Below are 144,179 nucleotides of genomic sequence, written 5' to 3' on the forward strand. Positions count from 1 at the left end.
CAAAAAGATGTCTGAGCTCCTACTACCTTCAGAAGTTCAACCTCTTCATTTCGGGAATGAATAATCTTCAGACTCCCGGCAGACGCACCAAAATGTTATCTCAAAATCAAGCCTTGGAAGGCTACAGACCAGGAAGACTTCAAGTAACTGTTTCAAACCAATTTTTTGGCGCTTAGCCTCCTTAGCCTGAGAGGGCTCTCTCAAAGGATTAAAGGTTTTTGATTATGATCAAGATGGCTAACTCTTTGTGAAACAAATAAAAATGAAAATGGTGGAAACAAAATTAACAAGTATCCATTGGGTTTATGGAGTCATATGTGATCTAGCATTAATAGTAGGATTGGCTTTGCATAAAAGTCAAGGCATTCAGATTTCAATATAGGTAGAGCATACCAAACACAAAGAAGACAGTCAACGAGTATATGAAGGAAATTAGAACACTGCAAGTGATTTCTAAGTAATCAAATACTCATAACACTGTAGATAACATGAAAAGACAACAAAAGAAACTCTATATGATTCTTGAGAAGCATAAGCCAGTACTGTATTTCCAGGAAAACAGAGTCTTTACATAAGCCAAATATCAGAGCTTTTTTCTATGAATTTCCAACCCTTATTACATTTATCTTTCCCCTATATATAGAGCTCTTCTACCTGACTGAGATTCCTCCTCAAGCATGAGGGGAACTCGAAATCTACTTCTAATGGCACCTATTCAACTTTTAACTGCCTATTAAATATAACAAACTGCTACTAGACTTTCTAGAGATCTAAATCAAATAGGAGTATAACTCCATATTATGCTAATAAGAGCCTTAATTACAATCATTCTCGTTCTTTGTGTTAGACACACATGGACAGCAAGACAATGTGAAAGATAAGACATGCAATACATTTTTTATTAACATCAGATATACATTTATAGTACAATATGTGACTCTTGGGTTTCAGATCCCAAGGTCTCTTGGACTGCTTTTGTCCATTCAACTTCCACACTAACCATTTAGGATTAGGTGTCCAACATTCCCCCCCTTAATCTGAAGGGTTATGTATGAGTCCAAGAAGAGAGCTGTAATACAACATGTGCAAAAAATGCATGGCAGCACTAGGCTGAATGTGCTCTATGAAATGTTGGTATAAAGGGCGGTGGTTTAAGGATGACCACCAACACTGGAACGCTTAGTGCAGTTCCTGGAACTCTTCCAAAACTGGCAAGAAGTTGGAGTCTTCTGCTAGAGGAAGTGTTCTTAATCTGTGATGGTTTAAGGATGACCAACAACTCTGGAATGCTTAATGCAATTCCTAGAACTCTTCCAAAACTGGCAAGAAGCTGGAGTCTTCTGCTAGAGGAAGTGTTCTTAATTTGTGATGGTTTAAGGACGACCAACAACTCTGGAATTCCTGGAACTCTTCCAAAACTGGCAAGGAGCTGGAGTCTTCTGCTAGAGGAAGTGTCCCAGATTACCAATTGAAGGCATGTTCAGGGGCATCTTTGTCTCTGGCTACAACTCTGAAACTGGTGTGGCAGGTTGTGGCTCAGGCTCGCTTGATGTGACTTTGAAGCTTGTAGATGACCATCATTTCCCCCCCTGTCAGATACAAGGTGAGAAGATGGAGAAAACTCAACTGCAAGACTGTTCAATATTCTGGAACAAGTTCTGACATGTGTTTGGAATATCTTCTTGGATGTTGATGCCCATTGCCAAGAAGCGATCCATCCAAGATGAATCTTTGTTCTTGCAGGACGTTTGTTTCTGAAGCATCTGTGTGAAGAATGACTGGTTTTATGATAGTGCTTACATGGATGAAGATCAAAACAGTGATCTTTCAAATGGTCAACTCGGTCACAGTGTTGGCATTTCACAATCTGTTGTTGTTGTTGTTGCAGTGGAAGAGGAGTAGAATCTGGAACAGCTGAAGCTGAACTGTCATGAGGAGCAGGTGGACTGTCATGAATGAATCCAGCACTCTGAAACTGAATGGGCTTTTAGTAGTCTGGAATATGAAAGGACAAGTCCTTGTCATATCCAATACCAGTTCTGTGCTTGTTGTGGACAAGCTGTTCCCAAGGTCTGATGGTGGGCTTGGGAAGTGCAGACTGAGTTTCTGCATCTGCATATACAACTACTGCTTTATTTGAATGAACTGTACCATTATTAACATGCTGTTGATGGGTGGTTGTCCCAATGTTCTGAACAAAAACAGGTTCAGAATGGTGTCTATTTTGATGTAGCTCTTCTTGCTGTAGCTGTGATTCAAGCTGCAAAAAATCGATCTTTTCCTGTGTATTTTGTGAACATGTCAGAATTTCTGAGAGAGATCCTTTGCTGATTTGTAATGTGTCATCAACAGTAGATAATATCAGAGTTTTAAGGAACTGTAATACTTCACTGATTCTGGCCATTTTTCCTTCAATGTCTGATTTACACCTTAAAAAACTGATCACAACTACTACTCAATGCAGAAAAGTAATATCTACTCACAGTACACAGCAATATCCTTTATAAATGTCAGCAAATGATCAGTGTGCAATATAAAGGATTACAATCAGCTCACCAAAATCTTTATGCAGCAGTGGAATCAAGGAATTAATGCACTATAATGAATTTTAAATACAATTCCACAACTGGGGCAGCAGCAACTGCAAACTTGCTTGGATCCTTCAAATACTCCTTCACTCTTCAACGTATATCAACACTTCAGTATCAGCTAATGAGAAGAATATACAGCCACACAAATAGTCTCTAAATGGCATCCAAATTGTGACAAACTCATTCTGGTATGGTAGAAATTGACCCAGAATACCAACAGACCAACCAGCAGCAATATATTAAGTAACTAGATAACTGTGTTTGAGCTCCTCCAAGTACAAACACTTTATAATTCGGCTCAGATCAGGAAGATGAACTCAGCGAGGCGAGCTGTAGTTTTGAATCGGAAACGGGAGTTCAGAGAAGCCTTTAGAGATGGAGATTCAGTTACCATTGCATTGTCATTTGGTTTCTTGTGTGTAAATTATGTAGAGGAAGAAGCCAGATAATCAATTCGGTGCAGAGGTTATATAAGGATACTGATATATATAGCAGTGGCACCCATAAATAAACTTTTTCTTTTTAATCTGAATACACAGTCAACAAATAGAAGTACAGAGGTCGTTTGCTTCCTAATAGTGGCCAAATAAACAAGGTGAATAAAATATTGGAACCTGGTTGCTTAGCTTAATTTGCAGCCCCTATATCTCTTCAAACTCGGCTTCTTTACACTAGCAATCTGCCCAGAATTTATCTTTGATGTAACACACAGCACCAAGAAAGCAAACTCGGTCCAGAAGTAGTTGTCAAGTGGTGTACGACTCCCTTGCTGTCACTTTTAGAACTCGTGGCTAGCTCAGAACTGGAGATTCAGTCATAGGAATTAAATCTGGCCACGTTCAACTGATGCACTCGGTCTTATGCATTCTCAGCAAACTCAGTACTTCGAATTCAAGGACTCAGGTGTGAACTTGTCTTCAGGTGGCAGAAAATCAACTCGAGTAAGAGATAACTCAGGCAGCAGCAAAAAGCTCGTGATTCTGGAATGAGGTTAGCTCCGGGTCATCATGCACTTTACTTCCCATGTATACAATGTAAACCTGAGATTTAGAGGAACTGGCGATTTGAGACAAGAAAAAACAGGCAGAAAGCTGGAGCAAGTATGGCTGCTCTCATTTTCTCCATTCTGGCCTGCTTCAGAAAGCATCAATGCATGCTATTTCAATCGGCGATCTGTCGGCATATTTTTCACATACTTTCTGTGCTTTAGTTTTCCTCTCCTCGAATGTGAATTGGTCTTTGAAGGAAGGGCATCTATGTGCCATGCTAACGATGATGCTTCTGTTACTCCTGCACCGTGAATTTACAAGTAGTTCACGGTCATGTTCACATGAGATAACACTCGCTCAAGATTACCAAACGCTCCATATTATAATGTAAACCAATGCGCTAGGAGAAAGCTCGGAAATCCAAATAAGACGGAGGCGAAAGTGTACCGAGGAGATCAAAAACTACAGGTGTGGATCTCTTCAATCGATCGGGGTTGACACACGAAAATGGGAACACCAATTACAGCTGTGGGTCTCTTTATCCTATTGGGGTTGAGACACGAAAAATGGGAACACCTTGTTTTCTTAACACGAAAAAGGGTTGCGTGCAAAGAATAATCGATGGAGAACTAGAATCCAGAAGAGACGCAGCAACATAGGGAGGTGATTCCACAACTCAGGCTTGTGGATGACGGATGGGATGATTCAATCGGAAACCCATCTTGAACTTTGCATGAGGTGGATGACATGATCCCATACAGAATTCTGAAGTTCATGTGCAGGCTGAACTCTGAATTTGGGGCAGCCACAGCGTGGTGATCCAAAATTGTTGGAATGATAAGAGTTCTGTTGAGGATCGTTGCTATAATCAGTGCATTCTTCAGCTCTCCTACTTGGTTGCTAAACCCATTGTGTGGGGCAAACCACATGTATTTCTCCGCCTTGGGAAGCCCTTTCAAGGAATCAAGTGTAGGCCTGTTCTCGTTTTGGGTGCTGCATCTCTTTATAGTTCCAGATCACAGATCCATGGTATATAGTTAGACCAACGTGGAGAAGTGAGGCTTGAGAGCCAGCTCTATATGATGTTGCGTAATTCTTCAATTTGTTGCCAAATGTGTCATTCAACAAACTGCAACTAATCTACCATCTGGCATCAGTTTGGTGGCACTGCGCAGCGGTTCATGAATTCACCTCTAAGAAGTCCCTCCGAATCTCGCCGCAGTGCAAGGTGCGTGAAGCCAAGAGATTCCCGAGATTTATCATGGAATCGACGAAGCTAGAAAAGAACGCCTTTACACGCCCGTTCTATGCTTTAACATGAACAACGCTCTGGTACTTATCAACTCCTGTATGGAGCGAGCACAGATGCCGAACCACCGCAAGGAACACATTTACATGAAGGAATCAGAAACCTTGGTCTTCACTTGGCATGGTTGAACAGAGGAATCGTTTTGATACCAACAGCGCTCGGAACACTACACCATCAACCTCAAAATCTGAGGTGCTTTCTACGGTGATTTATGTAGCATGCGAATTATATACCATTCAGGTGCAACGCATATACCAAAGCATTCAATAAAAACTGTTGATATTCCACAGCGTATAACATTTCAATAAGCGCACAGCAGTTCATATTCCATTCAATGTTCAATAAACCATTCAATGAACCAAACGATGATTCCACTGGACAGCGTTTCGCATATCATTCCATATCGAACCATAACGCACTCAACAGGAGCAGTTCAGGCATTCAAACCAGGCAGTCAGAGAGCGCAGAGATACCATGTCAGAGGAATATCAGACAGAGAGCATAGGGATGGCAGATAGAGGTCAGGTAACATTTATCTAACAAACCAGGACGTGTCAGAGTGCTCAAGTAACGTTCAACTAATACAAAATTTCATAATGGAGACGTTGGACGTGCAGGAGTGCTCAGGTAACGTTCAATCATATATAGGCTGAGGAGGCGGTATAGGTCGGGCGTTAACCAAACAGCTCAAGTCATAAAAATTTCTACATTTCACACTCAATCATGCCATTCTCGCAGCAATGCACTCAGTCTGATGCGCTCAGCTTCAATGTTTTAGGTTGTCAGGGACTTTAGGTAGTCAGGAAAGTTAAACCCTGAGGAAGAAAACAGGCCACACATCATGGCTCTGATACCATGTTAAAGACAATGTGAAAGATAAAACATGGAATACATTTTTTATTAACATCAGATATACATTTATAGTACAATATGTGACTCTTGGGTTTCAGATCCCAAGGTCTCTTGGACTGCTTTTGTCCATTCAACTTCCACACTAACCATTTAGGATTAGGTGTCCAACACTTTGACATGTGGTCCCTTTTTAGTTTGGCTGTGGTGTATGTTCAAATCTCCATACTGGTCTTCAATGTTACACTTTCTCCATTGCCCCTGAAAAATAGAAAATTGTCCTTGTTTATCGGCCTTTGGTTTTCCTCAAAGATGTTTGAATCCAATGAACTATGCCCTTCATCTTTGATTATACAAAACATATCAGAATGCCACGTCCTTGATGTGTTGTCAACCTTTTCCTTGTGTGAAGACAAAAGCTCCTCCAAGCTGTCTGACATATTTTGGACTATAGTAAATAAGATCACTTTATGACAAAAAGTTTAGAGTTGGATTCGAATACATCTTTCCTCCACCTGTCTTGACCTTGTTGAAAGTTGATACCTATAGATGATCCCTTGAAGATATTCCCTTTTCAAAAAAATTTCACTTGTATTTCAAAATCGATTGACTGAGATTAGATTGTGCAGCGTCAGCAGTTTCGTAGCGCGCTACGAAAATGTTGTGCGTTAGTCATCGTCTTCAGCAGTTTCGTAGCGCGCTACAAAACTGCTGTGTTATTCCAAAAAACACAGTTTTAACCAAAATTTTTCTATTTTAAGCCTCTTGATATTTAAACATCCCTTTCAACTGCTTCAAGGCCTTTCAAAACTGAATGGAAAGTATGATTCTTCAAGAAAGATTATACTAAGCAAAACCATCAAAATTTGAAACATAGCCTTACTTGAAATGGGATTTCTTTAAGGAAATTCTTTCTGTTGGCTTAACTGTATCTTTAAGTCTTCCATTTGTTTCTTCATGACTTTGATCCCAGATCTGAGGTTTGTATTGACCTTTCTGATAAATTGAGCTTCCTTTATTGCAGGAACAGTCCAGCTACGGAATTGAACTTTAAAATCAACCACCTCGGGTATTTGAAATGTTTGGTCCTCCCACCAAGCTTGCATTTGGTTAAAATAAGCCTCCTTAACTGCAAATTTCCTGGCAGCTTTCTTCAGTCTAGCAATTTCAAAGTTGGCCAATTCCAATCTCCTTTTCAAGTCTTCCACACTATCTTCTTCTTGAATGGTAATTGCTTTGCCTTTATCCTTTCTTTCATGAGGTTGTGTCACCTCCCCTGTTTCATCTATTCTTGGCAGTACCTCCTGTATTTGTTTAAACTTCCTCGTTATGGGTCTTCTGGGCTTAAAGACAAATTGATCAACCTGATCATCAAACTTGAGCTTTTTCGAGGCTTTGACTCTCTTAGCCTTGTCTTTTCCTGACTCTATCAAATTTGTTTGAACTAGTGGAGATTCTTCAATGTCGATGGCTTGCCATAAGTCATTTAAATCTCCCTTCGAAATAGGGTTTTCTTCAATAATCCTTGATTGGCCTTTTTCTTCAGCTACCTGGCTCCTAGTCCTTCTTCTTTGAACTCCTTCACCTGTGCTTGATTCATGTGCAGCTTCTTTGACCTAAGCTTTCTCTTTAAGGGACTGTTGGGGTGTATCCTGGATAGTCAGTGGATTGGTAGATTCTCTTACTTGTTTCCTTGCCTTCAACTTTGTAAACCTCTTGGATCTTGTTTCTGCCTGATGACCAGTTGTTGTTGGAAGAACTTTTGCAGCTTGAGGGCTGAGACCGGTCTCGTTCTTGAAACCATACATGAATATGAATGTGTGTCAGTCCCTTCCTACCCTCTGGAGTTCATACAGAACAATCAACTTAACCAAGCCATGGTGGAATAATGAAGTCTCACAGGCTTCTTTCCTTAGCTGCACCTTGTCACACATTTTGCTTAAGCTGCGGAATAAGTAAAATGGTAGATCAATAGATGTCTTTCCTGTGAAATGCAACAGAAGTTTAAAATGGTATGAATACAACTTATTATATCTCCCTTCACAGGTAAGGTAATTATGTATACAAGTAAGCAAATTGGCATACGACTCTTTGACATAACTTCTAGGAACAGACTTGTTTAAATCTGAGTTAATTAACTCCTACTTCAGAAATTCTTTGCATGGGGTCATATCAAATTTGAAATTCTTAAACCAACTTTCTTTCCCCCTTGGAATCTTTGTAACTATGGATATTATGTCTGGTGAGACTTGCAATTCCAGCATACCAACCTTTGAGTTTAGTCCCGTGAAATTCAGGGCAAATTCCTTGGTGACTTGTGCATGACCTCCCTAGAGTTTCTTGCAAAAATTCCAACATCCAGCTTGTTTAAATGCACGCTCGACTTCTCTGTTCTTCAAGGTTATGTCTAAACCTTCAGGTTCGTTTCTCAAACATCTGCCTGATATGTGGTCTTTTCTTTCTGCCGATCCCTCCATGAAGGTTTCAAACACTGTTGCTGCTCAAACTTCAACCTCAGCCTTGCTTGAATGGCTGCCTCTCTTGATAACTGCCTCGCTTGATAACAATGTATTCAAATTGAAAACTTGCAGACTTGTTCCTCATGCAACGAATACAATCATCATTAAGACTGTGAATACCTCGCTTTTCTTGGAACTTGCAATCCGTGTGTACCAATGTACCTAGCGGTTGTAATGATGGAGATAAGCGGTTGGACATGATATGTGGAGTGCATAAACTGACAATGAATGACGCAACTATAACTTAACTTGACAGATTTGACAATTAGGAAAGATTCGCTGTGGAATGCACGAATCTCCGATTTCGTAGCGCAGTCAGTGTAAATTTTGAATTATGTGCTACGAAATCACCTAAAACATGTCACGCTGCGAAATCACCTAAAACATGTTGCGCTGCGAAACTGCTAAAAAGAATCTATGCGCTGCGAAAACACTTCAAAATGATTACATGCGCTACGAAATCACCTAAAGGGCTTTGTGGCACATAGTAACTTTTAAACAAAACTGACACATGGCTATGAGACCGGTGATGAATGAGAATGACCAATGATGAATGAGAATGCATATGTGACTCAAGACTCCTAAGACTCAGACTCTAAGGAAAACAAAAATCAAACTTAGACTAGCACCGACCTTTATCATCAAACTAGTGTGAGAAATTTTGGCATTAGAATTCTTAAGTGATAACAGGTTCTCTTTGGGTTCTGCTCGATATCCTAGATGAGCAGGAAGCAGAAGACAGTTGCTTTGAGCACCTTTGAGACTGAATACATAGCTACAAGTATGACCTTATGTGAAGCGACTTGGTTGTGGAAGCTCTTCAATGAGTTGTTTGTACACATGATGAATACCACCGTGATCTTTTGTGTCAACCAGAGGGGATTCGATTGTTGAGGAATCTTGTATTCTATGATTGCTCCAGCATATAGACATCAAATACTACCTTATCTGGGATATGGTACATTGATGAGCAAGAAGGCTCCATCGCATTGGGACTAATGTGCAAGTTGCAGACATTTTGTCGAAGCCCCGAGGAAAGGTCAAATTTGTGACTTTCTAGAACGACTTGGAGTCGTTGAGAGACCCTCTTATGAGGGTCCTGTATGATGCATGCATTGAGCTCTGGGAGCTCTAGGGGGCTTGGGGTACTTCTTTGAGCAACAAGCAACCATAGGGTGACTCACCCTCCCCTAATGGTGTGTTGTGTATAGGGTGAATGGTTCAACCTTCCCTTGTGATACCCCGTGGCGACTTATGGACAGGATGAGTGGTTCTCCTGTCGAGGCATCCTACCCATGCAGTTTGGGACTCATGGGAAGTACCTCTCATCTGGCCAATGAGTATGGAAATTGGGTTAGGGACCATAGTAGTACTATCGACGGACGCATCATTGTATCTGTTGTACTCTCTATGCTAGGATGACCTACATTGATCTGGGATCAACTGGAATTGACTTCCGATCAGTAAGAGTGATATAGCTCACTCTCTCTTAAAACTGATCTGGGATCAGTATGAGTGGTTTGAGACACTCTCTTGTGATATTGATCTGGGATCAATGAAATTGACTTCGGGTTAGTAAGAGTGACATAACTCACTTTCATTTGGAACTAATCCGGGATCAGTAAGAGTGGTATGACACACTCTCTTCATATGGGACTGACTTTGGGTTAGTAGAGAATGGTATAAGACATTCTTGACCAATTCTTCTTCTTCATGGTTCAGCAGAGCAGTGCAGGGCACTGTTGGCAGAGATAGTACAGTCTGGCAGATGGATTAGCGGATGGAGTACTCCCTAGTTGTGAGAGAGTGTTAAAATTGGAAACTAGGGCCAAACTCCATGTGGGTCATCTTACTTATGGACGCTGATATTTTTCTTGGATCCCTCTCATCGAGAGGTATAGGATTGATCTAAATATCATCCGATTACGATAAGTATTCATGGAGATATTAATTATATTTGTGTTATGGGACAATTCGTCAAGGTCGGCCAGCAACCAAATAACCCCCACATGTGCTCAACGTTTTAGTATAAAAGGAGATGACTTGAGAGTCATTTCACACACACTTCACTCTTAATTTCTCACCACTCACTTTAGGTTTTAGTGGAAGAGAAATCTAGGAGGATGAAGCCCTAGACGCAATCAAAAGGAGAAGGCTCTACACTGCCCTAATGGAGATCAAATCACAGCTATGGTAGGGACCTAGACGCTGACCTAAAGGAGCCCTTACCTTTAACGCAGTCATGGAAGTAGTTTTAACGCAGCTATGGAGGAGGCCTTAACAAAGCTACAACAAGCTAGGTTGCAGGGCATAACAAGCTGTTGGATTTATTCTAGGGCTGCGTTGAGGTGGACAGACCGTCAAGAGGACAACGTGACATGGAGGAGCCTCTCCTAGGTTAGCCACATCACTAGAGGGCTAGTATTGCTGACTAACAGTGGGACAACAGTGCTAGTAGTGTGACAGCATGGTGCAACAAGGTCACAAGGCACAACAATGCCACTTGGGACAGCAGAGTGGCAAACATGGTGCAACAATGCCACATAGGAGCAACAAAAGCACATTGGGACAACAGTGGCAGCATGGTGCTGCAAGCACATTGGGACAACAACATGGTAAGTGGTATATCAAGGACATGGTGCTTGTCGAAGAATGGTACATGGGACAACAAGCAATCATGGTGCAACAATGAGATGTGACAACATTGTGATAAGGTGCAGCATGATGTGGAATGTTGTTGAATAATGATGGGCATTGTAATGAAGCGAAGTGTAGCATGTTATGTGCATCACTTGCAAAGAAAAGTACAATGATATTAAATGCTACAATGAGATGCAGCATCATGGGCACAGTGAAGTACAGAATGAGGCAACACTGGTGAGTGCAGCAAGATGATAAGGTACAACAAGATGTTGCAGTACAGGAAGGTGCAGCAGTATGATGTGTGCAACATGGTAATGAGGTCTAGCATAGTGATGATGGGTGCAACATGGTGCAACATGATGACGAGGTGCAACACTATGATGGGTGATGGAGTCACCTTGGAGAATCAGTTGAAGTAACATGTCTTCAACTGAGTTCAACTACCTCATGTATCATCTTCTTAGAGATGATCTATGCTCTTATTTAGATAAGTCAAAGTGTTGACTTATGTTGTAAATGTATTATCTCTCTCTCTCTGTTGAACTATTGAAAAACATAAAAGAAGAATTGATAAAGGGTTTCACCACATTGGGGTTTGTCCCTGGCTAGCGCCACATCTTGTGTCCTCTTGTCTTGGCTTGTCTTTTGCGATTTATGTTTATGTTCTATCTGTAATTTACTATAATGTTGATGTGATTGCTAATCTGGAAAAGATATTGAGCTAACTGTGAAAATTGAAATAAATTGCTCTAAGCATAGAACATACCTAAAATTAACAACTAATTAATTTACCTCTAAGCATAAGCTTGGTTGAAAGACTCTAGGACCACCTTTCTCATCTAGCTTGCAAAGTCTAGACCCCCTTTTGTGGTTAACACGGTGACCTCGTAGTTGTCAGAGCCATGGTCTCTACAATGTCAGAGTCATCAGGTGGTTAGATTTCCAGGGAAGGTATCATTAATAAATCATTTGTTATCTTTCCCTGGACTTCTCTCCACAACCTACACTAGAGATTAGTTTCAAAACCGCTGAGAGGAGGGGTTCACCTAGTTCGACATATAATTTAAAATACACCAAGATCTTCCATTTCACTTAGTTTTAGGTGTTGCATTTCATATAGGATAGTGGACCATCCTAAAGCAATGATTGTTCATCCGGTGCCTTGGTAGAAAATTCACATAAAACAAGTATTTTGACTCCATTTAAGGCATTGGTATTTCAAAGTGATCTAATCTAATCACTAAACTTGCTAAATTAACCGAGTTGTTAGGCCATTCAATTGTGTCTCCCAGACATTTCGGTTGTCGATAAGTCTTTCATCTTCACATTTCATAGGGACTACCCCCCATACCCTGTTGTTGGGAGACAACTAGAACGGAGAGGGTGGGGATCAACGTGACAACCCCCCCCCCAGTCATTGTCGCATCTTGCCTGTACAATTTGAGTGACAACAGGACACATAACCATGCGATAAAACATAGGTGCACCTTGACGTGAGTTGGATTGGCCCATATACCAATGATCACCTCTACAAAAAGTAGGTTCCTCTAAAACCATGAGTGCTCATGTAAGCCCATCCAAGGCCCTCCAACCCTATCCAACTTCCAAGACAAACAGAACCAAAGACAAACCCAAAGGGACCAGCCATGGTCTAACCAAACAAGTCTAGAACTCCTAATACAAGGCCTCACATGGTTGTTACAAGGCTTTTTACTTGTGACCTTGGGCTTATAATGGTGATGATATATACTGCAAAAATGTGTATGTACCCGTGTTAACATGAGGGTAACACCTTCAAACACAAGTAATGCATCATGTTGATGTACTCCATCTCAAACTCAGCTACAATATCTACTTTGCACTCTACAATAAGATTCTCTATACTTACCAAAAACAAGCCATCTACACACAACATCAAAATGAGCAGATTAGTCCCAACAAATATATAAAATAAGTTAGGATCTGCTTCAAGTCATCTACATAGCACATTTGTCCCAACAAATATATAAACTAAGTTAGGATCTACTTCACTTTTGGTGAAGCCCCTACTCTGAAAATATCCATATATCTCGAAATACCATGCTATCAGTGCTTGCTTGATTTCATATAAATCTTTCTTAAGCTTGCAAACATGGGACTCCTTCCCATTTACATCAAAAGCCTAAGGCTGCTCTACGTACACTACTTCCTTAATGATCCCATTAAAGAAAGTTGTCTTCATATCCGTTTGATTTATTCTCCATTCCATAAATGAAACTAATGTCATCAATACTCTAATGGAATTGTACCTAGTGACTGGGGCAAATTTCTTCTCATAGTCCACTCCCTCTTTTCTGAGAGAACTCTCTCGCTATGAACCTTTCTTTGAACTTTTCAAGATTTCCGTCTGTTGCATGCCTGATCTTGTAGAGCCACTTCAAACTCACTACAAACTTCCCTTCAAGTCTTGGCACTATGTTCCAAACATCATTCTTCATGATGTAGGTGTACTCCATCATGGCATCATGCCATTCCTACTAGTTTGTTTCCTCCTAAAAGCTAGAAGGCCCATAATCAATGATGTTTCTCATCAACACCATGTAGTCTAGAAACTTATTTAGAGTTATACTCTCTTGAAATGTGCTTTTAGGAACCTTAACACACTCCCAAGCATCCCTCAATGTCTAAGTGAACCATCAAGGTCTCTTGATAGAAGTGGAAGGAGTCATTGTCTCCTCCTCCTCATCCGAAGGTGGTTGTATTTTTCTAGAAGTCACTAGTGACCCTAGCTTAGCCTTCAAAGCATCCTACTTCTCATCCTCTATCACTAGAATAAATTTGTGAGACTTCATGGATGCAATATCTTCCGCAAACTTTATATCCCTACTCACTACCATCTTCCTTTTCTCTGGAATATAGATCCTATAGGCCTTTGAAGTCTCACTAAAACCTACAAATCAACACTTCCTATTGAAGGATGTGAAAATGACTCACCTCTAGCTTGACACTAGTGAATGCCTCCTCTAACATCCTGTGAAGACACTAGTTTTGGACGTAGAATGTTATGTTGCATGCTTCTACCCAGAAAAACAGTAGTAAGTCTTGGTCTTGAATCATGGCCTTAGCAACCCATACGATGGATTGATTATTTCACTCTACAACCCCATTTTGTTATTAGTTGTATGAAATAGTGCTTCCTCTTGATTCATGCCTCATTGTATAAACCCTAAAACTCCTTGGAGGCATACTCAACCCCATTTCATGATCTCAATACTTTGACCTTCTTCCTTCTATAGTTTTAAACTAGAGCTTTGAAGTTTGAACTCTTGAAGTCTACTAAAGACCTCATCCTTAGTTTTTAGGAAGTAGATCCATGTTTTGCAAGGGAAGTCATCAATGAATGAAACATATTACATGATTTTAGTAATTGATGCTACTGATATCAGTCCACAAACATCTAAATGTACTAGACCTAGAATCTCCTTGGATGTAAGTTAATTGCTTGGAAAAGCAGCCTTGGCATGCTTGCCAAGCATGCACCCTCTACATACTCCTTGTTGCTAATGTTGAATCCCATAAGAATTGGGACTATATTACTCAAAATAAGCAAAGTTCTATGATGCAAGTACCCCATTCTCTTGTGCCACAACTCACACAAGTTGGCATTGTTATCAATTATGTCTCAAATTGGTTAACCCTACAACTTGTAAATAAACTCTATTAAATGAGATATATCTAGGTTAGATTCCTTAGATCTGATGAGGACCTGGAGAGATGTGAGTGAGAGAAGGTCCGGATGGAAGAATTTCACAATTCGATCTCTCAAAATAGCATAATGACATATATAATATATGCATGATCTGCTAAAGCGTAATTACCTATCTCATTCAGGCAGGGAGATCGTCATGAATTCGATCATGACCCTGATAAGTGTGTTCTTAATATGCAGAGAGCTAAATAGATGGGTGTTTATCGAGCGATAAATCCCTCACCCTATCCTTTCTTCTATCCAAGAAAGAAACTATATCGAGGTCGTATAGTAGATCTATTTTAGATTGTAGGATCGGGTGAAGCCTTGTCTTGCAGGAAATTGGAACTGGTGTAGGATCCTCTCACCTACCCTAGGAACGAACCTTGCCATACTCATACCTCCTTGGGACCCTACTAACACTCTTACTTGGGAACCTATGCCCTACTGCCTTTGGTGGGGTTCTTAAACTCAACTACAAAGTCCTTATCCTACATTATCAAAACAAGAGCAATTTCTTCCTAGGACTTGTAACAAACAAGACATCGTCAAAATATAAAGAGTTATCTGACTCAAGCTGGAAGGAAATAGTCCTTGTTACCCACCAAAATGGATAGCCCCATAGGATAAAACTTTTCTTCAACATTTGATAGGCAACCAACTAGCAGTCCTTGTCATTCACTTCTCAATGATGATATGCCATCGTGCCTCCGCCATCTACATCAACCATATACCTCTTACCATCTGACATTTCCTCTTGGATGAAGGTGGGTTGCTATTCAAAAGGTACTTTGATCATTTCGCAATCCGGTGCTTATACTTGTTTGTCTTGGGCATTTAGTATGGATAAAGGGGTGATCTGGAATGTTTACCAATCTTGACTGTCAATTTGTTCTCTTACCTTACCAAGGGAGTTAATCTTTTGCCCTAGTCCATGTCCCAACCCTGATGAGCGATAAACTGCCTCATCTTGAGGTGTGTAATTAAATGCTACATCATAAAGAGCAAGTTCTAACCCTTGAGCTATGCATCATAATACAAATCATTATCAATAAGAAGTAAAAGGCACACTAGATGGGTGGAAAAAGCAAGCCAAGTAAGGGAACTCATGCCTCCATGATTGCTCCTTCCATTTACATCTATACACTTAGGATGTGGGCTCCCCATCAGTTGGTCACTTTGACCATGGCAATTGGCCATGAAGTCGTTTCTCCTTAGTTTCCACTCATTTACACCAACACCTATTGATTGAAGAGCTAACCTTGGAAATTCCACCTCCCCTTGGGGGCTGGAAGCACCTAATAGAGTTGACCATTAGCCACCTCTATCAAGGTAGGGAACACCTTTATGGGACTTGGTCTAGTTAGATATTGGAAGGTAATCCATGTTTGAAGTATTAATATGCCTTTAACATGCACGTTTGGTCCACTTAGATGCTTATATGATCTTAGTCTCTAATGAATGGTTGGTTTCACTGGAGATTGAGTTGGTTTTTTCAGGTGGTCCACAACAGCCCAAGCCTTGAGGGTACCCAAGCCTTTCAGAGAGTTGATGACTTAGCAGATGCAGTGTTTCCCACTTACATCAAAGCATTGGACATTGTGATGACTTAAGCTCATGTCCCAGAGCACCCCCAAGACCCAGGATGTTGATCTTATTTGACCCAGCTCAGAGGATTCTTAATGATTGCACCACTGGACCCAACATGCCACTAGGTTGGCCTTGACACTCCCTGATGGGCAAGCCATGATTCAAAGCCCAGATGAGGATGGTCTTCCATGACATGACTAGGGAGGGCTTATTGCACCTGATGGAGCCCTAATGCAAGAGAGAGGAGGCCTTGCGTTAACCATCGAAGACCCATGGAGATGACGTGGTAACACTCCAACTGGATTTGGGACCCATGGAGCTGCTTTGAGGTTGATTTGAGGGATATTCCTCAAATGATGGATGATCATGACACTTGGACACATTTTTAGCATTATAATCACCATCACATGGCATCTAGAGCCCAAAAAAGGCATGACATCATCACTTAAAGGCTAACATCTCACACCTATGGGTCTTTTGTGGCACAGTTTTGCATTGAGATAGTGGGTTGGCTTGTAACCCAAGGTTTCCTTGTCAAACTTGTTTTAGGGACTTCTTAGGCTAAAATTGAGGTAGGCCTCATATAAAAAACGTCACCTCACTTTTCATTTCATCACCACTTGTGGACTAATTCAGCCTCATTAAATATTTCAGCCTAGTAATAGGCTTTGTAATCTTGCGGATATGTGATCTTTGTGGGTAATTTTGCAATTGGAGACTAGCTCTTGTTGTGGAGGCATCACTTTGGGATAATGAAGGATTTGTTTATCCATATCTTGTGAGTATCTTTATTATTGAATATCTTTTAATGGTTATTGCATGCAATAATTTTTGCTAGGGTTTCTATGTTCTTGTTTAATTGCATATCTTTATATGGAATTTTGGTGAAGTATTGTATGCTTTAATTAGAGAATGTTAAGCATCCCTTGAGGACCTCCTAGTGAGCTTTTCTCTTGATTTTATCCCCTCATAAAGTGATAAATAAGGTTTTTCTTCCCCTTGCTCCCTTCTAGGGTTTGATATCTCCATAGTAGGTTTCCCTTAGACTCCATCACCCAAGAGACAATCACTGGCTTCCACATAGATGATCAAACCACATCAAAAAAATATTTCTCAACTTTATTTCTCCCTCTCTTCCTTATTTTCATCCCTTCAAGGAAAGTCGCTAGGGCTAGGGCTTAGGGTTGAGTTCAACTAGGGGGAAGATATTGGCTTGTTGTGAGGTGTGTCGCGTGGATTGAGCCTCACTACATCAAAATATAGTCTTTTCCATGGTTAAATTAGCCTCCTTAGGGCTAACGTCACAAGCCCTAAGTAATTTTTCCCTAGGGAAACCCTAACCTAGCATCAAGGCTTCAACATAGGGCTTGTTATGGCTTTTCACTCCTTTTTTTGATCATATTCGTTTCACATAAGCCCTTAAGTCATTCTTAATACCTATGTCTCAAACCCTAGGCTATAAGTACCTTTGATAGGTTTGTTAAAGAGCATGTTATTCCTTGTCCCATTATATTGTGCCTTGTCCTTAGTCTGAGTGCCCTTTCTGAGCTTATCACATCCATCAACTTTGAACCATTGCCTTAGAATACCTATAAGGTGACTAATACCAAGAAGCCTCCCTTGTGGTGAAAACCCACTAAAAAGCATGAGGTGGTGTGTTATGGTAACATTGGGCCTTCACCTCAGTGTTGTCCCTTGGTCTAGTTCTTGTCTTGTGAGGCCTCTCACAAGGTATGCTAGACTTTGAGGCAAAAATACCAACTCCTACTATTCAATACTTTGCATCATCATTAAGCTCAACCTGTACTCCTGAGTCTTGTTTCCTTAGACTAGAAAATAACTACTGGGTCAATGTCATATGATGAAATGGCCCACTATCACATACTATGCATTCCTAGGAATTGTGTTGGTAGAAAGGAAAAATACCATTAAGAAATCCTTATTAAACTTGGCAACAAACTTGTTCATCTTAATTTTGCAAAGGTTGTTACTTGTTTTTGCTACAACTTCCCTTTACCCTTCTTATCTAGACACTATGATCCATAATGACTGTGCTTATGATAAATGAACATTTAATTTTACTCAAGTCTTCCTTCTCTAGTTGTGAGGTTAGCTACTCACTCTTTTGCTTACTCCTTGTTGGGTCCTTTACCTCTACCCTTATTTGTTTAACCAAATAGGGTTAGCATTAGGGGAATTTTGAGGTCTAAAATGGGCCTTCTAAGGAAATTATAAAATAATAGTGGAATTAATAAAATAAGATTAGATTACATCACCAAATTTTAGAGGTAAAAAAGAAAAAAACTACTTTTTCAACTCGTATTTTCAACTTATCTCCCCAAGGTTTTACTAAAATTTCGAGCAGGAGTACTCGTTGGATGAAAAATTTAATTTCTCATTCAAGGACTACCCATGTTGCATACTTTCGATGGACCCTGCTACGCGAAAAATGAGAAATACATGAAAAACGTGATTGCAATCATGTTTTTCATGTATTTCTCATTTTTCCTGTAGCAGGGTCCATCGAAAGTATGCAAAATGGGTGCTCCTTGGATGCGGAATTAAATTTTGCATCCAACAAGTACTCCCGCTTGAAATTTGAGTAGAACATTAGGGAGATAAGTTGAAAAAGTAGTTTTATTATTTTATTATTTTTTAATCTTTTTACCCTTTTTACTCCAAAAATGGTGAATCATCCCCCATGGTTGACATCACCATCTTGAATCCTATTAGTTCTTATAAAGTTTATTTTGGTTGTGCATTTTTCTTAGGAGGCCCATTTTAGACCTCAAAATTCCCCTAATGGTTCTCATCACCACCCTTTTTGTTAGCCTTTTACTCCATTTGAGTCTCCTAAATACAGTCATCCCACCACTTTTCAAAGTTCAAAAGGTTCTAATGATCACAAATACCTTCAACAAATTGTTCCCATGGAGCTAGAGGTCTATCCAATGCCATGTTCACCAACAATGCATCTGCAACCTTCTCCCTAATTACTGCAAGTTGGTTAAGAATCAAAGTGACCTTCATAAGATAACAGATGATTAATTCATGTAGTCATCCCTATGGATCTGAGTTTGTTTCACAATATCATCGTTTTGTTTATGGTCTTGCTCTGGTAGAGGTTGACCAAGACATTGAAAAATTCCTTTCTGTCTTCTTCTCGGGTATATGAGAGATCAAATGATCATTTTATGGCATCCATGATTATCCACTTAGCCTTCACTTCTTACGAGCTACAAATCACTGCAAATCTATAGGCAAAGGCACAACATCCTTGACAATATCCTATAGATAATTATCTTCCAATAAGAGCATAACTTTCCATTATAAGAAATTTGAAGTGCCATCTAGTGTGTCTTCAAATCTAAAGCTAGTTGAGACCATCTCCTAAATCTAATGCACAAACTCCCAGATCTAAAAATTAGTGGTGATTAAAAAAATATGAAACACTCTAACCATTGGTGCTCCTTTCCAATTGTTGAATTATTGTGGTAAATCCTTGAGAATTGTGAAAAATTTATTGCAGTCACTTGCTAGTAATCTTCTAACTTTGCAGATTATTTGTTTTCTGTAAATTACTTACAATAAATACTAATCAATAACACAACTGCAATTTCACAAATAAATAATCACAGGAACCGAGAAAATATCATACACAAAAAATTTGATGCTAGTATTTTTGGACAAATTGTCCCTGGAAAAACCTCGAAGGGAAAAATAGTTCTACAAATGAGGGTTTTATTATTCTTCAACAAATCAAGGATTACATCAACTGCTTGCCTGGAAAAGCTCTGGCAAATTATTTTCTCCACTTCTACTGACCAAATCAAACTGGGAAATCAAGCTTTTCCCTTTGCAAACAAACTCGACCTCTCCTAGGCAATTCACATTTCCTCCTGCAACTCGCACTAGCTATCTCGAAAATACAATTTGGCCTCCAGAAACTCGCACTGTCTTCGGAAATCAATCTTGTGAATAAGTACTACCTCGAGCAACTCACTAAACCAACTCGCACAACCTCTAGGGATCTGTATCGACCAGTAGCAACTGAAACGAGCCTCTGACTACTCGCACTACCTGTATCAACCTTCCTGCTGCAAAATAATTCAACCTCTTTCCTTCTCTCGAAAAATTGGAATCACTATGAAGAATTTCTTCAGAAATTCTCTCCTCAATCTCTCTTGTTGAAACCCTATTACTTTTGTCTCCCACGTTATCACAACATCCTTTTTGTTGCTACTTTGAATGATCTCCAAAGGCTCCACTGACTTGCTCTATAATCTCTCGTTGATGAATAAATGACCAAGATCTAACTCCAATCGATAGCTAAGATCATATCGACTTCTAAAAATCACTTTTCTAGAAGTCTCTAGAGTAAAATCAATTTGTCTCAATTAATCCCCAATTAATTAACCCATTTCCCTAAGTTAGACTTAGGAAAATAATTAAAAATGGCTAATTAATTTAATTAATACAATTTCACTTGGAAACTTTTTCTAGATATTGGAGATAATTAATCCTCTTATGCTCCTAGCCTCATAGACATTGTGAAATTTCCACAATTGCAATAACTGGAATTTAATCTTTTATCCACTAGAAATTCTTTGTCTTCTGTAAATTAACTTACGGCAATTAACAATTAAATCACTATTGCAATATTCACAAATAAAAAAATGTTGCGAAAGATAGAAACTGGAACTGAGAAATATGCACACACACATAAAAATTATGACACCTTTATTTTTGGACAAATGTCCTTAGAAAAACTCCAAAAGGAAAACCAGTGCAACAGATGAGGGTTTTATTATTATTCAGCAATTTGAGAAATTACAATTGGTTGCCTTTTACTGGCAAACCTTCGGCTAATATTGATCTCACAAAATAATCTGGAGACTAATTGTCTCCCTCTGCAACTCGATCTGGCCCTCTCCAGCCACTCACACTTCCTCAGGCTATTCGCACCTCTGCCCAGAAATGCGTACTAGTGGCTCTGGTAAATTCGTGTAACCCCTGGGAATGCCTCCCTACAAGTCGTTTTTCCTCCTGTAGTTGTTAGACCCCCTCGCTCTACCTTCGGGATACAGATCCGGCAACTGGCAACTGAAACGTGGTCTCTCTGACAACTCGCACTAGATAAACTAGCTAACTCGCATTGCTATTTCAGCCTCCTCTTCCTGTCTCTCGGACGCTGGAAAATACTGAGGAAAACTCCTCTAGAATCCTACTCCCCAAATCTATGTTGAACCCATGCTTCTGATGCTTCCCTAGCTTCAACTACCCCTTGTTGAATCACTACAACTGGGTAAGTCGAATTTCTTGAATGTTCACAGTGTCTTCTCCAACCCCATCGACCTTGCTCTTATAATCTTCTGTTGGGCAACCAACAACCATGATCACATCTCAATCGATGGCTATGATCATCTTGACTCCGTCAATTAACTTTTCCGGAAGTCTCTAGAGCAAAATCAACCTCCCTCAATTAATCTGATTTAATTAACCACTTTTCCTAAGTTAGACTTAGGAAATATTTTAATTATGGCTAATTAATCTAATTAAGGTGTCTCTAAGGCTTTTTTCGCGAAACCTTTTCTGGGTTTTGGAGATCCTTAGTTCCTTAGCCTCTTAGACACCATAAAAACTAGAGCACATGTTCGCTGCTACTCCAAAAAGTAACAGACACCATCTGAGACTGAACACCTGTCCAAGCTACAAAAACTAACAAGAATCTCAATCTAAGAAATTGCTCTTATAGCACAAAATTTTTGTTAATTTTCTTTGGAACTCTGCAATTACTTAGATGAATTAATGAAAATTGAAACCAAATTTACTTTCACCAAGATATACAATTTTTTAACACTTTATAAGCAGCGGAAAATAATCGAGAGATAAAAAACACATGCACACAAATTGACACACTTGCTTTACCCAGAAACCCAAAAGGGAAAACCTGCTCTTTGTTGTGGTATTTTATTGATTGTTCTTGAGCAATTGGATTTGGATCTATTACAATTCACGTTGCTTTCAGTAGCTAGCAATCTGTCTCTAAGAACACAATTGTTCTCCTACTGAATAGCCTAGACTTGCCCTGAGAATCCTTGAACACTACTCCTATTTCATTGCGCACTAGAGCCCTATTTCCTTGCGCACTTCTCCTATTTCCTAGCACACAATTCCGCTACTATTTTCTAGCTCAAATATCCTATTTCCTTGTGCACTTGTGGCCTCCTATTTTCTAATGCACAAGCTCCTCAAATATGCGCACCTCACACACAAAGAATGATCTCACGAGACAGTGAATTATGTGCCTTCGTCCTCTTTATAGATAAAATTTGAGCATGCAAGAGGCCTAGTCGAATTAGCAGTTCACACTAGAGTCTAGAGTTGATTTTGCTAGTTAACTAGAGCATGTCCTAGTTAACTAGCTCGAGTTCCTCCTTGATTCTCTCTAGTTGTTATTGCGAGTTAACTGAGAACTAAGCTCGTTCTCTTTCCAATCAATACTAAAGTCTTAACTCATTCTAACTCAACTTGTAACTGCCACCATGTCCTGTAGTCAAACTGAAGAAGACTCGACGTAATTGATGCTCCAACACTACGCATGTAATCTTGATGACCACTCCAGTAAACTGGAAATAAACCCACCATAACTGAAGTCTATCTCATGAACTCGTACTCATGCTAGAGAAATACAAACTCGTGGTCTTCATTAGCTAAGGCACAAACCAGAAGACCTTCCATCGCTACATTTTCAACAAATTTTTCAAGGCTGGGTAACTATTGTCATAATATTCTCATGCTAAAAAAGTCAAACAGAATTTATTTAACAGCAGAAAATTAAATTTTAAATAATGCAATATGCATCCATCACACAAATAGCTGAAAAATAAATAATAGAAGAAATAAAACACATACACGAGGATTTCTCCTTCAAATCAGATTTTCAATCCTCTAATCAAAGCTTAGAAGGTGACCTTTGCAGCCTGCTTTGAAACAGCAGCTGTATGGTCAATAAAATCACCTCAAACAACATTGTATGACATGTGGAAAGATAGTACAGCTACAGCTGTATAGCCCACTCTTTCTTCCTTTCCTGGACAACAAATTGCTCTTTCTCCCTCTTGATCACTGAAACGCACTCCAACAATACTATCATATGCCCAGATTTGAAGGTGTATGGCCAGATCTGAAGATGTATGGATTGTGCATGAGAAAAAGTCTTTAGCAGTAATACAAAGTGTATGGCCCACAGTACTTGCTAGTCTCTTTAGAAAATCTGCTCTTCATCTCTTCGGGAGGTGATCTTCCTTCATCCAGCTCTCTTGTTCTCTTCTCATGTGTGTGAGATATCACATATCTTGTCCTATTTATGCTTTAAGAGAGGATAACTACTCTCTTCAATCCTAACAACTAATCTCCTCAATCCTAGCTGCCACCTATTCAAATCATGAGATGTATGGTTAAAAAGTAAATAATGACCAAAGTCACTGATGTTGTAGAACTTCTAGAAGATTCATTTAGATTTTAAGTCTAGTTTACTTAAAAACATAAGACTTTCACTTTTTCTTTTATTTTTCAAGTGAAATTACGAGATAAAATTAGTGATCTTAGTGATCACCTCTCTAAGGTAGTAGCCAAAGAAATGTCTTGAACTACTTCTTGCATGTTCACAGTGAACCTGCGCAAGAAGTTTCTGCTCGAGCTATATTTCTGAACAATCCCTTCCCTTGGGGCATGTTTCTTGAAGAAACTTCTCCAGAAACAACCATTTCATGAATAAGTAGATATGTGATAAAAGTCACAAGAATAAGCCTACAACTCAAAAGAGTCAAGTAGCTACATATGATGAATCACTTCAATATGATTAGCCAGTTGCTGATGACCCTAAACTTGTAAAATCAAAAAGATACAAAGGCAATCAAGTTATAAACGAAGTAAACATGTCACTACTAAATGTAAAAGGACTACACTCTAAAAATGCACTTGAAGACAGCAAGTAATTTCTATTAATCATTTGCTGGATAGACCAACTTTTACAAGAGCTGTAGACATTTGGTTTAGGATATGTGGTAGAATCAGCTTTTTCATCTTTTTTCAACACCTAAAGAAAGAAAATGGTGTTAGATGGCTTCTGTCCAATAGTTTTTCTTTTTGAAATCATGTTTGCTAAATATAGACGATGCTATTGGAACATGCACTTGTCACAGCGCTAATATACTGGCCATTGCAAATGACCAAGAATGCAGTAACCTAGGAATCATGTAATGTTATTAGAATACAGACTATCTATCACTAACTAGTTTGATTGGGCAATGGTGAATTCCATCCTTCTGGAAGCTTCCATTGCTTATGCCAATAAATAGACACCCTTGACCACAGTGGGAACTCAAAATCATCCTCTAAGGGCTCGTCTGCAGGCCCATCCATTGTGAGAGGCAACCAAACATAACGTGAGTCTCTTAATTCAGCTGGGTTCCATCGATCTGCCATAAATATAAATGTATAAGGCATGCCAGGAAGAGGTAAAACAAATGTTCCCTGGGCAAAAAATGTAGTTCTTCTAAAATCTTCGTTACCCCCCATGCATGGGTTCCCCAATGTTTCCCAAGGTCCTAGCATAGACTCTGCTGAATGAGCCAATGCTGTATTTGGGGCCCAGCCAGTACAACCAGACGTGATCATATAATATAGGCCCCTGTGCTTGAAAACAGCAGGTGCCTCTCTATGCTCTCCAACCAAAGCCCTTCGCATGACTTTAGTAAGATCCTTGTAGTCTTCTGTCAACTGGCCAATATGCAATTCACTATTGTCTTCTGATGAATAGACAATATAAGCTTGACCATTGTCATCTTTAAATACTGTCATATCTCGGCTATCAAAACCATGTGGCTGTTTGCTGCCAAGATACTGGAATGGCCCAGTGGGGGAGGAACTGACTGCCACACCAACAGAAGCTTTGGAATAGTTAGCATTGTCAATGTGCATCCACATTACATATTGTTTGGTGTGATCATTATAAATCACTTTGGGCCTCTCAAGCACATTGCTGACATACAGGTCATGCGTCTTATTGACTTTCTCGCCTGGTAGAACAATCCCTTCATTCTTCCATGTCCACAAGTCCTTTGATGAGTAGCAATTAACGCCTATGATATCCACCTGCAGTTGTGTAATTCAGAATCACGATTAGATAACTTCCATACAAGACAATTAGAAGAATTATTTCACTGCCTCTAATTGAATTTGTATTTTGGCAAACTCGTGAGAAAATCACATAGTTAGGTAAATAAAGTCATGATGAAGGGAAGCCAACCCTCCTGCAAACAAGGTTTTAATTTCCCAGTATATCGCTGACACAGACATCACAGTTCTGAAGTAATCAATGGAACAATGATAGCCTACATAAGGATACTTGGCAAGGCTGTGCTATTACCATAACTTCAGACAGGCTCCATACATTTTCCAGAATCTAACTAATGTAAACATGAATAAGGAAATGATGTTGCAAGAAGTACAGTTATGTTTTCAATGATGCACAAACAGCAAACTGTCATCAGTGAAAGATAGTTTAGATATTTGTCTCCATATGCATGCAGTATCCAAAACAGTGCTTTAAAAAACAAGAATTGAAATTTGTAAATGACATTTGCTGGCCTTCGTCTGAAATTTGCTTGTAAATGTGACTCACTATTGGATACTGCTTGAATTTGCATGTTTATTATTCAGATTAAAGTTCAAGTTAAGACCAATGTTATCAGAACTGGACTAATCATCAAACCAGTCGGCCCCAAAACTGGGAACCAGACAGAACCAGAAAAAATGGGAAAAAAGAACCAGTCAACCAAAATGTACATAAATATACAAATTTAAAAAATATATATGTGTGTGCATGCACACATGTGAGCATCCATATGAATCCAAACCATTATAAACAATTATGCAAAGTTTCTAATATTTATAGCAAAGGTGCATATAACCACAACAGCAACTACAATCCATCTCTGAACCAAAAATACATCAGGCTCTAGATCAATGCTGCTGAAATTGGCATCGAGATAAAATCGACAAGGGTTAAAAAAATGAAAAAATAATAAAAATTGGGAAAATATTGGTAAAGATTGGTAAACATCATTAAAATTAAAAAAAAAATACAAAATATCAAAAAAGGTGACTTAGGACAATTTTTGCATTGACTCATGATTTTTTATTTCTTTTTGCAATTTTTACAATTTTATCCTGATTTTTCAAACTTAAAAATCTGCGAATTTTTTGGTCAATAAAATCAACGTTTGTAAAAAAATTGTGATGTGGCAATGTTATCACGATGTTTGCAACACTGCTCTCGATGGCCTCTAGAGTCCAAAAAAAATTATGCTACAACAATTACCTACATATCATCAAGATCATTGCCTATATTCAGATTTTCATCATCAATATCACCGTCTAAGTGTTAAAATAAGATAGAAAAAGCTTAAAATGTCAAATCAAGATCTTGTTCTAGCGATGGGTACATTTTTACTAGGGTCATGACAAAGGAGCTCAACAATCAATGCCACCAACATTGAGGTACATAGAGGGTTTGGTGCACTTGATGAAATGTCAGTTCCAAACCCTCATACATCACGGAATCCAATGGAAACATTGTGATCGCCCCAATTATGATATCCTGAAAATCGTTAAGTCTGCTGCAATTTGAGTGGGATCTAAAATTTTACATTCTCCATATGAAATCCAATGAGGTTGCTACCACTCTCAAACATCCTAAAACACTTCTGTTAAAAATTTAATTAACTTTAAGAATTTAACATTACCATTAAATACATGGCATTCGTAGGGCCCCAGGGTTGAATATTAGTCTGCACCACTCATAAATTATATCTATATATATATATATATATATATATTGTGTTTTGAGGGTCCTTAGTCGCATTGTATGAAACCAGCCAGTTTAGTACTGAACCAGCCTTTTCCCATTCTGTGCCACTGGTCAAACTGGTTAGGGCCTCAACATGGTCGGACCGATTGGTTCAACTGGTTCTGGTCCAATTCTGATAACACTGGTTAAGACCATGTTCACCTCTTAAATATCAGAGGTACATAACACCTATAACCTCCTATTAATTGTACAACAGAAACATACACATCAAAATACAGACAAGTCTCACATTTTTTCTTTGGTTGCTAAGCTGAAATCTACTTTAAAATTCACCTCTAACATGTGTAAATTCCATAAACCTTGCTGAATTCTGACTGTCATTGTGGTTAACTAAATATATAAGAGAGCCTTGATTGGTATCTTTCCTAATCAATATGTATTATCCTCGCAACATTTTTCCATCTTATACTTCATTCCATGATAACCACATTCAAAATCAAAGGAACGATAAACCAGAGAAGGGTGAAATTCATGGATTAAGCTCAAAGAAAATGGTGAAGATTCTTGCACATAAGCATTTATATAGAAAACCTAAAAATTCCATTGAACTTCTTTTCTACAAGTGACCATGTAGTCGTCAGTCCTTCCGGAAGTTTAGTCTCCCATTCACTCAGACCTTCCCGTTTAATATGCCTTCCTTTGACCTACATAGCTAGTTCATAGTGTTAAGAGGCATCTACTTGTTGTCGTCTAGATTGTACAAGGACCATGACAACCGCTCAGGGTGGGGGTTGTCACTCTGATCCCTGCCCACTTCATTTTAGTTGTCTCCCAACAGCAGCCTATGGGGGGTAGTCCCTATGGAAATGAAGTGGAGGAAAACAAGTTAGGAACCAACTTGCTTGGGAGACACGAATGAATGGCCTAGCTACTCGGTAGAATTTTAGCAAGATTAAGGATTAGATTAGATTTCAAGTATGAGACCAATGCCTTATGGAGTCACAATTCTTGCTTATTATAAATTGAAACCAAGTAACTGGATGGACACCCGTTGCTTAATATGATAGACTATCCTATATGATATGCAATTCCTAAGAGCTAGGTGTGATGCAAGGATGTTGGTTATTTTAGCTTAAATGCCTAGTCTAAGTTGAACCTCTCCCTTAATTGTTTTGAGAAACAGTCTTCAGAGTAGGTTGTGAAATGGAAGCCAACGGGAAGCAAGCAGTGGTCTAATTAATGATACCTCCCCCTATGTTCCACCCACCCAGTGCCTCCGGCACTGTAGAGACTGTGGCTTTGACAACTGCAAAGTCACTGTGTTAACCGCTAAGAAGAGTTCAATCCCTCAAGCTAATTGGAAAAGTGTTGCCCTAGGAGTCTATCAACCACGCTTATGCTTGGAGGTAAAATTATTAATGTAAACTAAGTCCTAGGATGCTTGTGTAACGATTATGAGTGAAATTTATCTTGAGTTAAAATTAGTTTATGTTATTTAAGTACTTAGTGTAAATTACCTTATAGCAAGAGTACTTAACAATGATTAGATAACAATCTTAAGACAAGATAGGTGCTTAAAGACACAAGTGCCAATGTTCAACAATATTCCACAAGGTGTTTAACCAATGAAACTTAAGATGCCAAGTGCTTAAGATAGACAACCAAGATATTAAAGCCTCTTAAGATTATGATCTCTAACTTAGAGCAGTTATCCAATGATTTCTTAACAATGCCTCAATTAGATGTCAAACACAATGATGTCGATTAGATCTCAAGTGTTAAAGCAACTTATAACAATCAGAGATTTAGAATTTAAGTGTAGGAATGCTTCTAGTGCAAAATTCAGAAATTTTTTGTAAACTTAAAATGAGACAAGCAAGCATTAGATCTCAAAAATCAAATCAGCAATAATACTTCAGAAAATTTCAGCACTTTATTAGATTTATGAGAGCAGCAATGAAGTCACTTTAGATCATAGCATTTACCTAACATATAAACCATAAATTTATGTACTTAGCCCACTTTATGATGATGTATTCAGTAATATATCAAATCTGAAACAACTTATTACAGCAGTAAATAAATCAACAGATCGGCAAGCTAATGATGTTATAACAAGTGCCCAATATGCCCAAAAATAGGAAAAATTTACTGAAACTCAATTAAAATAAAAAAATAAATACAAATTAAATAAAAATAAAAATAAATAAATAAATAAATCAAATTTTGAGCCCTCTTTAGATGTGTGATTCAAAAAATTGCATACTTGATTCAGTAATTTACGCAGTAAATTCCAGCAAGAAAATTTTTAGATCTAGGCTAAAGATACCCAAGTGGCCAAAATTTAGGAAAATTTAAAATTTGCAATTTTGAGTGATTTTTACCAAATTAAATGTGGTTTTTGGGCTATTATATGACTGTTATCACTGTTGTAATAAAACAGAAGCAAAATGAGGGTTTAGAGAGAAAACCCTAGGCCCAAGGCCTTGAAGATCAACTTGCCCAAGCAACCCAAAATTTCTCCAATGAGCTTGCACCTGAAAACACAAGTTTTGAGCAACTTTCTCTTGCAAAACCACCAAGGAATCAGTCTCAAAAAATTCAGGGATGGAACTAGGGAAAAATAGGCCAAAGACGGCCTACGCTATGCCTAAAAGGACTAGCGTTGAGGGAAGAGGAGGCTAGGATGGCATATCAGGGATCAAAATGGCAAGAGAAGGTCAAAAAGGGGCAACGCTAGAGGGATAAGGGCTCAAAGGCTGGACGTTGAGGCTTAGAGGGCAAGATGGCTAGGGTTTAGGAGCTAAACAGCCCACGACTAGCCCTAAAGCAGCCGTCTAGGGTCTCAGAGGGGGTCGAGGCTCCTTAAGCCCACAGCCAGGGCACTTAAGGCCTCAAAACCCCAACACAAGGGCTAGTAAGAAGGGTCGAGGCCCTTGGAGGCTACAGCCTGCCTCCAAGAGGCCGGAAAGGCTGACACAAGGGCCTTACAGGTTGACGCAGGGCTAGAGGAGGTTGGATTTGGGCCCAAGAGGCCTGAAAAGTGAAACCCTCGCTTCTGAAAAAAAAAATCTTCTCTAGATCTGAATTTTGCTGCAAAATCTTCAGTGGGTAGCCCTGCAAAATTTTCTAGAGACTAGATCTTACCCTCAAGGGCCTAGATCTAGCTCTACTTCAGCTTGATCTCTTGATTCAACCTGCAAAAATGAAAATAAAACACCCAAACCCCAAATATATACAAAAATTCTTAAAACCCCAAAACCCAAGTTAGCAAAAATAATTTACAAATTATTTACAAAATTTCCAAATATACAAGGGTTATGAAAATTAAAATTTTTGAGAAAAATATTTTTATGGCTATTTTCTTTGATAAATGGCTAAAAACGCTTTAGAAACCCCATGCACACTATAGCCTTAGCGAAGATTTAATCCACCACATAAATATTCAGGATCCAAGCGAAAATGATCCTTGCCCATGGTTTGTGAACTTGGATACTAAGGAATGAAGTACCTGCAAACATTGTCTTTATCTCAAAATAATCATATATTAGCACAGATAGAAAGGTCGTCGTCAGTACATACCACAAATCAATGAACAATTACACCTCGAGTTGCACCCCAAAGTCTTTATTTATTTTTTTAACAACGTGGTGAATTGGTAACTGCCAAGCCTAATCTAAGGGAGACCCAGGATCAACCATCGTAGCTGCCACTATAACACCAAGAGTACATCCAACAACCTACAAGCCAGATATACTAAATTCTTATGATTTTGGCAAGAGCCGAGACTCACGGATAAGGGGAGTCTACTCCTTGAGCCGCACACCATAGCAGGACACTATACTCAATGAGATTTGAAGAGTGACCTCGCGGGTTTCACCCAACAGACCCAGCCGTCAAACCACAAATCACTGTATCACCCCAGAGTCTTTATTATGATAGAAGAAATAGTTCCCAACGGGACAATAGTTTACACAAATGCTTCAGCAGCAATTTCTTAGCCAAAAATCAGATGGTTAGAGACTCAAATGGCTGTCTAATTTATAGATAAATCCTCCAAATGGAAAACTAATGGCTAGTTTCTTTGATCCTTGTCAAAATAATCTCGGTCATCGAAAAATACTTGATCATCTTTTAATCTTAGTCGTTGAGTTTTTATTTTTGGAGAATTTTTGAATTTATCATTTAATTCCATTTTTATTAACTCAAAATTAATTATTTTGAGCTAATTTCCTAAAAAATTTGACTTTCACTTAACCACCAAGGTCCAAGGGTCCAATTTTTTTTAAAATATACAATATTCTCTTGGTGGAGGACCTTCAAAAATTTATTCTTTTAAGACCCACGAATTTTTCCACTTGGAGAATTAATTTTCCTAAGACAATTTAATTTGACTCTAATTAATTAATTTTCTAGCTTAGGATTTAATTTCATTTTGCCAGAAAAATTAATTAACTGACACATGAGGGGATTTAATATTTTTCCACCCTCATTTACATAAGATGTTTACATTTATAGCCCTCAAAGGGGGAATACACATTTGGCTTAGACCCTCAAGACACATACCCAATTTTGCAGCACAACATGATCTAGTAGAACAAGTGATTTGTAATAAAATAATTTAGCCAACTAACTTAAATTATTCTCAAATCACTTTTGCATAAGATTCGACTAGAACACTAGGACTCACCTAAGACTTTGACAAAGAATTCCACCCTAGTTTTGGGGTAAGGCTGGAGGGAAAAACTTTGTTGACCATCTATGTTTAGAAACACGCATGAGTCAGGGAGACAAAAAATCTCTTAGGATGAAATTTTTTGCCAAAATAATAGGCTTACTTAGGTTGTTAAATACATTCAAGATCTTACTAGGATCATTTACATTACATAACCTGCAGAATGGGTTTACAATGACACTACCTTCTGTTGAAAAAAGTAACTAGGTTTGGTCTTCATAATGACACATGTAATCAGGATTTTAAGTATTTGATGCAATGAGAAAAATAAATTTATTATTGTTGATCTTGAGGCATGGGTTTCATGTTCAAGAAGAATTTATTTTATAGGTCAAGCTCCCATTGAGAGCTTCTAGGGCTTATGTGTCATTGTCATGTATGAAAGACCCATTTGGGGCATGTTACATATTAAGAAATTTATTTGAGTCAAATAGAGTCAAAAGACCCTCCAAGACCTTGTCAAAGAAGCAAACATCAAGTCAGCCTCATGAAGCAACAAGTCAACCTGGGGGTAGCTACAAGTCGGCCTAATGAATCTGACAGAGTGCCTATATAAAGAAGTCTAGTCAACAAACTTTAGGGGCAAGGATCACACACAAGAAACTCAACTAAGAGCTTAGAAATTAGCGAAGGAAAGAGTGGGACAAGAAGAAGAAAAGGCACATTTTCAAGACTGTTTTTGTGCTAAAAACTTCACACGTGCAGACTGTGGCTAGGGCATCATCTACAACAAAGAGATCAAGTCACTGCCATCTCAAAGAAGCCTAGATCAGTATCAAAATAGTCCATATCAAAGACCGAAGTCTGGAAGAAAAGAAGTTGAGTCAAGCGAAGGAAAAGAAGGACTAAAACTGCCCAAATTACCTCACACGTGTGAATAGTGCAGGGAGCTACACGAGGTTGAGAATTCCAGACTTAGAAGGTCGAAGTTGCAGTCATCATTGTAGGTCTGAAGGTTTAAAGGACATATTTGGCTTGAGTTGACATTGTGAGAAGAAACTTCTACAAGAAAGAAATTGGATTTGGTCTTCGAGGTGTCTTTGACTAGAAGTCTTTGTCAAGGTTCTAGGTCTTGGAATTCATCAATTTGAAGATTCTATAAGAAGAAGATTTCTCATGGGTTTTCCTCTCAGATTGGAGAGGTTTTGGCCTTGGTTGATCGCCTATATCTTATGTCCTTTGTCATTATTTGGTAGTTGTTTGAGGAAGAGAATAATAATAAATTAATAATAACCAAATGAAAGAAGAAGCTACACAAGAAAAGTAAAAATATATCACAAATAGTTATCATGAAGAGAAATCATCTACATTGCGTCCCCTAGATTTCTCAACATGGTATCAAAGCTAATGTGACAAGTGAAGGAATGGCAGCTCAATAAAGGACACTCAAAAACCAAAGTTCTAGAAGATTATCAAGGGCATCAAATCATCAAGAAGATCCTCTCATCTCCAAGGCATTTCAAGGACAAAGATTACATCATCATCTTGAAGGAAGTCAATAAAAGAAGATCTCAAAAACCCTAGTTCCTACACTTGAAGCATTCTTGGGAACCTCGCTCCATCATCTCAAGAAGAAGAGATCAGAATTAATTTTCTGGGTTGTAATTCCTCTCATTTGTGGAGAATCTAGGGTATCCACCACAGAAGTAGCACCGAATTTCAGTCAAGATCTAGAGCCAAAATATGGAATCAAAATAAGTTAAGTTGCAAGCCAGGATTTTGAAGAAAATAAGTATGGATTATTTGCACCGTTGCATGAAGTCTAATCTACAAACAACCACAGATCCCAGATTCTGAGGTATATATAATTACCTTGAAGCAGTGTTTTAAAATCCGACCGGTTTGAACCAGTAACCGGTCAAACTGACAAAAAAACCGGGTTTGACCCCTCCCTTTGCCCAAAAAACAGAAAAATCGGTGCTAACAGGCCGATTTATGGTAAAATCGGTCGGTTCTATCCTAAACCGGTCGGTCAGTTGCCAAGGCCGCATAGGAGTTTGTTGTTTTACCATTTAAATTATAATTAATTGCAAATAACTGAATGGTGGAGTTTGTCGTTTAACCGTTTAAACTATAAATTGCAATGCTATGAAAATCTAAATCACATTTACAATCTACTGAAACTGATTTTTCCAAAGGGAATTGAGGAGAGTTCATCGTTTTATTGTTTCAATTATAATTAAAACGGTGTGATCTTTTAAATCATAATGATGGTCGAGTGAGACTGAGTTTTTAACGGTGAAATTCCACTTTCAAAATGGAGAAAAATAAACGGGAAATTTAACCAGGAAATTATCAGCAGGATACGGTCATTTCAATGGGACCCACACTGCACAAATATATGTGAGTTATTAGGCAAATTCTCCTTAACACAGATCCATAAATTTATAGAGCATTTGACTTACCAGAACTATCTACTTCGTTTCCACCATTTTAGTGATTGAAAAATGAAACCCACAGACAGTCTTCATCAAATCGTACTCATAAAAAATCAAAACTAAATGACAATTTGTTCCAGCACACTTTTCATGAAATTGTAGGAATCAAACCTACACAACAATTTGGTCTTCAGTCAAAGAGGCATGTAATTTGGATGAAGAAATTTCTGCTTTAAGTCATTGGAATTTGTGTTAAAAAATGAGTATTGGCAACAACAAATCATATTAGTTTAAGATTTATGACATGGTGATGTTTTATTTTATGTTGAATCGTTCTTTTGTAGCAGCAATAGGACTTCCTATTATTGGTTTTTGTCTAATAATATAGAGATTCCTTAAATCATTGTTGTCTATGTAGCTCCTACTGATGATGATGATTATGTCTACTAGTGGTGATGAATTTGATGAATGATCATATGTAGACTTTAGAATCTAGAGTCTAGACTTGTAGTCTTGTAGTAGGCCAATGGCCTTATAACTTGCAGCATTGTTTTTGGACTTTATAGGCCATTTAGAGCCTCATTGCTTATGTATTTTGTCGATGATATGTATTGCACTCGGTGCCATTTTGATATATTCACCTTTACATGGTATCTAAATGAGCAAACTTTGCATATTTTGTCTCTATTGGCTTGGAACCATGATTTTAAATCTTAGAAATAGTTTTTTTTCATTAAAAAAAATCATTTGATGTATTTTTTTTTAAACGTTCATTTAGACCTGACCAATCCCGGTTTGACCGGTTCTGGTTTGAAACCCAGTGTTCCACGAGGACGCGTCCCCCAGGGTCGGGTGCACGCACTCTCGCACCCGGGACAGGGAGTCTCTTGGGGGTGCATTTCCCCATGCACCCCTTTTGGGGAGTCTCAGGGAGACTCAAGGGGGTTCGTTTCCCCAGTGTGGGAGTCTAGACTCCCCAAAAAGGGTGCGTTTGGGCGTCCCCCTTCAGTGTGGGAGTCTAGACTCCCCAAAAAGGGTGCGTCTGGGCTTCAAAAAAGGGTGCTTCTAGGCATCCCCCTTTAAATTTGTCTAATAAGACCCAAATTAAAAAATCAAAAATCAAAAATCAAATCAATGTATTTGAATATTTCATTATCGATTTTTAATTTTTTTATCGAATCTCATGGTATGTATGAATAATTCAATAATGAGACTTGAGTATGTCATATGATTCATGAATGATGTATGTATCAAAATGAATGATGAGGATGGATCAATGATTCAATTGTCTATTTAATATTTTTATGCTTTCATTATTGAACAGTGAACAATGAATATGAACTTGAATTTTTTATATCTATATATATATATCTATATATATATATATATATATATCTATATATATATATATATATATATCTATATATATATATATATATATATATCTATATATATATATATATATATATATACCTCGACGTCTCCCCGCACCCCCGAAATTTCCCTAAAATTTGAGGGTACTCCCACACGTTTCCCCGCACCTGAGTCTTGGTGGAACATTGTTGATACCCAGTTTAATAGGTAGACCAGTCTAGTCATCGTTTCTGGTTTTTAAAACTATGCCTTGAAGTCTCCATTCAAGAGTTGAGATTTTGCAAAAGATTGATAAAGGAAACTCCAAAAAGAAGCATCAATCCAAATTCATTAAGGTCCTCTTTTGGGCATACGGTTGATCTCTGTCAAGAATTCTAAACTTGCTAAAAGTTTGAAGCATAGATCTTTCTATCTCTGTGATAGCATAGATCTCTTCTTCAAAGATGTGTCCTTGTGACACTGCTACTCTACTCTTCTTACAAAGTTCAAATCCTGTGGTGACCAAGTACATGTGGCAGTCACCAATCTCATATATATCTGATCACTGTAATGAAGTTTGAAAGATCCAAGGAAACAGACCTGAAGTAATCTAGTCATCAAACAAATGTCAAAGCTAGAAAGAAACAGTGACATGCTTATAGCTATCAGTTTTGCATAAGGACCTATGAAGCTATAAGGACATCAATCCAAGGTCGGTGGCAATCATATACTTGGAAGAATCAGCAGATGAGTACAGTGAAGAATATCTCACACCCGAAAACAGATCGATGAAGATGGCATCTGGAAATGCAAGTCATCTCGACAAAGGTAAGTAACCATAAAGTATGTATGGTGTTGTCGCGCGGATTGGCACGACAACGCTCAGACCGGGGGCTGTCACTCTGATCCCCGATCCCTCCGTTTAAGCCTGTCTCCCGCGGCTAAGGGGGGTAGTCCCTGTGAGATGATGAGACCAACTGTCGACCAGTCGGTTGGGAGACACGAGATACGATATAAAAAAGCACTAAAATGATTTGACTAAAATAGCAGACCAGTGCCTTAAGAGATTGTGGTTAAAACAATTACTTGTTAAATGATATAAAAATATGGACCATGAACAGTAATCATCTATCATCAGCCAAAACACAATGCTCTTAGAATGACCAAAACCATTAACCAGATATCAATTTCGCATCTCGACTTGAAAATTTAGATCTCAGCATGAAAGATGATATTTCCTGAAAATTACTGGATCTGACGAAGAAATTTTATTTTTATTTTTTTTTTTGACCCCAAAAGTTAAAAAAGAAATCTAAAACTAAACTATAAAACTAAATCTAAAATCCCTTTGAAAATAATTTTTTTTTTATATATTAAAACTAAAAAATCTAAACTATGAAAATTTAAAACTATATTAAAATTTAAATAAAACCTAACTAAAACAAATCAGAATCCTACCAAAACAAAATTGAATTTTAACCAAGCCTAAAAATAGAAATTTTATTTCTTTTTTATTTTAAAACCAAGTCAAAAATCTAATTTAAAATCTAATTTAAATTTAAAAGACTAAATTAAAATCTAAATAAAATAAATCCTAAAACTTAAATTAAAATCTAAGTCAAAAAAAAAAAAAAAAAAAAAAATCTCTAATTCAAATCTAATTAAAACCTGAACTAAAGCGTAACTAAAATCTATTCTAAATAAAACTCATGAAAACGAAATTATTTTTACAACTGAAACCCTAACTAAAATATAAAACGCAGAGACGCAATATGTATCACGCAACCAAAAGAGAAGTTCGTTCTTACCTGATACGCAGGGATAAAAATCGATTTACCTGTTCCGTGACCCTGGCGGCTTCAAATCGATCTCTTGCAGACACCAATCACGCAGAGAGATCCGGACAGTTTGATAACACACAGCGGAAAGAGCTGACGCTTCTGCCACGATTTTCTTATTTGCCACGATGCCCAGCAACTGAGCCGCGTGATAGCCTATGGATCGATCTTATCATGGAAATCTCAAGCATGTTTACACTCCAGGAAATGATTTTGATGAAGGATGGCAGAACGACGTTTTCATTGATGTCACCAGATGCGTAAATCAGATGAGACGCGCTGATAAGGGTGAATGTGGAAGGTGGAGCTCGGTTCTTTTGGACTGAGCGCTTCAACAATGATCAGGACGTCTTCTTTCTTACAGCAAGGAGCCACAGTCTTCTTCCCCAGTCCTTCAAGAATCTGATATGCAGATCACTGGCAGCAATGATCTAGGCCGATGGAGATATCTCAATGCGTTATTAAGTTTGGACTTCTGGCGTCGGCCAAATGAAACGAGCATGTAATCCAACTCAACAGAAGATGATGATTCGTTTATGAGCGTGCAGCTTCAAGCAAATTAGGCAGCGGTAATTCAAAGAATTTCATGAGCGTTTTCAGATTTATGGCCAGCTGCGGGTTGCTATGTCAAGTGGTACCGACCCTGAGTTGAATATAGCTGCGCATTTTTGCAAAAAATATCTCTTTTATAGCTTTGATTTAAACCCACCTAAAAAAATGCAAATTTTGGTGTAGAAAACAGACATAAAAATATATGTGCAGAACCAAACAAAAAAAAAAATTAAAACCCTAGAGCAGTTAAACAAAATTTGTAATTTTGGCCCCTTTGATAGCCAGATTTCACAGTCAAAACCAAAGTACTTTCAGAATACCAGATGAGTTTCATAAATCTCTCATGTAAACCAGAAAAGAAATTTTAAATGATTAACCCAGGGCAAAATCAGCTGGGCTCTGCAAAGAAGAGCCTGTGGGAGTCGGCTGGTTCAGCCTAGAACTTCCCCAAACGCCCACCAATATCCTTCACCTAAAGATCTCCTGCACATCTCAAGCAACCATCAATAAAGAGAGCAAGAATGCTGCTAGATCTCAGGAAATAATGGAGATACCTGCCATTATTTCAGAAACCCTAACAACACTCAAACCCTAGCAGGTGAACAAGATACCTGTGCTCACAATACTCTGAAAACAGGATATTATTGATGGCTGAAAACTGAAATATGCAGAAAAATAAACATCTCACAGCAATTCCAGAGAGTAACACCAGCAAGATTTTGGACCCCAAAGTCTTCCTTTATTAACCAGAAATCAGATTACAAGAGAGCTTTTTCAGTACTGACTCACAGATCGAATGAATCTGAAATGACCACCTAAGACTCTATATAAAGGAAATGATCCCAACAGCTAGTTCGAATGATCCATGTAGAAATGATCTCGACCGTTGATGAGGATCAAGACATCTCTTGATCTCATCCGTCGATTTATTCAATTAATTTTTTATTATTATTTTTTAAATTTTTTTTTTTATTTTTTATTATTTATTATTTTATTATTATTTTTTTAATTTTTTAATTTTTTATTATTTTTTATTTATTTCATTTTTTAAATTTTTTAAATTTTTATATTTTATTATTTTATTTCATTTTTTAAATGGATCATCGAACTAAACCTTTGGAAACATCACCTAGGACCTAGGACTTAGGACTCACGAGGGGATTTAAAACATTTTTCGACCCTCAAGACACATTACATCATGACTTTTACAACTTACATCTCAAGGGGACAAGCCCACTTAACACAGACCCTCATAAATCACCCAGTTCTGCAACACAACTATAATCTAGCAGATTAACACACTAGGATTCTCCTAAAGTTCTAATGACAAAATCCATCCCGTCTTTGGGGTCAGGTTTGAAGGAAAACTCTGCCGATCCATGGATCGGTGAGACGAAAAACCTTCCGGGACATAGATTATCATAGAAAGTTAGGTCCACCTAGGAAATTTTACATACATGACTCTGATCTGCTTAGATTATTTACAATTCATACATGCAGACTGGGTTTACAATTGAAATGATCAAGCTGCTGATGACTGTAGGCTAGCACGGACACGTCGTTCAGGTGCTACCCCTTTCTGCCAAGAAAAGAGGGTGTACTGCATGGGAAGTTGACCAGTAGTGGTCAACATCTGGCTCTACTTGGGGACACGTCGCTGCGCTGTAGGAATGTGAGAATCCAGAATCTGCATCCATGCAACACACAACAAAATATAAGTAGCGTCCGTCCAAAATCATCATATACATTAAGCACAGGAAAGATAAAAGCTCTTCATTTATTAACTATGAAAAGTAAATCTAATCCTAAAAACAGAAATGAAATGCTGAAAAGACAAAGAGTAGGGATAGAAATACAATACAGAAGATGCCCCATGGCATCAGATATCATCTCTGAAGAACAGCTTGAGCATTTGGCCGTTCACTGGTAGATCAAGTGGTTCGCCATCCAATCTGCTCAAGTAGAATGAGTTTGGCCCGGCTATATCTCTAATGATGTATGGTCCCAGCCACAAACTATCAAACTTCTTATGTTTTCCCGGCTTTTCATTTTTGCGATCCCAGAGTAAAACCATATCTCCAACCTGCAAAGATCTAGATCGAGAGCATTTATCAAAGCTTTTCTTAATATTAGATTGATTTTTACATATAGCCTCAAAAGCTGTCCGACGAGCCTCATCTAATTCCACAATCTGATCTATCCTATTCTGAACAACATCTTTATTAGTGGAAAAATTTTGGAGAAGCTGATAGGCTGGCAATTTTAGGTGCACAGGTAAGGTAACATCCAAGCCATAAACTAATTCAAAGGGAGATTTACCAGTAGACTTCTTCTTAGTAATTTTGTCTGCCCACAAAGCATACTTGATTTTACTGTCCCAAGACTTCTTGTTATCTCCTACTATCTTCTTGATAATGGTTATGAGATTTTTATTACTTGATTCAGCCAAACCATTACCCTGAGGATAGTAATTCAACGAATGAGATAAGACAATGCCATATTTGAAGCAAAAAGATGTAAACTCTGAAGAACTAAAAGCCTTGGCATTGTCCGTAGTGATCTTAGCGAGGACACCAAATCTAGTAATGATGTTATTCTCAATGAAATCCATAATCACCTTTTCAGTGGCATTCTTAGCAGGAATGGCTTCGACCCATTTAGTGAAATAATCTGTAGCAGTTAAAATCCATGAGTAGCCATTGCTAGAATTTTCATGGAACTTCCCTATGAAGTCCAGACCCCAATGCTGAAAAGGTGCCTCCACAATAACAGGTTGTAGAGGAAGGGCAGCAAGCTTCTGCTTCCCAGTGAACAGCTGACAGGCTTGACACGTTCTAACATACTTGTGCACATCAGAAAAAATCGAAGGCCAATAATAGCCAGCTCTCAGGATTTTGTGGGCGATAGTTCTAGCGGCATAATGACCACCACAAAATCCTGAATGAAATTCGGAGATTAATCTTTTGGACTCAACATCGTCAACACACCTAAGCACTATGCCCTCAGGATTTCTCCATCCAAGGCCATCCTTCATAAGGCAGTACTTAGTGGCTTTTAGTCTAAGAGCCCTCCTCTTATGAGCGACTAAATGGTTAGGACATGCAAGATTTGTCAAATAGTAAACTATGTCCTTATACCATTCATGCTCTGCTAATCTTCTCAACTCTGGCGAAGATAAATCGTCAAGGCAGAACAAACCAAGAGTCTTTTCATTACTTTCAGTTAACATTTGAGCTAAACCTTGGCCTTTGATCAGCTTGGTGGGTCTAATTTCTAAATCATACTCCTGTATCTTAGTAACCCACCTAGCACGAGCCCCTAAGCAATCAGTTTGAGTTAATATGTCTTTAACAGCAGAACGTGGGACGAAAGCAATGATCTTAGAATAACCCACATAAGTTTTAAAATGCTTAAGAGACTTGACCAAGGCATAAACCTGCTTTTCCATGGTATTGTACTTCAATTCGGAGTTTTGAAGTGCTCTACTCATGAAAGCAATAGGCTGCTCGTGACCCTCTTTATTCTTTTGAAGCAAAACACCGGCGATGGTATCTTCAGAAGCGAAAGAAAAAATCATGAAATCCTTGGAATAGTCAGGACTAACCAAGACAGGAGCTTTTGCAATAGCGGACTTGATTTCTTGGAAAGCCTTTTTGCCCTCTTCTTGCCAGACAAATTTTGCATCTTTCTTCAGAAGATTTTGAATGGGCTTAGCTATTTCTGCATAATTTGGGATGAATCTTCTAATAAAATTTATCTTTCCAAGGAAAGACTGAAGGGATTTAAGATTATGCGGGAGAGGAATCTTTTGAATTGCTTCAACTCGTTCGGGATCGATTTTGATTCCTTCCTTAGAAATGATATGACCGAGTAATTTCCCTTCTGTTACCCCAAAAACAGACTTAGCCGGATTCAAAGAAATTCCATATTCTCTACATCTGTCGAAAACTTGCCTAAGATGATCTATATGACTGATACCATCTTTAGAGAAAACAGTAAGATCGTCTTGATAGATTTCGATAATTTTCCCGATTAACCCTTTGAAGGCATAATCCATGGCCCTCTGGAAAGTAGCCCCAGCATTTGTTAACCCAAATGGCATTCTGATGTATTCAAAAGTACCCCACGGTGTTGTAAATGTGGTCTTGTGTCGATCTTCCTTTTTCACCCAAACTTGATTATACCCAGAAAAGCCATCTAGCAATGACATCATTCCAGACCCCGTTACTCTTTGCAACAAAGTTTCCATGTTTGGCAAAGGGTAATTATCCTTTTTGCATGCTAGATTAAGGTTTCTAAAATTGACACAAAGTCTTATTGAACCGTTCTTTTTCCTAACAATCACCAAATTCGAACACCATGTCGAATGCCTAGTTTGAGCGATGATCCCTGCTGAAAGCATCTTTGCAAGCTCTTTCTGGACCAAGGGGGCTAATTTCGGATTAATTTGCCTAAGTTTCTGCCGAAAGGGTTTAGCATTTTCATCCTTTAAGGGAATAGTATGCTCCATAACATCTTCCCTATAGCCTTTTAATTCATCATAGGAAAAAGCTAAAACGTCTCTATATTCATGAAGTAAATCAGTTAACTTTTTCCTTTCCTCCAAACTAGTACCTTTACCAATTTTAACTATTTTCGGATTTTCAGAAGTTCCAATGTTGATTTCGAGGTACTCGCCTGGGTTCATCTTGTTTTCTTCTCTAAGCTTCGTGGCATCATGCCGATCAAAATGTTGCTCTAAGGCAACCACATTTCTAGGAGTAGGATTTATGATATGTTCATGATTTAAAGATCCATCCTCCTGAGAAATTATCCGAAAATCTTCAAACTCATCCAAACTATTGAGAAAACGAACGACTTGTTTTTCATCATTAAAAACTTGCCAATGCTCTGAGTTGTCTGGAACAGATGGTCTGAATATTACTTCCATTTTAATTTTATCGTTAATTAACTCGTCAGACAACTGGAAAGTGGTAGCAGCTACGGCAAGTTCATCCGCCAAACTATTTTGTTCTCGAGGGATTGCTTCAAGGTTAAGGGCATCATGTCGATCCATAGTATCCCACACAGCATTTCGATAGTTTCTTAATCTCTGATTTCTACATGTGAATTTGTTTTTAAGTTGCATGATAACCAGATCGGAATCCCCCTTGATGCTAAGCAATTTAATCCTCAAAGCTTTGGCCAATTCAAGACCCAACAATATAGCTTCGTACTCAGCGACATTGTTGGTTGCTTCAAATTCTAAACGGTAGGCAAACTTGAATATATGACCAAGGGGCGATTTAAGCACTATTCCTGCACCTTTACCATGACTAGAGGACGCACCATCGAAGTACATATACCAGACGTTATCCTTAAGATCCTTAATCTCATCATCGGGAGGAATTATGAAATTGGACATGATAGAGTAGTTCCCGATGTCAGATTGTTCTCTAATTATTTCGTTATGAGGCTTCTTAGGATTTTCAACATGAAATTTCCTCTCGGGCTCTCTATTTAGCCTAACAAAACCATCACCGCTAGGAGAAGGAATCATAGCATATGACCAATTCATCTGAATGCTTCCTCCTAGATCAGAGGCCCACTTTCTAGATAACAGCATACCCCAAGCATCAGGTACATCAACGAAAACGATATCCATAACAACCATGATGTCCGGGTAAACTGAAAGGTTAACTTGTAAATCCTTGATTAAACCATGTACTTCGATTTTCTTAGAATCCATAGCACATATATTATAGTAGGGTCTAGAAACTCTTAAGTTAAGTTGTTCCATGACCCTTTTAGTCATAACGCAAGCAGATGCGCCTGAATCCAACATGCAGTTATTCAATTTATACCCGTTGACTAATAAGGTGATAAAGAAGGGTTGATGATCTTTGTTATCAGCATCTACGCTTTGCAGATAAATAGGAGCATCATGATAGTCAACCTCGCGAATCTTCTGCTGAGAAGTGTTGACTTGAGGACCCTGAATTGCCTTTAGTAACTTGTCTTTTTGGGAAGGGATCTTAGCGATCTCAGATACAGGAACCCAGATTTTTGCATTGTTAAACCAACTTCCCAAATCAACATCTATTCCAGAGTTTATGCCAGGGTTTAAAGTTCGAGGGGGAATTTGATTCCCGCTCTGATCTTTATCCCTTCTTTGGTATGTCAAACCCCTATCTCTAGCAATTTCTAAAATTTTCTCAGGAGAGGGTTTCTCACCATATAACCTAGCCAAAATGTCATCTTCATTTTCAAGGTTATTAATACTAAAAGCAGATGAAGGATCCATAACATCATAGCTCCTTTCCTTAATCTCTATCCAATCATTCATGGGCACAGGAAACTTGCTCCCTACTACGTTTATTTGCTCACCTGTCCCAAGCATTCCATTATCCAAGAGTCTTCTGATAATGAGACAAGAGGACTCTTCGTGAAAAGCATCGCAAGCACGACAGTAAGGAGGAGCATCATCTACCAGATTAGTAAGCGGGTTAGGGGGTCTCTGCTCACTAGATTGACCCCTTCTTTGCCAATTATTATTTTTGTTATTATTATTTCGAGGCTGAAAATTTTGCGATTGCGTTCTTTCCATCTGAATCAATCTATTCTGCAAAGTGTTTATCTCCTTATTATGATTAATTTCCATAGTTTCAATTTTTTGAAGCAATTTAAGAACAAGCTCACTTTCTGGCTCTTGGACTGCTTTTCCCTTAGGTTCCTTTAGTTTCGTAGCAGCCCTATCAAAACCTGGGATTTCAGACTTCCCAGAAGCTGCCTTGTCCTTTTCAAGTTCTATAGCTAAAGCTTGGCAATCTCGATAATCAGTAAGTTTAGCACACCTTAACTCATAAGATGGTTCAGGACCAAAGGCATCAATGTAAAAATCTTGGAGAGTTTTATCTGTAGGTTTATAGTCTTGAGGTAATTCTCTAATAATACCATTAAACCTTCTATTAAATTCTTCAACAGTTTCATCATCTCTCTTTTTTATCAGAGTAAGAGCTCTTACAAGATGTCTTCCCTCTCTCTTATCTCCATATTTTTCTCTAAATGAATTAATGATTGATTGTAAAGAGTTAAATGAATTTGGAGGTTTTTCTGTAAACCAGTCATAAGCATCACCTGCTAGAGTCAAGATAAAAAGAGTCATCCTGACATCTTCATGATCAAAATCAGGAGATCTAGCATACTTAGCCATCCATATATTGAAATCTCGCAAATGGGAATTAACAATAATGGCATTATCTCCATGAAAATTAGGCAATTTGTCTATCCCAACAGATGGAATAGCATTGGGGGATCCAGGAATGTTCGAAAAATCACATGGGGCATACAGACTCATGGTGCTGCGCCTAACTTGACCTTTAAAGAGCAAATGAATATCGGAAAGGGCTTCTTGTCCAAGATTTGCAAGGAGTGTACGAGAAGCAAGTTTGTGTGATCGCACCCTGTAAACCTTTTCAGGATCAGGAGTGGGGTTGCACAGACTGCTTGGATGTCTTCTAGTGTACACTCTTGCAGATAATATAGGAAGTGGAGTCGCCACTTGAACAAGAAGTTAGACACAGAAAAGCTTGAAATGTAAGAACCAAGGACAGAAAAACTCTATCCCCGGCAACGGCGCCAAAAAATGTTGTCGCGCGGATTGGCACGACAACGCTCAGACCGGGGGCTGTCACTCTGATCCCCGATCCCTCCGTTTAAGCCTGTCTCCCGCGGCTAAGGGGGGTAGTCCCTGTGAGATGATGAGACCAACTGTCGACCAGTTGGTTGGGAAACACGAGATACGTTATAAAAAAGCACTAAAATGATTTGACTAAAATAGCAGACCAGTGCCTTAAGAGATTGTGGTTAAAACGATTACTTGTTAAATGATATAAAAATATGGACCATGAACAGTAATCATCTATCATCAGCCAAAACACAATGCTCTTAGAATGACCAAAACCATTAACCAGATATCAATTTCGCATCTCGACTTGAAAATTTAGATCTCAGCACGAAAGATGATATTTCCTGAAAATAACTGGATCTGACGAAGAAATTTTTTTTTTTTTTTTTTTTTTTGACCCCAAAAGTTAAAAAAGAAATCTAAAAAATTAATCTAAAACTAAACTATAAAGCTAAATCTAAAATCCCTTTGAAAATATTTTTTTATTTTTTATTTTTTATATTAAAACTAAAAAATCTAAACTATGAAAATTTAAAACTATATTAAAATTTAAATAAAACCTAACTAAAACAAATCAGAATCCTACCAAAACAAAATTGAATTTTAACCAAGCCTAAAAATAGAAATTTTATTTCTTTTTTATTTTAAAACCAAGTCAAAAATCTAATTTAAATTTAAAAGACTAAATTAAAATCTAAATAAAATAAATCCTAAAACTTAAATTAAAATCTAAGTCAAAACAAAAATAATAAAAAAAATCTAATTCAAATCTAATTAAAACCTGAACTAAAGCGTAACTAAAATCTATTCCAAATAAAACTCATGAAAATGAAATTATTTTTACAACTAAAACCCTAACTAAAATATAAAACGCAGAGACGCAATATGTATCACGCAACCAAAAGAGAAGTTCGTTCTTACTTGATACGCAGGGATAAAAATCGATTTACCTGTTCCGTGACCCTGGCGGCTTCAAATCGATCTCTTGCAGACACCAATCACGCAGAGAGATCCGGACAGTTTGATAACACACAGCGGAAAGAGCTCACGCTTCTGCCACGACTTTCTTATTTGCCACGATGTCCAGCAACTGAGCCGCGTGATAGCCTATGGATCGATCTTATCATGGAAATCTCAAGCATGTTTACACTCCAGGAAATGATTTTGATGAAGGATGGCAGAATGAAGTTTTCATTGATGTCACCAGATGCGTAAATCAGATGAGACGCGTTGATAAGGGTCAATGCGGAAGGTGGAGCTCGGTTCTTTTGGACTGAGCGCTTCAACAATGATCAGGACGTCTTCTTTCTTACAGCAAGGAGCCACAGTCTTCTTCCCCAGTCCTTCAAGAATCTGATATGCAGATCACTGGCAGCAATGATCTAGGCCGATGGAGATGTCTCAATGCGTTATTAAGTTTGGACTTTTGGCGTCGGCCAAATGAAACGAGCATGTAATCCAACTCAACAGAAGATGATGATTCGTTTATGAGCGTGCGGCTTCAAGCAAATCAGGCAGCGGTAATTCAAAGAATTTCATGAGCGTTTTCAGATTTATGGCCAGCTGCGGGTTGCTATGTCAAGTGGTACCGACCCTGAGCTGAATATAGCTACGCATTTCTGCAAAAAATATCTCTTTTATAGCTTTGATTTAAACCCACCTAAAAAAAATGCAATTTTTGGTGTAGAAAACAAACATAAAAATATATGTGCAGAACCAAAAAAAAAAAATTTTAAACCCTAGAGCAGTTAAACAAAATTTGTAATTTTGGCCCCTTTGATAGCCAGATTTCGCAGTCAAAACCAAAGTACTTTCAGAATACCAGATGAGTTTCAGAAATCTCTCATGTAAACTAGAAAAGAAATTTTAAATGATTAACCCAGGGCAAAATCAGTTGGGCTCTGCAAAGAAGAGCCTATGGGAGTCGGCTGGTTCAGCCTAGAACTTCCCCAAACGCCCACCAATATCCTTCACCTAAAGATCTCTTGCACATCTCAAGCAACCATCAATAAAGAGAGCAAGAATGCTGCTAGATCTCAGGAAATAATGGAGATACCTGCCATTATTTCAGAAACCCTAACAACATTCAAACCCTAGCAGGTGAACAAGATACCTGTGCTCACAATACTCTGAAAACAAGATATTATTAATCGCTGAAAACTGAAATATGCAGAAAAATAAACATCTCACAGCAATTCCAGAGAGTAACACCAGCAAGATTTTGGACCCCAAAGTCTTCCTTTATTAACCAGAAATCAGATTACAAGAGAGCTTTTTCAGTACTGACTTACAGATCGAATGAATCTGAAATGACCACCTAAGACTCTATATAAAGGAAATGATCCCAACGGCTAGTTCAAATGATCCATGTAGAAATGATCTTGACCGTGGATGAGAATCAAGACATCTCTTGATCTCATCCGTCGATTTATTCAATTAATTTTTTATTATTATTTTTTAAATTTTTAAATTTTTTTTTTAATTTTTTATTATTTATTATTTTATTATTATTTTTTAAATTTTTAAATTTTTTATTATTTTTTATTTATTTCATTTTTTAAATTTTTTAAATTTTTATATTTTATTATTTTATTTCATTTTTTAAATGGATCATCGAACTAAACCTTTGGAAACATCACCTAGGACCTAGGACTTAGGACTCACGAGGGGATTTAAAACATTTTTCGACCCTCAAGACACATTACATCATGACTTTTACAACTTACATCTCAAGGGGACAAGCCCACTTAACACAGACCCTCATAAATCACCCAGTTCTGCGACACAACTATAATCTAGCAGATTAACACACTAGGATTCTCCTAAAGTTCTAATGACAAAATCCATCCCGGCTTTGGGGTCAGGTTTGAAGGAAAACTCTGCCGATCCATGGATCGGTGAGACGAAAAACCTTCCGGGACATAGATTATCATAGAAAGTTAGGTCCACCTAGGCAATTTTACATACATGACTCTGATCTGCTTAGATTATTTACAATTCATACATGCAGACTGGGTTTACAATTGAAATGATCAAGCTGCTGATGACTGTAGGCTGGCACGGACACGTCGTTCAGGTGTTACCCCTTTCTGCCAAGAAAAGAGGGTGTACTGCATGGGAAGTTGACCAGTAGTGGTCAACATATGGTATATTTTAAGATATTTTTGGGTTGAAGATAAGATTCTAGGGTTTGTTAGTATTCTAGGGAAAAAGATGAACCCTAGCATGACATAAAGAGGGGATAGAATCTGATCTAGGGTTTGAACTTTAGAAGCCCTAGGATGACCTCTTGATTGCATGTAAACCCTAAAAATCTTGGCATCATGTTTTGGTATTGTATACTTTGCTTGGGGTGCTTGTCAATAAATATTGCAGGTACAAGAAGTAAAGATGGATGGGTTGAACCTTTGTTCTAAGAAACATGATGGAAGAAGGAATTTGTATAACTATGGATGTCTGGATCTCAGCAAGATGGAGAAAAGGGTGAAGAAGGCCTCCACCAGGGCAGTCAAGAAAAAAAGCATTATGACAGGATGCATTGTTTAAGGGATGGCATCATAAATGCATACGATAGAAGCAAGAGCTCATGACATCATCATAAGAAGCTTGAAAGATAGTTGAAGTAAAAGTCTATGGCAGTCATCAATAGAAGGAAGTAATTCTTGGTAAACTCATTTGAAGCATAAGTAGTACTTATGGTTAAACGAGAGTCATCTGGTAGGAAGCTCATCATACATCATTGAAAAGGAGCACTTGCAAGATGAGGATAATTAGGATCCTCTGATGGAACATTCATTAGAAGGTTCATCCCTTGGAAGAAGCAAATGTCTTGCTGAAAATCCCACTTTGGATAGGATTCATTGTTTGAAAGCATGGTGGTATGATGACAAAGGAATGTAGCATGTCGACCTGGTTGAAATACTTTCAATCAAGGAAACGAAGTTGCTGAGGGATGTCTAGATGACCAAAAGAAAGAAGTATGTATGCATATGTTTGATAAGTTAGGTCATGTCATCGTATAGTTGCAAGCAACTAGGATAGATACTCTACTTCACGAGTATGACAAAAAAGAAAGGGTTCTCTTCTGTTGAAAAGATGCATTGAAGGCATGGTTCACATATTAACCAGATGAAGTCAACATAATATGTCCTCATATAAAATATGAGGTGGTTGACAAAGACAAAGGAACTATGATTGGGAGTTCCTAGGAAGCAATATGTAAAGGAAAAAAGATGAGATCATGGAAGATGCAACTATGGTCACTTCGAAAAGAAAATCAACATCTAATAACTAGAAGAATTGGACATGATATCTCCATGGGAAAGGTATGAAGACCTTGGTAAAGAAAGAAGACCCTTGACATTAAATTTCTTGGAGATGTGTCAATATGTATGCAGGATGTTGATGTTGCAACAAGCAGATGTAATGATGAAGGGCCATCACAAAAGGTAATTTGTGATTTGATGTTCACTTCTGATTTTTGAACAATATCTGAATGGGTTGATACAAGGCTACCAAAAGAGAGTTGTGGAAGTCACCCACAACTAGTACTCATGTGGTGGGATGGAAGATCCTGGAGGAAACACGATGAGGAAAAAGTGGTTGTATGAAGAAAAGCCAGATATGGTCTAATGGATCACTTTCAAATGAAAGTTAGGATAACATGACTGCCTTGATTCGAGAAGGAAAGTGATGGATGGTTGATACCCTACGAATAAGTCCCAAAGATGAAGACTTCATAATGTTAAAGATGAAATTCATGACATCGATTGGAGGAGCACTACATGCAGTTGAAGGTCCCTTGATCTCCACCAATGAATAAAGAGTTGCTACTGGAAACAAGTCCCTAAGCTAAGAGGGAGCTTGGACAAGTTCCTTGTTAAGAGGGAGCTTGGGTACATTCCTTTTATAGGAATGGGTACATTCTTTCAGTGGAATCGGTATATCCTCCCTAATTGAGAGGGAGAGATAGACACATCATTCTTGTCTTCACTTGGGAAGAAAGAATGGAGGATTGGGTAAGCATCTGGCATCCGATACTCTTTGAGGATGTGGTAGGGCATCCAAGATAAGAGTAGTCATAGAGGACCGATATTCTTTGAGGACTGGGAATCCAAGATAAGAATAGTCCTGGAAGGACATACCCTGTGAACACCCGGGTGGGGTATGTTCCTTGAGAGACAATGATGAAGGTGTCTATAAATCATTGGTCTCGCCAGCATTGTGCTCTGATCTTGTGGAGAGATAGAGTTGTTAGTCAAGGCCTTGCTATGTGACAATGCTAGATGATATTATGCTATAAAGAATCATAGATGGGTTACCAATCCGACTCTTCTTATGAGAATTCTTCAGATTGAGAATGTCCAAGTACCATGTATGTATTATGAATACCTCCCTAGTTAAGAGGGAGCGTTGAAAAATGTAACTAGGTTCGGTCTTCATAATGACATATGTAATCACGATTTTATGTATTTGATGTAATGAGAAAATAAATGTATTATTGTTGATCTTGAGGCATGGGTTTCATGCTCAAGAAGAATTTATTTTATAGGTCAAAAACCCGTTGAGAGCTTCTAGGGCTTATGTGTCATTGTCATGTATGAAAGACCCATTTGTGGCATGTTACATATTAAGAAATTTATTCGAGTCAAATAGAGTAAAAAGACCCTCCAAGACCTTGTCAAAGAAGCAAACATCAAGTCGGTCTCATGAAGCAACAAGTCGGCCTAGGGACAGCTACAAATCGGCCTAATGAATGAGATCGAATGCCTATATAAAGAAGTCTAATCAACCTCCTTTAGGGGCAAGGATCACACACAAGAAACTCAACTAAGAGCTCAGAAATTAGCGAAGGAAAGAGTGGGACAAGCAAAGAAGAAAAGGCACATTTTCAGGACTCTTTTTTGGCTAAAAACTTCACACGTGCAGACTGTGGCTAGGGCATCATCTACAGCAAGGAGATCAAGTTACTGCCATCTCAAAGAAGCCTAGATCAGTATCAAAATAGTCCATATCAAAGACCAAAGTTTGGAAGAAAAGAAGCTGAGTCAAGCGAAGGAAAAGGACTGAAACTGCCCAAATTACCTCACACGTGCGAAAAGTGCAGGGAGCTACAGGAGGTCAAGAATTGCAGACTTAGAAGGCCGAAGTTGCAGTCATCATTGCAGGTCCGAAGGCTTAAAGGACAAATTTGACTTGAGCTGACATTGTGAGAAGAAACTTCTACAAGAAAGAAATTGGGGTTGGTCTTGGAGGTGTCTTTGACTAGAAGTATTTGTCAAGGGTCTAGGTCTTGGAATTCATCAATTTGAAGATTCTATAAGAAGAAGATTTATCGTGGGTTTCCCTCTCAGATTGGAGAGGTTTTGGCCCCAGCTGATCGCCCTATATCTTGTGTCCTTTGCCTTATTATTTGGTAGCTGTTTGATGAAGAGAATAATAATAATAACCAAATGAAAGAAGAAGCTAAACAAGAAAAGTAAAAATATATCACAAACAGTTATCATGAAGAGAAATCATCTACATTGCATCACCTAGATTTCTCAACACCTTCGAGGCGTAAACCTTCATGTATTTAAATTTTAAAGTCTTTATACCTCGAGGGTTTTGATCCCCTCTTTGTGCTTAATAGAGCTGGGGTTAAAATGAATCTCTTCTAGTTTTATCTTATTTTGTTTTACATGCATATGATCTCAGCCTTATTAATAACAAATAATAATAATCTAATTTTAATATGATATGATAATAGATATATATAATTTTAATATGATATGATAATAGATACATATACAAACACATACGTTGACCTTACACAAAGTGTTAAATACACAAGACACACACCCAGAGATCTCCTCTACCTTGATTGTTTACCATATGCTATGATATATATCAAAATATATATGTCAGCCCTACATGAAATATTAAGCACACAAGACATGCACGTAAAAACATGGACTCCAACCTGGGTTGTAAAATGCACCTCATGGTACAATGATATGATATTTAACAAAATATTACACAAAGTGTTCCACGCACACACACAAAGTAGAATGCACCTCATGAATCACAACATCATGGTATGATATATATCAAATTATACATGTCAACCTTACACAAGCATTACACATATGAAGACATGTGTGGAGATCTCCTCCAGTCCGGGCTGTAGAATGGGCCTCTTGGCACAAACAAAAAATTTAGGTATAACTGCATAACTATGTAAAGTAAATGAAAAGGAAGCTACAACAAAGCATGACATATTCGTTCGTTCTTTTCCAAATAATCAATGCAAGCTTAGATGTGCATTGCTCTTCATTTTATTTCATGATAGTATGTAACAAAAGAAAGTTGAGCTATGATGAGCTCCTGTTCAATCATCCTATGTTTTTCAACAACAAAATTTGCTCTGGTTTCAGCTGTAACTCCATTAGGAATCTCCTGACTTGTGGCACATCCTTAAATTTAGTTTCATCATGATATACTTTCTTGATGCAGAGGCATTTTGTAGATAATTAATCATAAAGGTTGTATTATCATCCCCTTGAATAGTTTATTAAAGCTCAATTTGTCCACAGAATACAACATTATCTTTAAATGTTGTCAGGTTCAATGATATAATAGGATGTCAACTTGGAATATGAAATAGCCATGGACTACACAGAAATTGTAGTGATCATTAAATATTCACGCATTATCTTCTTATATTGACCACTGAACATCAAATGTCATAGGCAGTATGATGCCCAATCTGTTCGATGTAGTGTGAACCTATACTGCAGTGAATTCCTCAAGAATTGAAACACAACCAATCTTATTATATGAGAGCTGAGTAAAAGCCGGTTCAGCATTTTAATGATGAATGAAATGAAGTAATAGAATAATATACTTATTATGATGGGGATTTTCTCTAATGAGACCTTTGTCTAACTTGACATGTATTTTCCATGCTAAGTACAAAATTGATGTGTTTTAATCTCAAACTGCCGACTAATTGTGGGTAATCTTCGGAAGGAAATTCATTGTAGAACCTTCATCAATATTAGTGCAGTCAATAGTTAGTAGTTTAGGCTCCCTTCAAAAAATTCTGAATTGGTTACATGCGATGATAGAAATTCATATTATTCTTGGTAGGTGAGTTAGCTATAGGCGAAGAAGCCAGATTCCCACCATGGAAGATATTCACAATGGATAAAGTATGAACCCGAAATGAAGTCAACCACAAGTTGCTTAAAGGTTTCAAATCTACACTTTCCAATAACACTAACTTAAACTACCTTGGTGGGGCAATGATGATGCCTCCATCTGAGGTTTTGAAGTTCAGTTTTGAGAATCATTTCTATAATTTGTTATTCTTGTGCACCTAACCACAATATCCTAAGTAAAAATTGTTGGAAAATGTAACTAGGTTCGATCTTCATTAATGTATTTGAGTCATCATGAAATGTACTTGTCAAAAGAATAAAGAAAAGAATTTGTATTATTGTATCAATGACCTATTAAAGCACGGGTTTCATGCTTGGGTCATCATTATATTAGTCAAAGTCCCCATTGTGGACTCCTAGGATTAATATTGAGTTTATCGTCATTGTACATTCAAAGAGACCCTTCTTGGACTTTTGAATCATGTAAAAAGGTTTACTATTGAGTCACATATAATTTATGTATCCTCCACATCAAGTCAGCCTAGAAGAGATCAAGTCGGCCTAAGGACACTAATTCAACCTCACTTGAAGCCTATAAATAGAAGCAAGTCGAATTCATTTGGAGTATCTCATCTCAAGCTAGTTCGATATCTCTAAGGAAGCTGGAGAAGTGCAAAGTGGGTCTAAGGAAGCAAAAGGAAGTGCAAGTTGGGTGGAGTCTAAGGAGAAGAAGAAAATCGTAGCTTTGGCGCCTCTCTCTCTCTCTGTTTCCTACCCTAGTTTGGGAGATTGAAGTCTTCCAAGTTTTGTTGTTGCCTGATGCCGGAAGTTGCTGCATAGTCGAAGTTGCTGGGAAGGAAGTGTTGTTGGAAAGAGGTTGAAGATCTAGGAGGCTGACTTGGTGTGGAGGGAAGGTTTGGTATTTGTCTAGGGTGAAGAGTCTCAAAGAATACTATTGAAAGGAAGAGAATTTTTTACTAGGTTTTCCCCTCGAGGGGGGTTTTTCCCTGGCATAGTGCCTACATCTTGTGTCTCTTGTTTTGTGATCTTCATACACACATAATATGGTAATTTCTTGATGAAATATAAGATAATAAAGAAGTAAAAGAAGCCAACATAAGTTATAACTCACAAGTAAGGAGAATCAAACCCTAATCTATTTGCATTGATTTTCCAACATGGTATCAGAGCTAAGGTCAGGAAAAGTTGAAGATCACTTTGTTGGCATGGATTCTCCCTCTTTGATGAACTACATAAGAATGGGTATCAACACTGCTGGAAGCTAGATCAAGAAGGTCATCCATTACTTATTCAACAAGGTCAAAATTCAAGGATTCTTGGCTGCTCTTACAGGTTCTCTTAATGATGACAATGCATGGATCATTGATAGTGGAGAATGGATCGAAGCTGCACCTCAACAACATTCTATATGTTCCAAGTTTGAAAAAGAATTTTCTTTCTATTTCTTGTTTAGAAGATAAAGGGGAAAGAGTTGCTTTTGTTGATGGAAAAGTATTGGTTTGGGGAAAAGACTCTAGCATTGATAAAGCTAGGGTTATTGGAGTTCATGAAGGAAGCCTTTATAGAGTCATTACACCACCTCCTCAATCTTTGGTTCATATGGAAATAAGTCCCATTGAGCTATGGCATAGGAGGTATGGTCATCTACATTATAAGGTTATCCCTTCTCTTAGTTATGGTTCGTGGTATTCCCAATATGAAGTTAGATCATGAAGGTGTGTGCAAGGGATGCTCTTTGGGAAAACATACAAGAAAGCCATTTCCGAATAGTGAAACTAGGTCTAAAGAGATATTAGACCTCATCCATTCTAATGTGTGTGGGCCCATGTCTAACAAATCACTTGGAGGCCATCTCTACTATCTGACATTCATTGATGACCATTCTAGAAAGGCATGGCTCTACCTCCTCAAAACTAAAGATGAATTATTTGATAAGTTCAAGGAGTTTAGGTCTGAAATGGAAACCCTAACCGAAAGAAAGATAAAAACTCTACAGTCTGACAATGGTGGGGAATACACTTCTAAGGAAGTAGGTATTAAGAGGGAGCTCATTGTTCCCTATTATCCCGAACAAAATGGATTGGCCAAAAGGAAGAATAGGTCAATTGAAGAAGGAACAATCGTTTACATTCAAAGTAGAAGTCCTCATAAAAGTCTTGATAATACAACACCCGAAGAAGTATTCACAGGAAAGAACCCGAGTGTGGATCATCTACAAATCTTTGGAAGTCCAACATACATCCATGTTCCAAAGGACAAGCAAAAGAAGTTGGACTCTATCAGTATCAAGGGAATATTCATTGGATATAGTCTCTCCTCAAAAGCATATAGAATCTACATTAAGAAAGGTAGACATATTGAAGTAAGCAGGGATGTCATATTTGATGAAAATCAAGCATACAAGAAATCAAAAGATATTCCTATTTGTTGTAGCACAAAGTGTCTAGCAGTGTTTTAAAAACCGGCCAGTCTGAACCGGTAACCGGTCAAACCGACAGAAAAACCTGGTTTGACCCACCATTTTGCCTAAAATTGCCCTAACCAGCTGATTTAGGATGGAACCGGCCAATTTGTGGTCAAACCGACCGGTTAGCTACCATGGCTACGAAGGACCCATGCAGCACTGTTTTCCAAATTTTTAGGGTGTTTTGGAGGGAAAGTAAGGGTTATTTCCCTCCAAAAACACCCTCTCCAAGCCTTTAAAAGGCCCTTCTCCCTCTCATTTGTTTCACACATCTCATTTGGAGTATTTGTGAGTTTGATTGAGAGCTTAGAGAGTGTTGAGTTTTTGCTGAAGTAGTAGAACAACAGAGAGTTTAAGCTAAGTAGTAGTCATCATGCCTCCAAAAGCCAAGGATATTGCATGGGCTCATTGTGATATGATTGATGGCAAAATGATCTGCAAATATTGCTAAAAATATATTGAAGGAGGGGGTATTAACAGGTTCAAGCAACACTTGGCTGGGATAGGAGGCCATGTAAAGCCATGTGGAGCACCAAATGAAGCAATAGGGCAGAATACCTTCAGAAGTTTGAGACTCAAGTCATTGAACCAATAGAGAAGTTTGTGACTCAAGCAGTTGCAAAGTTTGGGAGTCGAGACTCAACCAAGTGAGATTGATCATGATGACTCATGAGAAGTTTCAAGTGATAATGTTGATCACTATTATCATATATGTAGACTTGTAGTAGGCCACTGGTCCCATAGTTTGTAAGCTTTGCCTTTGCACTCTAGAGGCCATTTAGAGCCTCATTGCTTATGTCTTTTGTCGATGATATGTATTGCACTCAGTGCCATTTTGATATATTCACCTTTACATGGTATATAAATGAGCAATCTTTGCATATTTTGTCTCTATTCGCTTGGAATCATGGTTTTAAATCTTAAAAATAGTTTTTTTCATTAAAACTTAATTATTTAATGTATTTTTTTTAAATCGGTTCGTTTAGACCTGACCAGTCCCGGTTCGACCGGTTCCGGTTCGAAACCCAATTCATTAGATGGACTGGTTTCGGTTTTTAAAACATTGGTGTCTAGGCACCACGACAATGCTCAGAGTCAGGGTTGTCACTCTAACCCTTACTCACTCTGTTTAGACTCTCTCCTAGATAAGTCAAGGGGGGTAGTCCCTAAGGTGAATGGATGAGGATAGTCTGTGGAACATAGCCTCCAAGAGGTTTTAAGGATGAACAACTTGATAAGCTTAGAACAAGTCTTGGTCAATTGAGACAAATAGATTAAAATAAGACACAACCACAAGATAAAATTGATTATAGACCAATGCCTTTATATTGAATTAACCATAGACTAAATAAGAACAAGTTATCTAGAGCAATTTATAATGTGGCAAAGCGATGATCATGAACAATTAAATGTAAAATACTCAAAACTTTAGAATTTAGAATTAAATAAATTAAAGGACTTGCGCTCTCACATTAAATATTTTAATGTGGCCTATGGCCCATTAAAATTTTAATTTATTAACCCTTTGATTTGTTTTACTTCTTCATTTATCACATTAAAGTTATTGCCTAAGGAATAATTAAAATTCTAATTTAAAGTTCCTTGGTGTTTTTGGTGATTAAATGCAATTTTTGTGATTTCTCTATTGTCAAGAGCGATAAATGTTTTAAAAAATCATATTGATTGTTGGAGAAAGATAAATTTTTCTAGATTATCCTGCATGCTAAAGTTTTGAGCATTTTACATTTAATTGTTCATGATCGTCGCTTTGCCACATTATAAATTGCTCTGGATAACTTGTTCTTATTTAGTCTATGGCTAATATAATATAAAGGCACTAATCTATAATCAATTTTATCTTGTGGTTGCGTCTTATTTTAATCTATCTGTCTCAATTGACCAAGACTTGTTCTAAGTTCATCAAGTTGTTCATCCTTAAAATATCCTAGAGCCCGTGTTCCACAGACTATCCTCATCCATTCACCTTAGGGACTACCCCCCTTGACTTGTCTAGGAGAGAGTCAAAACGGAGTAAGGATTAGAGTGATAGCCCTTACTTTGAGCGTTGTTGCGGTGCTTAGACACTTTGTGCGACAACACTATTGATTCTGATGACGAAGAAGTTCCCATATTTGAAAAAGAAGAAATTCATCATGAAAACCTTACTACAAATCAAGAAGAAGAAGGACCAAGTGAGCCTATTCAATCGGCCGTCATCCCAACCACAAGGAAAAGGCCAAATTGGTTAAAAGCTACATTAGAAGATGTTGAACTTTTGACGGACATGAAGCTGCGAAAGGAACCTTCAGGGAAAGTAAGAGACCGAATAGATATTTTGGTTATGCTGCATATATGACAAAGTTAATTGAAGTTGAACCATCTACATTCAAGTAAGCTTCTCATCAAGAGGTATGGAAAAAAGTGATGCGGGAAGAATATCAATCCATCATGAAGAATGGGGTTTGGGAAATCGTTCCTAGACCTAGTGACAAATCGGTTGTCACCTCCAAATGGATCTATAAGATCAAACATGTTGTTGATGGAAGTATAGACAAGTACAAAGCAAGATTCGTTGCAAGTGGTTTCTCTCAAAAGGAAGGCATTGATTATGAAGAAACCTTTGCTCCCACAACAAGGTACACTATCATTAGATCTTTGGTTTCATTGGCTGCTACAATGGGTTGGAATATCCATCAAATGGATGTGAAGACCGCACTTCTGAATGGGACCATTGATGAGGAAGTGTCCATCGAACAACCCGAAGGCTTTGAAGTTAATAGCAGGGACTCTCGTGTTTGCAGACTTAAGAAGGCCCTATATGGTTTGAAGCAAGTACTTAGGGCATGGTATGTAAGGATGGATGCATCTCTACTCAGAATTGGGTTTGTAAAGAGTTATGTTGATTTGAATCTCTACATCAAGGTCGTGAATGATGAGCTCGCCATTATTCTACCATATGTGGATGATATATTCATCACAGATGTGGAGCAAAGAATTCAAGAATGCAAGAAGACGTTGGCAGTTAAATTTGAAATTAAGGATCTAGGACTGATGCACTATTATCTGGGTCTAGAAGTATGGCAGAGACCTGGGGAGATATATTTGGGGCAAGGAAAGTACATCATCAAGTTGTTGCATAAATTTGGGATGATGGATTCCAAGTCGATGACTACTCCTATGATCACCAATCTCAAGAAATTGAGGGACTCTGACTCTAGTCTCGTGGATCCTACCTCCTATCGATAGTTGGTGGGTTCCCTAATGTATCTGGTAAATACTAGGCCAGATATATGTTTTGCAGTAAACATTCTTAGTCAGTTTCAGTTGGAGCCTCATCATGATCACTGGATAGCTACCAAACATATATTGAGGTATCTTTGTGGCACTATATATCACTGCCTAAAGTATGATAGTAAGGAAGTCAAGCTAATTGGCTACACAGATTCTGATTGGGGTGGTAGTGACACTGATGGAAGGAGCACTACCGAAGGATGTTTTAGTCTGGGAGCTGCTATGATCTCATGGATGAGTAGGAAGCAAGATTTTGTTGCTTTAAGTAGTGATGAGGCAAAATATGTGGCTACATGTGAAGTAGAAAACGAGGTTGTTTGGTTAAGGAAGCTTCTGACAGATTTGTTCGAGAAGTCTCTGGGTCCTACTGTGATTAATTGTGACAATCAAAGTTGTATCAAAATGTCTGGAGATCCTGTGTTTCATGCTAGAACAAAACATATCAACAATAAGCTCCACTTTATTAGGAACCTGGTGCAGGATGGGATCGTGAAGTTAGAGTATGTCTCGATAGATGAACAGGTAGCAGACATACTAACAAAGGCTCTTCCTAATAAGAAATTTGAATATCTAAGGAACCTGCTTGGTTTAGTAGATATTGCTGATTGTATTGATGATAAGAGATTGGAAGAGATATGTTGAGGCTTTGCGAGTGAAGCATTGCCTGGGAGGACATTTGGCCGACACTTTGTGTTGATGTCTTGATCCCAATGTAGGGAAGGTGGCATGGGTCGTAGAGCTCTGACCATGGATACGCACCTAGGTCCCTGTGTTGGTGGTTAGCAAGTAAGCCTGATGGTACCTAGAGAAGTTGAAAGCATGAGTCCACCTTATTCCCACTTGGATAGATTGCCCTGGTCAGGAATCTAGTTCGTGGCATTGCGGCGCCTAAATTGATGAGAGACCAATGGATAGATTGCCCTGGTTAGGGATCTAGTCCATGGCATTGCAATGCCTAAAGTTCTTCATTGTTCCTACAGTTTGAGATCTTCCATTGTATTTGTATATTATGAATACCTCCATAGTTAAGAGGGAATGTTGAAAAATGTAACTAGGTTTGGTCTTCATTAATGTATTTGAGTCATCATGAAATGTACTTGTCAAAAGAATAAAGAATTTTTTTTTATTATTGTATCAATGACTTATTAAAGCATGGGTTTCATGCTTGGGTCATCATTATTTTAGTCAAAATCCCCATTGTGGACTCCTAGGATTAATATTGAGTTTATAGAGTCATTGTACATTCAAAGAGACCCTTCTTGGGTTTTTGAATCATGTAAAAAGGTTTACTATTGAGTCAAATATAATTTATGTATCCTCCACATCAAGTCGACCTAAGGACACTAATTCGACCTCACTTGAAGCCTATAAATAGAAGCAAGTCGAATTCATGTGGAGCATCTCATCTCAAGCTAGTTCGATATCTCTAGGGAAGCTGGAGAAATGCGAAGTGGGTCTAAGGAAGCAAAATGAAGTGCGAGTTGGGTGGGGTCTAAGGAGAAGAAGAAAACCGAACCTTTGGTGCCTCTCTCTTTGTTTCGTGCCCTAGTTTGGGAGATCGAAGTCATCCAAGTTTTGTTGTTGCCTAATGCCAGAAGCTGTTGCATAGTCGAAGTTGTTGGGAAGGAAGTGCTGCTAGAAAGAGGTCGAAGATCTGGGAGGCTGACTTGGTGTGGAGGGAAGGTTTGGTCTTTGTCTAGGGTGAAGAGTCTCAAAGAATACTATTGAAAGGAAGAGAATTTTTGACTGGGTTTTCCCCTCGAGGGGAGTTTTTCCCTGGCATAGTGCCTACATCTTGTGTCTCTTGTTTTGTGATCTTCATACACACATAATATGGTAATTGCTTGATGAAAGATAAGATAATAAAGAAGTAAAAGAAACCAACATAACTCACAAGTAATTATCAAGTAAGGAGAATCAAACCCTAATCTATTTGCATTGATTTTCCAACAGAAATTAGACTTTGTACATGAGCTATTTTGTATGCAAGCTTGTGATTTTGTAATAATGTTATACTTGTAAAAATACCACTTTTATAAGGACCAAATGACCACCTTAATGACTGAAGTCTTAAGTTAGATTTTGTTAGGGTTTTTGCATCATTATTGTTTCAACAAATCCTTGGAAAATATGTTGGATAAAACCTTTTAAAACTATAGACTAAAAACTTGTATGATATGGTAAGGCACACTTCCACCATTGTCCCTCACTTGAACAAAAGATGCCATGTGAAGGACCTCGTGGTGCATTGGTTGAGGTGGTCTAAATACATCTAGAAGTCACTTTCTTATTTTTTTTATTGGAGTAGGGCAGCAATGGTTCTACTTTCCTAAGTGTGAAGGCTTGCAGAGAGACCCACAAGATAGCCACTTAGTAGATTATTAGTTTAATTTACTATTTCCTAAAGTTGGCCTTAGGAAAATTAAAAAAGCCTACAGTCAACATGTGATTAGATCTTAGCCCTTATCATGAAATAATCTCATCCATTGATGATCATGGTGGGGCCAGGTCAACTTACTAGGGGGAATAGGGAGCAGAAGTGGTCAGTTCGATTGGCATAGCGTGTGTGTGTTAGCTCAGCTTAAGGGGGAGTAGGGTTTTAGTAGTTCAGCAAGTAGTTCAGCAACCAAGAGAGAAAGAGAGGGTTGCACTGCCGCTATCTCAGCTCAGCATTAAGGCGATTCATATCCAGCACACAGAAGGGTGCAGAGAGGGTCATACAATCAGTCAAGACCGTACTTAACATGCCATATAGGCCGAGCCACTTGTGGGGGTGAATTAATTTTGCATTGGGAGTTGTTTAGAGGGGTTTTTGATGTAAAAAGGAAGTGTTTCTTTGCTTTAAGAATTTCCCAAGAAAGATTCGTTGAATCTTATAAAAACACACAAATTGTAGGTTTTCCCCAAAGCTGGGTTTCCTAGGTATTTCCAGTGTTGCATGTGTTTGTCTTCAGTTTTATTTACTTCCATTGTGCATGCTATGGTTAGAAACTCAGTAGTGTTTGTGATTTAAGTTTCAAAACAACAGTTTAGTTGTATTTCTGGTTGCATGCTTAGAAAATCATAAATCAATTACTAGGTTTTAAGGAAATATAACATGGCATCAAAGCGTAGCCTTTGATTGAAGACGTAGCACATCGTTTTATCTTTAGGATCAGGTTCTGCATTCAGAGGGAGCAAAATCACCAATTTGACTTGGCCATTAGCGTTTCTGAGCAGGTCGACTTGCAAGAATGGCATACCAAGGTCTCAGATTTGATGATAGGTTGGATGGAGTGTCCAACTTCTGCTGATGGCATGAGAGGATTGGCATGGTGTTGGAGGAAGAAGGGGTTTGGGAGTTTGCATAAAACATCCCAGCTGCACCTAGTGACCCTCAGCAGTGTTGAAGAATCTAGGGCAATTAGGTGTAGAATGATTCTTTGGGACTAGATAACAATTTGTGATGTCTTTTTACAATTTGTCTTTGTTAGCTTAATCTTCTTCTTCTCTTATTAATACATGTGTGTGTGCTTCATCAAACTGCTATCTAAACATAAAACAAGAACACAAGATGTTGGCTCTCTACCAGGGCCAAAACCTCTCTTCTCTTGAGAGGAAAACCCTTCGATAAGTTTTCTCTTATTGAAGCTTCTTTCTTGATCAATGTCAAACCCTAGACCCTTGACTAGAAGATCCTCCAAGCACAAGTCAAGTCCTTCCTTTTCTCTGCACTATGTTTCCCCAGCACTTTGTCCACCTCCTTCCGGCACTTCGTCCTTCTTCTGGCACTTCGTTCTTCCATCCAATGTTAGTAGATCTTCTAGAAGAGATACTTTATCTACTGTTCTTAGTGATATCCTTCACCTAAGGATACTCATTCCTTCTCTTGATCATCTGAGTTCTTTCTCGATGTAAAGTGGTAAGCTTAGTGTGACAGCACTGCAGTCCTAATTCTCGAACGTGTGAGAGGTACCCTAGAGAATTAAGGTCATTTTCCTTCGCTAGAGAGATAGGCTTCTTCACTTGACTTGGGAGGCCTTGTAGGCCTAGTTTCAAACCCAAACAACACTAGTTCATGGATTGTTTGTCCCTGTTGTCATACCCACAGATTTGTCTTCCTTTTCTTCGCACGTGTGACTGTTTCTAGCCCTAGAAACAATCCTCTACCTTCGCTTTTCTTCCTCCTTACTTCATTGCACTTTGTAGACCCTTTTAGACTTATTTCCCTTCACTTTATCTCGGCTTCTTCCTTCGCTAATTTCAGAGATGATTGCGTTCTCTTTGGAGGAGTGGACAACCTCTATATATAGAGGATTGTCCCTCCTTTAGGCCGACTTGACTTCCTTTGCTTCGATGGGTGCTTTTAATGGTGCCATTGCTTCTTTTGATGGTGTCTTTGCTAGGAGGAGACTTGACTTTGCTTGGAGGTGACTTCTTTGACTCTTATACACAATGTAACATACCCTTAAGGTCTTTAACATAATTCTTTTGACCTTTTGACTTACCTATAGCACTTTAATATGTGCTATACCTACTTCAATGAGCAAGAAATTCATTGACATATATAAAAATAATATTTCTTTTCTTGGATAAATACAAATATCAAAAGTACATTTATGAAGACAGAACCTAGTTACATTTCCTTCAACACTCCCTCTTAACTAGGGAGGTATTCATACAACATTACAAGGTGCTTGGCTATTATCAATCTTGAAGAATTCACATAAGAGAAACCGGATTTGCAATCCATCTGTTATAGCATCATAATAACCAACATTGTTTCCATAGCAAGGCCTTCACTGATAGCTCTATCTCTCAATAGATCAGAGCACAATGTTGGTGAGACCAATGACTTATAGACACCTTAGTCATTGTCTCTCAAGGTACATACCCACCCGGGTGTTCACTGAGTATGAACTTCTAGGACTATTCTTGTCTTGGGTTCCCAGCCCTCAAAGAATATCGATCCTCTTGCCTACTCTTGTCTTGGATGCCCTACACATCCTCAAAGAGTATGGGATGCCAAATGATTACCCAATCCTCCTATTCTATCTTCCCAAGTGAAAACAAGAATGTTGTGTCTATCTTGTGTCTACATTTCCATTCATGGCCTTCATCTAGACTTACAGTTGTTAGTCCTGGTCTAGTGCATGACACATGAAATGGAAAAACACAATTGTCACTCCTTTGTAATCAGGGGTGATCCAAAACTCCCTCTTGATCAGGGACCTGTCAAAACTCCCTCTTGAGTCTTAACTAGGGACTCTTTCATTCATTAGCAACTTCTTCTTCGTGGGTTCTTCAGCTACTTGATCTCCTTCCTTTCTTTGATGTCATGAAGTCTTTGATCGAACTTCTTCTAAGTAGGGCACCATCCATCGATCACTTTCCTTCCTGATTTGTCATGTCATTACTTCCTTTGTGGAAAGTGGTTTTCTTGTCATACATCAGGTTTTCTTATCATCTGGCTACTCCTTCGTCATCTGTCCATGCTTCGGAATACTCTTCTCATGGATGCTTTGTTGTACTTGCTTGTTTACATGCTTCGACCTAGTAGCCCATCATGACTTCATCCTGATATTGCTTCAACATTAAATAGTGCTTTTGTCACAAACTTGTGAGTTGTCTCACAAAATCTCTCACAAACTCGTGAGTTGTCTTGTCTCACAAACCTTGTGCACAAAACTATTGTAATTTACTTGTGCCTTCGTCCTTCCTTTATAGGCTCAATTCAAACATGCAAGGAGGCCTAGTTCCCAATTTAGAACTCGAGCTCTAATAGAAAGTTAACTGAGAGTGTTACTCCCTCTACTTCCAATCATCACTAGAGTTTTTAACTCGTGCTCTCTTCAATCAACATTGGAGATCTAACTCGCTCTTCCTTCAATCAAGACTAAGATTTAACTCGCTCTAACTGAACTGCTAACTGCCACCTCGTTATGTAGTCAAATTGATGAAGACTCCAGTTAACTGAAGCTCCAACTCTACGCATGCTAACTTGATGATTATTCCAGAAAACTGGAAATAATGCACCCTAACTGAAGTCTAACTCATGAGGACAACTCAAGGTCTTCACTAGCTAAGGCACAAGCTAGAAAACCTTGCTCGCTACATTTTCAACTCTCCCTCTTAGTGATAAAGGTACTTTTGGAGGAACCTCCGTCCACCTAGATCTGTCTTCAACACTACCACATTCACTGTTGTTGTAGCTTCTCCCTCTAAACTAGAAGACTTCCATGCTTTTTCCTGAGGAATCTGATCTGAAGCCCTGTTCTTTCCAACCATGCTCTACAAGTCTATCACCTCAGTCATAAGTGCCATGTACCCCGTTGAAGGTGGTTGCTTACTCTAGTTGAACGTGGTATTGGGAGGTCCAACTATCTTCTGATTCTCTCTAAACATTTCTTTTGCCCACTAGGCTGAACTTTCCTTGTACAGGGAGTCACTGACTGAGTGGCTGCCTGCACTCCACCTAGTCTCTTCTCCTCATCATCTTGTTAGTCGGCCCACTTGCCAACTAGCCAAGACTCAAACTGTGATACTGGCTAAGGCTCCTTCATGGGAGCTCTAACCTGCTCTAGCTCTAAGGACTCCCTCAGAGCTCTGCTCTCCTCAACCCTCATGTCTCTACTTTGCGCACTTCCTGCTTTGTTGCTCAAGGTTGTGCCTATCTCAACCTGTAGCAAGTACAGATTCTTCTTCCTTACACCTATCTGCTTCTTACATCCAGAAGCTAAGTGCTTGAGTTAAACCTTATCTCTATTGGAGATGACATCATAACCCTTGTCCTCAAGGGTAGCTACTGAAACAAGGTTCTGCTTCAGGCCTGGAACATAGAGGACATCTCTGAGATGGAGAGAGCTACCTGACTCCCTCTCAAAACAAACTATACCAACTCCCTTGGTTGAGTACTTGCCATCATCTCTTAGCTTAATGTGAAACTGCATGTCCTCCTTCAGGTGGCTGAAATACTCCTTGTTCCCAGTCATGTCGAAGGATGCTCCTGAATCAATATACCATACATTGTTGTCTCTTGAGCTTGCCATGCAAGTTATCAATGCAAGCTTATCAATGAGAAATCTTTCTCAAACTGAGCAAAAAACGCATCTACCTCAGGTGATGCAGCTACATGATCCTTACTGGACTCCTTTCGATTATGACACTTAGTGCCATAGTGTCTGAACTCGTGGAAATGGAAGCACTTGATCTTGCTCAAACCTTCTTCTTCGTCTCGCCCTTCTGACTGGACTCGGCCTCTCCTTGGCCCCTATTGCCCTTTGTTTTTCTACCTTTGCTTGCTAGGGCAAAGTTCTCCTCGTCCTCTTCCGGAGTTGATCTCCCAGCTCTCATCCCTCTCTGAATCTCTTCTTGAACAAAGACACTCCATAGTCTTTCCCAGATGGGAATATTCTCTCTGACACTTACTGCATCCTCGAAATTCTCCCTAAACTTATGAAGTCCCAAAAGTGCAAGACTCACAAGGCCATTGTCTGCTACAGCCATGCACACACCACCTAGCTCATCCCGAACCTGAGTGAACTTAGAAAGATACGTGATGATGGGATCTCCTTTACTCATCCAGATACTCCTTACCTTCTCCTTGAGAGCAAGCTTCCTGGCATCACTGGAACCTTGATACAAATCTAAGATGGCTTTAAAGTTTAAACATCTCATATGATGTCTTGTTCTCATGGAGATGAGGAATAATATGATCTTCGATCCACTCAACAATAATCCTCCTCGCCTTGGTGTCATTCTTGTTATGTTGGATCAACTGTTGGGCATCTTGAGGTGGAGTTATTGCCTACTTCACATACTCAAGCACTCCATTATCTTCCAACACTACTGAGATCCACTCCTTCCATGAGCAGAAGTTCGAGACTCCCTCTAAACTATGATCTGACCTTAGTCCTTGGAACGCCATACTGTTATCCAAAGAACTGCTATGTTCTTCAAACTCTAACGCAGGCCTTCTGCTTAATCTGCATTGTTCACTAACTGGGCAATTTGGTGTTGGTCTTTATATTGATATTTGCTCCAATACCATGTTAAATTTCCATGAAAGTCTGCAACTACTTAGATGAATCACTGAAAACTAGTTTACTTTCACCAAGATACAAAGTTTCTTAACAATCCATAAGCAACGAAATAAAAACACCAAAGATATAAAAAACACATCACACAAATTGACACACTTGTTTTTTCATAAAACCCAACAAGGAAAACCTGCTTCCTTGATGTGAAATATTATTGATTGTTCTTGAGCAATTGGATCTATTACAAAGCAATATTTTCCTCTAAGAAATCATTCTGCTTCTTCTCACAAATCTCATCGAATTCAATTGATCTTGGCTTGCCTTAATCATTGCTTGATCTAGGCCCTCTAGCACACAGTTGTTCCTCTGCTGCCAGCTTTACTTGTTCTGCAAAACCTGCTCTCTTCTACGCACTAGAAACCTCCTAAATCCTTGCGCACTAGGTCCCTATTTCCTAGTGCATGGGAGGCCCCTAAATCCTAGCGCAATTCCTCCTATTTCATGTTGGAATTTCTAAGTCTATCTGTTAGAAATTCTCACTGTACTTTCTGATTTATTTCTTCCTTCTTGTTATGTTAATTAACAAGTTATTTACCATGTAAATATTGAAAATAAATACAAGACAGACTATCTGTTAGAAATTCTCACTGTACTTTCTGATTTATTTCTTCCTACTTGTTATGTTAATTAACAAGTTATTTACCATGTAAATACTGAAAATAAATACAAGTACAGTCTCAACACATACAGATCATCAACTGAAGGAAAGACAAGCACACAAGTGACACCGTTGTTTGTGGACTAATGTCCCCGAAAAAACCCAATGCGGGAAAACTGGTGCAGCTATCTGAGGATTTTATTATTAAGCAGTTTCATAATACAATTTGGGTGCCAAAAATGGCTCACCCAACCGAGAATGCCCTCGGCAGTAGTACCTCTCCTTCAGAGGCAGTTATTCCGACTGAAACCCCGGATAAACACTCCGACAGCTCCCATCTCCAATCTACCCCACGAAAACCCCAGCGTTAGCCTCTAGGGACTGTGTCAGCCCTTTCTAGCCCAGCGTCACCCTAGCTCGCCCTGCGTCAGCCCTTAGAGCCTCTGTGTCACCCACGCTGGCTCTCTGAGGCACTGCGCAGCTCCTAGCTGCCTCTGCGTGAACCTCTGGCTGCCTCTGCGTCCCTCTCTCCCGGCTTCTGCGCTAATCCTCCTGGTACTATCCCTGCATCTGCTTCTGTATTCACTGCCCCTCAGCTACAACTCTGATCACTCCTTCGATTTCCTCGGCAAACAGTGCCCCAGAAAATTGAATTCTCAATCAACTCGATGTGTTCTCCAAGTGACCCTCAAGCCTCCTCTTATACTTTTCTCGTTGACAAATCAACGACTAAGATTAAGTCCCTAATCAACGACTAAGATTAGATCTGGCTTGATCCATGACTTTTGGACCATTCTAACACAGTTTTATATTAATTCACATTAATATTTTATTTTCCCAAAGTTTAGACTTGGGGACTCCATTAAAATTATTAATTATTTTAATATCTCCTAAGATGTTTAGAATCTGCACAAACCCTTTCTGGGTATTGGAGATCTCATGTGCCTTAGCCTCTCCACCAATTTTTGTGGCTAGAGGACATCCGATGCTACCCCAAATCAACACTCCATCTTAGCGAGGACTATGCTCTAACAATACTCCTCACTGAGCATCACCCTGATCATCCGGCATCGGTCCCTGTGCTGATGCTAGGCCTGTTGCCCATCATCTGCACTGTTGCATCTCGTACTGCTACCCATGGCCCTGCCATTGCCACTGCTGCATCTGTACAGCAGCTCCCTCTCATCCTATTGCATCGTGCTGCCCATAGCACTGCCACTGCTAACTACTACACTGCAACTCAGTTACCGAGAAGTAAGTAACCGATCTCCTAACTCTAACCTCTCTGTCAGGCTAGAGACACCCATGATGCTGAAGCTCCCTCTGTCGCTGATCAGTGCTCCCCCTCTCTAATCTTTGCGTTGCTGCAACACCCCATGCATCTCACACTGTTGCCTCACACTGTCCTAGGAATCCTGCACTGTATCTCCCTCTGTCGCTCTAGAGTCTAGTCGCATCCGTCTCTACTAACATCCGCCAGTACTGCTACTCCTCATCAAGTCCCCCATAGCAAGGTATAATCCAAGAGGCTGGGTACCTCGAGGATCTTGCCCCTCATCGCCTGTAGTTCGTCTGACTACAGCTCGATGTCTCCCCACTTCCGCTCAAGTGGCGTGTGAGCACTCATGGAACAGTCATCATCTGTCTCCACTTCCTTCTTTGCCCTTGCTGGCGCAGCCTTGGTCTCGGAGGCCTCTCCCTTACTCTTCTTCCTTGGACACTGGGTTGCATAATGACCCAGCTCCCCACAGTGGAAGCATTTGACCTTGGAGAGGTCCTTCTTCTTTCACTTTTCTTTCTTTCCCTCAGATGTTAGGGCAGCATCCACTTCCTCTTTCTTGATTTTGACCCCCTTTCCACTACTTCCTGCCTTGGTCACTCTCCTGATCTCTTCCTGGGGAAGAGCCGCCCATACCTCCTCCCAATCTGGAAGGGTCGCCCTGCCCAGTATGCTTTGGACAAACACCTACTAGTCTTCTGAGACTGCGTTCAGGGTTGTTCTCACCATCAATTATGGATCTAGCGTGGCCCCTATAGAAGTCAGTTGATCCCGAATCTCCTTCAATCGACTGAGGAAGGTGTAGATTTGTTCTCCCTTCTGCATCTAGTGTGACCGCAGCTGATTTTCTAGTAGCATCTTCCTCCGCACGGAAGTATGCTGATACAATTTTGTCAGGGCCTCCCACATCTCCTGTGTCGTGTTCTTCTCGGCAATATGTGGTACTATATGGTCCTTGACCCCGTCAAGGATGATGCTCTTAGCCCTCGCCATTCCATCCTCGTACCTATCATTATTAGCCGGGTCATCTGGGACTGCTATCGTCTTCAAGGCAAAGTGCTTGAGACGATTTCTGTCAAGGACAGATAAGATTCTGGCCTTCCAGACTACGAAGTTTGAGGCTCCATCCAGTCTGTCCTGGTCTCTTACTCTATGTATTGCCATTTCGCTACTCCTCTACTTCCCTCTTGGAAGTTCTTGATGTGACTCCCTCTGAGCCTCCATTTCCCTCCTGGAAACCCTTCTACCAATGTCAAGATGCCCCCACTCCGATCGTTAGTGCAGCTGCACCACTGATCCGAATTTCTCGGCTAGAAATCCTTGGTAGCAACTCCCTCCTCCTTGGTCTTGCCCTGTTAGGTACTGTTCTCACTACAGTACCCCACCAGCTCCACTCTACAACTTACCCACAGCCTCCTAAACCCCAGCAAACTGAAGGCTAGAGCTCCTAGGCTCTGTGCAATCCCGGCACCAGCAAAATTCGCACCTCCTGGCCACGGGTGTCAATCCTTCCTGATTGAGAAGGATGACAGGGCATTACGTAAGTCGAATATGCTCCTCTCTACCACTGCGCTTATCCTCTTCTTGGCTCAAACTTGATGACGCAGGCACTGCGTCACCCCTTCCTTGCTGCTACTCTGCTAGGAACAACTTCTGTCACTCAGGACAGCTATTTTTCTGTTGTTGTTGCTCTGCTCAGCTGATGTCCTCAGTTCTCCTATGATTTGCAATCACGCTTTGATACCATGTTGGAATTTCTAAGTCTATTTGTTAGAAATTCTCACTGTACTTTCTGATTTATTTCTTTCTACTTGTTATGTTAATTAACAAGTTATTTACCATGTAAATACTGAAAATAAATACAAGTACAGTCTCAACACATACAGATCATCAACTGAAGGAAAAACAAGCACACAAGTGACACCGTTGTTTTTGGACTAATGTCCCCGTAAAAACCAAATGCGGGAAAATCGGTGCAGCAATCTAAGGGTTTATTATTAAGCAGTTTCAGAATACAATCTGGGTGCCAAAAATGGCTCACCCAACAGAGAATGCCCTCGGCAGTAGTACCTCTCCTTCAGAGACAAATATTCTGGCTAAAACCCCGGATAAACACTCCGACAACTCCTAACTCCAATCTGCCCCACGAAAACCCCAGCGTCAGCCTCTAGGGACTGCGTCAGCCCTTTCTAGCCCAGCGTCATCCTAGCTCGCCCTACGTCAACCCTTAGAGCCTCTGCATCACCCATGCTAGCTCTCTGAGGCACTACGCAGCTCCTTGCTACCTCTGCGTGAGCCCTGGCTGCCTCTGCGTGAACCTCTGGCTGGCTCTGCGTCCCTCTCTCCCGGCTTCTGCGTTGATCCTCCTGGTACTATCCCTGCCTCTCTGCTTCTGTATTCACTGCCCCTTAGCTGCAACTCTGATCACTCCTTCGATTTCCTTAGCAAACCCTGCCCCAGAAAATCGAATTCTTGATCAACTCGATGTGTTCTCTAAGTGACCCTCAAGCCTGCTCTTATACTTTTCTCGTTGACAAATCAACGGCCGAGATTAAGTCCCTAATTAACAGCCAAGATTAGATCTGGCTTGATCCATGACTTTTGAACCATTCTAACACAGTTTTATATTAATTCACATTAATATTTTATTTTCCCCAAGTTTAGACTTGGGGACTCCATTAAAAATATTAATTATTTTAATATCTCCCAAACTGTTTAGATCTGCGCAAACCCTTTCTAGGTATTGGAGATCTCATGTGCCTTAGCCTCTCCACCAATTTTCGTGGCTAGAGCACATTCGATGCTACCCCAAATCAACATTTCCTTGCACACTTTCTGCCTCCTATTTCTTAGGACTCCGGCTCCTCAAAATCTGCACATGACCAATCTCCTAAATTCTTGTGCAGCTGCGATCTCCTATTTCTTAGGACACAAGTTCTGTGCTCTCCACAATCAAAGACTCTCTCACAAACTCGTGAGTTGTCTTGTCTCACAAACCTTGTTCACAAAACTATTGTAATTTACTTGTGCCTTCGTCTTTCCTTTATAGGCCCAATTCGAACATGAAAGGAGGCCTAGTTCCAAATTTAGAACTCGTGCTCTGATAGCAAGTTCACTGAGAGTGTTACTCACTCTCCTCCAAATCATCACTAGAGTTGTTAACTCGTGCACTCTCCAATCAACACTGGAGACCTAACTTGCTCTTCTTTCAATCAAGACTAAAGACTAACTCGCTCTAACTGAACTACTAACTACCACCTCGTTCTGTAGTCAAACTGATGAAGACTCCAGTTAACTAAAGCTCCAACTCTACGCATTCTAACTTGTTGATTATTCCAATAAGTTGAAAATAACTGATCCTAACTAAATTCTAACTCATAAGGACAACTCAAGGTTTTCACTGGCTAAGGCACAAGCCAGAAGACCTTGCTTGCTACATTTTCAACAATTACCATCACCATCACATTGAAGGTAGAAATCATAGATTCAAGACCATGAGTTCACTGAGAATACCATTCATTTTGAGCATCTCCTTCAAAGGTCCCCCCTTGTTTGGAGGCCGCACCTTATAGGCTGCCTTTAAGTAGTCACCACCACTTTGCAATCAACACCACCCTCTTTAACATCACCATTATTGTGCATTTTTCTCTTCTTTGTTTCATTGAAACAAACATGTTTATCTTCACTGTCTTCCAGGGGAAAATGATAAATCACTGCCTTGTTTTGCTACAACATCCATCACCAATAACTCCCTGGGATTATGTTGGTCGAGTCCAACATCATAAATTCATCAACCAATCTTTCTCAAACTTCTGATGACCATCTCATGTTACCAAATTCATTCACAAGATAATCCATTTTCAAGAACCAGCCTATGACAATGAACAGGAAATTTTATAAAAACCTAGCCTTTGTGTTTGACATCTTAATGGGCCTGTTCATTGTGGGTCTGCAAATACAGCATTTGCAAGTGTCATTCCTACCGGTAACTGCAAGCTGGGATTTGCAGTAATCTCTGGCAAAATACTTCAAACAGATAAGAGCATCAATCTTTTCATAAGTAAATCACTCATATCAGGGTTTCGTCGCCTAATTTCTCATGCATAGATGTCATATATATTGGTGTCAGTGACTGAGCTCTCAAACACGTCTAAGGATTTCTTCACCTCCAAACATCTGACACAATTGTTGTCCAAGGTCATCAGCACTTTGCAAATATTGCTCAGCAGATTAAGTTACTAATACAGTGTTCCTTTGGCATCCATTACTACAGATTGCTACACCTGTTACAGCAGATCTTTTACACCTGTTACAGTAGATTTTTTACATCTGATACATCAGGTTTCCAGCATCCACTACAGCAAACATTTTACATATGTTACAACAGCATTTTGTGGGTGTTTGTTAACAAGGTGAATCTATGACCGCCATTTTAAAACTTCAAGTACCCATGATCTCCACAAAGCCTCTGTTACATCTTCTAGTCTGATGTGATATCTACAACAATTTGTCATGTGTGGTGTTTGAAACAATTGTAGGCATTCACTTCTGAAATTGCATTTCATGGGCGTTTGTCAAGAGGGCAAATCTGTTATTGCCATTTTACAACTTCAGGTGCCCATGATCTCGGGTGCCCATGATCTCACAAAGCTTCTGCTTCATATTTTACTCTAGGTTGTCATCTACAATAGTTGTCTTGTGTGGTGTCTGCAACAAATCTGGGTATCAACTTCTGAAATTATGGATTGCAACTATTATGTTCCCTAGCATTTTTGGCTTTCACATACACTTATGATGCTTGCTTTGCTCATCATCATGGGCATTTTACAAAAGTTTATAAATTTTCCTTGAACCTTCATGTCAAAACCCCTTATTAATGAAATTTCAGTCTAGGGCAATTAATGCAACTTCAGAAATTTCACCTCATAATGGAGGTTTCCTGGATTTAATCCCTGTGCGCTTTCAGCCTTAGGGTTGATCTGATATTTTTAATTTACAGCAGCAAACAGTGGGCCACGCTTCACTTCACTTCAACCCAACACACTAGGCAGCTCAAAAGAAAAGATACCAAACATATGCCAATGAGTTTCAGCCCTTAAAGCACACTTTTAAAGCATATACCAGATCTGGAAATCACTTTATTACAGCAGAAAATATGCTCTCTTATCTTCTAGTTATGTGTTAAATCACTTCAATTTCAGCCCTATTTTATGTCAAATCAGAATGAACAAGTGCTGGAAATTACCCAATGGAAAATACAATGCTAATTGAAAATCAGTTAAACAACTTTAGACGGTTGGAAACTTCATATATATATATATAAAGAGAGAATAAATGAACTACATATACATACCACAGCTTTATCACAAAGGCGGTACAAACCCTAGGTAGGGAAAACCATGAAAACACTAACCACCACCAAGGATCCACAACATGCTAGCATCAACACCAGCATGTCCTCCTTGGCTTCAAGACTTGTCTCCCAGAAGTGTCCAAGATGTCTCCTCCTCAATCAAATATCACAAGTAGCACTAAGATTTCCAATACCCTAGTCTTCTCCTCTCACACGAGCTAAAAGAGCAATGCTTTCTTATCCTCTACAGTTTATCACAAACACTAGTTTCTTTGCCTCCTTTAGGATGAAATACTAACCTTAGCAAAACCTTGAACTGCTCCAAGAACCTAGCACTCCAGGACACAGAGATAATATGATGAAGTGTACAAAGAGAAAAAGGGACAAGTTCACTCACTACCCACATCTCAAAGACAATATGATCAAATCAATGTATAAAAGAACTCTCTCCTTCCTCTATTTATATGAGAGGGAAGGAGGCCAACAATATAAAGTGGGGCTAAACCTCTGCAAGCAACCTAACTCTACACAAGACTATATATATATATATATACTGATTTTCAAAACACTTGCCATTTATGTTTCAGAACAATATCCATATCAGTGCAACTTAGCAATAAAATAAAACAGTTAAAAAAGAGAAAATTTGAGAGTTCCTGCTCAAACATTTTATGCAGACTATGTTATATAAATTTCCCCCCATGCTCATAAATCCATATGTGGATATGTCGTTTCGCCATTTCCTGAAATTTTCATGGTGTGATTTCTGCAACCTATATCCATATCCCCACTCCAGGTGACACAGGACCTTACTGGCATATTACTATCCTAAATTCATGATTCCAAGAGAAAGAGATCTTGTGAAGATGCCAAATACTCAACTCATTATAAGGACTTCTCTTACGTTGATGTCTCTGTGTCAATATATTTTGCATAGGGCAATTACAATGCCAAGAATTAGAAATATCAACACTAACAACTACCCCTTTCATTTTAACCAACTACTGTTAAGGAAGTAGACAAACGATGAAATGCATCCATTGTGAGCTTTAGATTTAGGAGTCCATGTTGAAAATGTTAGCGAGAAAGGGTTCCTTGATTTGTGCCTTAATCAAAGGAACCACAACGAGTTTCTTCTTGAGCATGCATGAGTTCCTATGAGTTAGGAGCTAATTCCTAAAAAGTAGGAAGAATTCGTAAAATTTAGGGCGAAGAATAAGTTGACTAGTGCTAATTAGTGGAAGGCCGAGTTTGTTGTCTTCTAGTGCAAGTTATTTTGGGTAAATTGAGTTAGGCTCCTAAATTATAGGAAGGATGAGTTAACACAACTAGTGAGCTTTTGTTAACTAGTCAATCAACAGTTCAACTTTCCTCAAATAGAACTTGCCAATAATAGCCTAATTGAAGTGCTTATAAGAAGGAACGAAGGCACAATTTGATCATTGTCTTGTGAGCACGAGTTGGTGAGAAAAGGCAGTAGAGAGCACAGGTTGGTGCTTGTGTGTGTTTGATAGAAAGCAGATTTCCTTGGAGAGTGCGCACACAAATAGCGAGAATCCCTGTTTAATAGGAGGCCTATTGCACTAGGATTTAGGAGCTCTGGTGCAAGGAAATAGAGCTCAAGAGTGCACATAAATTTAAGAGGCAGGGATCAGCAATCTTGCAAGGGTTTCAAGCCTAGTTCAAGGCTGGAAAACAAGGGTGTTTTCAGATTGAAATAAGTTGTATTTGTAAGAGATCTATTGCTCAGTTTCTATCAATAATCAAGCAAAGGATTTTCCCAGTTGGATTCCATAGAAAAATAGTGTGTTTTTATTGTGTGATTGTGTTTATTTATGTTCCTATTCCACCACAAAATTTAGTAGAGAAATTCTATGTCTATATGAAAAGAAATTATATTTCAGATTGTTCATATTAGTAGTTGCAGAATTTTGTGGATTTTCTACATGGTATCAGAGCGTGGATTAGAATAAAGATACTACATACAAGAGTAAATTAGTCATAGTGAAGAAGCATATGGTATGAGGTAGCCGCAAGCACTTGAGGAGCTAGTTCAGGTAGAGCGAAGGAGCAAGAAGTGTCTCTTTTGAAGTCTGAACAGGGCTGAGTTAAGAGCGGATTGCAGGCAGTGTAAAGGGCAGATTTGTGCGTTGTTTTGTGGAGGATTTCTCAATTACATAGGCCGAGATTTTTTCTGTGTGTTCTAGAAGGAGGGCTGAGCCCTGTAGCCTCTGGTTTGGAGGGGCCAATAGGCTTGAACAGGTGACAGAACAATCCTATAGTCCAGCGTATATAGAAGGCTTGCAGAAGGAGGATAACCACAGGATCCTAAGGGAGTTTTGGACCAGGTTTAGGGGAGCTAACGTGGACAGTCACTAGCCCTAACCAGAGAGAGCTTCAGACTTAGATGCACAGCGCACATTGATTTGGGGACAGAAGTAATCATCCAAACCAAAGGTATGTTTGTATTCTTCCAAGCTTGATGTTTTTGCTAACTGTTTGAGTCCAGATTTAGGACAGTTTTGGTGGACATCTTATGTATTGTTTGGAGGGCAGTTAGAAGGTGTCTTTGATGCCCTAAAGAAGGACATCAAATCTAGTTGGAGAGGCAGAATTGTTGAAGCGCAGGGTTGATCCTTGAAGGGACAAAGGAAGCAGCCAAGAGGGCTTAGTATTCAGCCCTAGTTCACTGTGTAGAGATGGACTTCTACAGTGAGAGTGGGCAGCCTACATTCCCCTAAGACTTGTCTTTTGTGGAGCAGCAGTCATTCAAGTAGTGGGCAAGTTGAAGACCCTATGAGTTGGCATCCTTGATCGACAAAGGAGAAGCTAGTGGCAAATCAATGAGCCAAATTCCAATGACACAAAAGGAGCTGTGATCATTGATAGTGGCAAATTGTGGGGCTAGGGATGCATGCCTTCAGAGGGAGCAGCCTTGAGAAACAAGGCAGGAAGTGCTCAGAATAGAGAAGTGATGGAATCGCAGAGTATGGTGGGAAAGAATAGGTCTTCAAAGCAGGTTCCACAGAAGAAAACAGGGAAGTCTTCTAGTTCAAAAGGAGTAGTTGTAGCAGCGGAGAACATGGTAGTGTTGGAGACAGATCCAAGTGGACGAGGTTCTTACAGGAACGCCTTCCTCGCTAAGGGGGAGTGTTGAAATGTTAGCAAAAATGGGTTCGTTGATTTGTGCCTTAATCAAAGGAACCACAATGAGTTTCTTCTTGAGCATGCACGAGTTCCTATGAGTTAGCAGCTAATTCCTAAAAAGTAGGATGCATTCCTAAAATTTAGGGTGAATTCCTAAAAGTTAGGAGTGCAAGAAGCAATTTACTAGTGCTAACTGCTAATTAGTGGAAGGTCGAGTTTATTATTTTCTAGTGCGAGTTATTTTGGGTAAAGGTCGAGTTGATTGAGTCGGTATCCTAAATTATAGGAAGGACGGCTTAACACAACCAGTGAGCTTTCGTTGACTACTCAATCAACTTTTCAACTTTCCTCAAATAGAACTTGCCAGTAATAGCCTAATCAAAGTGCTTATAAGGGGGAACAAAGGCACAATTTGATCATTGTCTTGTGAGCACGAGTTGGTGAGACAAGGCAGTAGAGAGCACAGGTTGGTGCTTGTGTGTTGAGGCTTGTGTGTGTTTGATAGAAAGCAGATTTCCTTGGAGAGTACGCACACAAATAGGGAGATTCCCTATTTAATAGGAGGCCTATTACACTAGGATTTAGGAGCTCTAGCGCAAGGAAATAGGGCTCAAGAGTGCACATAAATTTAGGAGGCAAGGATCAACAATCTTGCAAGGGTTTCAAGCCTAGTTCAAGGCAGGAAAACAAAGTTGTTTCAGATTGAAATAAGTTGTATTTGTAAGAGATCTATTGCTCAATTTCTATCAATAATCAAGCAAAGGATTTTCCCACTTGAATTCCCTAGAAAAATAGTGTGTTTCTATGGTATGATTGTGTTTATTTATGTTCCTATTCCACTGCAAAATTTAGTAGAGAAATTTTATGTCTATATGAAAAGAAATTATATTTCAGATTGTTCATATTAGTAGTCGCAGAATTTCGTGGATTTTCTACATGGTATCAGAGCATGGATTAGAATAAAGATAGCACATACAAGAGCAAATTAGTCATAGTGAAGAAGCATATGGTATGAGGTAGTCACAAGCACTTGAGGAGCTAGTTCAGGTAGAGCGAAGGAGCAAGAAGTGTATCTTTTGAAGTCTGAGCAGGGCCGAGTTAAGGGCATATTGCAAGCAATGTAAAGGGAAGATTTGTGTGTTGTTTTGTGGAGGATTTCTCAATTACATAGGCCGAGATTTTTCTGTGTGTTCTGGTTTGGAAGGGCCAATAGGCTTGAACAGGTGACAGAACAATCATATAGTCCAGCGTATATAGAAGGATTGCAAAAGGAGGATAACCACAAGATCCTAAGGGAGTTTTGGACCAGGTTTAGGGGAGCTAACGTGGACAGTCACTAGCCCTAACAAGAGAGTCAAAGCTTCAGACTTAGATGCACAGGCTGAGTTGATTTGGGGATAGAAGTAATCGTCCAAACCAAAGGTATGTTTGTATTCTTCCAAGCTTGATGTTTTTGCTAAGTGTTTGAGTCCAGATTTAGGACAGTTTTGGTGGACATCTTATGTATTGTTTGGAGGGCAGTTAGAAGGTGTCTTTGGTGCCCTAAGTCTAGCATTTGAGAAGGACATCAAATCTAGTTGGAGCGGCAGAATTGTTGAAGCTCAGGGTTGATCCTTGAAGGGACAAAGGAAGCAGCCAAGAGGGCTTAGTATTCAACCCTAGTTCACTATGTAGAGATGGACTTCTACAGTGAGAGTGGGCAGCCTCCATTCCCCTAAGACTTGTCTTTTGTGGAGCAGCAGTGATTCAAGTAGTGGGCAGGTTGAAGACCCTATGAGTTGGCATCCTTGATCGAAAAAGGAGCAGCTAGTGGGCAAATCAATGAGCCAAATTTCAGTGACACAAAAGGAGTTGTGATCATTGATAGTGGAAAATTGTGGAGCTAGAGATGCATGCCTTTAGAGGGAGCAACCTTGAGAAACAAGGTAGGAAGTGCTCAAAATCGAGAAGTGATGGACTCACAGAGTATGGTTGGAAAGAACAGGTCTTCAAAGCAGGTTTCGCAAAAGAAAGCAGGGAAGTCTTCTAGTTTAGAGGGAGTAGTTATAGTAGCGGAAAACATGGTAGTGTTAGAGACAAATCCAAGTGGATGAGGTTCTTCCAAGAACGCCTTCCTCGCTAAGAGGGAGTGTTGAAAATGTTAGGGAAAAGGGGTTCGTTGATTTGTGGCTTAATCAAAGGAACCACAACTAGTTTCTTCTTGAGCATGCACGAGTTCATATGAGTTAGGAGCTAATTCCTAAAAAGTAGGATGAATTCCTAAAATTTAGGGCGAATTCCTAAAAGTTAGGAGTGCAAGAAGCAGTTGACTAGTGCTAATTAGTGGAAGGCCGAGTTTATTGTCTTCTAGTGTGAGTTATTTTGGGTAAAGGTCGAGTTGATTGAGTCAGGATCCTAAATTATAGGAAGGACGAGTTAACACAACCAGTGAGCTTTTGTTAACTAGTCAATCAACAGTTCAACTTTCCTCAAATAGAACTTGCCAGTAATAGCCTAATCGAAGTGCTTATAAGGAGGAACGAAGGCACAATTTGATCATTGTCTTGTGAGCACGAGTTGGTGAGACAAGGCAGTAGAGAGCACAAGTTGGTGCTTGTGTGTTGAGGCTTGTGTGTGTTTGATAGAAAGCAGATTTCCTTGGAGAGTGCGCACACAAATAGGGAGATTCTCTATATAATAGGAGGCCTATTGCACTAGGATTTAGGAGCTCTAGCGCAAGGAAATAGGGCTCAAGAGTACACATAAATTTAGGAGGCAGGGATTAGCAATCTTGCAAGGCTTTCAAGCCTAGTTCAAGGCATGAAAACAAGGTTGTTTTCATATTGAAATAAGTTGTATTTGTAAGGGATCTATTGCTCAGTTTCTATAAATAATCAAGAAAAGGATTTTCCCAATTGGATTCCCTAGAAAAAGTTAAGCAGTGTGTTTTTATTGTGTGATTGTGTTTATTTATGTTCCTATTCCACTGCAAAATTTAGTAGAGAAATTCTATGTCGATATGAAAAGAAATTATATTTCAGATTGTTCATATTAGTAGTTGCAGAATTTTGAGGATTTTCTACATGGTATCAGAGCATGAATCAAAATAAAGATAGCACATACAAGAGCAAATTAGTCATAGTGAAGAAGCATATGGTATGAGGTAGCCGCAAGCACTTGAGGAGCTAGTTCAGGCAGAGGGAAGGAGCAAGAAGTGTCTCTTTTGAAGTCTGAACAGGGCCAAGTTAAGGGCAGATTGCAGGCAGTGTAAAGGGTAGATCTGTGCGTTGTTTTGTAGAGGATTTCTCAATTACACAAGCTGAGATTTTTTCTGTGCGTTCTAGAAGGAGGGCTGAGCCCTATAGCCTCTGGTTTGGAGGGGATGATAGGCTTGAACAGGTGACAGAACTATCCTATAGTCCAGGGTATATAGAAGGCTTGCAAAAGGAGAAAAACCACAGGATCCTAAGGGATTTTTGGACCAGGTTTAGGGGAGCTAACGTGGACAGTCACTAGCCCTAACCAGAGAGTCAAAGCTTCAGACTTAGATGCACAAGCCGAGTTGATTTGGGGACAGAAGTAATCGTCCAAACCAAAGGTATGTTTGTATTCTTCCAAGCTTGATGTTTTTGCTAAGTGTTTGAGCCCAAATTTAGGACATTTTGGTGGACATTTATGTACTGTTTGGAGGGCCATTAGAAGGCGTCTTTGGTGCCCTACGTCCAGCATTTGAGAAGGACATCAAATCTAGGTGGAGCGGCAGAATTGTTGAAGCTCAGGATTGATCCTTGAAGGAGCAAAGGAGGCAGCCAAGAGGGCTTAAATTCAGCCCTAGTTCACTGTGTAGAGATAGACTTCTACAGTGAGAGTGGGCAGCCTCCATTCCCCTAAGACTTCTCTTTTGTGGAGCAGCAGTGATTCAAGTAGTGGGCAGGCTAAAGACCCTATGAGTTGGCATCTTTGATCGAAAAAGGAGCAGCTAGTGGGCAAATCAATGAGCCAAAGCTCAATGACACAAAAGGAGTTATGATCATTGATAGTGTCAAATTGTGGAGTTGGAGGTGCATGCCTTCAGAGGGAGCAACCTTGAGCAACAAGGTAGGAAATGCTCAGAATAGAAAAGTGATGGACTCGCGAATTATGGTGGGAAAGCACAGGTCTTCAAAGCAGGTTCCGCAGAAGAAAGCAGGGAAGTCTTCTAATTCAAAGGGAGTAGTTGTAGCAGCGGAGAACATGGTAGTGTTGAAGACAGATCCAAGAGGACGAGGTTCTTCTAGGAACACCTTCCTCGCTAAGAGGGAGTGTTGAAAATCTTAGTGAAAAAGTGTTCATTGATGGGTGCCTTAATCAAAGGAACCACAACGAGTTTCTTCTTGAACATGCACGAGTTCCTATGAGTTAGGAGCTACTTCCTAAAAAGTAGGATGAATTCCTAAAATTTAGGGTGAATTCCTAAAATTTAGGGTGAATTCCTAAAAGTTAGGAGTGCAAGAAGCAGTTTACTAGTGCTAATTAGTGGAAGGCCGAGTTTATTGTCTTCTAGTGCAAGTTATTTTGGGTAAAGGTCGAGTTGATTGAGTCAGGCTCCTAAATTATAGGAAGTGCGAGTTAATACAACCAGTGAGCTTTTGTTAACTAGTCAATCAACAGTTCAACTTTCCTCAAATACAACTTGCCAGTAATAGCCTAATCAAAGTGCTTATCAGGAGGAAAGAAGGCACAATTTGATCATTGTCTTATGAGCACGAGTTGGTGAGACAAGGCAGTATAGAGCACAGGTTGTTGCTTGTGTGTTGAGGCTTGTGTGAGTTTGATAGAGAGCAGATTTCCTTGGAGAGTGCGCACAGAAATAGGGAGAATCCCTATTTAATAGGAGGCCTATTGCACTAGGATTTAGGAGCTCTAGCGCAAGGAAATAGGGCTCAAGAGTGCGCATAAATTTAGGAGGCAGGGATCAGCAATCTTGCAAGGGTTTCAAGCCTGGTTCAAGGCAGGAAAACAAGGTTGTTTTCAGATTGAAACAAGTTGTATTTGTAAGAGATCTATTGCTTAGTTTCTATCAATAATCAAGCAGAGGGTTTTCCCAGTTGGGTTCCCTAGAAAAGCAGTGTGTTTTTGTTGTGTGATTGTGTTTATTTATGTTCCTATTCCGCTGCAAAATTTAGTAGAGAAATTCTGTGTCTATATGAAAAGAAATTATATTTCAGATTGTTCATATTAGCAGTTGCAGAATTTTGTGGATTTTCTACAGTCCACACTAAAGATGAGGAAAATTTAAAATAAATGAATACACCCTAGCAATCATCAAGAACATTTACAGATATCTTTAGTCTTGACACAAAGAAACAAGCAATCAAATCCCCCTAGAATGCACTTAACTTTCCATATGCCCAAAAGCAGAAGCAATAGCTAGCTGGAATCCAATCCAGGAAAGTGTCCCATATTATCATCCTATGCTTCGTATTGTTAACAAGGAAATGGGTTGGGCATGTTTTAAAAGTCTGTACAATCAAAAAATCTAAAGATAGCAACCAGCAATCTGAACAGGAAATTGCTTTTGTGTCCAAAAAAAGGGCAAAAGATATCAGTTTACCAAGTGACATGATATGGTAAATTTTCACAACGGGAAGCTGACTTAAATGTTCAAAATCATACAGCAACTCTTACATGAATGTAGATCCAGAAATATCTGTGCAAGCATTCTGTCGACTTAAAACTACAGAAATAAAATTACCAGAAGAGCATAAAAATATGTCCATTTTCATGAAATGCATAGGAAGACAAATAATAGCATAGAATCCATCATTCAGAGCGGCAGAAGTGAAAGAAACGATTAACTCACTCGTGCAGTTCCTTTCCTGTGCATACGGTAGCTTCGACCATCTTTATTCTCTCCATACCAATAGAAGGTCTGAGTCTCTTCAACATAAAGTATTCCTCCACCATGTGTCTGTATGGGCCTGCCGTCTGTGTCACACCATTCTCTGCCAGGATAAAAGTAGTACTTTCTGCTATCTTCAGTCTTCAAAGGGTTCACTGCAAGATTTTTCTCTGGAAAGTAAAGGGATCTTCTTTGAGATGTGACATCAAGAAAATCATCTACTGGGGTATGTCTCCTTCCCCTGTGTTTTCCTGATTGGGAGATAAATTTTTTGCCTCTTTGTTTGACTTCAAAACCCCTATCCTCTATATCTTCATGTTCTCTGTACATGGAAAGGCGATACTGTTGCACCTGAGAATCTACTTTGTTAGAATTTGATGGAGTTAAGGTGTTGTAGGCATGAATCAATAGTATCCATGCAGCCAAACTCCAGATTATAGCGGACAAGGAACACGTGCTTCCTTCATTACAACTTAAAGCAGTTGATTTCCCATGTTTGTGTACCATCTTTCTTGTTGCTTTCATTCGCCCAGATAATACTGCAGAAAATACGTTGCAAAATCTACAATTTAAACCATGTTTAATTGTTAATCAGATTTATATTTTTTATAATATACACCAATTGCTAGACAATTCCAATTACGAAAAGATTGTTCTTGTTGATGGTAATGCGAGCACATTACAGACATCAAAAAAAGGCCAAGGAAAACAACATCAGAACAAAGAATATGAAATAGCATTTCATCTATACCTTGAGAACTCTATGAAAACAAATATCATAACTCAATCCCCAAATAAATGGACTTCGGCAAATTATGAACAGGTGGCAGTTGCCAGTTGAAGATCAGAAATTCCATAAGTATGCCCACACACAATAATAAATATAGACCAAATACAGAAAATTAATGCGCAGAAGCAAAAACAGCAGACTTCAAAATGTCAATACTGTCAATGAATCCCCGAATATAAACCAAACAAGGTACTACAAAGGACGTTTCGGCTAACAACTTTATAGATCCTACAGGCAAAAGATTTGATAAAGAGAACAAAAGGATAGCTCATAGCAGGAACTTCAAAAGGGCAAGATTTTGGCCACAGATCAAGAAGTACAACAAATATAACTGTTTCTGCAGTTGAAGATAAAAATAGACTTTAGGTCTAAAAATTAGCTGGTCATATGCATCATCGGTTCAGTTTGCCCCAATATTGACCCCAAAGGTGGAAAATACAACAAAGTGAATAGAAAAAGGAACATAACCTTCAAAATGTAATCTGTCTATTGACATATTCATGAAAAGTTGCAGTTACCTTATCACTGAATAAAGTGGGTTCAATCTAAAGCTTTGCTTGCACCATTTTATACAAATTCAATCCCCAATGGTTCATGAAATGTAAACACCATAAATACCCAAATTGAGTAAGAACAAAAGGGCTCTAGAGTCTGAACCACTTTCTCAGGTTAGATAACAACTACAACTCTGATTTATGTGACCAGCATAAACAAAAATTCCTGAAAAACTTGCAATACTCAGAATATTGACATTGTTAATTATCCCCTTTCCCTCCAATAGTACACATTCAATTTTTTTCAGTTTAAACAGGAAAAAGGAAAATTCAAAAAAAGAATTCCCAAGGAAAGATTTCTGAACCTGCATCATCGAGCAGGTTAGTCAAGTGACAAATCAAGTGAACTTTCTTCACCCGAATTCAATCCCCCAAGAACATGTCATTTTATGTGGCCAATTGTTGTGATACCCTTGATATCTCATAGTTAACTGAGTCTAGGCAATTTGGCATAGGCAGAGTATCTCAATAGGTAAGGTCAGGTGCAAGTCCCAGGAGATTTTGACAAAATAGATATCCTTCTGTCCTGGGTGATCTTGAGAAAATAGATATCCCTCAGTCATGGAATATACGCTGATGGTAGAGCCTACTTTGATAATAAGCGGCCATTTACCAACCAAAAATAAATCTGAACATGCATCAACTAGATCTTTAAATACAATTTTTAACAAAACTTTGACATCGGGTGTCTTTGCTTCTGCTGAATGAAATCCAACACCAAGAGCAATAGGAATACTGACTGGATTGATTTTGGGCAAGGAGTTTTGTATGCATTTTCAGATGTATGTTGGATTGTCCCGTATAGCCACCCATGGATCCAATTCCAGTAGAGGCAGATAACAAACTAGATTCTTAGCCCTTTCAGGTTTTAGTCATATGGGTTTGTTAAGAATCGTCTGGGGTGACTAGTCTGATCCCATATAAAACATATTCTATTCCATAAAAGCATTTTCAATGGAATGAAAAGGGTTCCCTCCGTTGTAACATATTTTGGTACACTGAAAATTACAAATTTTTAGTGAGAAATTGCTATTTCCTTCTTGGGCTAAATGCTCAGATATATACTTATTAGTGCTTTTGAATGGTTTATTATTTTTTTATAATAATTTTAATTTTAAAACAATTGTATTTTTATAAAAATATAATTGTATATTTTTATGAAAATATTTATTTAAAATTGAAGTTATGTTATTAAAAAAATTTGGGTCGGGCCTAATCACAAAGTCAGCATTCACCAATCAGCCATGCAAGTCAAAAGGTCAAACAACAAGCGCCAAGATGAGGAAGGGCAAGCATAATGTCCAGGCATTTTTTAATGGCGGAGGTTGTCAATACTAAATCAACGGTTTTCATTCTATTTCGAACCCCCCAAGGTCATCCGAGATTTAACAGCTGGGGGGTCTGAAGTCTTGTTTTGAAAAATAAACCACTTTTCCACGTGGCATATTCCTGTGCATTTCGGACCCCCCAGGTCCAAAACCATTTACCAGACAGCACCCCTTCCGAAATCAGCTTATGGTTTTAATTTGAGTTGGTGGAATTAAAACTTGATTCTTTGTAAAAATGAGCAATGTCACAAGTTGTTGATGGTTGTTTCACTCTATATGGCATACAATTCAAACATTCTGTTATATGGTTTTTGTTGATTTGGGGTAGCATCGGATGTGCTGTAGCCATGAAAATTGGTGGAGAGGCTAAAACACATGAGATCTCCAAGATCTAGAAATGGTTTGGACAGATTGTACGCAGTTTGGGAGATATTAAAATAATTAATATTTTTACTGGAGTTCCTAAGTCTAAAGTTAGGAAAAATAAAATATTAATGAGTATTAATATAAAACTGGGTTAGAAGGTTCCAAAACTCATGGATCAAGCCAAATCTAATCTTAATTGTTGATTAGAGATGTAATCTCGGCCGTTGAAGGACCAACGAGAAAAGTATAAGAGGAGGCTTGAGGGTCAGTTGGAAGATACAACAGAGTGACCAGTCATTCATTTTGCTAGAGCGGGGTTGCTAAACAAAAGTGAATCAGTGATCAGCAGCGAGGAGCAGTGAGCACTGGGCAGAGAGGTAGAGACAGTGCCAAGAGACCAGCACAAAAACAAAGAGTGAGCGCAACAACCAGAGCAGGCAACGCAAAGCCCAACAGAGATAGTGCAGAGCCCAGAGGGACTGCGTCATCCACGCAGAAGATAGAGAGAGTGACGCAGAGGGTCCCAGAGGCTGTGCAGTGCCTCAGAGGGCTGACGCAGAGGGTCCTGCGCTGACGCAGTGCAGCAGGAGGCTGACACAGAGGCCAGAAGGGCCAGCGCTGAGCTTCAGAGTCATCAAAGAGGGTTTTGTGGGATAGGTTTTCTGAATACCTGTTTCCGAATAGAGAGGTATTGCTGCCGTGTATTTTTCTCTGTCGGGTGAGCCAATTAGGCACCCAATTGTACTCAAGGAAACACTGCATAATAATATACCCTCAGAATAATTGCACCGGTTTTCCCGCATTGGGTTTTTTCGGGGACATTTGTCCAAAAATAACATTGTCACTTCTGTGTTTGTTTTCTTTCAGCGATGATCTGTAGATGTTGTGACTGTATTGTGTTTATTTCAATATTTAAATGTTTTAAATAACTTGTTCGGAATTTACAAGTAGAAGAAATAAACCAGCAGAATACAGATTAATTTTCTAAGGGATAGACTTAAAGAATTCAAAAGTTTTGGCTCAGGTAAGAATGGCTCCTCCCACCCATATTAAACGTGGTGTGGGCATTGTTATTGATGGCATTTCTGCCATGGCAAAGAGCCCACGTCATTTGAAAAGCGTATTTTTGGGTTCCATGGATGGAGATATCTGGCTCTGGAACGTTGCTACCAGGCGCACAATTCAACCATTTCCAGGTCATAGAGGAGCGGTGCATGGTTTGACTGTGTCTACAGAAAGAGAGCGGCTTATTTCTTATGGAGATGATTACACAGTTAGACTATGGGATATCCCAGTTGCTGGCATTGGGAAATCAAGTTATGGCTCAAAGAATGTTCACAAGCCACTAGCAACCTATGTGGAAAAAAAATTCTTTCAGGGTTGTAGATTACCAGTGAGATAGTAATGCGTTTGCAACTGGTGAGGCTCAAATTGACATTTGGAATCATGACAGGTCATAACCGATAAACAGTTCACTTGGGGATCTAATACTGTCATTTATGTACGGTTTAATCCTGCAGAAAAAGATATATTTGCTACAACTGCCAGTGATCGCAGTATTTTTCTATGTGAACTTCAAATGGCATCAGCCTTGAACAAGTTAATATGCAGACAAGGAATAATGGCATTGCATGGAATCCAAGAGAACCTATGAATCTCACTGCAGCTAATGAAGATTGTGACTGTTATAGCTACGATATGAGAAGAATGAATATTTCCACATGTGTGCACCAAGACCGTGTTTCCGTTGTGATGGATTATTGAAGGGAAAAGTAGAGGACCCTGGAGAACCCCAGTGGGAAGCTATTTTTTTCCCAGTCTTCCACCTCTGCTGAGTGAATAAATAAACAGAGTTTCTTTGGCTGGGAAGTTTCAGTATGTCTTTTGTGGTCATCCAAGGAGGTATTTGTTTACCACTGGTTGGATTGTCTTCATTAGTTCTGAAAGATTTGTGACAGATTGCAATTACATCGCATCCAACTGCTCATTATTTTATGGCCTGTATACCAAAAATTTTGAATGGTAAATCAATGGAATGATGTACTGGTTTTGATCCAAATTGCACAAAGATTCTACAGTTGTGTGATAGACTTGGGTCAAAATTTCGTGGGCATTTTCGCATAGTGTACTTCAGGCATGGATTCTGGACAAACGATGGTGAATTTAAAAAATCCGAAACATGGGTTTTGTGCAGAATGGCGTTAATTAGGTTTAGTTAAGGATACTGGCAAATTCTGAGCTGTTTGGGAGATTTCCTCAGTTCTATCAAGAGTATAAACCCAGATTCCGTCATGGAAGAAATGCGTTGGAAAAACAGGGATGGTTAAACCTGGACTCTGGTGGTGCAGCTGATGCATCATCTCTCCTTATTGTGGGTTCAACATTTCCTGTGTGGGAATTATAGTCTATCATGATTTATACTTTGGAATGTATGATTCTTTGAAGCCTATTGTTTTGATTGGTGATCTTGAGAATATCTTCCTTGCTATTTTTTTCTTGGTTGGGTATTACAATTGGTGCTAGCTTTGCATAGAATCATATAGATACTGTACAAAGAAGAATTTCTTTTTCACATCCTTGAAAGACCAATTTCCTCTCTACTACACAATTATGGTGCTCCTGTACATCATGTTTCAGATATCACTAAAGATGATTTGTATTTTCTACTAGCACATTATTCAGATGAGTTTAAATGGTGGAGGATGAATTCAAGGACGTTGGATTTATATGCTTTGCAAATTCGTTATATAAGAAACTTTAATTTTTAAGTGCCAATAGTGGATGGGACATGCGCATGTAATCATCTGCAACCAGAAAGCTTATTGAAAAATTACTTCTGGGTAACTGGAGCAGGTGAGGAATGTTTATGGTATGCTGAACTATTTACAGGCTCTTGTTGAGAAGTCTATCATCATCCAGATCCTAGAGGAAGAGGAAGAAGGCAATTTAACATTCACTGCAACTGATGGATATGACTACAATGGAGGAAGCAATATTCTGAAGGTGTTGGGGATAATTTAGTATTATTGGTCTACTTAGTGTACATTACCTTCTTGGAGATTATTACAGTGGACTCAACTGCTTGGCACCTATAGATGTTAACCAAACATGTGTCTACAATTCAGTGATTGGAAGCCATATCACAACTATTTATTATATGGATTCACCAACCTTATGTTGAGAAGGTATGTTAAGGCAATACGGGTCTTCAATCAAGTTGTGTTGTGTATAATAAAGACCAAACAATTTCAAGATTGGCATTCGAATCACATGAGTATCCTTAGGCATCCAATCAGCAGGTCAAACAGTGACCAAATAAATGGGTAGAGGTTGAGATTTTCTAAGCTCAAAATCAGCTACAACATTCAGTGGCAGATCTTTTGATTTTTTAGCATCCAAAGGACCATAGTTGGCAGCCAAATGAACACTTGGCAGCCAAGAGATTTTGAACATGATTTTAACCACTCCAGCAATACCTACAGCTCGAGACACTTTGTAAACAACTTTCCAGATTTTAAGACAGAGAATTTGCAAACAGTTCCAAATTACTTGCAATTTGCAAACTATTTTTAGATTGTTTTATTTTTAGATTATTGTTAGGATTTGATCCCTAAAAGCTTGTAACAGCAGATGAAGGTTCAGCTTAAGGTTTTCCTATATATTCTTTTATTTGTAATAAACAAGGGTTGGCTTTTGATGCCAAGGCTCTTGACTTTGTAATAGCTTCTATTATAGGATTTCTAATGAAAGCCTTCCAGCTCCAGTTTATGATAGAATTTGTGGTTCTAGTATGTCTTTCTAGTGTTTCCATAACTTGTTTTCTGCACATGTTCAAAATATTATAGAAGATCTGGGTAAGAATAGATTGAGTTTCAATCTCTCTAAAATCCCCTGCAAATTAATAATCGTTTAAAGATATTAGTATATTGGATTGTTTCTCTGAGTTAGCTCTTCTTTGAACTGATTATTGTTTGTCCTTCTATCTTCCCCTGAATATGTTTTGTTGGACTATAGAAATCTTCTACACGCATCCAAGTTTCCCTAGTTGTTAAATAGTCAGGCTCACTGCTCAATTATTAGGAATCTCCTTACATTCTTCTATCATAATTCTTGAAAAGCAGCGAAATCATTCTGTTAAGCTAGACGCTGGAAGTGTTCCAGCTTCCATTCCAGCATCCACTTTGAGAAGGGACCGGGTGAGAGAGGTCTTTATTCATGAATAGAAGATCACCAACCACCCCCAATTAAAACCATAAATCTGGCCATTGTGCTTCAAAGGCTGTTGTTCAGTGACAGGTAAACAACGTTAAATAAAATAATTAAGGAAGCCCCTCTGGTACAAAGGCCAGCTTGAACCTAAACGCTGGTTGAGTTGGTTTCCCGCATACTTCTTGCGGCAAAGTATTGCCTACGGGAAACACGTACAACACCCTCAACCTTAGACGTCTTCATTGATAAGGACCAATTACATAAACATAATCAGTGCATTGTGAATACAGATCAACAGTGACAATTGATTACAAGGCTAATGCAAGGAAATGTAACTAGACCAGGCACTGGACTGCACGTTTTTTTGACGGAGTACGACAAAAAGATATGTAGAAAAATGAATCCAACCCCTGGAGAAGATCCATGAGACCTGGAAATAAAAAAATGCGTACTCACCCGAAATAGAAGAAAAAATTCTGGTACAACAATCTTATCTTCCGTCGGCATAAAAATCCTGAAGGTTTTTCGTCACCCAGTGTTGAAATCAGCCATTGACCCTCCCGCAACAGTTCGTCCCTCCTCAGAGCAGTTTGCCAAACAGATTGATTTCTGCTTTGGTTGCAACCATATGAAGTCAGGTGAAAGATTCTGTGTGAGAAAATAAAATTATGTTTGAAGGGAGAAGGAAAGCAGCAGAAGATGAAATGTTGCAACCTGGGGTATTGTTGCCCAGTGAATTGATGGATTGTTAAGCTGCTGTCTAGGTGTCTTCTAGTTGTGATCTATTCCATCTCAGTGGTGTGAGTAGCAAATTAGCTGAGCTTTTAGGTGTGGTCGGTCCTCCCGTTGAACTGCCTATGTGTCTTTTAGTTCGTCATCTACTTTATCGCAATGCTGTAAGTTGCAAAATCGTTGAATTTTTAGGTGTGGACGTTTTTCAGATAGAACTTAAGTGAATTTGGATGATAACTCACAGTAAAAGTAGTCATTATTAAACATTATTATATAAGTAGTGTTGACCAGCAAACTATTGGTAAAGGCCTCAATGTTCTGGGCATTAGACAATTTTTAAACTTCATGTATTTCAAATAAACACATATTTATATAATCATTAAATGAATTGTTTTTTTAATAAACACATATTTATATAATCATCTTAAAAATTAAATTGATATTTTAATTATATATATATATGAAATATTTATTGATATTTTTTATTTTATATATATATATATATATATATTTTGATATTTTTATTTTTATTTATTGATATTATAAATATTTTCATAAATATTTAATTTTTTAATATATATATTTTTATTAAGTTAATTGGATTTATTTTTCACTAGATTTAAGTGTTAATTGGCGAACTGAAGGCATTAACTACCACTCACTGTAAGAAGGACTTGAGGTTTTGGCAATGCCATTACCACGCTTTCCATAGCACACAAGGTTCTAGATAGGGAGGAGGTGGCAAGACCATCTTCCATCAGCATTTATGGTATCAGTTGTACTAGTACATTCGTCATGCAACATGGTGGGATGAACATCATGTTAAATCGCTAAGCTCCAAGAGAAATAGTCATTCAAATTCGCAGCAACCCGCAAATGGAGTCGGAATTGAGTCAATTGGCATTGAGGAAGCGCATGTTGCAGACATGATGTGTGACCGTGAGCACACCCGTAGAGGAGGTAGGGGAAGAGGCAGGCCTCCTATCCCACCGTAGCATGGATAGGGTGATGAACATTTTAACAGCAGCATCCCCCATTGACATTGCAAGATGGTATTTGATGCAAAAGTTCAAGGGCTTTGTGTCATAGGAGCACCTCTGGGCTCTGTGCAATCTTCTCACCCGACACTTCAGAAACCAAGAGGACATGAATGTTCTGCTTGAGGACAATGTTTTGGATCTAGATTTCCATGTACATCGTGCCAAAGTTGCAATTGAAAGAATTGTTGGTCTCCTAGGTATGCATCTCCAAGGCTCCTCTTCTTCTTTCACTTACGCGGTGGATGAATCTCCCTCGCACTCCCCAGCTCATATTGTCACACAATGTCGGGTTCCACAATCTATTGCTTGATTGTTACTAAGCCTCGCAGAGACTCGAAGACCACTCCAGCTGACATAGGTCCCTCGAGCAGTAAGGGTGGTCACATCAGCAACAATAGTGTTGCATCATCCCCTCATCAAATAGTGTAACCAACGACGTTCAGTCATCCTGCTGCCATGGGGCACCTCCTTACTAATGACGAAGATTATTACAAGCCCTACCTAATGGTATGGGAAGACCCTCGAGAGTGCTAGTTGTGCAAAGCACGACTCTCAAGATAGTTTTCTATGTGTCTGCCACACAGTGTCTCAATGCTTTTTAGGTTCCTTTCCCTCTTATTTTGTATGTAATGATGCAAAGAAATTGCGAGGAGGACATTTGCTTTCTCCTTTTTGGGTAGATGTTTCCTCTTGTTCTTTCACTTTCATGACTCCTGGCCCCATGGCCTTTGAATATGGTTGGTTTATGTTGGGCCTCAGAGCTCTGTTACATGTAATTTTTGCATAAGTGTAATACAAAGGCTTATAATCTACAAAAAAAATGGATTCATTTTTAATATATGTTGTTATTTTTTCTACATAGCTTTAAGTCTCGCATGTCACAACTTTGTTGTGATGCCTTTCAACCTTATTGTTAAATCTCGATCCTCTTTTGAAAATCAAAACATTTCTTTTGTTTGTAAGTCAGTACAAAAAAATTCTATTAATAAAAGTATTTTACATTGATATCATGCGTATCCAAAAGGACTAATCTGGGAGTGTAAACCTCCAACCGGATATCTTTGAATAACATCAAAGCTTCCAAAAAATAGAAATGAGTTTGATCAACAATGACCATTGGTTTTACAAAGTAATACAAAGGATGATAACTATATATATTCCAACACCAAAAGGAGGTGAAATATTACATGCCAAAATACAAAATTATACCATAAATTTTTAAAATCATTACAGTAAGACAAGAGACCAACAAAAGTCACCACCCATTAGCCTGCTTGATGCCACGAAGACTGTTGAAACCCTTAATGTGTAGTTCATGTTGTGGAAAAGTGCCAAAAGGACACTTTGCAACCAAATGTTGCCACTATTGATGAGGGAGTAGTACCATTTAGTCTGAGATGATGACCAGAGAGAGGGGAGTTGTGTTGGATAGTGGAGAAGTGTTGACCAGTTAAACATTGGTAACAACAGGAGTGTCAGTGATATTTTCAAAGTCAAAATCAGAATTTGACAGCACATACTTTTCCATCCTTTACAAACACGTGAGTATATCATCCAAACAAAAGAGAAAACATTCCTTAGGAGGCGTTTTATGTCCTCCTGGCATGCAAAAATCTTGTAATTGTCCACCTATTTGTCTTGGAGCACCAAACGAAAATAGAGCGTCCAATTGTTGATGCATTGCCACAGAATGCAAGAAGTGCAATCTCCTTCTTCTAAATTTCCCAAGGTTGGGAATCCATTTGAGATCTTGAACACCCACCCCTAAACCAGAGAAGTAGGCCTTATCACCAAATTCTCTCGATTCCAAGTGTTGAATTTCCTTTCTAATCTCGAGAGGAACCGAGTCAAACAAAGTTGCCACCAAATTCCATCCAAATAAACATCTCTGATGAGAAATATAACTACTATTGGCCCCTCCCCGTTGGTTTTCCATTCTTTGGTGAGGTGACATAGTCACAAAGTGGTATGTAGTATTGACATTGACTTGACTAACCCCAAGACTTGTAATTTGACTCTCATAACAATAAATTGGACAACACCCAAGCAGAATTATATTGTCCCCAAAACTCACAGGAAATCCAATTATATAATCTGGTGACCCCTTACAGAACACAAACTCAAGCAAAGTTATATAGTCCCCTCAACATAAAGGAAAATCGACTTTATAATCTTGTGACCCTTGACAGATCGCGATTACTTGTGACAAAAGAACGATAAGGGAAATATAGAATTTGAATTATACACTCTTAGCAACTTGGGCAACCAAAATTCCTTGACCTTGTAGAGACAAATTAATACAACAGGACTACCCACAAAAAATGATAGCAGAAAATCATCGACTACATACCAAGTTTTGTTATTAGACACCAACGTCAAACAATGTAGCCCAAAACTAACAATAGTAAGCCATAAAACTCTCAATTGCCTCTTTAAAATGTCAAAGTAGAAGCTATTGTTAAAACTAGATAGAAAATTTCTTAGGATACCATATGCCACATACCAAAACAAGATAATTGAACAAGATACATGGAAAATCAGAACCTTGGAGCATCGATGAGGGAAGCATGACCACCAACTCGAAGATAGGCCCCAAGGCTGCATTGTATAGAAAGAGGATAAATAACATTGACCTCTTTCAAGAATTCAAGACCTTTCTTCACCTCCCAATATTACATCGTACCCTTGCCACCCTATGACTGATCCAGGACTTTATACCGGCAGGAGAAGAAGGAGTACCATGAGGTTGAAATATCATTTATTTGCCAGTAAAGGATATGAAAAGGACAAGTGTTAATGACGTTTTTAAGGAATACATTCCCTCTTTATTGTAAAGAGCCATAAATGAGCTCATAGCATGCATCATTCCCTCCCACGACTGAGTGTGTTATAACCATAATGGAAACATTGAAACCATGAAAATAAGCAACAATAAGTCTTGTCCCTCTCCCGTTAACCTTGCCCATTTATGAGGAGGTGTTGTTAGTTGGTAGCGTTTTTTTCCATTTACCACTATGTTTCCACATATGGACCGCATATGGACACCTAGCGGTATCATTACCCATTTCAAAAAATATTGGGTTGTGAACACATTTCCACCCCCCATCGAGGATCCTTCTGCATAGAGTTTGTTGTCCTTTTAAAGCATAACCATTACTTGTTGTATCTCCTCTTCCTAGTCTGAGATTGGCCACGACTTGTACATGTACAACCCTACAAAACGACAACCCATGTTTTCTAGGTGATATACCACTCCATTTCCTACTCGTCATGTATGTTGGACTAGGATATATTCAAATTTCTTCAATAGTTCTGCAATATTGGCCACTACGTTTTCTAATTGCCAATTGTGGATAATTTTGGAGGCGGATTGATTGTTTAGTAATCGACGAACACATTGAATTGTGAGTAATGAATCCCCATTAAGTTGGATTAACTTAAAACCTTGTCGAGTGACGATTCAGAGTCTTCTCTCCACAGTTAGAGACTCAACTAGGTTGTTAGTGGCAATATCACAATCTACTGCAAAAATTCTTAAACTGACTAACTTGTTATATCTAAAAATCCCCCTAAAACTCGCAAGTCCCGAGTTTCCTTAGATGCACCATCAAAACTTAATTTTATAAAATTTGTTGGGGAAGGCAAATAATCATTAAAGAGTGATCTATACAAGCATGAGGAGGAGAAGGAATCATCTTACCATCCAAATTTAAGTTTTGAAGGATGATTTTCTCTGATTCTTAAACTTCCCAGTCCGTTGATGACCATGGTACTGTTCGTATGGTCTCTTGTAAATTGGAAAAAAAATTCTCATATCAAAATAATTTTTCTCCTCCTAGCTAAAAATTTGGTTATTTCGTTCCTTCCATAAGTTCCATAAGGTAAAACCAAAAATCAAATTCCAAGCTCTATTTACAATTGGGTTCTTGAAGTGCATAGCCAACCATTAATTGACTGCAAAATTCTTATCCTAAAAATGTAATACCAGATGAGCAGAGAGACTTATTAAAATTTCCCATACCTCTACAACAAACCTACATGAAAAGAAGATGTGTTATGTTGACTCCTCTGCTTTGAGACAAAGAAAACAAAAGGACGTCCCTTCAAACCCTCGCCTGCGAATCTTGTCCCAAGTTAAAAGACAATTACAAGCTATTAGCCACAAGAAAGAAGAGATTTTCGGCCACCAAAATCTCGACCATATCCACTTCCATACATGCTCTTTCTCCAAAATTTGATGTCCCGCCACAATCTGATATGCTTATGTAATTGTAAAATGACCATGCTGGCATGTCCCCCAACGTAATAAATCTACTCCATTTGAGTAACAAATCCTTCTTTTGCAAAGCTCCTAATAAAATAGTTCCCATGGGAGTGGGTGAGGGGGTGGAGGCCAGTTGACCTATTGTTTCCATGTCTTCCAAAATGATACATCAAATTGTTGTTTCCAATAATCAGAAACTTTAATCATACCTAGGTTTTCCAAGAAAGATTTAATCCCCTGCAAGTCATTTTTTCCATTTAATCTTGGCATCTGTTGCCAGGATTCATCCCAAAAATTGGTTTTAGCTCCAACTTTAATATCCCAAAAGACATATATTTACACCATTTCTCTACTATTATGAGCCCAATTCCATAAGCTTGATTTGGCAATAGTCCTAATATCGTGTAATATGTCTTACGGAGTAAAAAATTGGGCATACTTTCGAAGCTATATTTATATCCACAATTGGTCTCCTCCTTTAACCCGTTGCCACCATAATTTTGCTCCAAATGTAGTACTCATGATGTTTGGATCTCTAAGGCCTAATCCACCTAAAGATTTTGGTAGAGTAAGTTTCTCCCAGTGAACTAGCGTCCATCTCTTGGCTCTATCAAAACCTCTCCACAAAAAGTCTCTCCATAGTGTTTTGAGCTTGCATCATATAGATTTGGGCAGTGGCATAGTTGTCATCTAGTACATTGAAATAGCTTGTAACACCGACTTAGTCAAAACCATCATGCTTATAAAATTTAGAGCGCAAAAGGTCCAGTTTTGAACTTTGTTAGACAATTTAGTTAGTAAATCCTTCCAACAAGTAATTCATATTGGGTATAGGGCTAGTGGTACCCCCAAATATGTGACTGGGAGGTGACCCCTTCGAAATTCCAATACATGAGTCAAATGATTTGAAACAGAGTCCTTACAATTAAAAAAGAAAACCCTAGTTTTTTCCTTGTTAATCATAGTACCCGAGGTATCAACAAAGATTTGCAAGATTTTCTGAAGGCCTTTGACTTCACATAATGAGGGTAAACCAAATAGGCATATGTCATCAAAAGATTTGTTGACGTGTTAACTTTAAATCCTGCCCAAATAATTTGAGTCCTTTAATAAGTCCCCTAGAACATGATTGTTTTAAGAATCTACCTAGGCCTTCCATCTCCAAAATAAAAAGAAAAGGGGATAGAGGATCCCCTTGCCTTAAACTCCTTGTTGGCCTGAATTTTGAAGATGGTGAACCATTGATTATTATTGAAAAGAATGGAGATGATATGAGAGATAAAATCTAGGAAATCCACTGCCAAGAAAAACCAAATGCATCTAAAGCCTTAAGTAAGTAATCCCAACAGAGATGGTCATAGGCTTTTGACAAATCTAATTTAATCAACATACCTGGTTTCTTCTTAAATTTTAGGGAGTAGATAATTTCTTGAGTTGTAAGAATACCATCCATGATCTACCTACCTTCCACGAAGCCCGTTATCTCTAGCAAAATAAGGATGGAGAGTAGAGGTTTTAAACATTTGGCTATGTTCGTGGAGATGATCTTGTAAATTACATTGCATAAAGCAATGGGTCAAAAGTCACTAGGATCCTCTGAACGACCATGTTTCAACACCAGTGTAATGAAAGTTGCATTTAGACCTCTCCATAATGACTGTGTTTGTTTAGATTCTTCCACTAGCTCATATATCTCCTCGCCCATAAAAGACCAACATGCTTGATAGAAGTCGAAGGTGAAACCATCCGGACCCGATGCTTTGTTTTTTAGCAAGCCCATGACTATCATTTCCACTTCTTGAAAGAATATCAATTGCATCAAAGCTATATTTTGTTCTTTGGATATAATTCTTGGTATATTTGTTAATAGTTGGCTTATCTGGACTTGCCTTTGAAAGGAGGTTTCTGATAAGATATTCTTATTATAGTATACTAATTATGTCTCTATAGCTGAGTGTAATTTTTTTCAATCACCATCTGACCCTACTATAGAGAAAATCCTATTATTACGCCTTTGTTGCAACATAGAGTTATGGAAAAACTTAGAATTTTGTTCTCCCACTTTTAGCCATTATACCCTAGATTTATGTTTCCTTAACAATTCTTCTTGTTGGTGTCATTGTTTAGGTTGTTGTAGTGTAAGCCCTTCCTCCACAACCAAGTCCATAGTTCTCCCTTCTAGGATCATTTGTTGCTGCAATTCTTGCATCTTTACTTCCAACTTCTGTGTCTCTTCAAAAATATTTCCAAAATGTTGTTTGTTCCAAATTTTTATTTTATTTTTTAAAGCCTGCAAATTTAGCTTAAAGGAATGCATTCTATTGTTACCATTCATTGAAAATTCCTGCCACCAAACTTTAACTTTCTCTATAAAATATGGATTCCACAACCAAAAACTTTCCAAACGAAATGGCCGATTTTTTGGGGTTTCCTTTAAATCTATTTTCAGTCTAAGCAGCCAATGGTCTAACCCTAGACAAGGCAAGATGATTGCATCTATGAAAATATCCATGTGCAGAACTGCCTTCATTATAAGAAAAATGTCTAGGCGATTGGCTATTTGATGGCATTCACCCCTTCAATTATTCCAAGTAAAAATACCATTGATCGTAGGTACATCTACTAGCTTCACTTATTCAATAAGACTATTAAAAATTTCAGAAACTGGTTCAAGCCTGCTTAAACCTCCTTTTTTCTTTGATAAGGACCGTATAATATTAAAATCTCCCCCTAAAATCCATAATTGGTCAAGGAAACACCTCCTATGAAACAATATTTGACTTAAATTTTTGGCTTTTCTATTGACACCAGGGGTCCATACACCATTATTAAAGAAACTAAGTCTTTTGTACCCAGATATATGAAAAGGCATGTTAGTATTCTTGAGCTTGCCGCCCAGTCTTGAAAAACAACTTCCGATGGATCCCATAATACATCCAATCCCCCAAAGCTACCTTGTGCATATAGGGCCATGAATTGGAAACCCTTCCAACAAAAATAAAAAATATTTTCTAGTTTATTCCTTACTAGCTTGGTTACCTGTAGAATCACAACTATCGACTTCTCTTTTTTAATCTGATCCCGTAAATATCTGTGTTTGCCTTTATTTTTTAAGGCCTCTAATGTTCCATGTGAGGACTTTCATTGAGAGTATTTTGGAACTATAGGGAAATAATTTGGGAGCACCATAACTTGACTAGGGTTTACTAAATCTTCTCCCAATTCTTGCAATGAGTCCTTTTCTAGTTTTCCTTCCCTTTTTTTTTTCGCTTGTCTAACCAAATCTTTGACTAAAATGTCTTTTGCTTTCTCTCTGAATTCCTCTATAGAATGTATTCCTGATTCTTGCAAAGATTGCTTTTGTTTTTGTGTTTGCCATTCAAACAGAGCTTTTGCATAGTGCTCAGGTCGCTCTCTAGACAAATCCACCAAATCTCTCTCCACCCATTGATTATGGAGGTCCACTAAAACACTTTCTTCCTTAGACAAAGACTCATAATTTTGTCTTGTTAACTGAGCAACCTCCTCAATATCCGGTACGTTAGTACCATCAATTTTATCATTATCCCCTCTTCATCCTCTGGAGTTTTCCGCTTCGCTGGTTGTTTCATTTCCTTCACGTTCTAGGTATGTTCCATCATGATTCCATCGTTTAGTATTTCCTCTTTAGGATCCTCCTCCATAACCGCCAAGGATTCAAAAGAATTTTTCCCTTGGAGGATCGGTTGATTTGTGATGGTGCGTGACTTGGGATTTCTTCTGAGGGGAGTCATTTTCATGAAACCTTCATTTCCCACCGATCCCACACTGTCTAGTTACTTCTTCCAATTTAGGCGGTCTCTAAAAAGATGGCCATGTTCATGACAGAGATGGCATTAAAAATGAACATACTCGTAATTGATTAGTTGGCACAAAATTTCCCCTTAGTAATTTAGGTTGATCAACTCTGATAGGGGTTGGGATATATTCATATATATGCATAGACGAGTGTATGACATATTCCATCCCTGTTTAGTTAATTATGAGACTTTTACAAAATGACCCAATACATTACCAATCCCCCTAATATTTGTGGGGTCCAAAAATCAAATGGTAAGGAATACAACCTTGTCCATACAAGTGGAAACTTAAAAAATTATGTAATTACTTGTAGGTAGCACAGGAATAAGAAAGTCATGTTCGACTCTTCAAGATTATTAAACCTTTTTGTTGTATTGTTCACTTCAGGATTATTAACAGGATACAGGATATGGTTGAATGGGAAAGATCATGTGCTGCACGTCACTATCAAGCTTCAATTTTCTTGCAAATATAAAATATTTATAAATATTTGAGTCAAGTGGAAGCAAGCAAGTACTGCAAGGTGGTGATATAAACCCAAAAGGAAATTAATGTTTGTATGCTCTTTATTAAGTCCGCGACATCGCAAAATCCGTAACTCTTTATTATTTTGTACAGATTGTCAAAATCCTCGTACACAATTAATGATAAATTGTTTTTAAATTTCGTAAAATATTCAATGATGTATAAAATAAAATCGATTCCTTCATGTTTTTAAATTTTATAAACAGGAAGGTGTAAAGTGCACGTCTGATAGTGATGTTTTTTTTCGACCCCTAGGAAAAAAAATATTTGAAATAGAAGCGGAAGAATATGCGGGTTGACAATGAAAACAATAGTGTTTGGAGTAGAAAAATAGATGGATTTAACAAGAAAATTTAATGACAAGTGTCCATGATTTAAGAGATTTGAAGCCATTGTGTTGAAGTCGGTCAACAATAAGATTTAACCATAAGTGACAACATTTTAGTCAGTGCAATAATAAGACTAAACTGCATCAGATTCCTTACAGTAAAATGCTAATGTTGCAACAAATTTATACAAATTGTTTTAGATTCTATTTGAATAAGAGAAATATGCATGACGAAGTGTGTAGAAAAGGAATTAGATGAGTTTTGGCGGAGATAAGTTCCTTATAAAATAGATGTTGTAATTTTGATTTAAAAGAAAGAATCATTTCACTCTCTTGTGCAAATCTTCCTTTCTCCTATGAAAGGGAGAATGATCTTGCTAATAAATCCATGAAGAGCCCACATAAATAAATATGGAATCAACTTGTTTGTGTCAACCAACGCCAGAGCACGATTTTTTTATTTTATTTATTTATTTATTTTTTTGAATGAAAAAGATGGTATAAGGTCGTAATCCACTCCATAGCATCATGGAGTTCAATCAAGGAAACAAGATATCCACCCCCTCAAATCAAATCCATCTGAGTAAGACAATCAATCTGGGTAAAACTAATAAACATGTAGAGAACTGTTGGGAGGTCTTTAAGTAAACAGATGATATATGACCAAGGGCACGACTTGTTGGATCCATTGGAATCTTCTCATGCACACATGACATAGTCTGGTGCAAATTGCATATTATAATTAGTCCTTTTGGAGTTATGGCACAATGTAGGCTGCAAAGTCTATCTTGGAAAATGACCAGATACATGGAGTTGAAAATGTATTTAGCTTTGGAGTTTTAGATGCTTTATTTTTTGAACTACATGGCCCCTGGATTAAAGATTTATTTTGTGTATGCCCCATTAGCTGAAATGCACAACAATTTGTTTCTTTATTCTTTGCCTTTCATGTCTATAAATATGTTACTAGAAGTGAACAATTTGAATTTTGTATCCTTTGCCTTGACCATGTCTAGGGCTCAGAAATAACTTTGCTCCAACCAAGGTTTTTTCAATAGACGGCGTGTTCTCACATCATACGATGGTAAACAAATTGAGGGGACGTAATAACTCATTTTTTACTGAGTTTACGTAGTTATAGCAATAGATCGAGTAGCAAATCCATTTCGAGATTGAGTTTACCCAGTTCCACGCACAAAGGCAAGAGCAGTTCAAGTATCAGTAGTGACCAATTGTAGTGACCTTAAAGTGGTGTACGAGTTTTCCGATAGCAAAGCAAAAAGTGAAAGTATGTTATTTTTGCAAGGTTCAATTCCCTAATCTGAAATTTACAGTGAGTGTAGTTTTTTTATTTGAAGGTCAAATATTTACAATGGGATGGTCTGTTATAGCCTAGCCTTAGTACATAAGACCTATTCTTTATGAATGACAAGGTTGTTGTTCATAAAATGCATGTTGAATAATGTGTTAGTCATGAAAATTCCTAAAAGGATGCTTTATAATATTTATACTGATATGCACAAAATGCATTGTTATTCCTCTGGAACAGTCTGATGATCCCTACATAATAGATATCATTTTTGGGATTCAACTACGTTAAGTAAGTCATTCAAACGTATGACCATTTCCATGAGAGGTAGTCGTAACTGACTAATTTCTCATGATTTTTGAATAGTTCACTTAGCACTCATTGCATCGGGTGATGCTCACAGGGGTGAAGAAGTGGGATTGAAACTAGTGAAATGTGGAGAACGAATCACATAGCATCAATCATCACTTCCGGGGCTTGCACCCGGTAACCAGGACTTCCCAGGAGGTCACCCATCCCAGAACTCCTCTGGCTCAAGCGCGCTTAACTGTGGAGTTTTTCCCCACAATCAAGCCCACTTAGCTTGCTACCCCATTTGCAAAACCTTAGCAAGTATTGTGCCTCATGAACCATTCAAGTAGAGATCCCTTGACTCTTTTTGAATTTAAGTATGGGGGATTTACGCAGTGCATTATATTAGATATCATTTTTGGGATTCAACTGCGTTAAGTAAGTCATTCAAACGTATGACCATTTCCATGAGAGGTAGTCGTAACTGACTAATTTCTCATGATTTTTGAATAGTTCACTTAGCACTCATTGCATCGGGTGATGCTCACAGGGGTGAAGAAGTGAGATTGAAACTAGTGAAATGTGGAGAACGAATCACATAGCATCAATCATCACTTCCGGGGCTTGCACCCGGTAACCAGGACTTCCCAGGAGGTCACCCATCCCAGAACTCCTCTGGCTCAAGCGTTAAGCGCGCTTGAGCCAGAGGAGTTCTGGGATGGGTGACCTGCTGGGAAGTCCTGGTTACCGGGTGCAAGCCCCGGAAGTGATGATTGATGCTATGTGATTCGTTCTCCACATTTCACTAGTTTCAATCCCACTTCTTCACCCCTGTGAGCATCACCCGATGCAATGAGTGCTAAGTGAACTATTCAAAAATCATGAGAAATTAGTCAGTTACGACTACCTCTCATGGAAATGGTCATACGTTTGAATGACTTACTTAACGCAGTTGAATCCCAAAAATGATATCTAATATAATGCACTGCGTAAATCCCCCATACTTAAATTCAAAAAGAGTCAAGGGATCTCTACTTGAATGGTTCATGAGGCACAATACTTGCTAAGGTTTTGCAAATGGGGTAGCAAGCTAAGTGGGCTTGATTGTGGGGAAAAACTCCACAGTTAAGCGCGCTTGAGCCAGAGGAGTTCTGGGATGGGTGACCTCCTGGGAAGTCCTGGTTACCGGGTGCAAGCCCCGGAAGTGATGATTGATGCTATGTGATTCGTTCTCCACATTTCACTAGTTTCAATCCCACTTCTTCACCCCTGTGAGCATCACCCGATGCAATGAGTGCTAAGTGAACTATTCAAAAATCATGAGAAATTAGTCAGTTACGACTACCTCTCATGGAAATGGTCATACGTTTGAATGACTTACTTAACGCAGTTGAATCCCAAAAATGATATCTAATATAATGCACTGCGTAAATCCCCCATACTTAGATCCCTACATACCCTATGCATTAGAGAGTGCTACTTTTTCAACCTCAGTGAATGACATCAAAATTGTTTGGTGCTTGAGTGTATGAAACATGTTAGCCCTTAAGTACATTTTATTTGAAGGTTGAATATTTACAAAGAGATGGTTTGTTATAGCCTAGCCTTAGTACATAAGACCTATTCTTTATGAATGACAAGGTTGTTGTTCATAAAACGCATGTTGAATAATGTGTTAGGCATGAAAAGTCCTAAAATGATGCTTTATAACATTTATACTGATATGCACAAAATGCATTGTTATTCTTCTGGAACAGTCTGATGATCCCTGCATACTCTATGCATTAGAGAGTGCTACTTTTTCAACCTCAGTGAATGACATCAAAATTGTTCGGTACTTGAGTGTATGAAACATGTTAGCCCTTAAGTACATTTTAAGGACACCTGTATTTTAGAGTTTATGTTTCATATTCTATCCTTCCCAAGATCTTGCATTCACCTCATTTTGATAAAATAACTTTTTTTTCTTCCAACATAGAGGTTTACCGATGGGGTCTCATAAAACATCATAATAACAACTGAAGACAAGACAATCAATCAACAGACAACCCTAAGAACCAAGACTACTCATCAAAAGAATAACACACATGCATAATTTAAATATGTAAGAGATCTAGAAATTCAGTTATCATCTGCTATTTTTTCTTAAAATCATTGGGATGTATCAAATTAGAACCACATACTTTTAATTCTTATGACAGTTCGTTTTCTAAGTTCATATTACCAGTCTTTTTGAGATTGCTTATGAGAGAACAACACCTTCATTCCTCAATACTCTAAATAAATAGTAAGCAGTGGTTAATTTCTTAGCTTTGATGAGCTTTTCAATTAGCGCAACATAGATCTTTGTGTTTGAGACAATTTTAAACTTGAAAAGAAGTCATTTGAAAACATCTTCGCTCTCATCCCCTTCTTTAATGAGGGTATCGACAAGCACTGATAAAGATGAATCATCTGCATTCTTCCTCCATTGAACATCTCATCTAATGCTTTGCATAGTTTTGTCTCAGATGGATTGGACTCAAGCAGCCTCTGCGTCACAAAATTGATATTAATGCCACTACGAATGCAACTTTTTAATCAAATCAACATATATATCCATTTTTAAAAGATTGGGGAGAAAACAATTTAGATTTGATACATTATCATGTCAATCCAAATTTTCCTTATTTAATAGTCATAAGCATTGTTAGACTTTAAGCTTCTATGGTTGTTATTTGGTGTAGTATGATCTGGATTATCCACAGTATTCTATTCATCATGTTGACGTTTCGAACCCCAGAGGGGGTCCATCATTAGGACCAAAAAATGGTAGATTATGAATAATTGTTCTTTGAGAGAAGAATCCTCCAACAAGCGTATATATAAACCTAATTGATCCTAAATAGTGAAAGCTGACTTAACCTACATATATTAGTTTTATTTTTATTATTATTTTATTTATTTCAATTTCAATTTATTTTTGTTTTAATTATTTATTTTTAATTTTATTTATTATAGTTAGATTAATTATTAATTAGTTTAGTTAATTAATTAATTAATTTAATTGATTGATTAATTAATTAATTAATTTAATCAACTTATAATTTATTTTAATTTAATTATCATAATTATTTTAAATAAATAAATTATTAATTAGTTCAGTTAATTAATTAATTAATTAATTTAATTGATTAATTAATTAATTGATTAATTTAATTGATTGATTAATTAATTAATTTATAATTTTTTTAAATGATTTTATATTTCTTTTTTCTTTTCTTTTATATGTTAATTTTATTTTTAATTAATTAAACCATAAGAGATTAATTTATAAATAAGTAACCTATTTAATTATTTAATTAATAAATTAACTAATTTAATACATTAATTAATTTAATAAATAAATTAATTAATTAATTTAATAAATTAATAAATTAATTAAATTTATTTATAATTTTTATAATTTTCCAAATGTTAATTTTATAAAACTGATGTTACTATAATCTATGGTCATTAGAATAAATGTATTTTGTTATATTGGTTATTATTAATTAATTTTAATTATTAATTAGTTTTAATTAATCAATTAATTAATTATATTTTATTTTTATTTTTATTTTGGGGAGAAACTAGTGATACTGAGTTACAAAAGATTTGGAGGGATTTATTTGTCTAATGAGGGGAACCCAGTTTCCACTAATCTTGCTCCCATTGTCCCTGTTGAGGTTCTGAGGAAATTTCATGATTTAGATGGCCTCTCTGATTTTCCTCTGATAATGATCCTCTCTTGCAATGATTTTGGCGTCTTCTAAACATACATGATGTTTGGTTTTGGATGAGTGTTCCGCAAGGGCTGATGTACGGGAGCGAGATTAGTGGAAACTGGCTTCCCCTCATTAGACAAATAAATGTACGGGAGCAAGATTAGTGGAAACTGGCTTCCCCTAATTAGACAAATAAATCCCTCCAAATCTTTTGTAGCTTAGTATCACTAGTTTCTCCCCAAAATAAAAATAAAAATAAAATAAAATAATTAATTAATTAAAACTAATTAATAATTAAAATTAATTAATATTAACCAATATAACAAAATAAATTTATTCTAATGACCATAGATTATAGTAACATTAGTTTTATAAAATTAACATTTGGAAAATTATAAAAATTATAAATAAATTAATTAATTAATTAGATTACTTATTTATAAATTAGTTTCTTAGGGTTTAATTAATTAAAAATAAAATTAACATAAAAAAAGAAATATAAAATATAAAATCATCCAAACAAAATTTATAAATTAATTAAACTAAACTAATTAATATTTAATTAATTTAAAATAATTATAATAATTAAATTAAAATAAATTAAAAGTTGGTAAAATTAATTAATTAATTAAATTAAAAGAAATATAAAATCATCAAAACAAGAACTATAAAATAAATTAATCAATTAATTAATTAATCAATTAAATTAATTAATTAATTAACTAAACTAATTAATAATTAATTAATTAAAATAATTATAATAAATAAAAATAAAAATAAATAATTAAAACAAAAATAAATTAAAACTGAAATAAATAAACTAATAATAAAAATAAAACTAATATAGGTAGGTTAAGTCGGCTTTCACTATTTAGGATTAATTAGGTTTATATATACGCTGGTTGGAGGATTCATCTCTCAAAGAACAATCATTCATAATCTACCATTTTTTGTCCTAATGATGGACCCCCTTTGGGGTTCGAAATGTCGACATGATGAATATAATATTGTGGATAATCCGGATCATACTACACCAAGTCATAAGCATTATTCAACCAGGAGCAAATGAACTTCTAACTAAATGCAGATCATATCATCCTTTGTTTGAATGTCATTAGTGTTCAAGTTACAAAAGCTTCTATCCAACGAATAACATTATATCCCAATCTAGGAAAGCATTTAGATTGAAACTTTTTCATTGAAAGAAATTTGTACTTCCAAAGACATCATTTATAATAATATGCCAGATTTGTTTACAGGTGGTTGACATAATTTTTATTTTTGTTGGCTCGACCCATTGGGATTAGAACTTTGACTCTCATGGTTTACGTAATACTTCATAACACGGCGATCGCCAATTGAGTAGCCCCCTATGGACTAAGTGGTTGACATATTTTTAGATTAAGAATTGCAACCTGATTTCCAATGTAATCTTAAATCAACAAGGATCAAAACCTTGGGTTGTGAGTTGTTACTTTGTGGTTGGTATGGAGCACCACCACGTAAATTTGATAGAAGCACCTTCTCTCCTAAATTTGGAATTCATAATTCTAAGTAAGTCAAACTGAATTAAAAAGTACCTATTCTAGAAAAAAAACTAATTTGGCCAACAATATTTCCTAATCCTAGAACTGTTAATTTTAGAACAATAATTAATACTAAAAAGTCCTGAGAACAATGTATGCATAGCTAGAGGACTGTTGTGCACCATGCTCCTTCCTTAACTGTTGTGCCTCTCCTCTTACTTGTTATCCCATTGCTGAAACACACCATCTACTATGGGGGAATGACTGAGAAGCAAAAGATACTTTCTAACAATAGTGTCTCAATGAAAGGTATATCCCTCAGTGACAACATCTAAGTGGAAGGTAGAACTAACTTTTTTCACAAAGTGGTTGTTAAGGAGATTGACATCAATGTAATTAATTATTGATTACCATAAAAGAGGTAAATAACAAGTCCAATAAATATTTTTGGCCCTGAAAGCATGGGTAGGAAAGGATGTTGTGTGTGAAAAGCTTTACTTCTTCCAAAATGCTTTTTACTATTTCTGAACTTGAATCTGCAAATACAAATATTCTTCTCATACAAAAATTGATCTTGAGGGACTACTTGAGGTTGTCCTGCATTATAAATAGGTTGAAGTTTTCAGTTTATATTACATAATGTATATAAATATTTAAATTGACGATATAATTTAGAAATATAAGTTAAATGAATGTAATCCAATGGATTGATGTTAGAACAATCCATTATTAGTCAATTCCTTATATTGGTGAAATTAAAGTTTTCAATTTGGGATTGAAGCATGAACATCAGGTAAACGAGAATTAATTCCTAGTAGGCTCAAGAAAATGAGATGAAGAAATTAAAATTAAGAGAGAAGGTGCTTCAAGTAAACTTAGGAGAGAAGTAATTTTAATGTCTTCATCATATAACTATTATGAGCAAAGAAAATGAGAGAGAGGGCTCATGCAGAGCTTGATAAAACTCGATTCCTAAAAGAAAAAAGCAACTAGAGAGATTTATGAGGCTGTAATAACTACTATGGTGATAACCTACATATCCTACCAGTGCCAATTTTTGTGGCCTCTGCAATATTAGTCTCCTTCACTAAGTAGGTTCTTGTCATCTATTTCTAATGTTTAGGTAGAAGGTGGCACAGATGATGAAAATTATCACATCCGAGATTTGATACTTGTGGTTTCTCTTCACTATATTGAGGGTGGGACCCACTAGTCCATGTCACCTCGACGACTTAGCATCAAACTTCATCACCTCACTTTGACATCAGTTACAACGCCGAGGTCTGAGACTTGACATACATCATATTATTATGATGTTATACTGACATAATTCTGATATAGAATGACACATGAGTTGACCACATAAGCTTCATTGTCAGTCTCTCCAATTTCCACTGTGTCTAGGTGGCTCCTTTGTGGCCATCGGTGCATGTCATCTTGGCACCTCGCCCTCATGATTCTCTCACCTTACTTCAACAAAAATTGTAAATGTAAAGGTATGAGACTTGACAGATGTCATATTATGATGATGTCATGATGCCATGTTGATGTGGAGTGCCACATTAGTTGTCCATGCAAGATATCATGTCAGCGTCACTTGTTCTCTATTGCATACGTGGCTCCATCATGGCTATCTACCTATCCTGCTAAGTCATCTACTTATCATGTCCACTATATTTCTTTAACCAAACAACTAGTAACGTGGAACCCCAACAATAGTTTCAAGTTTAAGGAATGAGGGACCCCATAATTTTGGCACAGATCCCAATCACCTCCTGCTCCCACCTCCATGAGAGGAGGGGGGCCACTCTCAATCATTGATTTGTGAAATTCAAATGTTGACATGAACAACTAATGGGGCACAAATTTCCACCGCACCCCCCTCCCCCCTCCCTACCCATTAAACTTCAACAATGAGGGGGGGCTTGTAATCAACCTAAGCCGTTAAATCTCAGCCATGCACATTTCACCTAGTCAACTTGCATGTTGTTTAACAAAACTTATTGGGCAAAAATTTAATATCACTTTCCATGTGCATGGGCCAATCATAGTGACTTCACTCCCATTTGAAAGGATTTCTATCTGCTTTAGGTGTGGGGCGAAACCATTGAAGTGATTTTGCCTGTAATATTCCTCCGCTCACTTAGATTTGACCACAAAGGGGGTCCCGTAGTTGATCTCAATTTTTAGATATCACACCATAATAGATCAACGACTATTTTCCTCTCTAAACTATAGTGGAACTCCTTTTCACCAATTTACATAAATTATTTTAATAAATGGCTATAAATTTAGGGATTTTCCTCCAATTTTCCCCAAATTCTTCCATGGTCGGCTTTTTCTGTTCATCAGCTCGACCAATTCATGGCCTGATGTCATTCAGGAAAGGGTTAAAATTGAAAATTTTACCCATGGATTCAATTTCCCCAATTCTGCTGGGGCATTCTGACAAATATCTGACTAATGTCTTCCTATCAACACTTTGTTAAACACGTTATCGACAACCAACCTACAAACTGTACTTTGCCTCCTTGCGCTTGGCCCATACAAGCCTAGTGTTGCAGCCTGGGACCTGAAACCACTTGTACACTACTCTTGGCTACCTTTCGATCTATTCCAATCTCTTGCTGGGTCCCAATCTAGTGCCACTCACCCCTAACATTCTGTAGTCTAAGAAAAACCCCCCTTTCTAGGAAATTCTTACTCGATAATTTACATAATACAATGCATACTAAAATGCATAACATATGCACATACATATTTTAAACATAATTATATTCATTCAATTAACATACATATACACTTCATTGACATATACATATTTGCGGCGGAAATAAATACAAAATATAATACTTATCTTTTAATTGGCCATTTGGTTGTAGGCATTTGATGTTCCACTCAGACATAAACCATGCTATTCATTTTATTTCAACAATAGGTCACCCCTGAGCTAGGGCTTTGACTCCATGGGCATCAACTCATTGAAATCTTGGTACAAGCTCAATACTAACAACCACTGGCCAAAGTACCAAGCCAAAATTCCTCCAACTAGCAGTTCTGTAGCTTCCAAGAGTTCCACTGTCCTTACGACTCTTCCAAGTACCCTTCCAAGCCTTCACATATCTAAGGTACCAAACCTTCCATCCTCCAAACAACATTTCGGTGCCTTCGAGGAGTTTCATTGCCCTTACAGGCCTTCTCACAATCAAGGTATCAATCTTGACAGTCTCCAACCAACAATCTTATGGCTTCAAAGAGTTCCACTTCCCTCAGAGGTATTCTAGGTACCCTTCCAGGACTTACACAACCAAGGTACGAAACCTAACATTCTCCAACCAATAGTGTTGTGGCTTTAAGAATTTTTTTTACCCTCACAGGTCTTTCATGTACGCTTACACGATTTAATTTTTATAACAATATCCATACTTCCATGGCTATCTGCTAGAATATGTGATAAGAATCCCCCACACCAGTGTAGGAATCCCCTAAGTAATCCCCTCACAGTTCCAAACATGCCTCTTTTTCACCACTTGGCAATCACTTAAGCCACCTCATGGGCCTTGGTTATATGCATGGGCTACGTTTAATGATTATTTAAATTATATGAGCCCCTTCTACTCATTCATGGAGTCTCAACCCCTCATTCTCATTTTGTCCTTTCGGTATGTATCCATTATATTTTATTAATATGCATGTGTTATAATAATTACATTACCATGACCTCTAGCCTAGAAATATAAAACTGTGCACACGTGCATACAAACATCAAAACACATAACACTCATACACATAGGCACAACATCCCACATAACACATTTACACACATGCACCTGGGCACCATGGCCCTCAAAAGTTGTCCTCGACTCACTAGCATATTTAAAGTGTCGTGGCTCACGAGCCTCTCTCTACATATATATGCTATTTACATTCCATGGGTCAAATATGGGTGGTACATTCAAAAATGTCCAACTCAAAGTAAATATTTGCTTTCAACGTTAGGCATAGTTGACTCTTTTGATTCCTACTTGATCACATTTGATTCAGACAATTCAAAACCATGACAACTTCCACCATTAGCTGCTTTCTAGATCCTAGTTACTATATGTAACATCAACATTCATAGATGAGGGGAATCTACATATATCTTGTCAAAGATGGCATGGTAGACATTAGGATTCCACTAGCTTGTAACTTCATCCATCACCTTGAGGGAATACGATGTTATCATTCACAACCGGTAGGACTTTTCCAGAAAATCTTAGTGGAACTCATTAGCAAGACAATTCTCATCGATAGTGAAGTCTTGGATGTGTAGGTTTTAACCACGTACAGAAATTACCAGCATAGGAATTCTAAAAACAGAAAATAGACAATGGTGAGAGCATAAAACATAAAATATATATACATAGAGATTTCCCCTGGATCCCAAAACCGGGACTACCAGATTGATTTTTCATTATGTTCTTTTCAATGTTATAATACATATATATACATGCCGAAGCATCCATAAACCCCAATCCATTAACCCCAAATTAGACATAAACGTAGTTCCCTTGACCGGATCTACAAAATACCATGGGCAAAAAACCATCATGCCCAAAACCATGTGCGAAATCCATGCACAAAACCATAGGTAGGTCCGCCCACCTAATATAGGGTCAAATTTTTTTTCCCAGGGTGCTAACCCGGACCCCGTGCAGGGGGTCTACCGCCCCCCCCTACATACCCCCTGATAGGGGGATAGCCGCCACCCCTGTGATCCCACAAAAGTGCCCTGCACAACGTACATGGGGCACTGCCACCCCCCCTGTGACGCCCCCACGTGTGGGGTTGTCGTGGAAAGAATATAACACAACCCAATATTCTCCCATTTGTTGTTTTATTTCCACATGAGAGCTTAGTCATTGATCCAGCCCTGCAACGCCCATTGTTTCTCTACACCAAGAGAACTTCTCAGTGCTCACAGACTTTGTCAATGCATCTGCAATATTCTTCAAAGTGTCCACCTTTACCAACAACACCTTTTTTTCCTCAACCATATCCCTCACAAAGTGATACTGGACATCTATGTGCTTTGTCTTTGAATGATAAGCAAGGTTCTTTGCCAAGAAAATGGCACTTTGGCTATCAGAATCTATCCTTATAGCTCATTGTACTAACCCCATACTTGAACACAATCTCTACAACCAAAATGATTCCTTGCTTGCATGAGTGACTGCCATGTTTTCCGCCTTTTTAGTTGAAAGTGCCACTACAGATTGTCTCTTACTCATCCAATTGACTGCACCTCCAAATAGGTTAAACACATACCCACTTGTAGATCTTCTCTGATCATATCTCCAGTCTAGTATGCATCAACAAAGCCACGGATGTACAAAACTCTGTCCAATCCTTGTCTTCCTTGGTAGCACAAACCATAATCACTAGTGCCATGCAAACACCTGAAAACCCACTTCATTGATGTCCAATGCTCCTTCCCTAGTTTTGATATAAACTCGCTCAATACTCCTACTGCATGTGCAATTTCTAGTCTAGCACAGACCATTGCATACATCAAGCTACCGACTGCACTTGTATATGGAACATGAGACATGTCCTCTTCCTCTTCTTGTGTTTTGGGACACTGTTCTGCATAAAACTTTACACCTACAGGAATAAGAACCTTCACTGGTTTACTATCTTGCATATTAAACCTTTGCAATATTGTCTCGACATGCTTCCTTTGGTTTAACTAGAGCTTCCTCTTTGCTCGATCTCATTTAATTTCCATGCCCAAAATATAGTTTACAACAACAAGATCTTTCATGTCGAATTTGGAGGACAATTGAGTCTTCAAATCCTGGATAATTTCTTTGTCATTTCCAACCAGAAACATATCATCCACATACAAGACCAGATAAATGACACGTCACCACTTAATTTAAAATACACACAATGATCTGCTTTGCTTCTCGTGAAGCTAAGTCCCCGTATAAATGTATAAATTTTTGATACCACATCCTTGGTGACTGTTTTAACCAATACAGAGAATTTTTTAACTTGCATACCAGTTCTTTCTTACCCTTCACCGCAAAGCCTTCAGGTTGCTTCATGTAGATCTCTTCTTCCAAATCCCCATGAAGAAATTTTGTCTTCACATTCATCTGTTCTACCTCAAAATCAAAAGTAACAGAAACAATAAAAGTAATCTAATAGAAGCTACCTTGGCAATAGGAGAAAAAATATCACCAAAATCAATTCCCGACACCTGGGAATAACATTTTTCTACCAATCAAGCTTTGTATTTATCCACCTTTCTTTCTGTATTCATATTCTTCTTAAACACCCATTTTCTACCAATGAGTTTCCTTCCAGCCGGAAACTCCACTAGATCCCAAGCCTCATTTTTGTGCAAAGATGTCATTTAATCAACCATGGCCTCTTTCTAGACTTTTCCATCCTCTGAATCTACTGTTTCCTTCACAATTATGGGATCATCATCAGTAACAGATAAAGCAAAATTTGAATAGAAAGCAGATGGACTATACCTTTCTGGTTGTCTTCTTTCTCGAACTGATCTTCTCACAACTGGAGTTTGTGGCTCTTCATCTTCTGATTCCTCTTCTGCTGTAGAGTCTAATTCTTCCTCCTTTAGCTCAAACTCTATCTTCTCAGGTTCCTTTGGTAGGAATTCATGTTTAATAACATCTTTCACCTCTCTAAACACCACATCTTGGTTGTACACAACCTTCCTTGTTTCTGGGTTCCAAAGCTTATAACCTTTTAAACCATCCTTATATCCAATAAGATGCACTTTTCAGATTTATTATCCAACTTTTTTATTTTCTCCTTTGAAACATGTACATATGCATCACATCCAAATACCCTTAGATGTGAAAGATAAGGTTTCTTACCAGTCCATACCTCTTGTGGAGTCTTATCCTCCATTGCTGATGAAGGTGATATGTTGACCAGGTAACATGCAATCTCCACCGCCTCTACCCATAATTCCTATCCTAACTTGGCACCACTGAGCATGCTTCTTGCCCTTTCCAACAACGTCTTGTTCATTCTTTCTGCAACTCCATTTTGTCCAGGTGTGTATGGAGTATTCTTCTGTCGTGCTATACCACACTTCTTACAGAAATCTTCAAATTCCTTCTTGCAAAACTCTCCACCATTATTTGTCCTCAGCACCTTTATCTTCTTCTCTGTCTAGTTTTCCACTAGAGTCTCAAATTATTTAAACCTCTCAAAGAATTCATATTTCTTTCTGAGGAAATATATCCATGTATTCCTTGAGAAGTCATCTATAAATGATACATAGTACACAGACTTTCCCAGTGATGGAACTACCACAGGTCCAAACACATCACTGTGCACAAGCTCTAATATATGTTTCACCCTCTTACCACCAGAGGGGAAACTCACCCGATTCTACTTCCCATATACACAATTTTCACAATAATCAAAATCGAGAGAGCTATTAGAAATTCCTTCTACCATACCATTACCATGAAGTATTTGAAGGCCCTTCTCTCTAATATGTCCATGGCTTTGATGCCATAGCATGGTCTTTTCTCTAGAGACCACTAGATTTTCTACTCCACTTTTAGGAACCACAAAAATGTTGCACCCATCAATAACAGTGCTACCTTGAAGCTTGTATAGAGTTCCAATCCAAACTCCCCACATCAATACCAATGCTCTCCAAACCATCTTGCAGGTATCTTTCTCGAACACTGTTTTTACACCTGCATCATCCAGCTTACTTACAGAAATAAGATTTTTGGCCAATGCAGGAATATGGAGAACAACCGAAAGTGTTATAATCCTTCCACCTTGCAACTTCAACTTGAATTTTCCACGACCAACAATTCTAGCCTTCCTGTTATCACTTAAGAAGACATCACCACCATCACATTTTTCATACTCGCAGAACCATTCCCTATGGGGAGTGAAGTGAAAGGATGCACTTGAGTCAATCAACCATGCCTCATGATCTACATGTGTACTTGAAGAAGAATCCAAGTACACATCCCCACCTTCATCTGAGGTAGTTTTTTCCTCTATAGAAGAAGCATCATGAGATTCCTTCCCTTTCTCAGGAGCTTTAGATTTGCAGTCCCTTTTGTAGTGCCCTTCCTTTCTGCATTTCCAACACACCTTTACATGTTTTCTTGGAAATTTAGATCTCCCTCTAGATTTAGATCTCCCACTCGAGGACTTATTTTTGTTTATGTTCTGGGACCATCCTCGTACAGACAAGGCATCACCATTCTGGCCCTCCATATTTTTCCTTCTCTTCTTCTCCGATAGCAAGGATGAGACTATTTCATCAAACTGCAAGGCAATTGCATTGCTACCTATTGCAACAACTAGACTATCCCATGAATCTGGTAGAGAACACAAAAACTGATGCACTTATCTTCATCTGAAATTTTAATATCAACAGATAATAACTGGCTTAACATAATATTAAATGCGTTCATAGGCTCTATCTTTGAGTCTCCATCTTTCATCCCCAAGTTATACAACTTTTTCCGTAGGAAAAATTTATTTACCAGAGACTTAGATTGGTACAAAGTCCCTAACTTGTCCCACAAAGCCTTCGCCGAAGCTTCCCCTGATACATTCAACAATATTGAATTTGAGATACACAATTGTATTGTTCTCTTTGCCTTTTGATCCAACTTCACCAAGTATTCAGCTAACATTGTTGTTGGTTTATTACCTGGATCTACCATGATCCACTGATCTTTATCCACCAACAAATCCTCCATATTGAGTTTCCAAAACTCAAAACTTTGACCATTAAATTTATCGATCTCTATCTTTCCACTACTCGCCATGTTCTTTCTCCACAAGAATCGATCCGGCAGATCTCCCACTGAACAAGGTATACCACAAGCCCGCCCCCCTATGACACCCCTCACGCGTGGGGTTTTCATGGAAGGAATATAACGCAACCCAACAGGATGCCCCCTAGAATACACCATTTTATTTGATCGAAGTTACATGTATGCCATGAAGCCTGTAACATCTCTAGTCTTTTTCATTATGAGTTTCCCCATAATGGAAAAATCATGACCATAGACCAATTAACACACTAGTGGAAAATATATAAAATCTTTGTAGCTGAGTAAAGTTCAAGCCAATATTTATGAATTTGTCTTTTGATGCATAATGATGGCTACATATATTAGCATGGGAGGACACCTTTATACATGGTATATGATTGAAATTAGTAATGTATTCATAAAAAAATTACTTTAGCCTTTAAGATTTGGTGACCTGTGAGTGAAGTAAGAGCTGAGCTTCACATCTCTTTACTCATATTGGCTTCCAATGTACAAATAAACATTTTAAACTACCTAGGATTTTATTCTAAGCATAGTTAAGAAAATGGCTAAGGGTGAGGGACGTTGTCTTAGCATGGGAGGTTGCAAGTGATAAGTATGGTGTGAAGTGAGCCTGTCATTTACATAGGGTCATCCTTTATTTTTTTAGTGACCAATTTTAATATATATATATATATAAGAGATGAGGGATGACCTTGTTGCAATTCACATCATGACTAAGGATTTGAACATTCTCAATAATAAAATAAACTTGGAGACACGAGAGATCAAATATATATTCTCATAAACTTGTATGACATGTTTCCAAAATGATCCACAATGCATGAAATGGGACAACTAAATCAAAATACAACTTAAATGTGTATGTTAAAAATATAAGTGTGTCCAAAATTGAAATGCAAGCTAGGGTGGGGGGGGGGGCATGACACAACATAATTACGAATGGCGAGTCATCATATAAGGCAAAGGATTGTACACTTGCTTGAGTTGTAGGGTTTGCCTCAACTTGACACTATGACGAGAGGGTTTCTGTATCAAAATAATATTTCCAAGTTTGCAACAGAGGAGTATAAAGTGACTATACTAGGACTAGTGCATAGGCCAATGTAACTTATCATGGAACATAAACATAGAATTTTTGTCGCTGATAAATAATATGTGACAAAGTTTAGGGCCTTTTTTGCTTAATAAGTCTGAATTGTGCTAGCCATGGTCACGGGATTGGCCCAAACGAGCTTATATAGAGGCGCGTTGTAGTGGTGAATGAGTTAGGGGTGTATGACCAACCTAAAAATGAAGGGGAAATATATAAGAACTCACAAATATATATGTATAGTAAATGTGGTGTGTTGGGTAGTAGGCTCGACCTTGATTTAAAAATGGGCACTCTGTGTTAGCCATGGTTGAGGGCTTGTGAGGAAAAATAAATAATCATGGACAAACAAAGCCCTTTCAAATTCACTCACAGGGCTATTAGCATGGTGGTATATAAATGAAATTTCCCACCAAAGGTTGTATTACATTCAACACGGGGTCTTTTGTGCTTTGGGTGATAATATTTGTCTTAGATTTCACAAGGCCAAGGGCTCCACTAATAAATTGGGATTGTAGGTCATGTCATGGCCATCCCCACTACATATAACAATTTTGAAACGATGTCAATCAAACCTAAATGATGAAAACAAAACATAATGACTAGGAGTCAGTATGGATTTTTCACCATGAAGGAGTTGGCATGAAAAACACCATATCTTACATATGTGTGACAATTGTAAAGACATGGAACGATGAAATAGGAAAGTTATGAGAAGGATTAACTCTTGCATTGTGTCCAAACTAACTAAACTAGCCTAGTACAAGAAAAATGACTAGCCAGAGAGAAAATACCAACTTCTTGTCATACTTGTGACCTTAAGCTTTATTTTCCTTTGTTCAATTGCTGACAGCTCCTCTAAGTGGTTGTGAAAGTAGAACCATAATTAATGAGTTGCAAGCTTTCATTTCTCTACAGGGGTAGAGTGGTCGATGAGCTCAATTGCCTACTTCAGTTGTGAGCCCCGACATTCTCCTTGAGGTGTGGCACAATAAACACACATACTACCCGATAAATTCACCAATGCACTGTATGATTGACCTATAGGCATGGATTCATAAAATCATATAATATCGATTGACTAGAACATTGAAAAACTGACTAATATTCATGTTGTAACATTGATGTAATTGACAACATTAAATCAATTTTGATATGTGTCAGGTAATGCGAGCTAGGATGTGTCAAAAATTTTGCGCTTAGTTTGGTTTTCCATATATGTTTTCACCAAGACATAGATCATATAATAAACAACATTTGACATATGTCCATTAAGAGTGCTAGAAAGGTCGTATTTGGGGTATTAACCATAACATATGCTACACATAAAAAAAATTCCCCACATGCATGCCGTGGGTGGTCTCTTAGTAAAATAGCTTGAGTTGACAATAGTGAAAGAAAGTTGCATTTAATGCTTTAGATACAAGATCTCATCACCATACCTTCATGACCATGAACTTATGGATTATCTAATAATAAATTATGTTTAATCTTTGAACAATCAAGTCCCACGACTTTGCCTTAACAACAATCAAGGTCAATCAACTTCACATAAGTATCATTAGCATTAGTGGGGCACCAAACTTTGTAATATCCTAATCTGACTATGTGCCCATGCCTTTCATAATATGTGGCATAACGAACATGATGCAACGTCTTATAAGTATGTCAATAACACGGTAAGTATGTAAACAACCTTGCGAGCATATACTTGCTAGGACAATGGAAACTATATAAATTATATGCTGAATGTATATCATATATGCCCAAGGTGCCCTATTGAAGTCTACGTAGACGAGGAAAAATTATAATAAATTTATAATCATAACATCATGACTATTGTTCACACTTTTGAGGGAAGGATTTTTCACATGGTTATTGTACTAATATTAAAATAAAAGAAACTTTCACCACCATATGCATCATTTACATCTTGGTCAAGAGATGGTTTCTATGTATATGTATTTATAAATGTAGACATGATTTCCCCCTGAAGTGAGTATGTACTGATTTTGCATACCAAAAACCGAGCATTTAAATGAGGATAAAGTATGGGTATAATGATACTATATGAATTCATCAACATGGTTAGTATAATAAAAACCTTGAATCATATATAAAGTGCATACATAAGTACATTATAATCATTTATAATTCCTTATAATGCCACGTGATAAAATAAAAATATGAAGTTGCAGAATGATATCATGTCAATACTAATTTCTCTAGGGGACCCTATTTACTAAGACTTAGAATTTTAGTTATTTTAGGGGTATTGATTTTTTTCCTTTTAGGAAAAGGACTCATGATAATAACGCAACGGATTGTGATTTTTTTTTTTTAATTAATGTAATTGGCTCAACAAAACTCAAATATGTGCTCTAATTGCTGAGTTACATTTTGCTAAAGTGATTGTATGCCTTTTCCTTTAGTTGTAATGTCCCATCCAGTCACAACTCCTTCACCTCAATTTCCCTAAACACCACATGTAACTGCATTTTATCATTGTTTGAGACATACAAAAACCTCGCTATGCACCTCTTATTTTCCCGAGAAAAATAACTAAGTCCTTATACCTTTTGGGTTTCCCCCAATTCTCATTAGGCTCAAGCTACCCTCTATCACCTCGATCAACACTTGGCTTGCATATAAACTTCTACTTTACCTTAAAAAAATTCTTTGTCTCTTTTGGGAACAAATTTAAAAAAATATCCCCACCGAGCTCACATCACTAACCAGGATCTCAACATTGGGTTCCCTTGGCTTCTCTTCTATTCAATTGAAAACAATTGAGATCCCAAGGCCCGAGAATTTGTGGGGCCCTCTCCCATGACACATCATGTGAGTACCTCGTCATCAGTATCAAGATCCCTCGACTTATTTTCTACTCAATTGAAAATTTATGATATCATAAGGCATGAGATATGGTGTCAGTGCCTTGGCATCAACATCTCAGTATCAATCTCCCTTGGATTCTTTTCTACTCAATTAGAAATTCTGAAGATTCGAAGGCCCAAGATCTAGTGGGGTCCTCTACTAAGACACATCATCTTGGTGCCTCGACATTGGTCCTTTTTATACTCTAACATCATTTGGAAACATTGAAACCTGAGATCCAATACCTGCGGTTTCTCTTCACTGTGCTTGAGGTGGGACCCATCGGTCCACGTCATCTCAATAACTCAACATCGAGCTTCCTCACCTCAATTTGACATCAATTGCAACGTTGAGGTATGAGACCCAACATACATCATATCATGATGACATCATAATGACATAATGCTAATTTAGAATGCCACATCAGCTGAACACGTAAGCTTCATTGTTAACATCTCCTGTTTCCCTTATGTCCAGGTGGCTCCATCAAAGCCATCAATCCATGTCATCTCGAAAACTCTCCCTCGATTTTTCTTCACATTACTTCAATAAAAGTTTTAAATGTCGAGGTCCAAGACCTGGCATATGTCATATTATGAAGATGTCATGATGCCATGATGACATGGAGTTCCACATCAGTTTTCCATGCGAGCTATCATGTCAGCATCACTTATTCTCTAGTGCCTAGGTGGCTTTGTCGTGGCTTTCTACCTTTATTCGTAAGTCATTTTATTTTCATGCCCACTATATTTCCTTGACCAGACTACTTACATTGTGGAAGCCTAACAATAATTTGAAGTTTAGGGAATGGTGGGCCCCATAATTAATCTCCAACATTGATCCAAGCTAGGCGATTTGGTGCGAATATCAATCACCCCCCCGTTTAACATATACCATGGTGGGTGGGCGGGGGGGGGGGGGGGGGATCATTCTCAACCATTGTTTTGTGACAATCGCATTGATATGACCAACCAACTGGGCACAAATTCCACCATGGACCCCCCGCTACCAATTAAACTACAACCATGAGGGTGGGTTGCAATCACCCTGAATGATTAGATCTCAACTGTGTAGATATTGCCTATTCAACTTGCATGTTATTTAACAAAACTTCTTGGGTGAAAACTTAATATCATTTTCCATATGCGTGGGCTAATCAAAGTGATTTTTCCCCCATTCAAAAGGATATCTAATTGCTCTAGATGTGGGGCAAAACCATTGAAGTGATATTGGCTGTAATACCCCCCTACTCACTAAAATTTGACCACAAGGGGGGTCCCATAGTTTATCTCAGTTTTTAGATCTCGCATCAATGTAGATCAATGGCAATTTTCCCCTCTAACCTACAGTGAAACTCCTTTTCACCAATTCACATTATTTTTTTTAATAAATGGCCTGAAATTTTGGGATTTTCCCCAAATTATTCCATAACCGACTCTGTCTATTCATCAACATGACAAGTTCCTGGCGTAATGTCATTTAGGCAAAAGTTAAAATTGAAAATTTTACCCATGGATTCAATTTCCCCAATTCCACTAGGGCATTCTGACAAGTACTTGGCTGACATCCTCCTACCAGCACTTTGTTAAATGCTTTACCTACAACCTTTACTTTTTCTGCTTGCACTTGGCCCATACATGCCAAGTTTTGTAGCATGGGCTTTAATACTACCTGTAACATACTCTTGGCCACCTTCCGATCTATTCCAGTCTCTTGTTGGGACCCAATCTAGTGCCACTTACCCTTGGAATTCTGTATTATGAAAAAAATCCCTCTTTCTAGGAAATTATCACATAATTATTCACATAATGCAATGCTTACTAAAATATGCATAGACATATTTTTAACATAATTATCATCTTTTAATTAACATACAAATACATTTCATTGACATATACATAACATTTGCAGCCAAAATAAATACAAAAGATGATACTTATTTTTTAATTGTCTAATTGGTTGCAAATCTTCGATGTTCCACCTAAACATTGACCACTCTATTCATTTTATTTCAATAATAGGTCATCCCAAAGCTAGGGTTTTGAGTCCATGGACATCAACTCATTGAAATATTGGTGCAAGCTTAGTACCAACAACAATCGACCAAGCTACCAAGCCAGACCTCCTCCAAATAGCATTTCCGCAGCTTCCAGGAATTCCATTGCCCTCATGAGTCTTCCAAGTACCCTTCAAAGCCTTCACATAGCTAAGATACCAAACCTTCCAGCCTCCAAGTAGTTTTCCTGTGCCTTCAAGGAGTTTCACTACCTTCATAAGCCTTCTAGGTACCCTTTGATGAGTACCAAAGGTACCAAACCTAATAGCCTCTAACTAACAGTCTTGTGGCTTTGAAGAGTTCCACTACCTTTAGAGATATTCCAGGTACCCTTCTAGGCCTCACACAATCAAGGTACCAAACATGACGACCTCCAACCAATAGTGTTTTGGATTTAAGGAGTTTCACTACCCTCATGGGTCTTCCTTGTACCTTTATAGGATTTCACTTTCACAACAATATCCATACTTCACTACTACATTTGGTCGAAAATTCCGATGGTGAAATCCAACGGAATGGATAAAATTGGAAAAAGAGTTGGAAGTTAAATCAATATTTTTTTCTAAAATCCCAATGCCCATTGAATATCTGACGAGAGTTCTTTAATGGTTGAATATTTGACGAAATGTCTTTTCCCGTAGATTAACCGACATTTTTCCTATAATCCATCACGTCGTCGAATATCTGATAGGAGTTCTTTTACCATCATATATCCGATGCTTTATCCAATATGAAAATGTGTTGTCCAATTTCCAACAAATGACAAATAACTGTTGCATAACATTCAATTCCACCATTAATGGTTTTTTCCACTAACAATGTCTAATATGGGACCACTTTATGTTGAGTTTAACTAATTAAAATAAATATAACATTAATATTATAATTATATATAATATTATTAATATATATTAATATTAATATCAATAATATATTAATATAATATATATGATTATATATATATATATATAGGTCCTAACATCATATAACTTTGACATAGTTGCTATATATATTAGTTGCGATTGTTTTGAAAGGTTGTAGGCTTATTTTGAGGTTAATTTTTGAACAAAATCATCACTGAAAGTTTGGTGACAAAAAATGTCACATAACATTCCTCAAGGAAACCAAGGATACGTGGGATTGACATTGAGGGTCGAAGATGTTATTTCCCTTGTAGAAATTGCAAGGGATTGAGGCCAAGGAGAATTTTAATAAAATTAGATAAAAAGCATTGTAGAGACACTAAAGGTAGACATGAATATCATCCATTTGTAAGTTATTTATTATATGCTTTGTATGTAGATTGTTTTTGTAAATGTTTATATGTATATTGTATTTTGGATTGTATGTCTTTCTATTGTAAATTGTAGTATTTTTCTATTGTAAATGTATTTTATAATATTCTTTTGGGAGGTGTTTGACCAATGTTGTCATCTTGATGTGGCCTAAATATATTATTTGATTGTTTTTGTTAGGGTGGATTAAGAGGTTAGGTCAAGTTAGGGGTTAGTTACTTTATGGGCTTAGCGATAAGGGGTTATTGTTTAAGGGTTTAGGGGTTAGAGGTTAAGGGCTTAGTGCTTAGGGGTTTAAGGGCTTAGGGGAATGGGGTTAAGGTGTTAGGGGGTTAATGTATGTTTAGGGGGTTAATTAGGACCTAGAGGATTTAGAGGTTAATCATGGGTTTTTATGGAGCATTATTAATAATTTTTTAAAGTATATTATGCAAAATATGACATTAAGAAATAATATGACACTATAATGGTAATGCAAAATAAGATCAATATATTTTTTATTGTGGTCATGACTATGTATCTTGAAAGTGTCTCACTTCCTACATGTCAACAAAAGTAACATCTTTCTTAGATTTTTTCAACATATTCCTAAATATATTGATAAATTGCACAAGCATCATCATTGATTTGTTGTCTTTGTTTCTTGTTCTCACCTAAGTTGTCTTTCTTTTTGTCTTTGTTTTCCTTATATATTATATTTGTAAACGATTGTTATATCAACGTTTCAATATTTGCTATATATACTAATATTACTTTATTGATTGTAATTGTATAGTATGATCCCCATAGGGCATTGCTCGACGAGGAAGAGGTGGTTGTAGTACAAGCACCTGTTCAAGAACATGGAGTGATTAATATTGAGGACCAAGCTAATGATCCTATGAAATAAGATAATGATGTTGATAACAAGTTGAAGAATATGGGACAAATAGATTGATCTAGGAGATATTTAATAATGTTGGAAGGGATGATGATGGAAACCAGTATGATGACCATGCTTTTGATATACCCGTACTTGAGAGGGAAACTAAACCTCTTTATGAAGGCTCAAAAGCATCTCCTCTCTACTGTGTTATTGCTGGTCAACTTAATGGTGGTGAATGGTTTTTCAAATACATGTGTGACACAACTCCTAAGGTATGTAATATATTGTGACATTTAGTACTTGTTTCCCCAAGGAAAAATTGTAACTTTCATTATATAAAATATTGAAAATTACATGTTGTAAATGATTCAAAGGAGTATATCTCAAAAATGGTGGTCATACCATACCACATATTTTAAAGTGTCCCTATAATAATATAGCAGGAGAATACTGTTTATAGTTTCAAGAAACAAAAAATATACACAAAACCAGATCTTTCTAGATATTCAACAAAAAAGCAAAAAAATCATATATGTGTTGTGATGTATCATGTTGATGCTACTTCCTGTGTTTGATGGTAAATGAAAAGGCAGTGGAAAAATTGATATAAATCCTGACCAATCTGTTCCTGAATTATCCAAGTACCAAGATATTGCATAATGACAAAATGACAAAATGACACTATTCACTTTGTGCCATATTTAAAAAAGGAAATTGTTTTTCCGTTTAAACGCAAAATCACGATTTTTCCTTTGTTTCGCCTGTTTTCACAGTAAAACCTCCATAAGCCTCTGTGACCCAAAAATCCATTGTTTTACCTTCCAATACACTCTGGACTCCTTCCAATATCCTCTCAAGCTCAATAAAGCCATTGATGTCCTCCTCTGTCACCTATGATCTCTTAAAAATTTCTATGTTTTGCAGGTAAAAACCCCTGTTCCAAGCTTACAAAGAAAAAGCTTGCATACAGTTTGAAGACAAATCTAAGGGGATTTATTATTGAAAAGCATAGTAAAAACCTGAAATGCACAGTAAAGGTTAAAACAAACAGTAAAGGTTACTTAATAGGGTCAAAGGATATTCACTGAGTTCAAAAAGTATCAGATCAAAGATCAAGTGAAGGAATCTACTAGCTTAAAGAATACAAACAATCAAGCAGATTAAAGGGGCAAAATATTAGACAACAAAGCCATCACAACCTGAATAAAAAGGACAGTAGGAAGCAGTTCAACAACTGCCCCTATCTTCTTGTATGAAGATCTTTCCTTTACTAGAATAAATCTTAATCAGTTCTAGGATATTTCCTTAGTTTCATTGTTGTATAAATAACTCTCTTCTCGAGTTGTTATGGGTTCAAAGTTCAAGAGTCATTATTCATTGCTTGTTAAGTTGTGACTGTTCATTCTACTTTGAACCTGGTTTCACCTATGAAGGAAGCTTTTATAGACACTTGATGTACTCAGTCTTTGTGGAACCTTAATACAAAGCAGAGGATTTTGAATTTGGTTTTACACAGTTTGTGTTATCCTGTAAGTTTTTCCAGTTATCAATCATTATGTATTTCTTCATATGCTTATGAATTATAGATATATCTAGGTAGGAATAATTGTGTCCCAATTAATTCCTATAAGCTTGTGAAGTGATCATCTATTAAGAGAATGGTTTAATGAACTATTTTTTTAGCTAATCCCCTCTAACCAATAAATCATCAACATCTTATGTAAGCTTAAGTATATTGCCTTGAACCTTTGGAACGTAGTTTAGAAGGTTTTCACACTTATGATTGTTCTGTTTTACAGTCTGGAAACTGTGATAATCATATTATTTTTTGTCTTCTTCTCACCACTATTTTTGATCTATATCATTGTGTAAAGCTTTATAGCATTCCTTTGTTGAGATATTAATATAACCCAAAGGATTAAGTATTTCAATTCTAAATCTGTCTTTATTCATTGGTCTTCCAAAACTAAAACCAAAAACCCCAAAACAATTATTTTAGATGCTCTGGCATTGGTAGCTGACCTACTACTATCTTAGAGGTACAACATTAGACTGGCGCCGTTGTTGGGGATTCGAATTTCATTTAAGTTTCCCTTGAGACAACGTTATTCATTCATTCTTTTCCTTTAAAGGTGATTAAAGGGATTATAAAGTTTAAAATCATTCACCTAGGCGACTCCACACTCGCAAGCTGGCACCTTTTAAACATACCAGATCTCGTTCAGAAGTTGACATAGTTAAGCCTCTGTTAGATCCTGAAAGGCTTCTGAGAAAATCCAGTTCTAAAAGGGGACACCAACCATATTCTTCTTCCTCTTCAGTCATGCAATCTGAAGAATTATAATCATTTGACCCCTATAGTAATATCCTAGCTGATCCTGATTACTCCCATTTATCACCTAGGGTTGCTGAACTTCTAGAAAAAGGAGTTGATTTTAAGTCAGCCTACCTTATTCATTCATTAGAATCTAATCCAATACCCACACTACCACCAGGATCACCTAAAACTGAATCTGATTTAGGTGTTAATTTACCAGAATATAAACCAACAGACTTCATATCCCCTGCCACCTATCATTTTACTTCCATTTTTGATTGACTTGAAGCTTCTTCTTCTAAACAATCTAAGGAGACCTTTTCTATATATTCCAATCCTCTCTTTGAAACAAAAGAAGGTATTCCTTTACAGGTCCCAAATTCAGTTCTTAGGACTCCTTTGAAGTCTTTCAGGAGATCTCCTCCTTTACCTCCAACTAGTTCATCAACCTCAGAATCACCATCTTCTTCTTCTACTTCTTCTTCATCCTCTACATCCACACAAACACCTCATACTCCACCTGGAAAACCTCATACACCTCAAGCACCTCATACACCACCTACTATCATGGCTTTCTGACCTATTGTACAGGCTAGATATGCTGCCTTAGTCTTACCTAATAACCTTGATGCATTCCCAGCTGGATACTTAAAATACCTTCCCAAGTACAATGGAGAAACTGGTCCCTCAGCTGAGGACCATCTACAAGCTTTCCTAGACTTTGCAGACAACATGAATATTGAACAAGAAAACGTTTATATGAGATTGTTTGTACAGTCACTTGAAGGAAATGTGAGGATTTGGTTTAGGCAGTTACTAGCAGCAACCATTAGAAATTTGGAAGAGCTTACAACCATATTTAAAAAATCAATGGGGTGAAAAAAAGGATCATCTTTACTTCCTCACATAATTTGAAGAGCTTAAAAGGAACTTCGGTGAACCAGTATCAGATTTTATCAAAAGATTCAATAAACTCTATCACAAAATGCCTGTTGATTGTAAGCCCCCTGTAGCAGCAGCTAAGTCTATATTCTCTAAATCTTTTGATGATGACTTTGCTGTTATGCTACGAGAGAGAACTTCAAGAACCCTTGAAGATATGCAAATAAACGCTATAGAAGTAGAAGCAAATAGGGCAGCCTCAACTTCGTTAAAACTTAAGGAAGAAAAGGCCCAAAGAAAACTCAAATCTGTTCAAGAAGCCTCTAGTTCCTTTAGGACTAAATCAGAAGACTCGAAAATAGATGAAATAACATCTCTTCTTAGAAACCTATCAAATAGGATTCCAAATATTGAGACCCAACCTAGGACAATACAACAAACAGTTACTAGACCTCAAAACCAAAATCAAGGTCAGTATAAAAGAAATCCACCACTACAAATTATTCAGAGACCTAGCAATGGTCAATAGGTTCCTACTCCTCCATTAATAGATGACCAACAACCTGATGATAATACTATGACAATTACTGAAGATATTAATAGTATGGATTCTTCTTCCAATCAAACAGCCATCATTCCTCTCTCACAACAAAATCAGGTTCAAGAAGAGCAGGAAGCTTCACAAGTCTCTAAATATCATGCTTTCTCTGAATTTTTAATTGCAGAGTTAAACAAGAAGTATGATCTTAGGCTTAGACCTGGTCCTGGGAGACCTCCCAAGGAACCTCCAATAATTGAACCACGTACCAAAACTATTGAAGCTCAAACAACTCTTATTCAACCCTTAGATCAGTCAATTGATATTACCCAAACTGGAAAAAACATTTTGACTACATTTAGTGTTGAAAAAGAATTAGAGAGGGTTAAAATCCCAATTCCACTGTTAGAACTTTCTAAAAACCTTGGTTATAAAAGCCAAGTCACACAATGGATACAGAATACCTCGGTTGATGCTGAAGGTGATGTCATAAGTCTGCAAGATGAAAAACCAACAGTAGTTTTTGGCCCTAGTTCAGATATGATATATGAGATAGTGCCTCCTTTCTATGTAACTCTTAAAACAAATGATTCCATGTTGTATATTTGTATGCTTGATTCAGGAGCATCACACAACCTTATGCTAAAATCTATCATGGATCATTTGAAACTCGACATAACTAAATCCTACGATGACCTATACACCTTTGATTCTAAAAGGTTGCCCTGTTTAGGATTGATCAAGGATCTAGTGGTTACCCTTGCCCAAATTCCAGTGAAAAGTGTAGTACTTGATATTGTTGTCACAGATATCCCTCCCAAGTTTGGAATGATCCTTTCTAGGTCTTGCTGTGCCAAATTAGGGGGAACTCTACAGATGGATATGTCATATGCTACTATTCCTATTTATGGAGGAGAGAAATTAAGATTATATAGAGAGGTAAGATTTGTACATACTGTTTGTAAGACTGACCAGCCAAGGAACCATCCAATTTATGCAATAGATCAAGACTTTGGTTGTTTTCAACTCACTTCAAACCAACATAAAACTCAAGTCAAAATTGAAGAGGTAGTTGAAATTCCTGAACCAAACCAAACTGATATTTGGAAACTGTTCTTTGATGGCTCTTGCACAAAAGATGGGGCAGGAGCTGGAGTAGTTTTAATTTCACCTGAAAAAGAAAATATAACCCAATCATGTAAATTAGACTTTGAAGTTACAAATAATGTGGCTGAATATGAAGCTTTCCTTTTAGGATTACAATTAGCCAAAAGCTTAAAAGTTCAAAACTTAAGTGTTTTTACTGATTTAGAACTTATTGTTAAGCAAGTACGAAATGCTTGCCAAACCAAGCACCCTAGACTTAGGTCCTATTGAAATGAAGTATGGGATTCAATTGAAAACTTCTTTGATGCTTTTAATTTGACTCATATTCCCAGAGATCAGAATATTCATGTAGATGCTAGCTCTTTTAAAATTCCTGATCATATTGATGTACTCTATCATATACAAGTCAAGTATAGGCCATCTATTCCAGATAATCAGAAACATTGGCAAATATTCGAAGATGATGAACATTTGAAATCATTTCTGCAGGTAATAGATGATTTTTCATTTCTACAAATTGATGAAGATAGAACTGAAATAAATGAAAATGCATATGGAAATGATACTTCAGATTTTAAAACCCAAATTGTTAATCATGACATTATTCAATTATCTAATAATTTTATTCCAAAAGGACTTATTCCTTTGGAAAGATTGTTTGATCAAATGTTAGGATATTCCGACACATAGGAAATAGTTAAGTACAATAGAGTTAGGTATAGAGTTAGGTAAAGTGTGTTTCTTTACCATGTACATTTTGTAACTTACAATCCGACGGTCACGATATGTAGTGATCCGACGGTTCATTCTCTCCTCGGTATTACCGACACTTGATCCGTGGCTTAACACCCGATTGGTCCATGATATCTATTTAAAGAGCATGGAGAGTCATTTGTAGGGTAATCCGTCTATGAGAGAAGCATATGTAAATTTTCATTCTTTTATTAATAAATTGCCTGAAGTGGCCGCGTTGGCTCAGGCCGTGGACTGTTTCCCTCTTTGAGGGTTTTAACCACGTCAAAATACTGGTGGATTGATCTGTGATCTGTTTGTGAGCAGTGTCCTTTGGTGTTTTATCTGAGGAACTTACCCTGTAAATTCCTACATGGTATCAGAGCTATTTGAGGGCCGCGTCCGTTGGTGATCCAAATCTGAAGCCAGTAGAACTGCATCCGAGTACCGTTTCCTAGATCTACTGTTTCTGACTGCTTTTGGGCCGAGAGGACTGCTCTGTTGTCTTGGGAGCATCTGTTCCAGTGAGGAACCCCTTTCGTTTCACGCGAAAAGGTTTCCGGTAGCCCTAGCTGCGTGATCTGGAGGTATACAGTGTTTATTTGCAGTTTACAGTTATTTTCTCTCTGTTTATTTCGGTTTTCGGTTTATTTAGCCTTTTTTATTACCGGATCTATACCTTTCATTTCTGCGTATGCTCTTTGCCCTGCGACTCTGTGCGATCTGGGCAAATCAGAAACAGAAAGGAAGGATTTTTCTCATGCGTATGCTCTTTTCCGCTGCGCCTTAGTGTGATCTCGAAAAATCAGAAACATTGAGGAAAATATTTAGTTTCCGGCTAAAGCTAACTTCGAGCCACAAGGTTCGTTTTTGAAAATATTTAGTTTCTGGCTAAAGCTAACTTCGAGCCGTAAGGTTTATTTTTTTTGTATGTCCGTGTTGGGTTTTTTGTTTTTTGTTTTGTAGGGAAAAAGAGCTTTCTCAAAGCAAGCACGCAACCCAAAGCATCAACCCCTCTCTCTCTCTCTCTCTCTCTCTCTCTCTCTCTCAAACTTTTTGTATAGCTCACTTGGTGCAAAGCTAATTTATGAGAGTAGAGGTCTTGGGTTCAAGTCTCCATTTTGTGGGGGCGGATTTTTCATTTCCGCACATTCCCGCACTTCGTCAGCGACTTCGTCAATTTTTTTTTCAAAAAGCCATAACTTCTTCATCCGGAAGCCGTTTTCAGAACCGTTTTTTTTGAAACGGCCTAATTTTTCGAGATCTTTCCATTGGTACACTTAGTTTTAGCATCTATAGCTTCAGTTTTTGTTAAAAATGGAAAGTCCATGCCAAGTCATTCTTGATAGCACTAACTACTTCCAATGGTGGTCCTACATTGTGGATTTACTTAGAAGTAAAGGTCTTTACAGAATAGCCACAGGCCAAGAGACCAAACCAAAAGATGAAGATAAGGCAGCTAAATGGGAAAATAGGCAAGACCAAGCACGTGGGTTGATAGGGATGTCTATTTCTCCAGATCTTAGATTCCATATTGCAGAACTTGATACTCCTGATGAAGCACTGCAACAAATTTCTAAAGTCTTTGGAATTAAAAATGAACTTAAAGCCCAGCAACTTGAAAATGAATTGCTTACATTGGACCCCAATAATTTTTCTTGCATTGAAGATTTTTTGTCCAAGTTCAAGACCCTTAGACTTCTCTTGGAAGGTGTTAAGGTTAAGAAAGAAGATAGTAACCTTATCTACTCCTTCCTTACTAAGTTGGGACCAGCCTATTCTGTGTTTGTTTCCACCTTCCATTCTACAATAGAAGCCTTCATTTCTCAAGGACAAACCTACAAGTCCCCTTCCTTTGATTCCTTTTGTGATTCTTTAATAAGAGAACAAGAAAAACTCTTACACCTTGGTCTTCTTCATCTTGGAAACTCTTCTAAGAAAGCGTTAGTCGCCCAACAGCAACCAAATCCAAAGAATCCTAAGAAGTTGTATCCTAAAAAGAATGGTCCTAAACCAAACAAGGGTCCTAAGCAATTCCAGCCTCAAAATGAAAAATCATTTCAACAAAATGATAAGACAAATAAAACCAAAGGGAAGAAGACTGATAGACATTGCAACTTTTGTAATCGAGATGGCCACTTAGAATCCAAATGCTTTAAGAAGATGGAAGCCTTGGAAGCAGCAATGAAGAAGCATAACATCCATTTGGAGCAATCTTCAACTTCAACTTCATCTTCAGGAATGGCACTTTCTGCATGTGGTTGTCAAGCATCTCGGTCTAGCTATGCACTAAATGTATCTTCTTCTTCTCATTCTCATGAGTGGCTCATTGATTCTGGAGCTTCTTATCACATGGCCAAAAACAAAGCCATGTTTTCTTCTTTAAATGATTGTAACACCAAAAATATATATGTTGGTGATGATAGATCTCTTAGTGTTGTAGGGACTGGAACTGTTCATCTAGACAATGGTCAGTTTAATGATGTATTATGTGTTCCAACCTTATCTTGCAACCTTCTATCTGTATATCAGATAACTCATTCAGGTGAAGGTAAAATCGTTGAATTTTCACCTCACGATGTTGTAATTAAGGACCTAAGAGATCCTAGACAGATTTTAGCTACTGACATTGCTGATGATTCTACAAGGTTGTATAAGTTTCACAACTTTGGGTCATCAAATCTTCCCTCAGTATTTGTTGCTCATAATGATGAAGTGAGCAAACTTTGGCATGAGCGATTTGGTCACTTAAACTATCGCTCTCTTCAGAATCTATGTAAAGAAAATATGGTGACAGGTCTTCCAATGGTATCTTGCAGAGATGGTGTTTGTTCCGGATGTGTACTCAGAAAACATCATCGGGACAGTTTTGAAAAACGTGCCTCTTGGCACGCCTCAGCCCCTTTACAGCTCATGCATAGTGATTTATGTGGTCCACTTCCAGTTGCTTCATTCTCTGGATACAAGTATTTCTTAACTTTCATTGATGATTTCTCCAAACGCACTTGGGTATACTTTTTAAAACTCAAGAGTGAAGTATTTAACATGTTCTTGGCCTTTAAGGCCTTTGTTGAAAAACAATCTGGACATCAAATTCTTAAGCCAAGATCTGATAATGGCGGAGAGTATGTTAAAAACACATTCATCAACTTTTGCACTGAGAATGGAATTCAAATGAAACATACTGTTCCATATACTCCACAACAAAATGGTGTAGCTGAAAGGAAGAATCGCACCTTAAAGGAAATGGCTAATTGTATGCTTCAATCTAAAGGACTTAGTCTTAATTATTGGGCAAAAGCAATTAACTGTGAAAATTACATAATAAATCGCACTCCTACTAAGGTTTTAAAGAATATCACTCCAGAAGAAGCATGGAGCTCAATCAAACCAGATGTAAGTCACTTTCGTGTTTTTGGAAGTGAAGCATGGGCCCATATTCCAGATGAGAAACATAAAGCTTTAGAATCTAAGAGTGAAAAATGTATTTTTGTTGGATATTCTGAAGATGTCAAAGGATATAGACTTATTCACTTAAGTCCAAAAATGTTATCATTAGAAGAGATGTAAAGTTTGCTGAAAATATATCGCCCTGCGAGCCTAGTTCGGCGGATGTGCCACCTCTTCCTATCTCTTCTACTTTTGAAAATATTTCTTCTTCAGATGATGAAAGCGAGGATGAAAATCCTCCCCCACCTTCTCAGGATCCTCCTTCAGCTCCTCAGCTTCCAAAATGGGTCCGTGCTACTCGGGATGCAGCAGGTGATCTTTTCGGTGATCCTACAGATCAGCGACGTACACGTTCTCAGTTCGAGAGAGCCTCTTCTTTATTGGCTCAAGCTTCAGTGAATTATGATCCTGACAACTTTGCAGAAGCTTCAGGCCATCCAGATTGGGAAGCAGCTATGAATGAAGAATATCATTCATTATTGGCAAATGATACATGGGATCTTGTTCCTCTACCAAAGGGACGAAAACTTGTTAGATGCAAATGGGTTTACAGAACCAAGTATGGACCAGATGGGAAAGTTGATAAACATAAAGCTCGTCTTGTTGCTAAGGGTTTTTCACAAGTTGAAGGCATTGACTACACTGAAACCTTCTCCCTCGTTGCCAAAATGAACTCTATCAGCCTTGTTCTTTCCCTTGCTGCTTCTTTCAAATGGGAAGTCCATCAGATGGATGTTAAATCCGCCTTCTTGCATGGGGACTTGCATGAAGAAACCTATATGGAACAACCTATTGGCTTTATACAAACAGACTCCAGCCTTGTATGTCGGCTTAAGAAATCCCTTTATGGTCTCAAGCAAGCTCCTCGAGCTTGGTATGCCAAAATGGATAACTTTCTTTTAGAAAATGGCTTTTCTAGTTGTCATTCTGAAAATACTGTCTACACCAAGAAAGTAGGCAAGTCTCTTATCATTCTTGTTCTTTATGTTGATGATCTTATCCTGACTGGTAGTGATCCCAACCTTATAAACCATGTGAAGTCTAGCCTTAAAAGGAAGTTTGAAATGACAGACTTAGGACACTTACATTATTTTCTCGGTCTTCAAGTCTTGCAATCCAAGGAAGGTATTTCCCTTTCTCAGTCCAAGTATGCCTGTGATATTCTACGCCATTTTCACATGGAAGACTGTAAGCTAGCCCCTTCTCCCTTTCAGTCTGGAGTCAAACTTTCAGTCACTTGTACATCTCCTGAAGTTGATGCTACCTTATACCGTCAACTTGTAGGAAAACTTTTGTATCTAACCCATACTCGTCCTGACCTTTCCTTTGCTGTTGGCCTTGTTGCTCAGTTTATGCAAAACCCACATGAAAGTCATTGGAAAGCAGCTAAAATAATACTTCGTTATGTTCAAGGTACAGTTCAGTTTGGGATTCATTACAGTGCCGAAGCAGCTCCTCTATTAGTTGGTTTCACTGATTCCAATTGGGCTGGTGACCTTGATGATCGGAAGTCTACTACAGGTTATGTGTTCACTCTTGGTTCAGGACCTATTACATGGGCTTGCAAGAAACAAGGTGCCATTTCTCTTTCTTCAGCAGAAGCAGAGTATCGTGGTGCCGTAGAAGCTAGTAAGGAAGCCTTGTGGCTTCGTCAGATCCTGTCAGAGTTTGGCTTTCAGCAGCAGCATCCGACTACACTTTGGTGTGATAATCAAAGTGCCATTCAGCTATGCAAAGATCCAGTCGAACATCAGCGCAACAAACACATTGAACTGCACATGCACTTCATCAGAAAGCTCATTCACTACCATGTTCTTGAAGTGCAATATTTTTCAACAGATGATCAAGTTGCAGACATCTTTACAAAGGCTCTCATAGAGGCGAAGTTCACTAAACTTCGATTTATGGTTGGAGTTCAGGAAGTTGTCACTAAGGGGGGATAGGCTCTAGTGCCTCCTTCCTTCTCCTATTGTGTCATATTTGTAAATCCTTCAATCCTATCCCAAGTTGTTCTTAAGGGGGGATGTTAGGATATTCCGACACATAGGAAATAGTTAAGTACAACTTGGTCTAGTATAGAGTTAGGTAAAGTGTGTTTCTTTACCATGTACATTTTGTAACTTATAATCCGACGGTCACGATATGTAGTGATCCGACGGTTCATTCTCTCCTCGGTATTACCGACACTTGATCCGTGGCTTAACACCCGATTGGTCCATGATATCTATTTAAAGAGCATGGAGGGTCATTTGTAGGGTAATCCGTCTATGAGAGAAGCATATGTAAATTTTCATTCTTTTATTAATAAATTTCCTGAAGTGGCCGCGTTGGCTCAGGCCGTGGACTGTTTCCCTCTTTGAGGGTTTTAACCACGTCAAAATACTGGTGTATTGATCTGTGATCTGTTTGTGAGCGGTGTCCTTTGGTGTTCTGTCTGAGGAACTTACCCTGTAAATTCCTACATCAAAATGATGTCCTCCGAAACCCTCAGTCCATTTCTCCAGAAGATGACATAGAAGATATTAACATTGGAACTGATGAAGATATCAAAAACATCAAACTATGTGCATCTCTAGACCCTGAGATTAAAGCTCAATATCTTAAGTTACTGCAAAATTATAAGGATGTTTTTGCTTGGACTTATGCTGATATAAAGACCTATGATACTTCATTAATACAACATAAGATTCCTTTGAAGCCAGAAGCAAAACCTTATCAACGGAAACTTAGAAGGATAAATCCAGCCCTTCTACCAACTGTAGAAAGGGAGATTAAGAAAATGCTAGATGCTCAGATTATCCTCCCTCTTAGATATTCTAATTGGGTTGCAAATCTAGTTCCTGTTAGAAAGAAAAATGGAGAAATAAGACTCTGTGTGAACTTTAGAAATTTGAAAAAAGAATCATTAAAAGATAATTATCCTTTGCCCAAAGTGGATCAGTTACTTCAAATGGTTTCAGGAGCACAAAGACTTTCTATGCTTGATGGTTTTTCAGGTTACAATCAAGTGAATGTTGATACAACAGACATAGAGAAAACAACCTTTACTACACCCTGGGGTACATTGATGTACGCTAGGATGCCATTTGGCTTAACCAATGCTGGAGCGACATTTCAGAGAGCTATGGACATAGCTTTTATGGGTCAGGTAAATAAATTTGTGGTTATTTATCTTGATGACATAACTGTTTTCTCTAAATCTGATCAGAAACATCTAAAGCACTTGATGAAGGTTTTTGATAGGTGTAGAAAATTCGGAATATCATTGAACCCTAAGAAGTCGCTGTTTGCTGTCAAAGAAGGAAAACTGTTGGGCCATCTAATTTCAAAGGAGGGAGTAGTAATTGACCCCAAACGAGTATCTGCCATTGAATCATTGACCTTACCTAGAAACAAGAAGGAGATTCAAGATTTTCTAGGCAAGATTAATTTTCTAAGAGGTTTATTCCAAATTATGCAGAGATTGTAAAAGATATAATTGACATGCTTCGAAAGGACCATGAAGTCAAATGGAATCCCACTTCTAGGCATGCATTTGAACAAATAAAAAAGGCTATCTTTGAAGCTCCCACCTTAGCCAGCCCTGATTATACTAAGCCATTTAGTATTTTCTCTTTTGCCTCTGAAACAACCCTTGCTGCCATTCTATTACAGAAAAATGAAGATTCCCATGACCAACCCATAGCCTTTTTCAGCAAGGTTATGAGAGATGCTAAGCTTAAGTATGACATCATTGAGAAGCAAGCCTATGCCCTCATTCAAGCCTTGAAATCATTCAGGATGTATGCCTTGCATTCACCTATTACTGCTTATGTCCCTAATAGTGATGTGAAAATTGTCCTAACCCAACCAGACATTGATGGGAAAAGAGGTAGATGGATCACTCAAATTCTGGAGTTTGATCTAACTATCAAGACTACCAAGCTAGTAAAAGGTCAACGATTAGCCAAGCTTCTAGCTGAATCCAATTGCAAAGTACTTGGAATCAATTCTATTTTAGAAATACGAGGGAAGAATACACAAGAACCTTCTGCCCTTGCAGAAGGGGAGAATCCACAAGAACCTTCCCTTCATCCTAAATGGAAGAATCCACAAGAACCTTCCTTTCATGTAGAAGGGGATAATCCACAAGAATCTCTACCCTTAGAGCAGATCAATCCTATACACATTGATGAAAAATTCTTGTTGTCAAACAGGTATCAAGATATTGTAAATTTCTTGATCCATTTTGAGTGTCCAACATCGTTCTCCAAAACCCAGTGTAAAACCCTTAAGTTAAAATCAGTCAAGTACTGCATTATAAATGCAAATTTATACTGGAAAGATCCACTAAATATTTTGTTATTATGTTTAACAAAATCAGAAACTGAAGGAATCATTGATTAGTGTCATACAGGATTTTGTGGAGGACATTATGCTTGGAGAGCAACAACATACAAGATTCTGAGGGGAGGATTTTATTGGCCCAAACTGTTCTTGCAAGTAGGGGAAAAGGTCAGAGATTGTGTTCCTTGTCAAATGTTTGCTGGTAAACAAAAATTAGCAGCCCTTCCACTTATTCCATCAATAGTTTCAACACCTTTTTCTCAATGGGGATGAGATTTTGTTGGAGAAATTCACCCCACTTCAAGTAATCAGCATAGATGGATCCTCACTACAACAGACTACTTTACTAAATGGGTAGAAGCAATTCCAGTCAGAAATGCTATTGATTCAATAGTAATTAAGTTTATTGAGGAGAATATCTTATCTAGATTTGGTTGCCCAACTCAAATTGTAACTGATAATGCAACAACTTTTGCTAGTGTTAAAATGATTGACTTTTGCCAGAAATATCAGATTCTGTTACATCATTCAACTACATGCTACCCTCAAGGTAATGGCCTTGCAGAGTCATCAAATAAAAGTCTAGTAAAGGTAATAAAAAAGACTCTAACTGATCATAAGAAGAGCTGGGATTCACATATGATTTATGCAGTATGGGCAAACAGAATTACTCCAAAGAGATCAACTGGGAAATATCCATTTCAGTTAGTCTATGGGAAAGATGCAATTTTCCCTACCAATTTGGCCTTCCCTATTTTAGAATTCCTGCAGAATTCTACAGATGAACGTGATGATTTTTCAAGAAGAATAAATCAGATTATTAAACTTAATGTAAACAAAGATGAAGTTCAATACAAATTGAATAAATATCAGAATAAGATGAATACCCTATTTGACAGAAGAGCCAGGGAGAGGGACTTTAAGGAAGGTGATCTAGTTCTAATATGGGATGCCAAGAGAGAAGAGAAGGGTAACAACACTTTTGTGCTGCAGAATCTTGAGGGGCTATATTCCACTTATCCTGTAAGTGGAAGGTTTCTCAAACATCACATTCAGTACTAAGAAGTTGAAATAGTTTTCATTGTAAATGCTCTAGTTTTCTTTTACGTTTCAAGATCTCAGTGTGATTTTCTTTACAGCAAGGACTCCATAGATCGAGGAGAAGGCACATGGATCTATAGGTTATTTGCATTCTACAGGAGAAAGTAGTCCCCAGATGGAGCCAATGTTGTAGCATTTTTTGGTTTTGACAAGATAGACATTTTGAAAAATGTTAAGTTAGGATATGGACATAATAATAGTGAATAGAATGTTTTTGAAAAAAATATCTTGATGATAATGTCCATATAAAAGAAAATGTTAGGTTAGATGTCCTAAAAAATCAAGACAAAAAGAAAATGTTAGGTTAGAAAGAAAAGAAAACAAATAAACTCTGTAAGTGAGCAAGTCTAAATACCACTACTATTTTTTCTGCAAAATAATGGTTGTGTGCAGCTTGTCATAAATGCCACAACCCATGACAGTCAAACTGTTTAATCTTGGCTACTTCATGCTTTAAATTTGATGTTATAGTTAGAGAATAAAGATTTGACCAAACTATTTAATCATGGCAGATTAGTAGTTAGGTAGAGAATAATAAGGTTCTCATCAGTTTAATCTGAGCCCTTGGATGTTATAAGGTTAGAATTAGATAGGTCGCTTTTGTAAAATAAAAAGAAAGGAAAAGGGTTTGCTAGCTTAAATGCACCCATTAAGTGAATAAAAAATGATAGGATAAGCAAAGGGTAAGTAGAGAAAGATTGTAGAAGTTTAATGATTGATTGGACACAATGTACATTTATCATGTTTTACTATATGTTTCTATGTCCATGAGGCAATCACACAAAGCAAATGAAGGTCTACAAAATCAATTAATTAACTTCCCATTCATCTCCATTCATATTTATATTCACTAATTTCCCCTTCTTACCTTCATATAGTTCATATTCATTCATTTTCCATAAAAACCCCTTTTCCTAAGGTCAAAACCCTTTTTGCCTAGGAAAAGTGAAAACTTCATGTTAAATTCCCTTTTACCCAAAAACCCACAAAAAGATGTTTACCCTAAGTATTAATGCATATATGAAAAGAAAATAACTCATGAAAAGCATAATACTTAGTATATTTCCCCTTTTCGCGTATATTTTCCCTTTCTGCTCATATTTTCATATTAACACTAACCTATAGTATTAAACCCCTAAAAGTCCCTTTTCCCGTATATATTAATTCCCTTTATTAAATAACCCGAAACCCTTAGTTTTATTATAAAACTATGTATTTTCATAACATATCGCATCGCAAGCCTTTCATATGAATGCACTCTCCTCCGATTGCGATATGCGATACATGATGGACCCGGACCCGACGCAATATATTTCATATTTCATGCCATATCGCATCCGCCTCCATCGCAAGTCCCGCTAAAGCAATAAACCTCCACTGTTGCGATCTCCGATTGCGATGGGAACCCAGACCCGACGCAATATATACCATAACTCATTTCCATTTCGCATCTGCCCCCATTGCAAGTCCTACTAAAGCATATACCATCCGCCATTTGCGATCTCCGATTGCGATGGGAACCCGGACACGACACAAATATATTTCATGTTTTATTTTCACGTCACATCCGGCCCCTATTACATTCCTTTGTGATGGGCCTTCCTCCCCTAAATTACGATTACGATATGCAATATGCACCCAGACCCGATATCATTTATCCGCCTGAATTCATAATTTTTCAAATCCACCATACCATGTTTTGCAAAGAATTTCTTTCTTAAAAGGTTTTTACGATTTTAACAAAGAAATAACTTAAACCACAAAACCCCGCTAAACTCAGTTTTAACACATAAATAAAGCCAATGCCGCCATAATTAATCATTGGGACCATCCATGTTGCTCTTTCACTCCACCACTGTCTGATCACGTCCATTCAAATCCAACAATCCTCAGTGATTTCGGGTTGGCTCTCTGTACAAGCATTACCCGCTCGAAAAGCTATATTCCACAGACCTCCTTTGCTATGTGTCAGGCTCAGCTTATTTCGGGTGACCCCCTCCCAAAACCGCCTGCGCCCCATAAAGCGGTGCGAAGAAAACCAAAACCGCCTCCCGCCTCCGCATAATGACAAAATGACACTATTCACTTTGCGCCATATTTAAAAAAGGAAATTGTTTTTCTGTTTAAACGCAAAATCACCATTCTTCCTTTGTTTCACCTGTTTTCATAGTAAACCCTCCATAAGCTTCTGTGACCCAAAAAGCCATTGTTTTACCATTTGATACGCTCTAGACTCCTTCCAATATCCTCTCAAGCTCAATAAAGCCATTGATGTCCTCCTCTGTCACCTATGATTTCTTAACAATTTCTGTGTTTTGCAAGTAAAAACCCCTGTTCCAAGCTTACAAAGAAAAAGCCTACATATAGTTTGAAGACAAATATAAAGGGATTTACTGTTGAAAAACACAGTAAAAACCTGAAATGCACAGTAAAGGTAAAACGAAACAGTAAAGGTTACTTAGCAGGGTCAAAGGATATTCACAGAGTTCAAAGAGTATCAGATGAAAGATCAAGTGAAGGAATCTACCAGCATAAAGAATACAAACGATCAAGCAACTTAAAGGGGAAAAATATCAGACAACAAAGCTAGTACAACCTGAATAAAAGGGATAGCAAGAAGCAGTTCAACAACTACCCCTATCTTCTTGTATGAAGATCTTTCCTTTACTAGAATAAATCTTAATCAGTTCTAGGATATTTCCTTAGTTTCATTATTGTATAAATAACTCCCTTCTCAAGTTGTTATGGGTTCGAAGTTCAAGAGTCCTTATTCATCGCTTGTTAAGTTGTGACTGTTCATTCTACTTTGAACCTGGTTTCACCTATGAAGGAAGCTTTTGTAGACACTTGATGTACTCAGTCTTTGTGGAACCTTAATACAAAGCAGAGGATTCTGAATTTGGTTTTAAACAGTTTGTGTTATCCTGTAAGTTTTTATAGTTATTAATCATTATTTCTTTCTTCATATGCATATGACTTATAGAGATATCTAGGTAGGAATAATTGTGTCTCAATTAATTCCTATAAGCTTCTGAAGTGATCATCTATTAATAGAATGGATTAATGAATTGCTTGTTTAGCTAATCCCCTCTAATCAATAAATCATCAACATCTTATGTAAGCTTAAGTATATTGCCTTGAACCTTTGGAACGTAGTTTTTCACACTTATGATTGTTCTGTTTTATAGTCTGGAAACTGTGATAATCATATTATTTTCTGTCTTCTTCTCACCACTATTTTTGATCTATGTCACTGTGTAAAGCTTTATAATAGCCCTTTGTTGAGATGTTAATATAACCCAAAGGATTAAGTATTTCAATTCTGCATCTGTCTTTATTCATTGGTCTTCCAAAACTAAAACCAAAAACCCCAAAACAATTATTTTATATGCTCTGGCATTGGTAGCTAACCTACTACTATCTCAGAGGTACAACAGTCACCACCTCTGTCCATAAACTATTTGATGAGATCAATTTCCATCCCATTTTTGCTACAAGATCCTTGGAGAAACATGTTAAGTTTTTCATCCCCCAACCTCCCCATTTTTTAGGGAGGGCAATGAGATCCCACCTAACCCATGCAAAAGGTATACCTTCCTTTTCCCCCTCCAAAGAAACCTACAACAAGATTGTTGTATTCTATGAAGAATACCCTTTGGAATCCATGATAAAGACATCCAATATATAGGGATAGCCTCCAGTACTGACTTAATAAGTACTAATCGACCCGCTCTTGATAACCATCTATGATACCAAACATTAATTCTACTTTCAATCTTTGCCACCAGCCACATCCAGTCTGCAATTTTATAGTTATTAGGTTTTAGTCGAAAGCCTAAATATTTCAGACCATCTTCAAAATCCAGCTGCCGATAGGGGAACCTTTGATGGGCGTAGTTTAATTCAAATTGGGGGCAGCCAAATATTGATAATGTAGATTTGTCCTGATTAGTCTCCATCCCTGTAGACTTGCAAATTTTTTTGAGAATATTGTTGAGCACTATT

The 144,179-nt window shown here is 38.0% G+C and overlaps 1 protein-coding gene and 1 pseudogene across 2 annotated transcripts; one reads left to right on the forward strand and one right to left on the reverse strand.

Annotated features, from left to right (window-relative positions):
- Window positions 1–24,195: 24,195 nt before the first annotated feature.
- LOC149209662 (uncharacterized) lies at window positions 24,196–91,964 on the reverse strand. 2 transcript variants are annotated; one of them, XM_089396443.1, is made up of 4 exons: window positions 91,809–91,964; window positions 91,551–91,703; window positions 83,809–84,409; window positions 24,196–25,376 (listed from the first exon to the last, which is right to left on the reverse strand). In XM_089396443.1, exons 3-4 carry the CDS (start codon window positions 84,370–84,372, stop codon window positions 24,510–24,512), a joined length of 1,431 nt encoding a protein of 476 aa, XP_089252569.1. In that variant the 5' UTR covers window positions 84,373–84,409; window positions 91,551–91,703; window positions 91,809–91,964; the 3' UTR covers window positions 24,196–24,509. The 2 variants fall into 2 exon arrangements, with proteins under 2 accessions (XP_089252569.1, XP_089252568.1); XM_089396442.1 differs by having other exon boundaries at window positions 83,809–84,386; window positions 91,551–91,937.
- Window positions 87,916–88,649, forward strand: LOC149209663 (uncharacterized; annotated as a pseudogene).
- Window positions 91,965–144,179: the final 52,215 nt, after the last annotated feature.

The sequence above is a fragment of the Pinus tabuliformis genome, chromosome 1_2, assembly GCF_031772625.1.
Source record: "Pinus tabuliformis cultivar Carrire ecotype Pingquan chromosome 1_2, CPIR1, whole genome shotgun sequence".
Taxonomy (NCBI): Eukaryota; Viridiplantae; Streptophyta; class Pinopsida; order Pinales; family Pinaceae; genus Pinus; species Pinus tabuliformis.

What these genes read in the sequence shown, in the direction of transcription:
- LOC149209662 (XM_089396443.1), bottom strand. Translation starts at nt 84,372, where the DNA reads ATGAAAGCAACAAGAAAGATGGTACACAAACATGGGAAATCAACTGCT. An exon ending in ACAGGAAAGGAACTGCACGA is followed by an intron (nt 25,377 to 83,808) that starts GTGAGTTAATCG and finishes ACACAACTGCAG; the next exon opens with GTGGATATCATAGGCGTTAA.